Source organism: Dicentrarchus labrax, unplaced genomic scaffold, assembly GCF_905237075.1.
Source record: "Dicentrarchus labrax unplaced genomic scaffold, dlabrax2021, whole genome shotgun sequence".
Taxonomy (NCBI): Eukaryota; Metazoa; Chordata; class Actinopteri; family Moronidae; genus Dicentrarchus; species Dicentrarchus labrax.
The window spans coordinates 22,748,341-22,867,659 of NW_026136722.1; the positions used below are offsets into that span (position 1 = coordinate 22,748,341).

A 119,319-nucleotide genomic window follows, 5' to 3' on the forward strand; every position below is an offset into this window, starting at 1 on the left:
GATCCACAATTACAGAACTGGACTAAATCTACCTGTGGAACATATACTTCATATCATATGTGATATGTGTTAATATAAACCATGTTGATATTATATATCATATTTATACAATATATTATTATTATTATTATATTACAATATATATTATTTATCGCATATATATCTTTCTTGTAAAGTATCTATTATACATATGCCGTATATCATATAATATCTCATATATATGTACATATTATATATATATATATATATATATTATTATCTTATTCATATTATTATTTTATACTGTTATTAACAATAACACTACCATCATATCATCAGTACTATTACCACCATCTTGCAACTACAACTTCTTTGCACCTTACCTACCTATTTATCTTTTTTATCTTTTCTATCTAAGTATTTTATTCTATTGTTGCATTTTATAGTATTTAAATGTACCTGGCTGCTATGACAACCCAATTTCCCTTCGGGTATTAATAAAGTCTATCTATCTATCTATCTATGATGCATTGTTAATTGAGCTATTTTTTTAAACAAAAAAATAAAATTAGGAATTCTCATTGAGATCAAGAACTCTTTTACAAGAAAGACATGAGAAGAAAATGAGTATACAACACCATAAAAAGACAATTCAGTTACACAAAGAAGTCATTACATTCATAAACAATTAATTCATTAAAACATATTATTAAACATATCTAAAATATTACTACAATTTTAAAGTCCCTCAGAGAAATTAATGTTTCTAAATGTCTACCGAAACCCAGAATAGACCTTTTTCGCAGCAGCCATTTTGACATGAAATAGTCAGAATAGTAGGGTAAACACAGATGTTACCAATACTAAATAAGGTTCATGAATGTTGGCTCACTGGAAAGGCTCTGCTACACTAAATGGAACAGAACCATAATTAGTGGTCACACCTGCGTTTACCCTGTTTCGTGTCTAAATGGCTGCTGTGAAAAAGGCCAAATCAATGAAAATGTAACCCTTATTTTTGGTACAGTACGACTAATTACTGCTACCATAAAAAAATACCACTGTCAAAAACTGGTTCTAGTTCAGATTTTAGGAGTTTGACTTAGGTTAGAACATCTTGGTTAAGTCTGGGCTGGGTTATTTTGGTTATAGGCTGATGTTTTTTTTTATTTAAAGGCATACTATGCAGTTTTCCAGTTTTGTCAAACAGCTACCCCTAGAGTCGCTGCGGAGTACTTGTATTTAACGTTAACTGTCGTAAATACCACTCACAAGAGCCCTCTCTATATACAGCTCTGCGTCTCTGCACTCAAAACTAGGTATGAATTCCTGGGTTCCGTAACTCGGTAAGATGTAATTGACTCTTAAAAATCCCAATTTCAAGTAAAGGTACAGTTGAGAGTTCACTGTTAGCCAGCTAAAGTTTGCATAAGCACAGTTCACAATCCATACGAAATCGCAACCGGACAAAAGACTACGTGATAAATACACCTCACAACACCTGAGTTCAGCTGGCAAACTCGCTTGTGTGGCAAGTTAGCCAATATAACGACGCAAAAACACGTAAGGGAGACGAGTGTTTGGTAGTCTGCTAACAGCTCCTCTATTCTAGCTAGCGAGACATAGTAAATTAGTTGACTTGCATTGCTGGTTCTGCCAGCGGCGTCCCTCCCCAGCTTTGCTATCGGGATGATTCGCTATACTACGAGTTCGTTTACCATCGAAATGACTTCGAAGCTGTTATATTAAGGTAAAAATCTTGCATAGTGTGCCTTTAATGTAAAAAAAAAATAGTTGAGTTCAAATGATGAAGATTACTCCTACAATAAGGGTCAAAAAGATGCAGGAAATGAAGATGATCATATACTGTAAAAAGCTATGGATTTCCTGTGAGATTGGGCATCATTATGAATTGACTGAATCCATGCTGTGATACTGATTAAAACATTTATTAGGAAAATATACATTAGAACAACACATTTAATAAAGGCAACTGCTAACACTCCATCCAGATATCATCATCAAGTATTAATCATTTCTCATTAAACATACAAACAGTAGAAAAGCTGAGCATCGAATGGGGTCAAGTGAAGACACTGTGGCTGGCTCTGATCTGATCTGAGGTCTGTGGGGTAGAAAATAGATGAAACATTATTAAAGATCATTATTTGGATTTCACAAAGTCTTCTCTCTGTGTTTTATCAGAGATGTGTGTATTAATGTGAGGATGAGAAGGGAAGTTTCAGGTAAGCCTGCTATTGTTTAAGCTGAGGGCTTGTCTTTTACTGAGCCGTGAACTGCAGTTAATCATTCATCCAGTGATAAGAATTTTTACTGCCTTAGCCACAGATAATCCTTTCAGTTCCGCATTTAAATGACATCAAGCTGGAAGGAAATAAAGCTACTTGTTTTAAAGCACGCCCTCATGGACACACATAAGAACTTTTATTTTTACTTGTATCAATTTTTTTGGAAGTTGGATCAAGGGAATAGCTGTTTTTATTGATTGTAATTAATAGTTTAGTTTGATTGACTATGAAGACTTTATAATCTTGATTAAAAAAAAGAAGATTACTCAGACAAAATCTTCTGAAACTGGGCGTCCGTGATCTAATGTGCATCTATTGTGGGGGCCCTTGACATGAAAACGTTTGGGAACCCCTGCCATAACCAGTCAATCAAACTTTGCTGATGTTTGGATATTCACTTTCCTACAAAACAGCGAAAACAACAATAATAATTTTGGCTTTATTCCTATGATATTGTGTTTTGTGTAGAAATATCAAGATAAACTTTAACCCCGTTAAACTTGTAGTATTTCTGGGTTTTAATGACCCGAGGAGGGTTTTCATTTCTACAAATACACACATGTTCTAAAGCCTGCTTCTCATTTTTTAACGTTTTTTTATCTCAACATTTGACAGTTTTTAGGGTTTTGTATTGTTTCACTAGCATTAGAATTGTATTCCTGGCAGACAGAAGAAGCCTTTGAATCAGGCATTAGATCTGAGGGACATAAGATATAGCCTACAGAAAATGTCATTGCACAGATGTTTTTAAAAATGTAAAAACGAAACATAGAAAAACTGAAATTTTCCTTCTTTTTTGTTGTGGTTGTTTTTTGGGGGTTACATTGGGGGATGGGCCCTATTTTTTTTTATAAAAATGTATTGTTACATGTGAAATTGAATTTAGAAATGTTTAATGTGTCTAGAAATGCTAATTCTTTCCACAATAATAAATGTTTTATTTGATAGGAGAGATAAGGTCAGTGTTCTGTGATGAGGCCTCACCTGTGGGCCCACACTACGTAGGTGAAGTCTCTGTTGTTGTGTGCGGCATCTCGACGTCACAGCCCGCCACTGAGGACACAGCAGTGTGCGGGGTATCCTCCTGCGGAGCTATCGTTGCCATGGCAACGACCACCTGCTCCGCCCGCGGGGCCACCGGCGGCCCACCGGCCTGTGACCTGCGCCCGCGACCCGCGCTGGCACCGGACGGTCCTCCGTTCCTACGCAACGAGCTCCTGATTCCGCTGGACACGCGGCTGGAGAGGCGCCTCACCGCCCCGCCGATGCCGCTCAAACCGCCCTTGCCCTTCTTCAGTAACCCGACATCATCCTCCAGCTCCGCCGGGGGCACCTCGATGTTCCCGGAGTACCAGAACACCCACCAGATGAGGCTGAGGAAGATGACGATGGCGCCCGCGTAGATGAGCAGGTCGTAGAAGAACACGTTCACAAACACCCCGATGAGGAGCACCAGCAGTCCCACAATGTCAAAGGCTACTGCGAGCCAGAAACAGCACACACAGCGGCCCAGACCCCGGTACACCGGTTCCATGTCAACATACAGTGTGTGGCTCCGAAGAGACGCTCAGGTCTCTGACAGTAAGCGCTTATTTCCCGGAGCCTTTGTGCCGTGGCATTGAGTTTCAGAGCGGCTGTAAGGTGAGCCAGGTGAGGCGCTCAGCCCCGCTCAGGTCGCCCGCCTCGCAGTCACAGAGGTGGGGCGTGGTGCCCGCTGGAGGAGGGGCTACCTGGCCGGTGTGGTTGGGTTGTTTCCCTTCGGTTCATTTCACCGTTTATTTAGTAAACTTTATACTTTTATGGATTTCATTTGAGAAAATCAAAGCAAGAGTTAGAAATATGACCTCAAGAACAGCAGTATCCTTTTTAAAGTGAATTAGTGATTCACATACACAAATCATCGTCCTACATCAATAGTAAGTTTAATGATTGCATAATCCCCAAATAGCAAAAATAGCACATTGCGCTCCCTCCAGCTCCAGTGTACCCTTCCCGATCCCTTCCTCAGTGGAACAAGTTGTAATTTTTTAACTCTCTCCTGCAATTTAATTGCAAAAAAAGTCTAAAAACATCTCAAAATGCATCACATCCCGGGGGATTCTGGGATTGTTGCAGCCTAAAATGTCTTTGGGGGGGCTGATATTCAGTCAGTATTTTAGAGACCCCTCAAAATTTCATAAATCATGTTTTCAGGGGAGCTCCTATCTTATTATAAGGAGCCAAGCTCCCCCTGTAGGTCGCACCCTGAAACTGGCATATTTCAGGAGTCAGGATATTGAAGAGCCTGGTGGTGGTCAAGCAATGCTTGTTTTGTCATTGTTAAGATGAAGAATATGTGTCCCTTTATGGCACAGTTAGCCAGCTTATTCTTTCGTCTACAAGTCGGAATGTAATAATGTGCATTAATGTAACAATAACATAATGATAACATAACCATAGTATGCAAACCAAGGCTGAACTGGACAAAGGGCAACTGCCCCACCACCTAGCCCCCCTGCCAGGTTGTCCATGTGGCAATTACTGAAATGGTAGGGGCCCTAAGGTGGCCCCTGCATTTTTACCTAGTATTTGGGTTAAGAGGTCCAAATCATTAGTGAAAAATGTAATAATTACACTGTAAAAAAAAAAAAAAAAAGCTGAGAAAACTCATAGTTTCAAGGCAACTGTCTTCATTAAATGTTTGATTTCCAGTTCCAAATGACAAGGAACCACATCATTCTTTTTGAACCACCTTAAAACACAAAAACACACACCACCAGGATGACATTACATTGGTAGGGTATGCTCTAATCAGTCCCAATGTTGTCAGTTAGGTAGAACAAAGTTCAGTCCAAGACTGGTTGCCACATCTTAATAAATCCCTCAACAGCATCATGGAGGGTGTGGATCAACTTTTTCAGAGGGAGTATTCTGCCCTTATTGAATTATCTGTGGAGGGAACATGTAAAGTTACCTTCAATGTCACTTTAGACTCATATGTATGAATTAAGCCATTAATTAAAGCGTTGAATGTATGGACTAAGCAATGGATCTGTTAGACCGCAGCAAATAACACTGTAAAAGTTAGTACAACTCAAACTATTTTAGGAAACTGATTACATTAAACGATTTGTGTGTTTTAACTCAAACAATTTAAGCAAGAAAAAATATTTGATTTAAGTAGAAGTAACGCAAATACTTATTGTTAAGGTAACTTGGGTAAATTAAGTTAATTATACCAATTCCATTCAGTTAGTTCAACTTAAAACTAGTACATATACTTATATAGACTCATATGCAGCATTTCTCCAAACTTATTTAAAATGTGTTAACAGAATGTGTCAGAGGACTGACTTAACTGCATCTTCTTTATACAAATGTTTTTTACAATTAATTGATTATCAAAGTGGAAGCCAGTAAATCCTCTGTGGATCTAATCTAATGTGATTGTTTCTGCTGTAATGAAGTTGTTAACAATAGCGTACTTGTTTTTTATGTAACATCACATTTTACCCTTCGGGGGATCATAAAAAATTGGGCATATTATCATGAAATAAAAGCAGAAATCCTAAGCATTATAGTACAGTGGGGCTTTTTGTAATGATATAAACTCAACTTAAGGAAATGAGTCAATGAAACAAACTGGAATTAAATCACCAATACTTAAAATACTGCACAAATTTAAGTTCACTAAAACTGAAATTACTACTTCAACAGTCCATTTCTGAGTTGGGTTTAATTCATGTGAATGAGTGAAGTTATGTTAACTCACTTCCATTATTAAGACGTGCTGTAAGGTTTTGCAATGAGGCGAACGCACAAGGATTAATTAAAAGAAGGACATGTTATTTTGACACTGGAAAGAAACATACCACTAGGAAAAAAACCTGTACAGATACTTAACTCCAATTCCAACATAACTCCAGGTGGTGCCTGCATGGGAGAGGGAGTCTCCAGACTACCATCCTGGTCTCATATAACTCCAGCTTCACCTGACCACAAATCTGTAACACTGAGACAACTAATGCATGCTTTTACCTTTGTGAGGCTCATAATGTCAAATGTAGGTTAACTCAGTTAATAAACTTTCACTTATCCTGCAAATGACAAAGGAAACAAGCACATACAAACGGCTGCACATGCACATACTTGGTGTGCTTTAATAACAGTCTGTTGGCAACATGAAAGAGGAAGTAGTTTAAATATTATTCGACTTTATTTTGTCAACTCATTCTGAAAGACTATATATCCTGCACAAAAATACTTGTGGATTACAATATTATGCTGATAAGTTTCAATATATACTTAAAATTCTTAAAATGGCACTAAATATGGATTTGCTTTACATTTTGCTCAAAATATTTTTTTATTACATCACAGATAGACACCTCATCTCATTCTTTGGACTGGAATCGCTACTATTTCCACACTCTACATTTACAGACTCATATACATGTTTGCATCAGTGTCTCAAATACAGTCGTTATCTCAGCATATTTCCTGTGTTATTTGCATGGTGCACACAGACAGATGGACATGCTGCAGGTCAGATTAGGTCAGATCTGTTAATTCGCTGCTCTTTGGCCTGGAGCCACAGCACAAAGCTGAAGTGTATATGTGTGTTTGTGTGTGTTTGGAGGGGTGGAGTTTGGGAGCAATCAGTGGCTATGTTGATCTCAGAACAATCAGAGACAGATATGTCCAGTAGCATTTCTCTGCCTCAGTAATCCTATTCTAAAGGATTTACATGGCCCACCAGCAGCCACAATGAGCAGAAAGGCTTATGGAGAAATGACAAATAAATAAATAACAGAGAGAGAGCAACAAGCGACAGGGACACAATGACACAGATGGGTAGCACAACAAATTACAATTACAACATTTGACATATTCATCAAATAAAATACAGGACACACATAGATGTAGAAGAGTTTAGGGCCTTGTTCATGCCTTGTACCACAGGGAAACACTGCCCTACAGTTTTTCAGCTTTTAAAGCTGCCGCTGTCATATTTGCTAAAACTTTCAATTTATCCTGACAGTAGTACATAAAACAGATAATCTGTGAAAAAATCAGGTTCCTCTGGCTCTTCCTAGTGCTCCTAATGGGATTTCCAAGAATCCACCAGGTCTGAACAAAAATAACCAATCAGAGCTATGAAAGACACGGTCAAATACTGATGCTTTAGGACCTGTGAATGAGATTCCGCAAACAATTAACTTCAAACCACCAACCTGAAGCACTGGTATTTGATGACCTGGAAATGAGACTCAACAATCATCATTTGTCTTGGCTCTGATTTGTTGTATTCTTCTTGGTGGATCCTTGTAAAGGAGCAAGGAGGAGCCAGAGGAACCAGATTTGTTTCACCCTCCTGTGGGTCTGGGAGAAATTTGGTAAGGGATCAAGACCACAAATGGCATGCTTCCTTTTTCTGTTTCCCAAGCTTTTTTTGTTGCTCCAAATCAAATGTTTTACTGTCACGATTCATTTCAAGTTGGTTGGCTTGGTTTCAGGTTTAACACGCTTCATAAAAGGATTTTCTGGAATGTTAGTGGATGGAATGAATGGGAAATTGACTTCTGGAACTGGAGCTGTTTAAAAAACGGGGGGGGGTCACTGTTGCGCTCTGTAAGGGTCTGGTGGTGACCCTGAGATGGATTAGTCAAATAAACACAACAAAACAACATTAAAAATAAAAATAATGAATACACATATACATACGTATGGATGAAATGGTAAGTCCAAATTCATACCAATAATCATAAAAGGAAACAATAATATAACAATAAAAAACATCCACCCAAAAGTTTAACCTTTGGGTTAAACTCCAAAAGCTCTGGCTTCTACGAACCTATGTGCTCATTTATATAAAAAAATCTGTCCTAAAGCATCTGTCACACACCTGTACTTCTACTTTGTGGTTTAAAAGCATTTGGTCCTGGGTCCCAGTGGTTCCAGTCTACCCCATCAGTCACCTACTTGGAGCCCCTTCCCATGGTGGACCTTGGTAAGTGCCTTGTGCTCCAGGCTCTGTTTGAGCACCGGGATCCAGACCAGGCCGGTGACCAGGAACATAAGACCCACAGAGAGGAACAACGGCCCCAGCAGGTAGGGGACATTGCCCACCCGGGAAAAGTAGAGCAGGGACAGGGTGGTGCCTGATCCAAACAGCAGCATTCCGACACTGATGACCAGGATGGGTTTAAAGAAGAGGAGCCAACAGGATGGAGCCTGACCGCTCTCACAGCGAGGTAATTCCTCATCCTGGAGAGGGTTGAGAGGGGTGGAGGCTTTGGTGTCCTCCCCATCCTGGGAGGAAGGGTCCATGGTTGATATGTTGGAGAGCATGGCCACACTGGAGGATACCCCCCCACAGAGAACACTACAGGTCAGCATACAACAGTTGTCACATTATTCTACATTTCTCTTATTGTCCAAATCCAATGAAAAGACCAATACCAACAAATGTGTTTCTCAGTGCTTTCTGATGTCCCTGCTGTCTGTGGCTCTCAGCTCCAGCTGGTTCCAACTGGAGACGTCAATCTTAAACACTTAATAAAAGTTTAATTTTAGTTCAAATTCTGAAATATTATAATAACAACCACTGGATAAAGAGCCATTACATTTTGTACACACATTTACGACCCCCTCAGGCTGAATTGTAAGCACACCATGATCTTCTGACTTGTCATCTAGCGCCACCATCAGGCCAATTATTATTTGTATTATTTATCCAGTACTTAGTTTTGCTTTATGACCAAATACCTACAAAACTAATTAACATCGAATTAAAATCAGCTGTACTTTGTGTTTAGTGCTACATTTAGCTAATATTAGCAAAACACTAAACTAACTACACTCATTAAGCTAAACAGCTAGCTAGCTACATCAGTCACTGCTTGTGGATAAGACACATTAATCGTTAGTTAGCTAGCTAGTTAGCTCGTGTTTTGCTGCAGAACAGAACACTTGTGATACAGAGCTACAGAGAGATAATGTAAATGAGACACAATGGATACCTAATCTACATTAATCGTTAGTCAGTTAGCTAGCTATATCTGATAGTGTTTTCTAGTGTTGTAGTAACATTAGAGATGTGACAGGCTGTAGTTACATGCCACTATTATCTGTTAAAGGTTCAGTGTGTAACATTGAGGAGGATCTGTTGTAAGAAATGGAATATAATATTCATAGCTATGTTTCCATTAGTGTGTAATCACCTGAACTGTCTCATTGTCGAAATGTGATGTGATGTCATCTATAATTTGTTAGTTCAATTCAATTCAATTTTATTTGTATAGCACCAATTCATAACAGAAGTTATCTCAGGACACTTTTCAAATAGAGCAGGTCTAGACCGAACTCTTTATAACATTATTTACAGAGACCCAACAGTACCACCATGAGCAAGACCTTGGAGACAGGGGCAAGGAAAAACTGCCTGTTAAAAGGCAGAAACCTAGGACAGATCCTCCGGCTCTAGGTGGGTGGTCGTCTGTCTCGACCAGTTGGGGTGAAAGAGAGAGAGAGAGACAGACAGACAGACAGAGGTGCACAGCAATAACAGTAGCAACAACTAATAGTAGTGACTGATGATAATGAACATGAAAAATTGTGTGTGTTTCTTCTGCTGTATTTCTCTACAACACACTGAGAAAACATATATACTCTAGAAAGCTTTGGTGACCTAATGATATTCTGTTGTTTAGGTAATTGACCCAAATCTTTTAGTTTTAGAAACAAAACAAAAAAGTCTGCATTTTAAAAATTGTTCCCAGTAAGCTGTGAACCTGTAGTTGGGACAATGTGAACCATCTGAATCAGTCATTCATTTATAAGCTACATAAAGTAAACACAATAAATAAACAAGTATTAAATGATAAAAAATGTTAAATGGTACTCTCCAACTTACCTTCTGCCTTTCTGTGTGTCTCTGTTGGACGGACGGCGACCACGGCCGGACTGCTGCTGGACAACTGCTCTCACCAAAGCCACACCCACTGCACTGAGCTCACCCACCATCCAGAGTCCCAGCATCCCACTAATCCACCTGCACGAGGATTAGTCATATTCTAATATAATAAAAGGTAGATAGAGAATAAAATTGTACTATTTGAGAAAAAGACATAATGAACAGAGATCCATTATAGCAAAAATATTCTACTACAATTTAAAATGCTGTGTTCACAATCCTACTTTAAGTATCAAAAGTAGAAGTACTCAACCTGCTCCTGTGACTGATATATTATTATATATGGCTGTTAATACTGATTCATCACTGTGTAAGTTGCATTATACTGTCAAGGTGGAGCTTTACTTTATGTACAGTTTAGTCCTATGGTTCCCAACCTGAGGGGTTGAGAGAAGTTCTGCATCGACAGAATTAAATATGGATGACATGAGAGCATCTCTGCTGGTGGCTGGCTATAAAGCCTGCTGCTGCCATGTTAGCAGATGGGACATGGTCCAAACTAAAAAATCACACATACACGTCACATATTATTTCCCCAAAGATGGTTTCTGTCATTTTATGTAGTTCTTATCATGCTGATGTATGTTCAAGTGTTCAATTTTCTAATCTGTTTGGTTTTAGTTATTTGAAGCTATAAAAAGGTAAGTTCACAACATCCATTTTAACTTAATTTGCCAACCATGGAGGCTGCTGCTAAACCCCAACCAGACAGATTTTTTTAAAGGGTCTCAAGCCTAAAAGGTTGTGTATTTTATATGCGTAATTCATGTTTGTGTTTCTTAAGGTAAAATCTCAGTACTGTATCTAACTGGTAACTACAGCTGTGGAGTAAAAAGTAAAATGTTTCCAAGTATAAAGTAGTATGGACATACTTCTGTTTGAGGTAAAGTATAAATAGTGTAAAGGTACAGTGTTTGAGTATATGTACTTTGGGGACACAACAATCAACTATGTTTAAGGCACCAACCCAAAGCGTCTGTGTTTGACAACCTGGGACCCAACAATCAACAACCTTTCTCAGCTCGGATTGGTTTTCATTCAGGCTCGGTGGATTCTTGCAAATACCATCAGCAGCACTAGGAGGAGCCAGAGGAACCTGATTGTTTCACAGATTATCTGTCTCATGTACTACTGTCAGGATATAGTGAAAGTTTCAACAATAATGACATTTTGATTGAAGTTACCTACTGCAGCTTTAAATTCAAATGTACTTCAACTGCATTCACTTTCATTTAAATTTTTCTTACTGTAGCAGTTAGCAGAGCAGACGCCACCTGCTGGTGTATTTGTTCTGTATCAGTGGAATGAACCCGGCCTACATGAGTGATGCATGACTATAAGTAAAACAAGTGGGGATGACACAGCAGGAAAAAAGTAACAACATTTGCACATTTATTGATTCTAGATTAGGAGTAGATACCTTAAGAGTTTGGAAATACTTTTTTGGCACAACAAACATATCTTCTCCAGACATGCATTAAAGGCAAAGAATATGATTATTGGACTGTATATGTATAAAGACATACATTTGTCAAGGGTTTTAAAGTGAGCAGGAGATTTTTGTGTAAAAATAAACTTGTCAGTGCTCTCTGGTGAACAATCTGATATGGTGACACTGTTTCTAAATCATCCCAAACATATCTTAGTACTTCTGAAGTGGCATTTGTTACCCATGACACTATTGTACTGACTGATAATCTGTGATAATATAGACCCAGCTAATTTAATGTAAAGGTCCAGTGTGTAACATTTAGGAGGATCTATTGTCAGAAACATAATATACATAGGTATGTTTTCATTTGTGAATAATCACTTGAGAGGTTGACTTAGAATGAGCTGTTTTTAATGGACAGAGGGAGTGGGTCCTCTTCTATGGAGGCTGCTATAGATAGGGAAGGTCACGTTTTGAGACCACTGTAGTTTCTCCTTGCGCTTGGAAGGGGAGGGTGAAGTGAGGGAGTTGTGACTCACTGCTAGAGGTCACTAAATCCAACACACTGGACCTTGAACAGTAAATTAATAAATGCTAATTTTATTTTTTACATTTTCTATATATTTAGTGAAATTGTTCAACATGTCCCCAGACAATGTTTAAATTGAAAACTGCATTTTGAGGAGTTTCATGTGACCAACCGGTGCTTCGTGAACTCCACCACCACAAAGTCAACTTCAGCATGAACTGTGAAATATGAAACCAGACACAATGTGGTCTGAAAATGAACACTCTTTGTTTTCCCAATTTATTATTTTATTGTCATAGTTGTTTGCTTTAATAACATTTGAACACGCTCAAGCACACTGCCAGAACGTCACATGAGAAACCAAAAAGTGGGTAAAAGCAAAGGGAGACATGTACACCCAAGATAAACATTTTGGTTTCAACTGGTTTAAGTTCTTTCAAACAATTTCTTTTGCAATTTTACTTACTGAAAATCGTTTTCTATATTCCAAGCAAAACCCTGGTCCACATCTGTTTAGAGATATAACTTCTGCCATTTTTCATTGTCATTTATGAGCAAGAAAAAAAAATATCTGGAAGAAAAAAAAAAATCATGTACTGATGAGTAGACCAGAGGAGGGAGGTGGGAGAGGTGGTGGTAGGGCTAACCCAGAAATGGCATAGCTGAGCTCTCAATATGAGAAAGCTGACTCGTGTGGACTTCATCTTGGTTTGTCATTTGCTTTAAAAACAGGTTTTTTCTTTTTCACGAGTATTTTTTCTGAAGCTGATCTTCGGCACGCGGAAGGGGGGCGTGACAGGGAGGTGCCGTCGCCGCTGACAACAGTGTGGGCGGGTTATGACCGAGCTCCGCCCGTTCCTTCTCACCGGGACTCGCAGGCAGCTCCATAGTCTTCAGTCCCGCTCGGCAACCAGCTTCAGCACCTTACCGATGGCGATGGTCTTACCTGAAACACACGCAGACAAAGAGCATCACAGTTCTGGCTCAGCTTCACTAACAGGAATCAATATCAAATTGATTTATTTAAATCCAATACTGCCTAAAATGTGCTATCGGCGAGTAATTGTGTCTGCACTGATCCCATACCATGTCATTTATTAGCCTAAAATGGGACCCTGCTACTTTCCAGCATTTGCCATTTTTGTTCGGACTCTGAAGGGTTGACCTGAGCCAGAACTTACAATGACAGCAATCATACAGGCTTAGTAGTATACACCTGCTAAAAACTATAAAAAATATCGACGGAAAAATCATTAAATCAATTAATGTATTATGCTACTGATAAGATTTCACTGTGCAGCTCCATTTTGATCAGATTATTTTAATGCTAATTTCAACAGTTAAGGATCAACTGAGGACTTATCAAGCTATGAATGACGAGTGAACGTGCCAGGAAACAACAAATATGATGACGATATCGTTCCAATTAAAATATTTTTGGTTTACACGAGTGATAATGTTGGAAACTGATTAGCTGATAGTTTTTTTTAGAGAAGAGTCACCACTCTGTTGGTCAACAGAAAAGTGCTGGCGGTCGTACAGTAGTGTCACAGAGTGATGCATCTCGGTAATGACAAACAATCTTTGTCTGAATGCAGACACCAGCTGCAGAGAGCAGAAAAACTTTTCACTGTAGCGTTACTGAGTTAACACTCATCTACAGCTGCCATGTTAACAAGAGACAGCTAAAAGGGTTTCTAACCTCTTAAAGCTACTACCTCAATCATTTGCACATGGCTCTTTGCTAATAAAAGTGTTTTTCTACTTTTATTCTATTTTATTTGCGTATACATGCATTGTGAATTTCACCATGTATGTATATATAAAACATTCCTTAATGAGGACTATTGAGCACTTTGGGCACAGCCATTTCCTCTGGAATTAATGAAGTTCTAAGTTGGCCCTAAAATTTAGCCGGTACTATGCTGTTTGATGAAAGATTATTATTATTAGATGATTTTGGCATTTTGAAGACTACAGAGACTTTGTGTAGGTTCAGTTATTGAGACTGGTATAACTCACATTAAGATTATGGTCTAATATGACAGCAAGAGTAGGATGATGGTGTTTATTATTAGTTAGCTGTAGAGCTGAAATTATTAATGACTTGATTGAACAATCAAATTGGTTGAACAAAGCAAGATGTTTGAAGACATCACATCAAACTAAGTTATTTTATCACCATTTTCTCTGACATGTAGTAAAATAATTTGTTAATCAAGAAAAGAATACAGAAAAACAAGTGTCCTTCGAAGCTCTACCTTCGTCCCGTAAGGTAAACCGTCCCATCTGAGGAAAGTCTTTAAAGGTCTCGAGGCAAATGGTTCCTGCCGTGCGCAGACGGGCGATGCAGACCTGGTCCTGTTTGACAAATCGTGGTCGTGTCTTACTCTTCTCTCCCGACTTCTTGTCTACCAGACAGATTAAGGCCTGTGGACGGAGCACAGGGAGACAGATCATCAGCACAGACACAACTATAATACAGTCAATAGTCCGGAACATCCACCAGTTACATGTGCTAAACCAAAGAGCTGTGATAAAGAACATTACACCATTAACACTCAACAAGTCATTATTCCTCAACAGCTTTAATAAGGGGCTGTGCAGGCCTCATGTGTTGGAGTTCAAGTCTTACTGTAATTTGCACTTCTTCAATGCAGGTGTGAATGTGAAGGACTGCGTTGTAACCTGGACAGATGATGGATTTGTGTTCAATGATGACAATCTGTGAGGAAAAGAGGGATTACAGTGATTATGAGTGAAGATCCAAAAACAACACACATTCTGTCACTAATGAAGGCTCCCAATGCAGCACCTAATTTCTACTCCGCTGGCATCTGAGCAGCACCACAGCGCAGTTTGCTCAAAGGTAACCAGGTAACACAGGGTGTGTACAGCTTTTTAAGAGTAAAATCCAAGCACCAGGGTGCAACTTTAATGTTTGTTTTCTACTTGCCCAGGTGGAAAAATCTACCCGCCTGCAGTCAATTTATACCAACTGTTTTATTTATTGGGGGTGTTCAAATAATGAAACATAAGCTCTTAGCACGATAAACCACCCGTTTACCGCTTTGCTCTTGAACTTGTGCAAAAAAAATAGGGATTTTTTATAAATGAAGGGGGAACATGCCAGGAGACAACAAATATGATGACCAGACTGTTTCATTTCAAATATTAAAAGATTTTTGATTTACATAAGTAATGATGACCGAGCTAAAAAAAAAAATAAAAAAAAAAATTTTCATTATAACTTGTTGTATAATAAAAGCCTTAAGGCTATTACAGTCCAATTAAAACACAACAGTTAAAATGAACCATTTCCCCCAACTTTTAGGAACAGATTGACTTCCTAGTCCTACAACCACTATGTGGTCCATCGATGGCAGGATCAAAATATACATTTTTGTCCACCAGCCAAATGGATAGTGAATGGAAGGAGAAAAAGTGGTTTACCATCCTAAACACTGTCACTGTTGCTGGAAAGTGAACCCTGGTCTTTGCATTGTTGGGTGACCACTATACTATACTATACACTGAACGAAAATGTTTTCATGGAACCCCTAAAGTGCACTTTCATCTGATCACCATTTATCACAATATGTGCTGCTCACATACAAATGAACTTGAATGAGCTGCTGCGGTGATACTGACCTGGGCGTCGAAGGTGCGCCCTGAGTGGCAGAGGTTCTCAGCGTTACACAGGATAAAGCCAGGCAGGATCTCCTCCTCCTCAATGCCCTTCAGCCGCAGCTTGAGGTTTTCACCTGGTCCAGCATCGTCTGTCTCTACATCATCTGACAGGAGACTCAACACCTCCACCACATGCTGCGTGAGGAGAGAGGGCACAGACAGAAAGGTGGAATGAGACCAGGAGAGGGGCGGAGGGAAGGAAGATGTGTGCAGTTGACGGTGTAAATTAGACAACATAACCACAAAAGACAGAGCAGTAGTTGCATTTGAGAACAGTCAGGCAGAATGCATCAGTTACTGGCGTTGTAGAGCAGATATCAGTGACAACAGGGCCACACTGAGCATGCATTTCTCATTAAGAAAAGGACAATTTGTTTGAAGTTAAATGTGATGTGTAGGACTTATCTGAAGGTATCTAGTTGACTATAGTTGTTAGTAATTATATTTACATTGTTTGATTTATTTTTTCATGACTCCTGGCAAGTAGCCCATTATACCTGTACTTCATTACTCCAGCCATGAACAACATGACGTATTTCAGCAGTGTTGACACAAATGATGCATGATAAAACTAACATATTATAAATAGTTAGTATGTTTAAAACATTTTTAACAATTTTATGGACATTCTGCATTCACACTATTCAACCAATAACAAGTTATGCGGTTAAGTTTCAGGGAAGTTTTCGCTCTCATTCTTGTCTTTCTCGGTTCCAGCTAATAGGAGAAAAACCCTGTGGCATATCTTACCCTGTTTGGCATCATGACCAGCTGCTGTGCTTTACTGATGGAGCCTGACTCGAGTTTGCCCAAAATCACAGTGCCCATGTCCTGATGAGAGAGTGACAAAGAGAGTTACAGAGGAGGTGAGAGAAGAACAATGCATTCATGTCAACCAAAGACATCACCCATCATCATGGAAACTCAACTCCTGTTTAGAGTGTATACACAGTGATTTAGCTTAATGTCTGAGACAATGACAGTCATTGACACATACCACAAACCAAACTGTTCATAATGTCAGTGCAATGTAAGTGCACCTTACCCTAACCCGAACCCAATTCTCTACACATAATGAGAGAAGAATGCAGTTTTCCTGTCTGCACATTGAACACATTCCCTCAACCCAGTGAGCACCAACCAGGATTGAAACATTGATTTCTAGTTGAAAGCTGGATGATATTCGGTCTGAATGTCTGAGACCTTGTTTCACCCACCATCAACATGTTGCATAACAAATGTATAATTATTTTGATCATTTGTTCAGTTATAAGTTGACAGAGTAACAATATTGATTAGTGTGAAGGCATTTCTCCAAAGTACCTGGAAGGGTAACTGTGGTCTACACAAAGAAGTAATTTCAACTCATTTGATATTCTATATAAAATATCAAATGTTGAACTATATTGGCTGTGTGCTGCAGGACATGGTAATGGAAGGAGTTCTATACATTAATGTAAAATAAGAAATTGAGCTTACTCAAGTACTTGGGCGTACTGATTCTAGCTTCGACTAGTGATAGACCGATTAATCAGGCCAGTTATTTGGCATTTTGGGATGTTTGGCACTGACTGATGTTTGTGCTCATCAGGCCAATAAAAAAGATCTGCAGGTAGTATGATGTTAGTGCTGTTGTGAGTATTAGGAAGATGCTTTAAAAGTAATGACTTACAATTGTAGGTGAAAGAAATTATGAACCAATTTCATACACTTTTAATTGGTGACTATAGTCATTTATTGAATGTCTTCAACTGACAAATGTTCACTGGGTCCTCTGAACACAGTTCACAGTGTAGTATCAAAACAGTGAGTGGGCAGAATCTGTGTACTGGTAACAGTAATATATGTTTCTTGGCAGATTCCAACAATGACTGACACCATTAATCAGGCGCCTCAATCTTTCTAACCACTAGAGAGACAACAATTATCCATGTCTCCATATCTAATGCAGACTAACATTTAGGCAATACTGGACCTAAAGAAAGTTGAGATGTGTTTGGAAACATCTCTTTATGAGTGTCAGTGTAAACATATGAATCAAGCAGGGGGTAAAAACACAGATTCTTACCTTGTATTTGTCTACAATGGGCAATCTGACAGGGCCATCACTTGATCTGTTGAAATGTGGCAAACTGTCCAAGTGTGGAATGAAAGGTAACCCTCTGAAATAACAAAATATGGGCAGCATTTAGTATGGAACAATTAGTTTCTGTCTATACAGTAACTGTTAGTGACAGTGAAGAGATTATGAGGAGAAACTGGAAGACTTACGTATACCAGGAGCACATGTCAGTGGGCTCCTTCAGGTTGGCCCCTGTCAGTCCGGAGCACGGCATGAAGTGAATGTCTTTCTTCGGGTTGAATCCCACCTTCTTCAAAAATGGCACTAGTTTCTCCTTACACTCTTCATACCTGAGGGTTCAACAACAGGAGGGACGTCAACACTGATATGACAGAAGACATTTCATAAGTACAGTAAGTAACAATCTACACCTCTGGGTACATAAAGGGGGACAGGATATTAGAATAACTCTCTACATACTGCAGTCCAATAAAAACACCTCCATCCAGAGAATGAATGCCTGTTGTGTCTGGAGGTGTTGAGGTCAGGTGGGAGTATGAATAGTACACCAGTATAGTGTCTATACTGTATAAATACAGTCCTACCTTAGTTTAAAAGTGAGAGCAAAACAACCACCAACATGTTTACCTATATAGGAAACCATGTTACTGGGAGAATTCAGGTCACGCAGTAAATTAGTTTTAAGCTAACCTTTCTATAGCTCTGCATACATGCAACAGGTCAGTAATCAGATCTCTTATTCTTGCATTTTAGTGATATACGCTACAATTTGCCGTTTCCTGAATTATTTTTGAGGGTAGAATGGTCGAGGCAGACGGTCACCCACCTAGAGTCGCAGTCTGTCCGAGGTTTCTGCCTCTTAAAAGGAAGTTTTTCCTTGCCGCCGTCGCCAAGTGTTTGCTTATGGTGGGAACTGTTGGGTCTCTAAATAATTTTAAAGAGTTTGGTCTAGACCTGCTCTATTTGAAAAGTGTCCTGAGATAACCTTTGTTATGAAGTGGTGCTACACAAATAAAATTGAATTGAATTGACAGTCCATTGGCATTGGAAAGATGTGATTAGATGCAACTGGCAGGGTGTGACATGAATTGATGCAAAGATGTGTCTCCTAAACTGTGAGGTGAGTTTTAAATCTCCTTTTGAACCTCTTTATGTCTCCTTTTTATTAATGTATAACATCTAACAAAAATATATGCAAGAGGAAGCACAGAGAACAACAGATGACTCTCGATGCACACTGTCGTGTGCACATCCTAGAACACAGAAGCTGGGTTTCTTGTACGAGCTGCTGTTTAGGTTTGAGATGAGCCATACACTCCTGTTTGATCAGTATTGTCCATTTACCCACCTCTCAAGGCTCCAGTTGACTGTTGGATCATCCATCTTATTCACCAGAACTATCAGGTGCTTGACACCAGCCGTTTTGGCCAACATGGCGTGCTCCCGCGTCTGTCCGCCCTTCTCAAAACCAGTTTCGAACTCGCCTTTCCTGGCAGAGATCACCTGAGGGTCAACACATTCATTCAGTGATTGGTTTTATCTACAAGGGCTATGAAAACACAAGGGTATAGGGTAGCTCAGTAAAAGATCAGCCTACTTCAAGTTTGGGCTGTAGTTCATGCCCTAAAAAAAGTCACAAGTCCCAGTGGGCTCTGCAGTATGAGGCAGGAGTTTTCCATACTGAACGTGGCTGAACATGCCTTCTTTTAAACTGTTAGCAGTATAAATATCAGGACTTAAGCATGGAGATTCTTTCTGTTTATGTTTTAATAACAGTGATGTAGCCGATCTCCTGACAAGTACACATAAACTATGTTGGTGTTTCAATGATGGCGAATAACTCATTTTAGTACTCATTTTAATTAGTCTTTATGGTTCTTGAGATGTTGTAGACTACAGGGTAGACAAAGGCCTATAAGCTAATCTTTGACCTGATGTTCCACTTTAACTTAACAGTTTATCAATTAGAGCTGCACCTATTAGTTAGTTAGTTGAATGATTAGAAGAAAAACTGATGTCTTTAATCCTCTATGACAGTAAACTGAATATCTTTGGGTTGTGGACAAAACAAGACATTTGAGGACATCACCTTGGGCTTTGGGGAATAGATACAAACATTTATCAAATTTTCTGATGTTTTATTGACCAAACAAATATTAAATTATTGAGAAAATGATCAACAGATTAATTGATAATGAAAATAATGTAAATAGCTGTAGCCCTTTTAACAACATTGGTCATCTTCTTGACTCACCAGAACAGCCAGGTCTGCTTGTGATGCACCTCCGATCATGTTGGGGACAAAGCTTTTGTGGCCTGGAGCGTCTAGGATGGTAAAGTGCTTTTTGTCCGTCTCAAAGTATGCTCGGCCCACCTCAACCGTCTTGCCTTTGTCCCGCTCCTCTTGGTTGGTGTCTAAAGCCCAAGACAGATACCTGGGAGAAAGAAGTCATATTCTATTGTTCATTTGGTCACTAGCACGAAATCAGACATTTTTCAAGGGTTGACAGACAGACAGACAGACAGACAGACTCCACTCACCAGGTTTCCCGGTTCTTTTCCTTGGCTTCTCTCTCATACTTCTCTAAGGTTCTTTTGTCTACCATGCCTGTTAGATACCTGGTGGAGAGGAAGGGAACAAATGAAATGTACATGTCAAAGGCCTGATGTGGTGAATGTACTTTCACTCATTTTAAGAAAAGGCAGTGAACCAAAAAAGGGGGACTACTCACATGATTTGTCCGCCAATGGTGGACTTGCCAGCATCTGGAGAGCAAGCACACAGAGCGAGTTCAGATTAGACAAAACGGTGACATCACATCATCAACTGCACATTGAAGCTTTACCACAGCCCCTGGCTAATATTCTGTTACCCCCTTTACTTCTCTAATTCAGTGTGAGAAATGAGCTTGCTGTCCAAACAGTATGTGGAACCTAGACTAAAAGTAACACAGTCTACTATGCATGTTTTTCCAAGTCCTCTCATCATCGCTCTTTGTTTGTCCATGTTTGAACAGTCACATCCCAGTGGTTGTACACAGAACACAGTGACTGGCTGTGCTGTTATGCATTCCTGACACAGCAGACCAACTACAGCCTCAACCTGCTCCAGACAGGTTGACTAATATGGCACTTTGTTATGAAGCAGGCTGCTACTCACTAAATGAGAGTCATTATGTTGTGTAAGAGTGGGTACCTTTCTAACACCTTAACACTCCATGTTGAGTGATAACAGACCATAGTGTTAATGAGTGCATTATAAACGTGTTAGGGGACACATCACTGATGACAGAGTGAAGGTATAATCTGTTGGCTCAGCTGGTAACATACATATCAGTGTCTGCACTCAGGGTTTCTGCAAGTTGCAACAGGTTCAATTTAAGACTTTTTAAAGACAGATAAGAATGCAATGCAAGACCTTATTTCACATCCACACTGGCAAAGACTGAAGGATATTAAGGAAAATCTGTATTAGTTCCATCTCACTTTCATTTTGTAGTTGTTACAGCATGGTGATACAAATTGTTCCCAAAACACATTTAAGAAATGATCATGTAAGTTACGGGTAGGTCTGCTACGGATACATTTAACCCCAGTTCTTTTCTTCCTTTTTAATGACACAGGGTCCTCTAAGTGGCTCAGGTTCATTACAGCAGGTATGTGACACTCCATGTTAGCTTGCTTTTGTGTTGCACTTGGCTGTTTTCATCACAGCTGATTTTTCAAATGTAGTCTCAGTGGTACAGTCTCAGGCAAACTGACAACAGTATACTACAGTTTTCCTCTAACCATGACATTCATTTGGCCACAGTCTATCAGTAACACTTCAAATCAAGTGAAACCTGACTTTATTTTGTTTTGACCTACAAACAAGGTGTATGCACTGACCTACGTGTCCGATGAACACAACGTTGATGTGTTCCTTCCTGGGGGCGTCTGGCTGTGTAGGTGGAACCTTGGGTACTGGAGCTTCCTCCTCCTCCTCTATCATCATCTCTGGAGCCGTCTCCTCCGTTGTCGCCGGCACTACTGGCCCCCGGTCCCCGCCTCCTGGCTCCTCCTCATTTGGCTCAGCCTCTTTCTGGTCCCATGGCTCCTCTGTGCTCATCTCTGTGTCGCCATTCTCCACTGGAGCTGTACAGCCACAAACACATCATTCAGGGCCTCTTCATTCATTTCGATAAACTGATTAAAATCTCAGCCGGGTGAAATATAGATAGAGCTAATCATTTGACATGCCAAAAGAGCATAACACAGGTGAATATCAAGTTTTTTTAATTCATTTTCTGTTACTGGAAACATTTTCTGAGCTGCCTTTGTCACAAAAGACGTTCACTGTAAACTGCTGTGATCAGTGTCTTGGGAAAAAAAGGAATGACTAGAAACAAAGGCACTCTTAATAAAAATCAGGGTGTTTTTTCAGTGGCAGTCAGTAAAAACTAGGGGTGGGTAAAAATATCAATTCATCAATGCATTGCAATATATTTTTTCCCAATTCAATATGGATTCATTAAATCCTCTGAATTGATTCAAGTCCCTGGCCAGTGGGGTCGTGGTGAGCAACACCTTTGTGTGATCTGCGTTGTACAGACGGAGGCCGCACTCGACCACACAACAACAACATGGCAACCAAAGCAGGTAGTAGCAGTGTAAAACTAGCGCCTTCAACTTCCCGCGCACAGAAGATAACGGAGTCTGTGGCCGTCTTCATATGTAAGGACCTACGACCGTACAGTGTCGTGGAAAACGGGGGTTTTAAGAAGATGGTATACACACTGGAACCACGATACGCCATACCAACACGCAAACACATGACGGAAGTCGCCGTCCCGAAGCTGTAACTGACTTATTACTGAATCAATATCGAAGCATTTAAATCAATATCGAATTGTGAGGTTCTTAACAATACCCAGCCCTAGTAAAAACTAAAAACAATTAGCCCAAAATATCCTAATTGATGTTAGAAAGCAAACGGTTCCAGTCCAGTTTACCATGTAACTACTGCAAAAAGCAATGACTACATGTTTTACCTGTGACTTAGAAATAGGATATTACCTAAAGAAATACCCAACACATTCTTTAACAGTTTTTTCGCTGCTTCCCTGTCCTGTGATTGAAGTAATCAGCAGGATTGGTACTGTGTTCAGGCTGGTCTGTCGGTTTGTAAGGAAAGTGTCCTTTACTGATGATGGTCAAACTAAAGCAGCCAGCCAAAGGTGGTGTTTGACTAGATTTCACAGTTTACATAAACATTCACTGGCACTCAATGTCTGCTAAACAACTCGCTCTGGATTGTAGTTTTAACCTCTGCCAGTGTTATATATATCATATTAATATATTTCTGCTTTATGCTATCTTTATCCAATCAGGAACTGATTTATGAATTATGTTTAGCTCCATGCTTCAGTTTGACAACCGCCTGGTATAGAGTAAACCTTCACACAGGCCTTACAGTGATAGCCACCATGGCATGCCATGGTTTCAAAAGACAAACAAAGAGGGAATGAGAAGAAAGGCCACCACGATGCAGCAAACTGTTTCTCAAATTTTCTCTATGAAATGCAGTACTACAACAGCAATGAAAACTTAACACCAAAGGAGGCGACAAAATAGGAAACAATGACAGTGCTCTGACATAAAGCCTCCTACTCAGTTCAGCAGTACTGCAGACAAACAGATCCTGGTTCAGTGAGTTACCAGCTCTGGTTCCTCACAAATCTATTTAATCGGACTTATAAAAACTAAGTTAAGTAGTTACATTACTTTGCAACAGCTGCTAAGCATCAAATGCAGGTAAACTTTTGGTTTGGTGGATAAAATAAATTAAATAACAGCGAGGCTTACATTACTGAGTTTTTGTGTACGAGCTGAGACTAATGTGACCTCACTGTACACCGTACCCATCATGACAACATCAAATGAAAGCAGCTTATTACAATTTGGTGCTTTCTACACAATGTCTTGTCAGAAACATCTACTTTTCAGGTTTTTAGACATGTGGCAACACATTCCCGGTGTGAAGACACAAAAAAATAAATGTGAAGACAAAGAAAAGACAGATGTTGGCGTTATTTGCGAGAGGTGGTGTCTGAACGACACCGGAGCCCTGAAATCCTGCTTAAAATACACACCACTTGGGAAATTAGTACACAGTGCTCTTGATTTAAAAACAATACAAGGGAGTGGTGCATCTTCTCAGAGGAGCATCTTTGACTCAGTTGTGTGTGTGAATGTGTGCACACTACTCACAAACATTGCATTTACACTAAATGATGAATGTTTATGCTTCGATCAGATCATAAGAGCAACCTCTGAATGAGGTTCTTTTGTACAGTTATTATCCAAGTCTACAGAAAAGGGACAAAGCTGCAGTTCAGTTAGCATGAATGCACTGCTTCACATTAGGAACTGACACTGGCCTGTTTAGGATTGGGTCCCAACACAAGGTGCAGCATGTAGAATGTTCCCAGTCTCCTCTAATGACGCAACATCTACCATGTTGTCCAAGTGTCCTTTCAGGAGAACAATCTCTAGCCTCTTACTGCTGAAAACACACCTGCTTCTCCCAGATCTTCAGTCACATACCTGCCTTTGCCGGACCTTTCTACCATCATTTATACTTCTGTGTCAGGTAACGGTTAGATTTGGAAAGACTGCTATATTAATCTTAACTGAATATAAATTAAACAAATGATGTTGTGTTTTCAGGTTGTTTCACTTAATGTTGAGACATTTATATTTTAGAGGCCAGAAGAGATTAAACAGTTAGTTCAAAGAAAATTAAATTAAAAAAAAGGGGGGAAAATCTTATATTCCTTATTTCCTATTCTGCTAATCCCCACAGCTACACTAGATTTAGCTTGTGTCCACTTTGTGGGTCCTAACGCATTAAAATGATATTGTATATTTTATATAATTTTAACAAAATGTTTTTCCGTCACGTCACTTTTGTGTAGCTCCTATCTTACTTTACAAAATCTTACAAGCATCGTTAATCCTTAGTTAAACAACCAGGAGTTTCCTTACTCTATCAAAAAACCTCCCACATTCAATATGCCTTAAGTACATTTGTGACCTTGTACAATGTCAACCAGTGGTTTAGAAAAAGTTTTACTACCTAAATATTTGGTTTTTCACCATGGAAGAGATGTTCTCGCTCTTCTACCAACTGGCTTGGGTAAGAGTTTGACTATGTTATATGGTTGCTGATCTGATTGGTTGAAGTTTAACTGTGATAGACAGATGGTTCAGCCAATCATGTGTCACATATTTTCTGAAAGTACCTGCTCTTTTCTGTTTCAGTTTCCAGTTTTTAAACAATTTCCAACGACAACTTCCCAGGTGGTTCTCTATAACAATCCATCTGACAGTCGGGTTAAAATTCTGATGTAAATATTTTTAAAATCATATTTGCTTTATCATCACAGTAGAACATGACAGATAATCATCAGGTTTCTGCAAGAATCCACCAGGCCCGAAGAAAGGCAACTAGAGCCAAGAAAGATAGTTGATTGTTGACAGCTACAACCAAAAGAATATATTTATATTTGGCTTGGCTCTGATTGGTTGTTTTCATTCAAGGTGGATCCTTGCAAATGCCATTAGGAGAACTAGGAGGAGCCAGAGGAACCTGATTGTTTCACAGATTATCTGTCTCATGTACTACTGTCAGGATATAGTGAAAGTTTCAGCAAATATGACAAAAAAAAACTTTATAAAAAGGTTAGCTATTGCAGCTATTAACACAAAAAAAGGGAAAAAATACCCAATGTGGCTGCACACTACTACGCGGTAGATATCTCACATCAAGAGAAACAAATAATTTATAATCACATTTTACAAGCTTAGAAGTCAACTCGATTTTGAAAACCGCAAGCCTCTCTAAAGTACTCCTGTACGTTTTGTGCTGTTATCTGCCACTAAAACAAGGCCACTGTTTAAAGTGATAATGAAACAGAGCCCCAGTCAATGTGACAGAGATAATGAAACAGCCTGAGACAAAACAAAAGATAAACAGGTGTCTAAAACGCACTGTTCAGTTAGTTTGTGGTCAAAAGATGCAGATACATATAGACAACACTGCTGAAAGAATACAGAAAGGGGGAATGGAGGCAAAGAGACCTGCTGTAATTGGGTCTCAGTAACTCATGATGTAAGTCAATATAGGCTTTGTTAATCCTGTCTGTTCAGTGTGGGCCTGCACATGTCGGACAATGAGGTAAGCAGTAACAGCATGTATGTGACACACAGCACAGAGGGAAATCCCGCTTATACATGGACCCCATACGTACCAGCATTTTCTGACCCCTCCATGGTGGATATCTTTTCAACAGCAACTGAAAAATAAACAATGCTCAAGTTATTTCTAATTTGACATGAACCCAACTGACCTCCCCTAGCTACAGACCAAACTCAAATACTGAAACAGTGTGGGAATTTCAATACTGAGTGTAAATCTTTAAACTGTGAGAGTTCAAATGAAAACAAGGGTATTATTTCATGTTGCATAAACAGATTTCACTCTGCCTCCAGAGGCCACCTTAAAGGTGCATTAAGTCATTTTTATAAAAATTATATTTGCTGAAACTTTCACTATATCCGGTCAGTAGAACATGAGACAGATAATCAGTGAAACAATCAGGTTCCTCTGACTCCTAGTGCTCCTAATGGTATTTGAAAGAATTCAACAGGCCTCAACAAAAACAATGAATCAGAACAAAAAAGATGTTAAGATGCTTTGGGCTGGTGGACACAACAATTTATTTTATTTTTTTACATTTTATCCTGCACTAGTACCATCATGTAGTTAATGTTTAACCAAATAGGACTTTTTTTAAAAATAAAAGTTGCCTACTGTCACTTTAACAGATTTCACTATGTCCACATGCCAACTTAAGTCAAAGCTGGGGAAAGACAACAGCTTTACATTTCAAGTTTGTGTTGGAGAAAAGTTCCTTTGGGCGACATTGCCCATGGATTGCATAAATGGGGACACTAGTGGAAGGTTTTGGAACCCGTGGCATGCGGGATATGACCAACACAGTGTCTGTCAAACTATTTATTGGGAGCTCTGCAGATATGGGATATGCTAACATAAAATGAAAGCGTTTTCCAATGAAGGCGGCCGTGTTGCTGTAGCATTCAGCCCCGGCCAGGTCTGCCTTCACGCGGTTTCCAATGACACATTTTGCCCCACTCTTGACCAGCAGTGCGTCAGAACATCCACGTCACACCAAACACTCACGTTCCCACTCATTTCTTTCCAATGACGAGCCCAGCGTTTACTATCAGGTGAAGTCGGACTGTTACAAAATGACAGAGGTGACCGCCAGCACCTCGATTCTTGGTTCCATGTGCTGGTTAGAACAAGCAGTTGCTCTGCCACACGCATGAACTAAACACAGATACAGGCGTTCAATTGTGAAACCACACGGGCTAACCAGACCGCTAGCTAGCTTCCGCCGGTTCGTTGTAACAAGCTAATGCCGGCTGTGTTGCTGCCTTTAAAGACAGTTAGGACAGTGTTCGACAAGCTACAGCACCACTGCTTCAGTAACGTTAACATTGCAGGTTACAGTTAAAGTTAAACAGCGTCCGGCATACCAAGTAAATTACAGTTACACCAAACAGCCCGGCAACTAGCTACCCTAACGTGTGTCGCGCTTCAAGGAACGCGTGTCTGTACAGTGGCTAGCAAGCTAGCAACTACCCAGCCCAGACTGCCGTTAGCAACTAACGTTAGCTAAATGCTAGCTAGCGTAGCTCCCCAACGTGACTGTGAACTTACCAGCAGAGTCGAGATTCTCCGAATGTGCCTTAATGGCAAAAGACGGAACAAATTCGGCGGCGTTTACATTGGGCACAAACGGTTTAGCGTTCACATTTAGGGTTTGAAATGCCGACTCAAGTTGTCCGTCGATTGTGGCCTCCACATCGTCCTCTTGTTCCCAGGAATCAGGGGCAGTGTCTCTCGGGTCCATCGTGGGTCTTGGATTTTCACTACTGTGAGATTTGAGCTACGCAGTTCTCGGTCTACGTAAGTGTCCGCCCAAAACCCGGTGTTAAGGTCACCCCTTGGAATGATTAGGAGCGTCCCAACTTGAAGTGCAATGTTTTGTCTCCGATTCCGGTGAAATAAAACAGCCGGTTTCTGTCGGTGAGACGCCAGAGAGGATATTCGACTCAGCACTCCCAGAGACAGTCCGCGTGAGCTAATGCGTCCCGTCAGTCGACGTGCTACCCGCAGTGACCTCTGGGATATGAAGTCTTATTCTAAAGCGGAAAACATTTGTCTTGAGAGAGTCCCGACGGCAAAAAAAACTACATTCCCCAAAGACTAGAGTTAACGTCAGCAGTTTGTGACCTTTTCAGGAACCGCAGATTCGATTAAGGTTTTCTTGTAGCAAACATGGATGTATGGTAGCAAATGGAGAATGACTTATGCTTAGTTAATACAACTCGACTCACTCACTAATATTGTGTATTGATTTTTTGGGGGGGTTTGGAAAGCTCATTATACTCAGGGACAACATTTTAAGTTGCCCACTGAATCTTTAACATATTCTTGGATTGCAAAATTCCTCATGGTGAATTGTTGAGAAAGTTTTGGAACACCAATAATAAGGTTATTAAAACGTTTGCCCTGTCACTCAAACTAATAAGGGAAATAATGACAACTTGCTGGGTCCATAATTTAATAAAAATATATAATATGTTTGGTTTTTTAACACACAAATCTCAATCAATGTTAATTATGAAGTAAGTTAATACATTTTTCATTGCAACCGTGAACGCATTTTAACCAGATTTGGGTACAAGAGGTGTGCCACACCTTGGTTATAAGTCATACAAACTATAATAAGGAAGTCTAAATGAATCACCATTACGACAGTGTAATGCAACATAAATATACATACAACTTTCCTGTAGAGCTCCTCCGGGAATAATCCTGTCTGATCAAGTGAACTGAAGTATATATATATATATATATACACACACACACACACACACACACACTTGTATACATGACATGAATCATCTTAGAACATTTTGTGGTTTTAAATATGACCTCAGGAATGAAATCGGTCCAACAATTAAATTACCAGTTCAACCAGAGGAAGTGGCCCTTTTATAAAAAGTACTGCCTGCGGGCATAACTTCAAATTCAAAACTAGCCAACACTCCTTTAGACTAGCAATACATAAAGAGTGATATACTTATTAATTGTTGCTATTATTATTTGATCATAGTTAGTCTCTTATAGACAAAAGCAACTCAATAAAAGCAACACATCTACAATATAATGCAATTCAGGACTTAGTTACTTCATGGGCTTAAAAGACAAAATAAAGCAGGATTTGTTGCTGAATTTCTGTAACCAACAATTCAGATACATTTTAGTCAGTGGTGTATGTCAAAATGTAATTATCACTGCCAGTACAGAACTGATATTTGCAAAGGTGGGTCCTTATAAAGTCTCAAGTTTTGGCAATGAAGTCTCAAGTCAAGTCCAATAAGTTCCAAGTCCATTCCTAAACCTTGTGCTTCACATCCCAAACAAATTATGTTCTATATTTTCCAACAAACTGAATAACAGTTAGCAGTTAGAATGGTACATTTACAGAAACAACTGATGCTTTTTGGAAATTGTTAGTACTTTCAAATAAACACTGAAATGATTTAAGGCAAATTGATTATGCGGTGACAAACACACTCCAGCTTGTCCAATGTGATTGGCTACTGTCAAACTGATTTAAAGTTTATCTGTTGCAACAAAAATGAGCAATTAGTGTCAATAATACAGACATGGGGCAAAAAGTCAAAAGGCAGGGTCCAAGTGAAGTCAAAGTCACATTGCAAACTGTTTGTTTTGATTTTGTTGAGTCTAAAGTCATTAGATTAAATTCTAAATTGACCCTTCCTAAACCCCGCCCCTTTTGTGACTTCTGTCAACTTTCTCCTTTCCTGAATGCTATGATATGCTATGTGCTAGGCTTTCATTCTGAAGATGATTGAAAAATAAAAGTGACATAACAGCCACATCTCAGTTCGTAAGCTAATCGTTGTGCACCAAGCAGTCAAGACACAAGTAACAGGTTTTAAATTCAAAAGTTGGGTTTATTTTCCCCCAAAAAGATTCAACAAAACAGATTATTGAAGGCAACTGAATTAACTGAGTTATAGGGCCCTTAAAGAGGTCAAACAACAAAAAACACAACTCTACGAATAATTAAGGCTACCAAGACTTTAACTCACCTAACAGACCTACCAGAATGAGACATGAGGACAAAATATATACTGGCTGATCAAACCAATGAATACACATAGGTGAGGACCACATAGACAATTACTGAAACTCAACACAAAGAATCACTGATCCCCCCTGGTGGCAGAGCTCTTGGTATGGTCCTTGGCTCGGCCCTCAGCCCCAACGTTTGCCAAACCAGGAAGTAGAACTAAGCGATCAGGTAACTCAAAGACAAACAGAAATGAATTAACAACATATTAAACCAAGTAGCAATATGACACAATCACACAATGTAAACTCAATGTGTGCTAATCTAGAACCCAATGTATTGTTAAGGTGCTAATAAACAAATTCTAAACCAAACTAACGGTTTGTGTTTTATGTCATTCTAAGTGACTCAAATGAAAGTATCTGATCATGTGATTATGTGGATGTTAACTAATGTGAACAAAATGCTAGCTCACTAGCAAGCTAATTTACATTAATTGTTAACTAGCTAATTGGCTAGCATGTTTCTAACATGAGCTTAGAATTGTAAGTGGCTAGCCAACAATTGATGTAAATGATCTAGCGAATAAGCAAGGGATTTGTTAACATTAGTTTCCTTAAGATGTGACTATGTATGTCCCTTTTATCTTTTAACTTGTCTTTTCAACATAGACTAGCACAGCACATAGCATATCTAAGTACAGGAAAGGAAAGCGTTGCCTGAGGTTTGCTCAACTGTTTCTGGAGCACAGAGCAAAAAGGGGTGAAGCTTAGGAAGGGTCAATTTTGCCTCGAGTCCAAGTCACGTGACTTAAGTCCACACTTATCAGTAATCAGTAGTATTTTTCATACATTTTTATTTGCTTTGGTACCGCTGTTTTGTCTTATTTTGTGTTTGTTGTCATGCCTCAGATTGCACAAAAGTCTGAAAGCAGGTTGCTGACATACAGATTTAGTTTCAGTCCAGCATTTCAGTTTCATTCACTGCTACAATTTTTTTAGTTTAAGGACAGATGAAATTTCTACAGATTATACCACCAACTTATTTGGGTCTGTTTGTAGCTACATTAGATATACTGTAGTAATACCCCTTTACTTGTGAAATTCTGTCTTATAACACATTCATACATACTACATGTACTTTTCCACATTGTGATTTTCATTTTGTCTGTAAATGTGCTTTTATTTATCAATGCCTGACCATGTTTTCCCCATTGGCTTTCATTTATTGCTCTGTCAGACATCTAGGGCTCAAATACAATTACAAATGTACTTAAAGCCACAGTACATAAAAATAACTTTTTGTCATATGTGCTGAAACTTTCACTATATCCTGACAGTAGAACATGAGACAGATAATCTGTGAAACAATCAGGTTCCTCTGGCTCCTGAGATAGTTGATTGTTGAGTCTCATTCCCAGGTCATAAAACACAGACACTTTGGGACCCTGGGAATGAGACTCAACAATAAACTTTCTTCAAACCACCAACCCAAAGTGTTGGTATATGACAACCTGGGAATGAGACTAAATAATCGACTATCTTTTGTTGGCTCTGATTGGTTGTTTTCATCCAGTGGATTATTGCAAATGCCATTAGGAGCACCAGGAGGAGCCAGAGGAACCTGATTGTTTCACAGATTACCTGTTTTATATACTACTGTCAAGATATACTGAAAGTTTCAGCAAATATAACAAAGGTTATTTTTCATAAAAATTACCTACTGCAGCTTTAAGAACATATACTGAAAAACAGAACCACAAACTCCCAACAGTATAGAGGAAGACTAAATATCAGATGGAGAGGTACTTTTGGAATTAGAACTGAACATTAAGACTATAAAAATGTTGAATTTAATCTGTTGAGAGACACAAAATGACACAAAATATGTCAGTGTTTCTGTACTGTAAACTAATGGTAGAAAACATTCAAGAGAAAAGATTCTGCTGATTAAATACAATCATCATTCAGACAGTGACAGAGGCAGGACAGTCCAGGACATTTCCTTATATCAAATCAAAAGCTCTTCATCAAAACATGTTCTTGTAAGGTTATAAAGTTATTGATTTCGCTTGACATTATAATAACAGAACAGAACATAATAATCATCAAGAAGATTCCCCTTCATTTACACAATATAATAATTAAATAAAGAACAGTAGTAAAGACATTATCTACAGAACAAGTGCAATAAAGCTCAAATAGATTCCTTTGTAATCTTCATTCCTTATCATAACCACCACATTTAATCCACATTTTACAACTCTTTACAGTAAATGTTCAACCAGTACCTGGCTCAAGTACTAAAGGACGGCAATGGCCAAATTTGTTTTTACATTGAGGCACGTCCATGGGAGCAAAACCTACCGAGGCTCATTCAATCCCATTCACTTCCAAAAGTCATATAAAACAATGAGAATTCCCGTTAATCAAGTTGTGTAAAGTTGCATCAAAATGCTGAATATCAGGCGAAAGATGTTTGCATTTTTAGAGAGGTTCCCATCACAGTTTCATATTAAGTGTGCATTCATGACAAACTTCCATTGTGATTAAAGACAAATCTAATTTGGGAGGACAGTGGGATCTGCATTTGTATTTATCATTTAACATCCAACATCATAGCCCTCAGTTTTCATTACAACACTGTTTTCTAGCAGTCGGGGGTTTAAACACAAAAATCAAATCAATACAATATCACAAAACAAAATTTTGCGCTATTTTTAAATATTTTCTTACTCCTTCACTGTACCATATCAGTTTTAAAGGGCATGTCTATGGGCAGTTCAGTGTCATGTCAGACAGTGTTTTCTGTGTCATTTCATGTTATATTCTGATTGGTTGGTTTGTAACTGTGGTTGGTGGTGGCAGCAGTCACACTGTGAGAATTTGTTCCAAAATTTCTGACCTGACCTTGTGTGTCTCAGTGAAATCTAGACCATAGTTTGGATTGACAACCACAGATTTCACCACATTTCCCTCATCATTGACTAACTTCCATCTGGGATGACTCCAACCAAACAGAGTAAAGACCTTTAGGATCTACCCTAAACATGTCTGTGGTATTGTTCCAGTGTGGTACACTGTTTGAACTTTGTGACCTTCTATCCCCAGAAATCCTTTAAAAGTGATATATATGAGATTTAGAACATTAATATAGCAGCAAACAACTATTTGCTATTTAAAGATATAGTGGAGTAATTGTGTTAATACAGCAGATCCTTTGAACTGCATGTGTGTCCCTCCGTGTGAACCTGCTGGCTTTTAGGAGAGTTGGTGAATTAAGACAAACAAAACCAGAATTGGTGATTGTTGGAACAGTGGAAAGACTAACAAAAGACAGTTTTGGTGAGTTTAACTTTGTTTCTGTCCAGTTTGAAGTGTATTACGATTATCTGCTAGGTACTGCTTTTGTCAATGGAGTCTGGTCAGCCATAGTGCTGTTTTTGTTTGGGTCACAGACGCTGGTGCTCTAGAGTGACATCTAGTGGCAAGTGAATTTCATATATATAACCTTTAAAGAAAAGTTAATAAACACATCAAAATAATCCTTAGCTTATGCTATTGCTGATTATTTATAGCAAAATACATCAAGGGGATAAGGACAAGTGTTGGGTTGAATATCCAAGCCTGGCAGAATCAACTCAGAACAAACAGACCAAAGGACAAATAAGCAAACAAAAAACAAACAAACAAACAAACAAACACAAACATCTATTTGGCCTTGTAATATGGCACTAGGATAAGGGTAACCAGGACAGGAAGTACTTTGAATCCAGGTCTGGCAGGATGTTTTTTTCAAAGAAAGGAAATATTCCTCATACATCCTCTGTGACAGAAGGCCACGTTTTGCTCAGCTTGCATTCCTGACAAAAATAAAAACAAATTCATATAGAAATTCAAAACTCTGGCCCCCACTGCATGTGCAATCATAAAGTAAATATGAGTTAGAGTCACAAAGCTGTGGCTGGAGTTTATTTTATACAATGGAGTATTAGGGCCCCTGGTTTGAAATAACTTCTGACATTTGAGAATAAAGCCATAATATTTGGAAAAATAAAAGTCACAACATAAGGTCAGAATTTGTACGAGAAAGGTCAAGTTGTAATCTTACAAGAAAAAGTTGAATTTGTAATGTTATGAGATAATATCACGACTTGTTCTTGTAACAGTACCTCTTTATCTTGTTATTTTTCTTGTAACATAACTTGTCTTGTAAAATTACAACTTTATCTTGAACTTTATTCCTATAGTCACTTCCTTTTGTACAGTTAAAGTTTTATCTTGTAATAGCGTGATTTTTCTTCATGACTAGAATTCCAGCTTTATCTCAAATAATTATTAACTTCTTAATGTAAAATTATGCTTTTATTTTTGTAATAACAACTGCTTTACTCTTGTAATATTGTGACTTTTTACTCAAAACAACCCAAAATCTTTCAGATGTCCTGATGTATTTTTCCCCCAGCAGTGATTGTGGGGAAGTGCACATTAATTAAGGGAGTGTTTTAAGCTTGTATGTTCAGTAGGCATTTTTTTCATTAAATAGATTATGGTACTCTACTTCTTCTATACAGATTTATTTCATTATAAATAATTCTAGTTAGTAATTGGGTGGGTTAGATATATATCATCTGTGTAGACTATTTACAGTGAGGAATCTAAACCTTTTAACTGCAGTTAATAGTGAGCTGATTTATTTGAAGTGAATGGAGACTCCTGAACCAATCATAAATGTATTTCTCTTTAAAGCTAAAGGAATTCTGTGTGCAATATGGCCACTTCTCTGCTCTATAATCCAACAGGACACCCCAAAGTCATCAAGTGACAGACTTTAGTATAAAAAGGATGGATGTCAACTATTCCATCCAACCTTCCGAGGAAAAAATCCACCCTAAAACACCTCTTCTGCTGTTTAGTGTATTTTTGTTATGTCCTGTGTGACAGCACAGCCAATCAGCGATGACACAAGAGATTTCGAGTGCAGCTATGAAGCAGTCTGACAGCAGAACAGTGTTCCTACAGGGGGACATTCAGGGCAAAAGAGGCAGGAACTGTATATCCAGTTCTCGTCTTTTTTAAGTGGTTAAAAGGCATTCTGAACATTTCTCACAACACATTTAAGCCTGCTATTAAAATGCCACTTGTTATTCGAATAATACATGATCCAATCTTTCCTTGGTGCCTCACACCTGCTGTTTTTAAAGCGTTATCCTCACTGAGATCAGATCTCTGCCCCAAACACCCTTCATTTTTTTTGTGAGTTGTTGAGTTCCGGGAAACTTTGTCCAACTGACTACATTAAATTCCCATATTTCACCCGCCTTTTTGCTCTGTGCTCCAGTAACAGTTGAGCAAACCTCAATCATTATTTTATTATCATTACGTTAGCTGTATGTTACCAAATGAATACCAATAAATGTGCTTTATGCTGACTAATATCTATATGAGTTACATTGTGGAAGGGCACCAGCACGTTGTATGGATTGCATTAATGCAAGATCAGCCCACAATGTGAGCCAGACTACCTCCAGATGTGGTCAGGCAGATCTGATCACGACACATTTACACCTTGCAGTAAGTAATGTGTTTTTTTAACGTGTCTGGATGCAGACTGCATTTTAATAACAGGCATAAATGGTTCTCAGAATGCTGCATCAACATTAAAGAAATATCATATTAGAACACCTAAAGCTGCAGTAGGTAACTTTTATAAAAAATATTTATTGTCAGATTTGCTGAAACTTTCACTATATCCTGGCAGTAGAACCTGAGACAGATAATCTGTGAAAAAAACAGGTTCCTCTGGCTCCTCCTAGTGCTCCTAATGGCATTTGGAAGAATCCACCGGGCCTGGACGAAAACAACCAATCATAAAGAAGAAAGATGGTTGATTGTTAAGTCTCATTCCCTGGATGCCAAATACAGACGCTTTGGGACTCTGGGAATGAGACTCAACAATCAACTATCTTCAAGCCTCCAACCCAAAGCGTGTTTATCCTTTTCCCGGCTTTGATTGGTTGTTTTCATTCAGGCCTGGTGAATTCTTGCAAATACCATTAGGAGCACTAGGAGGAGCCAGAGGAACCTGATTTTTTTAACAGATTATCTGTCTCATGTTCTACTGTCAGGATATAGTGAAAGTTTCAGCAAATATGACAAAACGTTTTTTTTTTTTTAAAAGGTTACCTACTGCAGCTTTAATCAGTAAATAACTAGAATGCAGAGAACTGAGCATGACAGTATAAGAGTAGCCAGGGTGGATTTTCTTGCTGTCCTGAAACAATGGGACGGAAACAGCCCAATCTCCATCAGCTTTCCCTTCAAAACTGGAAGAGTAAGATTCACAATGTAATAACACCTTTGTTTTTAAACATCTGTTAGTTAGGCTGGTACCATTTAAAGGACGGTTGGAGGACACCTGCAGAAAGAGTCATCCTATCTCTCGCTCTGCTCCACCTCTTGGCCTTCAGGCTGCCTCTCCTCTTCAGTCTCCACTTCAGCCTCCACCTGCGCATTCACCTGCACAGAGGACTCTGGGACTTTCTCTTGTATGACGTCACTCGCGGGCTGTGAGTTCTCCTCGGGTGCGGGTGGAGGGGTGGGTGGGCGGAAGCTGCTGCTCAAAGTGGTGCTCCCCTCCCCGGCGCTCTCCTCGGCTTGTCCGATGGAACTGGTTTCACTGAAGGAGTCAAAGCCTGCCCCCCCTGAGCGCTGGAATAACCTCTGACCTATGAGGAAAATGCAGGACAGGAAATGCATAAGGTATGGGATGTTGTTTCCCACAAATACCCAGAATTCTGTGAGTGTCACTAGCAGTGTTTTCATCCAAATGTATCACAAATCTGAACAGAATTCATAGCAATATGACATTACTGCTCTGTACTGTATGTAGCAACACATATCAAACTAAATGACAATGAACATTTATCTATGTTCAGTATGTTTTAAAAGGTGGTATCTTTTACATCATGTTCATATTTTAAAAATGTATCTGAACAACTGCTGATGTTTTGTGACATTTACAAAAGAAGACAAAGGCAGAGCAGTGAAGTTGGGTGAAGTTTGGAAAACTACAGTGGTATTCATGTGACATTGGACCTTGCATTCTGGACTACCCCAAAGCTCCCCTTTGCTTCTGTTGCACTTCCAAGTTCATTACTGGGTTGAAAGGTTACATTAGACTATTGACTTCAGAGTGGCATGGTCCCACTACACTAGATCAGAGGTCATCAACTACATGTGTCCAAGGGCCAGAATTTTCTGAGGAATTGTTAAAATGTGATGTTTCTAAAAGGGAGTTTGGCACATGGAGCTTTTAGCTGAATTCAAACTGCTAATATGTATAATTTTTGTCACCACTACAGACACTAGGTAACTGGCTTAAAGATAGTTGATTGTTGAGTCTTGTTTCCAGCGTTAATATCTGGTTATTTTTATAAAAGTTACCTACTGCAGCTTTAAAGTTGTCTGACATTGACTGCTGTTAGTTATTAGTTTGATTAATGGTTTAGTAATGTATGTATTGATTACTGATGCTGGCTCATTATTACCTTATTATTTGGTCATTTTAATCAATTTCTAGGTGTTTCCATGGCTGGGAAACAAGTCACTAAATTTCCTGGTTCAAATGCTAGATATCCTAAATAATAATCATAGTAGTAATAACTTATATATTGTAATTTCAAAGAAGAAACAGAAAAAACAGCATGTGCAGCAATAATGGCACCCCTCTTTAATGTTTGGTTGCACACCCGTTGGCAGTGACGACAGCCTCCAAACGTTTCTTGTAGCCATCTATAAGCTTCTTGCACCTCTCAGCTGGTGTTTTCTCCCACTCTTTTCAGGTTTCTTTTACCCAATGGCAGATTTCAGCTCATACCAAAGATTTTCAATCGGATTGAGATCAGGACTCATCGCTTGACAGTTTCATGCTTGGCAAACTTCTTAATAACATTACGCACTGTTGAAACAGGGATACCAAGGTCTTTGGAGATGGCCTTATACCCTTTGGAGGTCTTGTGTTTGCTAATTATCGCACTTCTGATGTCCTCAAACAGCTCCTTTGTCTTCACCATTGTGACAAAGGAACAGGGGATAACAGATGGCTTTTTAAAACACGGAAGTCATCATTCATTGGCTAATTCATGTCACATGGGCACAGACAATTTATCACAGGTGATTCTCATTTGTGATTTACCACAGGTGAGTCACAATGTGTTTCCATACTGATTTACAGCAAAGGGTGCCAATACCAGTGACACAGCAAGCTTTAAGTTTTTTCTATTTTTTCCTCCCATTGTTTATTGTTTTAAATTGTTGTTTATCATTTGCTCTTTTGTATCAAACACGAGTTCTCTATAGAACAGAAATGTTTCACTTGATTCATTTTTTTCAGAAGATATTCCACATTATGTACTTAAACTTCATGGGTGCCAATAATGGTGAGCAGGACTGTATTTAATAAGCACATAACTGCTGTTCTAGCTATAACACATTTGGCTGGATAATAAAAAACTTTGAAGCAATTTTCTCAGTTTCATTGTTGGCGTAGTTACTGCGGTTAGCCTTTGTAGGGCAGTATTAGAGTACAGGTAATTTCACAGTGTGCTTTTATTTGAGTGTTGACTGTAGTCTCACCTGGCAGTCTCTTTGATGAGGAGGTGGGAGTGTCTTGCAGGGACGGCCTGCCTGTTTGGGCCTTGGTGGAGTAAGTCACCTCTGTGGAGTCCAGGGAACCTGTGGACACACACCATTAACATTTATATGTATGTTACACACAAATACTGACAGACATTTACATACTTTCATGTGGACTTTACATGAGAGCCAATCAGCTCCCCAGCACAGTGCTAGGGTTACTGCTCTGTACTGTATGTAGCAACACATATCAAACTAAATGACAATGAACATTTATCTATGTTCAGTATGTTTTAAAAGGTGGTATCTTTTACATCATGTTCATATTTTAAAAATGTATCTGAACAACTGCTGATGTTTTGTGACATTTACAAAAGAAGACAAAGACAGAGCAGTGAAGTTGGGTGAAGTTTGGAAAACTACAGTGGTATTCATGTGACATTGGACCTTGCATTCTGGACTACCCCAAAGCTCCCCTTTGCTTCTGTTGCACTTCCAAGTTCATTACTGGGTTGAAAGGTTACATTAGACTATTGACTTCCGAGTGGCATGGTCCCACTACACTAGATCAGAGGTCATAAACTACATGTGTCCAAGGGCCAGAATTTTCTGAGGAATTGTTAAAATGTGATGTTTCTAAAAGGGAGTTTGGCACATGGAGCTTTTAGTTGAATTCAAACTGCTAATATGTATAATTTTTGTCACCACTACAGACACTAGGTAACTGGCTTAAAGATAGTTGATTGTTGAGTCTTGTTTCCAGCGTTAATATCTGGTTATTTTTATAAAAGTTACCTACTGCAGCTTTAAAGTTGTCTGACATTGACTGCTGTTAGTTATTAGTTTGATTAATGGTTTAGTAATGTATGTATTGATTACTGATGCTGGCTCATTATTACCTTATTATTTGGTCATTTTAATCAATTTCTAGGTGTTTCCATGGCTGGGAAACAAGTCTCTAAATTTCCTGGTTCAAATGCTAGATATCCTAAATAATAATCATAGTAGTAGAATAATAATAATAATAATAATAAATGCTTTATTTTTGGATAGGGACAGTGCACATTAATGAACATCGATATTTAAACATCTCCGTAAACATGCTGGATTATAGCAAAGCTGCTAATTTGCATTCGTAGTCCCTAATAAATAAATAGAAAAAAAAGAAATAGAAGAGACAGCAAATAAATAGATAAAATAGAAATAGAAGAGACAACACACACAGCACAATACATTACACAATCAGAGGGACACCAGACCCAGACAGGATATAATGCAGTTAGTGGTCGCACTTTTGGTTTGATTTGAGCCATTGTCTTAGTTGTCCTTTAAAAGAAGAGTATGTGGGGCATTCCCTTATTGTGGAGGGAAGACTATTCCAAATGTCCCCCCCACAACAGACAACACGTTCCTCCCATACGTGGTGCGCCTGTGGGGAATCTCACAGTCTCCTCTATCACAAGCCCTGGTGCTCATACCTCTCAGAGTCCTTTTCCTTATGAATTCATTCTTTTCCTCCTCACATTTTCAGAATTCTTTAATATTAACAGTGACACATAGCACTGTACCTGCAGCCAGGTTGAAGGTCCTGCCCTTTATGGAGCTTTGAACTGGAGAGAACCAGTTTAACACAGAGCCAACCAGAGGAAGCTGTCTCATCACTCCCTAAAACAGACAGAGACAAAAAACGTGAATGGAATAGATTTCTATACTAACATGTAAACCTTATAAAACACAATCAATAAAGCCAGAGAGCAGGTTAACATTTACTTCATCTCTTCTCTAACTTCATACTTACCCTAAACTTAATCTTATCCGTTATCTAATTCTAAACCAGAACCCTGATCCTAAATGCAAGTTGACCTTCATCATGTCATCATCATCACACTATAAATTCAAAATGAATTCTAACAAAACACACACACACACACACACACACACACACACACACACACACACACACACACACACACACACACACACACACACACCTCTTCCATGAGTTTCTCCTCATTGGCCTTTTGCAGCTGCAGCTCTGCCTCCAGGATGCCTTTCCTCACCACCTCTGTCATGTTCTCCAAAAGCTGCACAGGAAAGAAAATGTAATTAATGATTTATATTTATACTCAACAAAAATCCCTGTGTAACAATCATAGACTGTATATAAAAATGGACCAAATGTCTCCTCTTCCTCAGCTGCTGCCATCTTGCACTGGTAACATCATTTGGAGCCAGGGTCTGCATAGTAGTCATCAGGGTTGGCTCTGCGGTATCGAGGAACCAGTCATACACCTGGCTGACTCAATCGCAAGCCAGGCTCAGCTTTCAATTATGATGAGCTTATCAATTATTCAATTATGATGGGAAAAACCCTTTTTATAGCTTCAAATAACTAATTAAAAGCTCAAGTTAGAGCCTATCCCATTGGTTTGTGGAGTACCATTGTGAAGTTTAGCATTACTGAGCTGTCTTCAATTTTGGGAGCAGTCATGTTATCCATCTTTATATACAGTCAATGGTAACAATCAGAGCTGAATTGTAATTCCATTTTAACAACCAGGGACATAATTTAAAGGAGATATTTTGATACATGAACAATCTACAATGTATGATGGTTAATTCATTCTCTGTGATTGATTTCTTCCTGTAATGGTGTTATCATTATCATCATTCTTCATTGATACAGTTAACAATAAAAGCTGACATTTATCAATTAGAATAATGGTTCCTATGGCTAAAGCTGCAAGGAGGGTCACAAGGCCTTCTTGATTTTAAGGTGTGTAAGGAAACTAAGGAGCCTATGAAGTATGTCTGATTGTTAATGTAAAAAAAAGGAAATACAATACATAAAATTGTATAAAAAGTTCCTAAAAATATCAGGTGAACTCGTCTCATAATTTCTCATTTTCCACAAACTTCCTGCTGTTATTGTGTTCACTATTTCATTTCATCTTTCTTAACACTTTTTGTGACTGTCTAACCACCTTCAAGTATCCTATGAAATGAATATAGCACTTACCCTTCCACTCTCCTCTATGTCCCTCCCGAGGGTAGCTATTGTATTCACCAGCTCTGAAACATCAACGTCCTCAGTCACCATGCCAACAAAGATACAGTTCTCTTGTGTTCCAAACTCAGGGCCTGGGGAGAGAGGAGAGACAAAAAAAACTGTGTTAAGATAAATAGTGTGAGTTTCATTTGTCACAGGCCTCTCAGAGGTGAAGAGGTACTAACCAGTGGAGAAGATGATGTCAGTGTCAAGCTCTTGTAGTTTCTTCAGCAGCTCAGTGTTGATTTTCTCCAGCTCCTGCTTCCTCCTGCTCTCATCGATTCCTTCAGCCTGAGGTTCGTACCTGAAAACATCCAACATAGTCCTGTGTTAGAATCCTACTGAGATACTTTCTGCTTAGTTCCTGTTCCCAAAAAAGGAAGACCCAGCGCTCTCAAAGACTTCAGGCCTGTAGCTTTAACGTCACATGTTATGAAGACCTTTGAGAGACTGGTTCTGCAGCACCTCAGACCCCTGGTAAGCGACTGCCTGGACCCTCTGCAGTTTGCGTACCAGGCCGACATCGGCGTGGATGATGCCATCATCTACCTGCTTCACAGAGCTTACACCCACCTGGAGAAGTCACAGAGCACCGTGAGGATCATGTTCTTCGACTTTTCCAGTACCTTCGACACCATCCAGCCTCTCCGGCTGGCAGAGAAGCTCTCTGTGATGTAGGTAGATCAGGACCTCGTGGCCTGGATCACTGACTACCTCACTGACAGACCACAGTATGTCAGACTGCACAGCCGTTGTCAGACGTGGTGACGAGCAGCACTGGTACACCCCAAGGAACTGTACTATCACCGTTCCTGTTCACCCTCTACACCTCTGACTTCTGCTTCAACTCTGGAGCGTGCCACCTACAGAAGTTCTCTGAAGACTCCTCCATTGTCGGCTGTATCTCAGATGATAGGGAGGAGGAGTACAGAGATCTGATTGAGAACTTCATTGGACGGTGTGACAGGAACCACCTACAGCTCAACACAGGGAAAACCAAAGAGCTTGTGGTGGACTTCCGGCGGAGCAAGAGGACCCCCTCCCCAGTTGCGATTAGGGGGGAGAAGGTAGAGATGGTGGACACCTACAAGTTCCTGGGGGTGACACTCAACAATAAACTGGACTGGACGGATCACACTGAGGCCCTCTACAGGAAAGGACAGAGCAGGCTGTTCTTTCTGAGGAGGCTCGGCTACTACAGATGTTCTACCAGTCCGTAGTGGCCAGTGTCCTCTTCTTTGCGGTGGTCTGTTGGGGGGGAGGCATCGGCACTGGGGGTCCCAACAAGCTTAGCAAGCTGGTGAGGAAGGCCAGCTCGGTGGTGGTGGATGGAGCTGGACAGTGTGGAGGCTGTGACTGAAAAGAGGATGAAAGGGAAACTGAAAGCCATCATAGACAACCCCTCTCATCCTCTCTACACTGAGCTGAGGCAGCTCAGGAGCACTTTCAGCCACAGACTGACCCAGCCCCGAGCCTCAAAGCGGTTTGGAGGCACATTTGTACCATCAGCCATCAGACTCCACAACGTCACAGCACCCAGTACCTCCAACCCCGGCAGACAAAGACTGGTTTAAAACTCCTACCTACAACGCACAAACCTTTTGCACTATTTATATTTAATTTCCACTTGTACAGTTTAGTTTTAGTCTTAGTTTAATTTTCTGCTCATATTTTGCACTCGCAATGCATAGTGTATATACTTTCATTTATAGTTTTATATCTTCTATTATATTTTGTATTTTGTAATATTTTTATTTGTGATATTCTTTGTTCTCTGTTTTGCACTACGTTGCCCTATTGCTGCTGTGTCAACCTGAATTTCTCCTAAGGGGGATCAATAAAGGAATATCTTATCTTATCTTATCTTACTGAGCTAACCCTTTCATGACAAATCCCAACACTGTTAAAAGGACAGCAAGTATACTTACAATTCATGCCGCCTCTGGTTTTTATATGTTATTAAATAGAATAGTACAATGTTTCTCAAATAGGGGTACTTTTACACATATGGGTACTTTGGAGTACTGTAGGTCGTACCCAAAAAAAGTTAAAGCTGCAGACGGTAACTTTTATAAAAATAACTTTTTGTCATATTTGCTGAAACTTTCACTATATCCTGACAGTAGTACACGAGACAGATACTCTGTGAAAAAATCAGGTTCTTCTGGCTCCTCCTAGTGCTTCTAATGGCATTTGCAAGAATCCACCGGTGGACATATGGTGGCCTAAACCAGTGGTTCCCCAGGTTTTTCCTTAAGGGACCCCTTTTCTATTACTGAGTAACCTGAAGATCCCTGACTAAGTGACTTATTTTATGGATATTTTACAGAACAACTGATGAACCAACATTATTTTCATTTTATTATTATATTGTTTTTATTATAATAAATACATTTTCTGTGAATGTTGATTGAAGATGAGTTTTCCTACAATACAATAGAATTCTGTATTTTTTTTTTTTTTTTTTTAACAATCACTACTTAATCTAATACTTGTTGTCAGTGTTTGAAATGTTGAGATAAAGGCCTACTGTTTATATTTTTTAAAGTATTCTTACACGCCTCATGAACCCCTGTGAAGCTTTGGTGACTCCTAGTGGCACCTAGTAGTCCCGAAACAAAAATGGGAACCACTGGCCTAAACCCTTGCCTACTTTGTCTGAGTTGCACTTTTACATTTTCATGATCGATCAGTTTATTGGTTTACCTTGATTAGGCGAGAGAAGTAAATTGACTCTGTTTATATCAGTAGATTCCAGTGTTAATACCACCACCAGAGAAAAAATAACGTCCACAACCACAATTCCAAATGAAACTGGTCCAACCCTGTATATAAAAATGAAGGTGAAAATACACACTGCTATGTTCTATTGAAAGCATCAATTTAACATGGATGTTCTCACTCTCAGAAAGGTTGGAAACCCCTGTTAAAGCCTGGCCATTCTTACCGGACAGCACCCAAGCCAGGCCAGCTGAGCTCTTCTACGTATATGAGCGACGGTGAGTGTCGGTGGGTTTCCTCTCTGAAGTCCTGTCTGAGGCACATTGTGGAGCTCATCACAGGCACCAGCTCTGACAGCTTCTCCACCAGGTCCTCAACATCCCCCTGCTGGGTCCCCAGAACTGGATGGGAGGGAGAAAGTCATGGTTGTTGCTGTTTCCTGGTCATGTTTTAACCCTTGCTGGTAGAATTTAACAAATGAAAAATATATCTAGCAGAATGTTGTGTTTGTGTGTTCAGATTACCTGCAGCAGTCAGGAGGGGACTGAAGCGAACACATGTACCCTCGTCTTCAAGCTCCACCACATCCATTCCACTAGCGGGAACCAGCTGGAGCAGCTGTTCACCCAACTACACCCAGGAAACATTTTAAAGGAATGCATCAAACTGTGTGGTCGGACAAGTTGAGAGTTTAGGGTTTTATTTTGTGGAAAAAGGTTCAGTTTTTGATACTTGCAAGTTGCAAGTATCAAAAACCTGATAAAAAAAAGCCTAGTTTAAACCTGAATTTCCATCCAAACCCAATGCAGAAATAAGTGCGGTAATATTGTAAATAGTATCAGCACATGTATGTACACTATGCATGAAGTTTCATGATATTACATTTAAGCACATGAACTGTGTCTGGCATCATAGAAAGAGCTGACAGATCTTTCCAGCCAGACAGCCTTGATTCAGACTATCAATCACAATTCATTTTCATATATATTAATACATAATCGAGAAGGAGGTTGCTAAAATATGTTTTGTTGCTGCCCCTGTCCACAGCAGCCCATTGCTTATCTTTAATGCTGGTACTCCTGTCTGCTTCTCCAAACTGGGACCGTGCCAACTGCCATCTACTGACTACGGATAAGTATCTCATACAACCCCACTTCATAAAATCCAAACTAACCATTTAACTACCACAAAACACAACGTACTGTACATGTTGAAGGAGGGAAAACACTCACCCATCTGTTGAAGGTGTCAAGCACCTCTTTCTCCCCAGCACAGTAACCTTCCACTGAACCCCCACTGGATGCTAACAACATAGGAAAAATGTAAATGGTAACTTCAGTAAGAATACAATATACTGAGATGTTTGTGTATACACTGTGACATTTTCATCCTGGTATCATCTCAATGTTTCCTCAACTTCATTCAAATCCTTTTTTAACATGGATTGAATGAATTTCATTGACGTTTGGGAACAGTATGTGTAACCAACTCACAGTGGTTATCGCCTCCCATATACACTGCCCGTCCAAAACAAAGTCGTACACTCTAATATTTCATTGGACCGCCTTTAGCTTTGAGTACGGCACGCATTCGCTGGGGCATCATTTCAATAAGCTTCTGCAATGTCACAACATTTATTTCCGTCCAGAGTTGCATTAATCTTCCACCAAGATCTTGTATTGATGATGGGAGAGTCGTCCCGCTGTGCCAAGTCTTCTCAAGCATATCCCAAAGACTTTCAATGGGGCTGAGGTCTGGACTCTGTGGTGGCCAACCCATGTGTGAAAAGGATGTCTCATCCTCCCTGAACCACTCATTCACAATGTGAGCCCGATGAATCCTGTCATTGTCATCTTGGAATATGCCCGTGCCATTAGGGAAGAAAAACTCCATTGATGGAAAGACTTGGTCATTTAGTATATTCAGGTAGTCAGCTGACCTCACCCTTGACCTGACCAACTGCAGCAACCCCAGATCATAACACTGCCCCCACAGGCTTGTACGGTAGGCACTAGGCATGATGGGTGCATCACTTCATCCGCCTCTCTTCTTACCCCTTACGCCCATCACTCTGGAACAGGGTAAATCTGGATTCATCAGACCACATGACCTTCTTCCATTGCTCCAAAGTCCAGTCTTTATGCTCCCTAGCAAACTGAAGCCTTTTTTCCCGATAAGCCTCACTGATTAGTGGTTTTCTTATGGCTACACAGCTGTTTAGTCCCAATCCCTTAAGTTCCCTTCGCATTGTGTTTGGAAATGCTCTTACTTCCACTATTAAACATAGCCGTGAGTTCTACTGTTGATTTCTTACGATATGATTTCACCAAACGTTTAAGTGATCTCCGATCATGATTGCTTCCTCAAAGATGATGGTTCACCATTATCCCTCCAGGTTTTAATAATGCGTTGGACAGTTTAACCCGATTTTAGTAGTTTCAGCAATCTCCTTAGTTGTTTTCTTTGCTTGATGCAGGCCAATAATTTGACCCTTCTGAAACTGATTAACATCCTTTCCACGACCACAGGATATGTCTTCCGACATGGTTGTTTAAGAAATGAGAAGCTACTCACCGCATCAGCTAGGGTTAAATAACTTATTGCCAGCTGAAACATATGCAGTAATTATCTAATGGAAGGCTCTTACCGATTTGTTTAGTTAAATCCAGGTGGTGACTTTTTTTGGACGGGCAGTGTCTAACCACCTGCTATCCCATGACTGAAGTTCCACACTTAGCTCATGTGGTGCCAACTAAGCAAGTTCCAATTGCTGATGAAGACCATGAGCTTTGGTTGACAGCTCCTAGTAAGTGGAGCTTCATTGACAAAGACTCTTTATTACAATTTGATCAGTCATATTTGTAGGGCGTGCATCCCTTACCAGCACTCATTTCCTGGGAAAACTTGAATAGCACTACAGGGGAACTGAGTTCATCCTCCACCTGTTGGACACACAAAGACACAGATCAGGCATCTGAGACGCAGCATCATTATTATCATACTTAATAAGTAATCTGCTGTATGCCATGCGAAACAATTATCATCAGTTGAAAGGGTGCAATGTAAACATGGATTAAATATTTTGCTTTGTCTCCATGCCTACTGAAGCTATTACATGTTACTTCTGTGGTAACTGTATGCCACATACAGTTCCTGTTTGATTTGTCAAACTGGTCTATATGGAAGTGGTGCCCCGAATCCTTGCCTCTTAGTGGTATGGAGCAGCCAAACCAAAGACACTTAGAATAAATACATTATTTAAATGTAGTGTTTAGCAGACAATATGTGGCATTGGGCATTTTGACTACTCCATTATCACTGTAAAATATTTTAAAAGCAAGTCTATGAACCATGCAACCAGGTCATTGAAGCAGGCAGTACCTGGACATATCTGTGTTTTTGAGTATATCACAGAGGGTTGGTGTCTCCTGTTTAGCATTACCTCATTATTTATGTCAAATTGTGCTTTGCCGTTTAACCAAAATCAAATTCAGCAAACACTGATCTCAGTTAAGTTACATATGGTACATTTCTTCATTTTCTAAACCACTTAGACAGGAAATAAAACCCAAAGTGAAGCCCATCATTGATGACATCCAGGTGAAAGGTTAGGGCAAGCATCATGCCTGGGTGGGGTTGAGATGAGGGCTAGTGTTTCTGGGGTGTTGATGTGAGGGTCATGAATAATTCACAAGCATGTGTGGTGTTGTCAAGATAGAAAACCAGAAAAATAACTGATATGTTTTACCCACAATATAAGACAGGTCTGAAGGTTGGTATGCTTCACGCTACGCCTCTGGCATGCAGAGGTGGTGGCGTGTTTACACAGAAAATATTGTTTTATTTTTCTTATTTACTAGTTTTCTCACTACCACCTCTCCTCTGACAGGATGCATTTCTACAAAAGTTGATTCTGTTTCAACTTTTTGTTGCAGGGCTGCTTTGTTATTTTTTTTAGCATCCCACCACCGCAGCCTAAACACATTACCCAAATTCAAATGAATCGGAGGACTCGCCACAACATCTGATTTGGTGTAAGTATTAAGGTCAACACATTGTTATAACCTTTTAAACAATTTACCACACTCTGCCCTTCTCTACGCTGCATGCTTTTTGGCCCACCTTTGAGTGTGGCCATTCAGAACAGGTTTAAACACTGGACATGGACAGCCTACACATTGTGCGACCTAGTTTGTTTAAAGCATACTGATGGTACGCGTCCACAGGAAAAGTAATTTTCCATTTTGGTGAACTATTTTCGTAATACAAGAGAAAGTTCCCAAACAGGAGCACAAAGCGTTTGTCCAATCAGGTGCCACCAGAAGTGTAGCAGGGTGTAGCCTTTTGTTGGGGTCAATATGACAACAAACGTCCAAATTATGGTAAGCGGCATGGCCCCTCGGCTCAGACAGGACCCAGGAGTCCACACCAGCAACCCATACATGCAGATCATAATGTTCCCAGCCAAGCAGGAAGATAAGACAAAGATGTGTTAAGCAAGAGCAAACAAAGATCACCTGATGAAAAGTCTCTACCTGTGCTATAAGAGTCATAGCAAACACTGTGACAACAAGCATTTGTTGTTGAAAGTAAGGGAAAGTACCACTTTTTAAAAACTATTAACCACACCACATTCAAGACAGTCCCAGCACAATCAAGGTTAGTCTGAGACAAGATACTGGCGAACATTAAATAGTTATTATCGTACAACTAGTACACAGAAAATTGCTATGGATGACACAGACCTGGTCCACTGGATTCCAAACAAATACACACATTATTCACTACATCGACAACAGAAAATGAGTGAGAGTCATTATAGCTGGACTAAAATACCAACAACTTGGAGTGGGAGGCAGAGCCAGAAAGTGCTAGAGGGACTACATAGTGTATTCCAATAGAGCCACAGAAAAATATATTCAGACTGCTTTGCTTGCCCTGCTGCCACCACACCACAGATATGGATCAAAAATGGATAAATGGTCAAAGAGGGTAACTGTATAGGAACTGTACAATGCATCTTAACAAGACCAAGGATCTGTAACCACACTATCAGCTACATGCTAATGTCTGCATGCTAACATGCTTACAATGACAATATTAAAATGTTGGTGTAATGCAGGTATAATGTTTACCATGTTGTTTAGTGTACTAATATTTGGTAACAAACCAACAGTGCTGGTAAGAATAAAAATTTGTCCCTATGAATGCGCTAGATGAAAAGCCAGGGGATGACCAAAGTTATTACAATTCATCCTGTTAGGAATATGTCTGTACCAAATTGCAATCCATCGATCCATGCAATATTTGTTGAGACAATTCTGGCCAAAAGTGGTGGCCTGACTAGGGGTAAGAAACTGAGAACTGGTTCCAAATTGTCTTGATGACTTCTGCTTTATTTGTTAAAGGATCATAAAAATCTATAGTCTACATAACTCTTATGGAGTGTCCTTTCATTATTTTGTTTGCAATAATCCAGGCTCACTGTTTGTCTTGAAAACTTTTTCATGATAATGGTAAAAGCTTAACTTACAACCTTTAAAGCTACACTGATGTCATTTATAATTTTTTGCCCATTTTTCTGTCACTATTTTTCATAGATCCCATTCATCCTGCAAACAAAGCTCTAATTGGCTCTGTTCATTTTCCAATCTGGGCGCAGCCATCAATGAGCAGGACAGATCTATTTGAATCACTGAAAAAAATCAGACATACAGGCCGTGGTTCAGAAGATTGGTCAGGATTCAAAGAAACATCATAAAACCTGAAATTTTATCTTAGCATTATGGATGGACTGCTTATAAACTTTAATTCAGCTTTCAGTATTATAATCCCCACCAGACTGATGGACCTGGCACCAAACACCTCCCTCTGAGCATGGATCCTGGACTTGCCAGAACTCAGGAGGTCAGGGTGATCAGTCACACTTCCAATCCTCTTATCCTCAACACAGGTGTCCCCCAAGGTTGTGCACTCAGCCCCCTGCTGTACTCTGAGTACACATGACTATGTGGTCAAAACAGCTCCAACTCCATTGTCGTGTCTGCTGATGACACAGTAGTGAGATGAGAAGGCCACCTGGAAGAAGTGGGATAGCTATCACTCTGGTGCCAGGCCTACAACCTCTTACTGAATGCCAGCAAAACCAAGGAGCTGGTTGTGGATTCTGGGAGGAAGCAGCAGAGGAACTACATACCCCAGAGACTTGATGGGACTCTTGTAGAGAGGGTGAGCACCTTCAGGTACTTGGGAGTCCACATCACAGATAATCTGACACACAAAGACATCTTAGCAAAAAAGGCAAAGCAATGCCTTTACCTCCTCAGACAGCAAGAAATTCAAAGTCTCTCTTTCAGCACCTGAATGATCTACTCTGCTGCTGTGGAAAGCATCCTAACAGGGGGCATCACCAACTAGTGTTTTGATTTTAAACTAAAAGAAGTAATAAGATATACAGATACAGCACATGACACATTTATTAATTATTCATGACCCTTGTGTTTCTTCCAAAGGCAACAAAACATAATGAGTGTGGAGAGGCATTCCCTGAAGTACCTCAAATAACATGCCTGAGTGGTCCACATCCTAAACAATTAGGAAGAAGTGAACAGTCCATCAGCCAATGGAGACCCAAATACTGCTGAGCTGATGTGAGTGAAGGAAAATGGTCAGGAGTGACAGGAAGAAAGAAAAGGAAGACAGGGGAGGAAAGAGGGGAAGGGGAAGGGGGGAGTGAGGGAGACAGGCAGAGGCTTGGTCCCACCTACAATAGAGAGCATGAGAGAGCCCAGAACGTCCCGCAGTGAAGCCCCGGAGATGGGCGGAATCGGCGACACCACGCCCTGGAACCAAGGCAACCCACACTGACTATAACTATAGCCATACAGAAAAGACTCATACATGGACCTGCAAGCTCATACACATTCATATCTGATTCACAGAGTGGTACTCAAACTACAGCCTCTTCACAGTGAATGCAGCTGGCTGTCACAAAACTGAAATGCATTGTTCTTTTACCATGCTACTGTTAGCTTGAGTACCACTGTGTTATGATTCTGATCCCCATCCGATCCCTTGATTGTTCACTGCATCTGGATTACAGTAGTGTTAATGTATAACGCCACCAATCCCATATCCCAGCCACATTTCTGGGATAATTTCACATCACATTACATCTCAGTGACTATATTAATGCCAGTGAACAAGCCTTTAGGTCACCCTTGAGACCATTTCAGTATGAACACAACTCTGGTTTTACCATGACCAAAGCCTCGGCGAGAGAGATCTCAGTCTCAAGGACATCCTACAAACACAAATGGGTTTTGTCTTTGAACAGCTGGAGGTCATATATTCATGTGTTACACGCTCTACGTGTTATTTCTGAATACATGGAGAGGCTTTGATCATTGTACAAAATTTCTGATTAAACATAAAACAGGACCTAAGCTGCCAAATAAGTAATGCCCCTTTTTGCTCTGCACTCTAATAACAATTGCACAAGCCTCAGTCAGAACCTCAACTTTCTCCTTTCCTGTACTTAGATATGCTACATGCTAGGCTTGTCTATGTTGAAAAGACAACCACATTTTGAACATGGGTAAAGGGTAAAAGTAACTATATAGCCACATCTTAAGTTAGTTCGCTATTGTTAGCAAAATGCTAGATAACAAGGCATGATGACATATTTTTGCATATCATGTGGTGAGTTATAAAATGGAAACTGCACATACAATAACAATGCTTGTTATGTCTTAATAAGCTCACACACTCTGACCTGGCTGCCAGCCTGTTCACCTTTTATTGTGGTAGACATTATTTTATCATTTACGGCAGAACATTAAGAGAACACTTACTGATGTTTTGATGGAGGCCAGAGTCTTTAGCTTCTGCAGGAGTTGCTGGCTCTAGAGAGGAGAGAGATAAAGGAATTAAAGAATAAGAAATTATTTATATATTATTTTACATATTTAACCATTGATAGTATATAATTAGTGGATAGAGCTTCCAGGTCTGTGAAATGAAGCTGAAGGGTCTTAAACCTGCATTCTTTTGAATGGCTAGCAGGGGGCACATCCACTGGCTGCAAAAAAGAAGTCTGATCGTGCTGAGTCTTATGGAGAAATTAGCCTGCTTCTGACATGATTTATTAGCTCAGTCAACAGTTTCCTAGTCATTCTCAGTAAGTCAATGTAACACACAAGCTGCCATTGTTTCCTTCTACAGACCAGTTGAAACTGTGCAGCCAATAAAGCACAACAATAATAGTGTATCCATCCACCCAGCATTCTGGTTTGGTTTTCGGTTTCAAACCTAGCAACCTCGGTGTGGGACTCCAGGAAGATAAGCACAGTTGCTGCATGCGAACTACCAAGAAATAGTTTCAGCACATAACCACACTCTCCTTTGTTTAATCTGTATGCAAACAGTAAAGTAAAAATGACAGTTTGTGGTTAAGGCGGGAGTTAAGTGATGCTCACCAGAACGGTGGCGTGTTTGATCTTCTGAACAATTCCATTGTGACCGAGGTACTGCAGGGAGAGCCAGAGAGGCAACGCTCGCAGCTTTGCCACCGGCTGGCTGGAGGTCAAACCTGCTGCCAAAGACTGAGACAAACAGAGCAGTGAGTCATTTGGACATGGAGAGCTGAACTGAATTCTATTAATCTTAATGAGATTAAGAACCAATCTTAATGTGGGTAGATCAACTAGCAGCTATTGAAGCAGAGTTTAAATCACCTTCAGTCAATCTGTTTGACTGCAAGCAGAAAATGCTATTTCCTCAGCTAGTATTGGGTGACCAAGAGGACAACCTAAAAATGGCACAAAAACATGTATTGCTCTGTGTTGAATCAATTTGTATGAAATGTTATGAGCCTACCAGTGCTGGGTCTTCGTGTCTGTAGAGGGTGACGGCGCTTACAGCAGGCAGTCCCAGCCACTGACCTGGTGTCAGTGTCATACTGTCACTTCTGTTGGCAGCCTGGAAGGGGAAAGAATAATGTACATGGATACACACGTCACAAGAGAAAGTCAAACATGAGCTGGCATTTCCTAGGTGTCTGGCTCATATGATCAAAGTGAGACAATAACACAGTGAGGGAGAGTGGAAACTCACCATGCTTGCCTGTATTTGTCTTTTTCATATCTCAGTTCTAGGTTTTTACACATTTGTGATTATACCTTTATCTGTAATCACACAGTTATTCTAGACTTTCAAAATGTTATTGGACTAAATATATAAAATTCAGATAGTGAAACGAGTCATTTCGTGGGGGTTATGACGCTCAAAAAAATGTAGCCACCAATTTACAGCTCCTTCTTTCACAATGTATAAATGTGTATGTATTATGGGAAAAAGTCTTTTTGGGCCAGTGTGCATCACATGACAGACATCATTGCTATAATTACACAGTTTGGCCACTAAGTGAGATTGGCTTCAAAGCCCGGCGCTCTTTCTGGGGGCTTGCTATAGATAAAAATGGCTCATTCTCAGATAGCGAAAACACATCTATTATTATTTTCAGGCGATTATACACTAATGAAAACATACCTATGAATATTATATTCCATTTCTGACAATAGATCTTCCTCAATGTTACACACTGGACCTTTAATCTCACTCTGCGTATTGTATATTGACCTTTGTGCTGCAGTAGCCCTAAGTGGATGAGAATATGTCAACATGAGATTACCATGATCGCAGAGGTGGCCTGACCCAGTGCCAGGGTTGCCAGGTTGACCCTAAAGATGAAAACACAACAACATATAAATGTTAATACTACAACAGTCAGAACTGGGGCTTCAATACTATACTAGTCATCATTTTTATTTAAAGAAATACATTCTAGTGGTGATACTGCATGTTTATCAAAACAAAACCTTGAGGTGCATACATTAAGACCATATACTGTACAGAGTAATAGAATCAACCCACCCCTCCAGATGGAGCCACATGCTGTACTGATCACAAAGGTCCTTCAGACGACCCAACTTATCGGTATGTCCTGCCCCAGGGGTACCTGGGAAAAAAACCCATTCAAATTACCTAATTTCAATAGCAGAAAAAAATTAATACTATTTGTAATTCCCATAATGTAACAGATAGTGAAGAGTTGTTGTTCGGATTATTATTTTCCTTCACCTGCGTTGGCGATAAGCAGCAAAGGAAGCTTCCCAGCTTCTTTGTCCTCTTTGATCAGTTTGTCCAACAGTGCGACGTCCTGACAATGACAAACAGGATACGTGTTAAAAGAAATAAGATAGATAAGTCAAAAGAAATTCTTTTTAACAATCTGGAAGTGTGTTTTCAAAGTGTTTTTCACTTGGACTCTCCTACCATTTGGTGTTGGGATCCAAAGACGGTGTTGCATGGGACTGTGCACAGACTAGAGAGCGGCAAGCCGAGCTAATGAGACAGAGACTGACATTAAAATCACTTTCAAATGTGTATGCAACTGGATAAAATACAATTAAATCTGTGTGACTCTGTAATGCTGAATAGTAATATCAGTCAGACACTTTATGTGTCCATATACATATTACAATTCTGCCTAGTAGTGCTACCAAAAGAATATTTTTAAATACATAAAGGGCAATTCCGATATTTTTTAAGTATTTTGGGGTCTAAATGACTAATTGGTATAAAAAAGGTTTTGGAATTGTTCCAACAGACTGCCTCAGTTGGCAGCCACAAAATGCAACATAATGCAACGTAATCCTTTCATGGACAAATGACCCCATCAAAAGGATTTTGTCAGGATTTTGTCATTTCATTTTTTTTCCCATTTTATTCAGGTAACTGGTGGTCAATGGCGTCATATCCCCTTTGTTCCTGTGTCAGCGTTGTGGTTGTCTGCCAGAAGCTGTCATACATTGACTGTTTATCCAGTCTGAAGCCACATTGTTACCATCTACTGTTTAGATCTTGGTGCTTTTTAAGGATTTTAGTCATTGGACGTCTGGATCTTAAGTTATCAGAGAAACAAGCTGAGCTAACGTTAGCAGCAGCTCGGCTCGCAGCCCCTCCGGGACGTCCTTTGTCTTTTGTCTTTGTCCTTTGTCTTTTTAAAAGGGACATTGTGTAGGAATTTCTCCCATCTAGAGGTGAAATTGTATTTTGCATCCAAACGCATAGTGCTCTCTAGTGCCTCGCGTTTTCAAATGTGTATTGCAACTACGGTAGCCGTTATGTACCAAGAAGCCTACCTGTCGAGGAGGAAGCAGGCAATTTCAGCGTCCCTCTGAAAGTCTTTCTCCTTCATTAGCTCTTTCCACCTGGGAAAAGCTACCCCGATGTTTACCCTCGTTTTTTGAATTTGCCGGTCACGTTGCCTTTTTAATTCCCTTTTTGGCTTTTTTGGCGACGAGGATTCCTTCTCCTGTGGCTCGGCATAAGTATGATCCTCCATTATTAGCTCGACAGGTAGGCGAGTGCTTTATGTCCCTATCGGCGATTATAGTTTTTCAAAATGGCGGAACAACATGGAAGCCTCCATGGACTTGCCCGTCCAATGTATATACAGATAAGAAATTCTTCGCTTACGAGGATAAGTCAGATCATTGGCAGAGGTAATTTTACACCAATGAGGACACATTTATGAATGAAGACATTGATTCTAGCTAATAAAATACTTAAAACACTACACAATGTCCCTTTAAGTAGTTTTAATCAACGGCTCTGATGATGTCAGCTACAGGCTGACGGGATCTACTCGATCATTTCTGAAACTTTTTGTACTCAATAGTGATTTAGACACTACACTAGAGAAAGTATGTAAAAATAGGGCCCATGTTCAAAAATACCAGAATTACCTTTTATCTTTGTTGAAATTCATTACCTGCCTCCAGGCAAATAAAGGTTTTTCAAGCCCCTTTGTGGAGGATTTGAATGTTTCTAATATCCCAGTGGAAGTATAGGACTGGCTCTCACTTGAGGAATATTCACATGACATTTTCACACATAGGGAGTTTCATCTTTATCATTAGTATGTGATAGATAGATCATTAGTAGGTGTGTGAGTGTCTTCCTTCCTACCTGGCTGCACAGGTGCTGTCCCAGCCCAGGCCTGCCGGAAGCACTCTGGTAGATGACTGGCTGTTTGGAGCTGAGGACTGCGTAGCCCTCTGAGGCATATTCTTCATAACGGGCATTAATTACCAGCCGACACACTTTGACTAGGCCATCCCTGTCATCCTCGTGGAAGTAGGCTGAGCCATTCTCGTACCTGAGGGACAGATAAGATTGGTGTCTAAAGACAGAGCACTGCATGCAGAGAGCAACATTAACCATGCTTCACCAGAGTTAGTGTAAGTTATTACAAAGACAAAAGATGGTAAAAGGTCAGAGAAAATACAATTTTCACTCAACGCGGATTACTTTTATCCAGTTTTCAATCATATCTTAAAAGTCCAGCGTGTAACATTTAGGAGGACATATTGGCTGAAATGGAATACAATATTCATTAGTGTATAATCACCTTAAAATAAGAACCTGTGTGTCTATGTTACCTTAGAATTAGCATTTTGTATCTAAAGACGCTGCAGGTCACTTTCCATGGAGTCCGCCATATTGAACCACCATGTTTCTACAGTAGCCCAGAACGAAAAAACCAAACACTGGCTCTAGATATATCATTCATGTTTTTTGCCACCCTAGTTTATCCTTTGTGCTTGAAAAGAGGGGCGTACACCACTGGATGTCACTAAATCCTACACACTGGACTTCCTAAATGACTCAATTATCGATTATCAGAATTTGTTGGCGATACATTTAACAGTTGACCCTGAATTGCCTAGACAGTGCAGCTCTACTGTAAAGATGTGAAATTTGTGACAAAACCAGTGGAGTTCAGTAGGATTGCTATTTGAAAATAGCAATCAAAGAAATCTTTTTTTCACAGATAATCTGTGAAAAAATCTTGTTCCTCAGGTTCCTCCTAGAGCTCCTAATGGTATTTGCAAGAATCCACTGGGCCTGAACGAAAACTACCAATCAGAGCAGAGAAAGATATAAAAGACATTTTGGTTGGAGGCTTTAGGACAGTGGATTGTTGAGTCCCATTCCCAGGGTCCAAAAGCATCTGTATTTGACGCCCTGGACACCTAGCAAATGCACAAGAACGTGTCAGGGGAACCAGATTTTTGTTCACAGATTATCTGTCTCATGTTCTACTCTCAGGATATAGTGAAAGTTTCAGCAAATATGACAAATAGTTTTAATAAAATGACCTACTGCAGCTTTAACCGCTTATCGTGTACACAAAGCATTATGAGATATTGAAGAAATCATTTAATGTTACACATTTTTAAATCATTCCAAAGATTCACCACTTTTCCTGAAATGTATTTTTTCATTTGTCCTGACCCTGACTTTTTTAGACCTACTTATTCTTGTTCTCTCTTTGCAAACATGTTTGAATATTTGATGTTCTATATACATTACATTTGTGCAATACTGTAATCAGTGACTACATCACTACATTTGAATTCTAATTTGTTTGAATCCGACAGGGTTGTGTCCACGGGCCTACCTGAACAGTCTGCAGAGCCACAGCGTGGTGTCAGACAGGATCCGAGTGGTCAGCTTCCGCAGTCGCTCTCTGTCCAGGACCGAGATGTAGGCTGCCAGGCTGTGACCCAGCAAGGCCATGTGACCCTGTTCACCCACATTCTGCATCCTACTAGAGACATCAAACAACAGCTTTATCACACACTTTATACTGAGGGCTGTCTATTGCATTCCTTACTTATTCAGGATTCAGACTCTTTTTAAGAAATTATTTTCCAGGACCATTCCAGGACAGGACAGCACTTGCTTACAAATGCTCATACAAATTTACCAGTAGGTCTAGTACTGACACATTTAACTCCAGTTTTATTCCTGATGAAGTGTCTCAGGTTCATTTCAGGTAGGTGGTCAGTTTTAGGGATGCTCCACATTAGCTTGCTTCGTGTCGCTCTTGGCTGTTCTGACCACAGCTGATTTTACTGCTGCAGTCTCACTCTCAGCTGAATTGACTACAGCTTACTACAGTTTTCCTCTGACAGTAAAATCGATGTCGTTTTGAAGTATCATAGCGAGCAGCTCATCCTACTAACAGTCAAGTTTGGAAAAATATACGCACTGTGGTTTACATAGGTGATCTGAGTGCAGGACTAAAATACAAATAAAGTTTTTCAGGACAAGATAGATCATTTCCAGGTGTTTCCATGGCTGGAAAACTAGTCCCTACATCTACATTTATTACAGGTATTCCAGGTTTTCCAGGGCACGTGGGATTCCTGTTAATCGCATAGAGGAGTACTTGCTCTCTGATGTAAATACATTAGCTTTAGTTGTATTGTGACACTGTTAATTTCCTTATAGCAATCAGGCTATTTTGGGTGTTGTTTTATATAAGCAGGTTGTATATTGAACAGTCCAGAAATAGACCAGATATATGCATGTACTGTACAAGAACGTTTTTTTATAATCAGGAACTATGGGTAAATGACACGCATGACATGACTCAGCTTCTTCATTGTCATGACTTGACATCTTAAAGTGCTATAATCACCACAAACATTGCACCATCTTGTTCATAGTTATAAATAGTTCTTTACTTAATATTTTATGGCTATGTATTTAACATGATTGAGAAAAGGACAAACACTAATGCTTTACTTGTAACAGTCAAAGTACAAAATGCAGACAGTACTACAGTATGCTTATCAAAATTAGAATCAGAATCAGAATCAGAAAAATATCATTTTTTCACTGATTAGTTCTACTTACTGTTGGCTGGGCTTGTCTTCCTCCTCCTCCCCTTCATGTATGAGGTTGTGAACTAGGTGCAGTACAGTGGCAACATCCTGACCACTGCACAGGAAACGCAAAGAAACCATTCATTAGCTTCGGGCTCTTTTATCACACAACCTTAAAACACTGCAAACTCCCACAATTTCCATACTTTGTATAAAATGTGATCTTCAAAACACAGATAAACTAATCCTGTCACGAATCCCCGGTCGTGATGACGGTTTGTGTGTGTTTGTGCTTGTCTATGGTTTGCGTGTTGGGTGCTTGTTGTGTTTTCGTGTTGTCTTGTGGTGTTTTGGGGCTGTCACTGGCTTCTCACACACCTGTCTGAGGTCAACAAACCTTTTTTTTTTTTTTTTTATGGCCCCCCCCCCCATTTAATTTTGGTTCTTTTTAAATTTTTGAGTATGCTACTGCTTTGCCTGTGTGCTTCTCCTCGCCTAGCCGCCTTTTTCGCAACCTTGTCTCTGTCTCTCTCTGCCTCAGAAATCATTCCTGGGACTCAGCCCTGGAACCCAGTCCACTCAGTCCGCACCTCCTGTAAGCCAGCCACTGGATCCCCACATTCCAAACCTGCCAGCCAGCCACTATCTGGATCACCCTCACCTCTGGACTCCCACTCTCACCTGCTAGCTCCCCCTTTTCACATATTCACTCTTTGTCTAATAAACTGTTTACACTCTACCTCTTGTCCAGTCTGCTTCTGGGTTCCCCTCAGAATCCTGACAAATCCACTCTCACTAAATGTACCTATCCAAGTTACCAAACTTACACATATTGCTCAATGAGCTTCAAACAATGCCCCTCTGACACCGGTGTACAACAGAAACTTTTTTAACTGCTGTATTTCCAACATTTGAGACATAGTAATGTGTTCAGCAGGGTCTGCTCTCATTAACTGTGAAACACCCCGTGTGTGTGAATTTGTCTTACTCTCCCTGCAGGGGTCCAGGGATGCTGGTTCTGCTGAAACGCCGCCTCTCTGTTCCTGCCTCCAGTTTTCTAAAGAGATGCACAGCACAGATAAACCTTAAAGAACTTGAACACTGAAACTTAAAGCTGTAGTAGGTAACTATATACTAATATAACAGAGCTGAGAAAGGTCATTGATTGTTGAGTCTCAGCAAATATGACAAAAATTTTAGTGAAAGTTACCTACTGCAGCTTTAAGATACTCTATATTGGTATTTTGTTGCATTTGTGCCCCAGCCACCAGACTTAATGCCTGTGTTCGAAATTAACGGTAAGGTACAGTAAGTCTCTAGTCTTACCTCTGTCCGTCTTCCAGTATTCTCATGGCTTGACTCAGATTCTTGCCCACTTGAGCCAGCGTGGAGTCCACCATCGTCTAAGGAGTGTGTGTGTGCTAGGACAGTTAAAGAGAGAATATTAGGACAAACATGTTGCTACATGTTAAAGTTTGTACACAGCAGACAGTAACTAAGAGAAAACTGAGCCATAAAAAGACCAAAGTATAGCTATCTATGGAGAGCACAACCCAAGGGTCTGTTTGGTCTAAAGCCTCTGTTGTTTCCCTTCAGGCCTAAATGAACCCATTAAACTGGACTGCATTTAGTTATGGGGGACTCCATGAGGGCAGGAAAACAGCAGCACACTACTTAATTTAAACTACTGATTTTAACTACTGATTTTTTTCCTCTCCACTAATTAACACAAGGAATACGTGGCAATTATATACTCTATACTTATATATGATGTTTAAATTCAGTATATAGATAGCTATGGACTGCAGTAATAGGAAACTGGATGATGATGAAATTGTACTGCTGTTAAAGGAGGTTCATCAGACAAAATCATTACTTTCTTAAAATTAGGTTAAAAGAAAAAAATCGCAATATATCAGAGGGAAATTTGACAACACCATGTGAAGCCCTCTGATATATTGCTTTTTTTTCTTTTAACCTAATTTTAAGAAAATGGTTATAGTTCCAGAAAATATAGATTTTTTTAAAAATATTTTCTTACACCCTTACTGATGAATGCCAAAAAATAAAAATAAAGGTGGTGTAACATCGCTCATGTCCAAGTAAACAATCTCACAACAGTGTGTATACAGTAGCTTTCCTGGAACTTCTCATAAACAGCTGGAATGTGTAAAGTTAGCATTTTAGCACTTCCAGTTCCCTCGCCTGGAAGTCAATGTGTTTTTGGTAAGATGCTTAAAACAGGGTCTGTGGTTAACACAAGCTTAAGAGATTTTCATGCTTTGAATTTTGAAGCTTTTACATTAGTCTTAAAAAAGGCGGTTGCTAACAGAGGTTGTCGGTAACATTAAAACATGGAGACTTATCTACTCACTAGTCCGACTTTACAGCCTCGTTGTGTTTATACTCACACTTTTGCAAACTTTTAGCTCTGTGCTTCAATAACAGTCGACCAAACCTCTGTCAGTTATTATGCTTAACTATGATGGTGAACATAAAAAGCATTAGAACTGTTAAACATCAGCATATAAGCATCTGGCTCAGGGACACAGCTGTTTGTTAATCTCTCAGTCTTATTTTTAGCCCAATAACAATACCTGCTTCTCATAGCCAATAACGATAAGATAACCACTCATTTCCCATTTTTGTATTTTAAAACAAAGAAGTTGATAACCTGTAGTTTTCGCACAAAAAAACAAATCTGACATCATTACCACAACAAAAACAACAGCAGTTATGATTTTCATTGATTATTATTATTATTACAATTTCATTATCAGAATAATGCATTCTAATATAAATTTCTGATTATCTGCCCAGAAAATTATTGTGCAGCCTTACTTATTTTCCTCTGGTTCACCTGAGTCACAGTTTAAAGAAGAATGAGAAGAAGAAGAAGAAGAAGAAGAAGAAGAAGAAGAAGAAGAAGAAGAAGAAGAAGAAGCAGATAGATTAGCTTAATTCTACTTTTGCTTGGTAATAAGTTCACATTTTTCCACGATTACAAACTTGAACTCCTCTATTCTAGTGCCAAATGAAAACTGACTGACTATATTTAATATGCGGTAATGTCAAGCCTCAAGGACAGAATACAATAGAGCATTCAAGTGGGTGTGGACACTTCATCTGCACACTGTATGTTTACTTTGGACACTTGCTGCACAGACAGCAGCGACACAGTTTCATAAAAACCTGATCTACTATTTAAGACTGCTAAGTGATGAATGAAACAATTTACCCTAAATTATCAGATTTTATTATCTCTGCTGCTATCTTCTAACTCAACTACTCAAGTGTAACCTAGATAGAGAAATGTGGGGATTAAAGGGCACTGCTGTATTATTAAAATCTGTTAGTATATCTGTAATGTAAAACTTTATGATTAAAGTAATGACACTTTATATGGGTACTGTCTGAAAACATTTAAATACATGCAACATTTTGATATTTTGCTTCAAAGTTCAGAGCATTGTGACATTTAGCTGTAAAGAAGTCTCTAAAACAAGAAAATACAACTTTGATCTGCAGTGTATCCTCATATTACTAATATATTATAACTCCTACCCTTTGGTAAGACACATGTGATTATTATGGACATTTTGTTTATTTACTTTTGCAGAAAAAAAACTTGTTATTCCAGACTGACTATTTGTATACACGTCTTAATACTAAATGACTGAAGGAGTTTTTTTAATGCATTTGTTTGATTTTTAAATATGACATAATTATCAATATATTTAATATGAACAATAAATAAAATATGAATCACTTATAAATACATTTATAGTGTGTATATAATAAAACAAGCTTTAAAATATATATTATATATATATATAAAATGTGTATGTATACCTGAGAACTGGTCACACACACACACTTATTTCATCACTGTTTCATTACAGTTTTGTTGATTTATCTTTACCATGTGTCGGCCTATCGGTATGGCTAATCACAAAATGATCAAAATCACAATATGCAAATCCCAGAAGCTGTAAGTTCTTGAAAAAGGTCAAATATGACTAAATAGCTTTATAATGCCATTCTGTAGTGCTGCAGAGATGCACTGGCCTACAAATCTTGTTCTCCAGATTTAAGAGAACATGTTTGTTAGAGACCCCAATACATGTCACATCATCATGATTTGAATAGTTTTTTCAGTGAAAATTAAATTTGTGATTCAAAAATGATCACTACACTAATCCTGAATCATATCACAATCGCAATATGGTGTTTTTACCCCATCGTGCAGCCCTACCTATTGACAGTATGTTTAGTTGGATTATTAAACACTTTGAAAACCTCTATTTAACTATACCATTGAAGATTGATTATTAGTAATATTATTATGATTACTCCAGGCATATTGCTGTGCCTCTACTTGTTATACCAACAATAAAGCTGTCATTTTATTATTTCCATGTTATACAGGCTTCATATCATTGGCATGTACGTGGCATGGCTCTGACAGGTGCACTGCTGCTGTCATGTTATCAGAGGAGGATCCTCTGGGTCCATCAGGCTGCTGCTCGCCTGGCAGGACCGCAGTGTCAGCGGCTGTCTCCCAGCTGTCTGTCTCTCAGCTGTCTCTCTCTCAGCTGTCTCTCTCTCAGCTGTCTCTCAGCGGACCCGTTAGCGGTGATAGGGCGAGAGAGCAGCTGCAATGTTCCACTCAAAACACACGTTTCACGGAGAACTTAGAGGGTTAACGTTAGCTAGCAACAGACACACACACACACACACACACACACACACACACACACACACACACACACACACACAGCTCTCTTACCGTCACTGCACTCCGCTGCCAGCCTGACGGAGCGGCTCTGCTGTGGACGGGGACGCTAGGATATCTGTGGCGAGGAGTCGTCGCTGTGTCCCTTGGGAAGTCTTCGGGAAAGCCAGTTGGAATATGGAATCTGACACGTAACGTTATTTACTGGCCCGACTTCCTTGTGAGATCCGGCCGCAGATAGAACCGGACAGTTTACTTCCTGGATTATCGCGCGACGTGCGTTCCACGCTGGCAGCGGCGACGTCACGCTCTGGCGTGGGACTGGCCAGTCAGGTGGAAGACAGCACTGATGACGACGACGGATTTCCATTTATTATCCATTTATTTTCTACCGGCGAACACAGCCCGACGGACCGGATAACCTGTTTTAGTATGACACCGACAAACATCATTGGTGTAGACACTCATAGAGCTAAACGCTGCAGTAGGGATTTATAAATATACTTTTTACAGCAGTACATGAGACAATCTGTGAAAGAACCTGGCTCCTCTGGCTCCTCCTAGAGCTCCTAATGGGATTTGAAAGAATCCACCGGGACTGAACGAAAACAACCAATCAGAGCCAAGAATGATTGTTGACTCTCATTTCCAGGGTCAAATACAGACGCTTGGCACCCTGGGAATGAGCCTCAACAATCAGCTCTCTTCAAGTCTCCAACCCAAAGTGTTTTTATGATTGGTTGTTTTCACTCAGGCCCAGTGGATTCTTGCAGATGTCATTAGGAGCTCTAGGTGTTAAGGTGTGTGGCCTTTATAGTGGAAGTACATTTATTTAATTTAAAGAACTTAAAACCACATTCGATATTCCTACAAAGAACTTCTTTAAATAACTTTAATGGCAGAAGGTGCTGGGTCTGACCAGTCAGATTATAAGTAAAAATTTACCTCTTAATCTTACATTTTGAATATTTACGCAGACAATTTTGAAACTTCAAACAATGTCAGGTCCCTACTCAATGTCTGTTTCTTGGAGGCTGAAAGGAATGGCTTTTCGTTTTGCTCTTGAAAAGATAAGATAATTAAACAATAACAACGTTTTGGTAAAATCTGAATGTTTTCTACAATTTCCTGGAACATCATAATACATGAAATGATGGATGGCATGATAAACTGATTTAACTGCTAATGGGGCTGGTTTCCTTTAGATCTGTTGTTTTTAGGTTTCTTATTTCTCCCATTTTGTATAAATTATAAACTATATGTTTTATTTTTATTTTTTTCTCTTAGTTTTGTTACTGTTCAGATCGTGTTTGTCTTTTACTGTTATTCCCCTTATTGTCTCTCTTTTCTAAAAGACAATAAAGACATGTTTTTAAAAAAGAAAACACTTAGATAGCTGAAATGTAAATTACAATAAGCATTTAGCATTTCCTGTCCAGGATTAAAATGAATGAACCGTGGCTCCAAACAGGATCTATTAGGAAGAGAAGTGTGGATCTATGGATCTTTAGTGGAAATTAGCTGTGGTACTAGAACCGGTTCTGTTCAGGATTTAACAACAGTGAGCAATAAATAGTCTTATTAAACCTGCCCTCCTGTACGTGCAGCAGTCTCCTGGTACTCCATGTTGAGGAGTTAGTAGCTTGCAAAGAGCACTGTGGACTGGAGGCAGCTGTAACACTTCCCTCAGTGGATGCTGTCATGACTGAATGTCTTGAAAATGAAAAGAAAAAGCAAGAGTGATCCTCCTGAGCTTCCCCACTCTTTCCAGGTTCATATGTTAACAAAGCTTTAATGAGAGACAGCACTTAAGTAGATATACTGATAAGTGCTGTGGAATACTGAGAGCCAGAGATGTCACATCCCCTACAACCAGGTCCCCCATTTCACTTAGTAGTTTACAAGTAAACACAACACCTCAATCAAAAAAATAGGGTCTTATTTTTGAACATGTTGATTGTTCTACAAGATCAGTGTTGGGCAATAACTCATTACTAGTAATAATATTACTTTCCGCAGTAGTGTAACTAATAACTAATACATTTCAGTAATAATATTATAGTTACCCCACACCAAAAAAATAATTAGTTATAAGATTACTTTTGTTGGCACCCACTACTAATTTAAAATCCAATCACATCCTTGGATTCATCTTTGTAATCGTGGAGGAAACTAGCTTGGAAGAACAACAACAACAATCATCCTAATTTTGGGGAGAAGGGACACAGTTACCAAGAAAAGTAACAAAAAAGTAATACAACTAGTAGTGTAACTAATTACTGTTGACAGGGAGTGATAATACAGTGGAATTTAAAAAAGGTGAGTTGATAGCTGCACACGTTTTCTTATAAAGATAAAGCTATATACAGCAATATGGATAAAGCTTCCAATGAGATCATACCTCTCCAAAGCCTAAGTATCGTTTTCTAAAAAGTCCCATGGTTTAGGGGAAAACGTAAGTTAGAGCAGTCTGTTCTCAGTTGCTCTTTGTCATCACTGATTTACAAGTAATGTGCATGCAGAGTTTCTCAGCTCCTCAAAGCTATCACATCCCAGCAGAACTGTTGAGATCGAGTGGGAGGGGTTTGTTGGTGGACTGTGACCTCTGCTTTATAAACTGGGGCTGGAAGGAAAGAAGGAACACAGCAGCATCAGACCAGCAGAGCAAAAGAAGCACATAATAGAAGGTGAGTTTATCCAACAATGATGACTTAAAATATAGAATGTAAATAAATCTGGGAAGCATGAAGATAGTAGAAAGAGTAAAGTAGAAATGCCGACAATAAAGTCAGCTCGTCTCTTTCAAACTGTGTGCCCATTGTGCTCACAATGGATGTGAGGAAGTAGTCTGCGATTACATTTGGGTCGTTGTATGTTCTGTAAGATTCCATCTACATAACATAGCGACTAAAACCGTCAATCCAACAACGGATGCCGTATAGATTCATCTTAATCTACGAATCCATGTGCCACAGCGCGTCGGGACCTTTGCGTCAGACACTGCGCCTGCCTGAGCTCCACTCCTTATTGTGATACAACATATGCTCTCTGTATTGCACACAGGTGTAAGTTACACCTGGCCAAATACAAGGGTATCGATCGATCGATAGCCTTGTATTTGGCCAGCGCCACCCCCACGTACGCGTCCTGTGCTGTGCGTAAAAGGCACCAAATGCGGCACCATCCAAACATCCTAATGCTTATTAATCACAATACTCACACTGTTATATACAGGGCCCGTTATTTATTTCGTTTCCAGTGAGATATTATTGAGTTGAATTTGCTGAACGTTGTCACTGCTCTAGAAGTAATAGTTATATTTAATGTTTAAATAAATTGTAATCCAGTTCAGCACATCTTTTTTGCTACTGTCAGAGTATATATGAAAAACTACAACGTGTGGGTTTTTTTTAAATAAATATTGCAACAACAATAGTCTAAAATTATGTGAAAATGCATAGTATGCAATTAAAAAATATCTTCCATATTCTCATTTTATTAAGACTTATGCCTGGCCCTAATACTGTTTGGTATCAAAATATTTGGCATGTTTGCTCATCATGAATTTGTATTTAAGAGAAATACACAGACACTGTCCCCTGCATGTAACTCTAAAAGCCCCCAAATGTACTGCACATTTAGTCATGTTTGTCACAGCCCTTAAGTCATTCCACCTGCAGTAAAATCATCAGGATGTTACACAAAACGTTTTCTGTGTTTTATGTGCAGTATGTTTATTTATTTCGTTGAATAATTTGCTCAATAAGCTTGAATATTAACATGCATTTGCAGTGATTGTTGTATTTGTCTGAATGACTTTATCTTACAACTCTGTAAAGATGAAGATCAGAAAAGATGGAGGCAGGTGAAGAGTCTGAAACCCAATCTCTGACACCAAATGACGAAGGTCTTTAAAAATTTTGAAAATTATATTTCATAAACTAATTGTGTTTGTTTGTTTTTATGCTGATCCTGTACATATTTTCTTTTTCTTCCCTGGCAGCAGACGAGATGGAGGAGAGTGCAGCCAAAGCAAAGGTATTAGTCGTTATTATCTAACAGCTGCTTTTCTTTTGTTCTTCAGCAGTTTCCCTTTTCTGTTCTGCCATAGTGAATCCTTCCTAAATTTTAAGTGAAGAAAATATTCATAGAAGTGGACACCTGTGTACGTTCATGAACCTCCTGGTTTGACATTGGATGACCAAAGTTGAGAACTATATATATACTTTGACAAGTCTCTTTATTGATTTTATGTCATAAATGCAGAAATACAATAAATGTAATGAACACCAGGATTGTTTCAGGAACTCCTTCCTCAACCTCTTGTTAAAAAAACAACAAACATTAACAGACAGAAGGGAAATCCAGATTTTTTATGTTATTTTAGATTAGACATTTAAATTTACATTTATGTATTTAAAAATACAGAGAAATCTGTAAAATATGGAAACCCCCTGTAAAATTACGTACTTTTTTGTGTCTCAGTTTGATCCAGTGAATGAACCAGGTGTAGTTCAACACTCAGAAAAAGAGGATGAATGCACAGGAACTGACTTCAAGCCTGTATCTACAACCAATGAGAAAGGTAATATTTGAATCAACAATTGATTGTACAGTAACATTGATTTTATAGATTATATTTCAGTTGAGTTTTAAACATAGGAGAATTATTAAAACACATTAAACTAACCATGTGAGAATTGGTTTATCAACTTTTATGATTATTGTCTACCTTTGTTCTTTCAGTGATTACTGTAGTTTAACGTGCTGATGTTACTCTTTACCATTCATTTTGTTTCAGTGATGCCTGAACTCACACTCATGTTAATTGGTGACACAAACTCCATTGAGATTGGATCAAAAAACATCCTACTTGACCATGATGGGCAAGTAAATGTGGAGCAGTTTTCAGCCAAACTGTATGATTTATGTGGTCGACACATCTCTGTCATCAACATGCTTGGTCTACAACACGTTGACAAATTCCCATTAAATCAGGGAATTCATGCCTTTCTCTTGCTGTTGCCAATTGGTCTGCATAACAGCCATTACAGTTCAGGAGTGCAGTGGTTAGAGAAAGCTTTTGGTAAAGGATCACTTGATTATTTAATGACAGTTGAGACTCATGACTCAGATGAAAAATGTGAAAGTGAACTGACAGACCTGAAAGCCAACAGCAGTTTGGTTGAAAAAAGATACCACACATGTACAAGAAGTTTGACGGATGAAAAAGAAGTACTAGCTCTGTTGGAAAAAATAGATGTCATGGTCTGTGAAAATGATCCACACTGCTACAGTGGACTGATGCATGATGAAAATAAAGAGCAGGAGGAACACCTGCACCACAAAGAAGATGAAGAAGAAATGATAGATTCCTCAGTGCTTCAGCAGAATCAAAAAGGTGAGGTTTCATTGTTGTGTACTTAAGTAAAGCTCACTAGCTACAAACATTACATAAGCATAAATAAATGCAGAAATACGGAATCAAATACATGAAAAAGAAATTACATTTTGGTAATGAATGATTTCTGTATTTTTACATGTATTTATTTTATCGATTTCATGTGTTTATTTATTTCTAATTTTTTTATTTGTTTTTGCTCATGTCATTATTTGTCCTTTATAAATATCGCCACCCCATGTGTGTTTTAAAAAATGATTACTGAGAAGTTCCCTCTTTCAAACTAAATTTAAAGTTAAACAATTCAATTTTCAATTCAAATAGAGCAGGTCTAGACCGATCTCTTTATAACATTATTTACAGAGACCCAACAGTACCACCATGAGCAAGACCTTGGCGACAAGGGCAAGGAAACACTGCCTGTTAAAAGGCAGAAACCTAGGACAGATCCTTCGGCTCTAGGTGGTTGTTCTTGGGGTTAGAGAGAGAGGGAGAGAGTGAGAGAGAGAGAGAGAGAGAGAGCGAGAGAGAGGGACAGGCATAGGTAAAGTCAGAAGGACAGAGACAAAGGTGCACAGCAGCAACAGTAGCAACAACTACACTAATAGTAGTGACTGATGATGATGATGATGAACATGAAGAAGATGATGACGACGACGACGATGACGGCAACAACCACATCGATGGGGGACAATGATAATAGTAATAATAGTAACTGTAGTAAAATTAATAGTAATAATAATAATAACAATAATATCAGTGATATTAGCAATGGCAGTCAAGCAGGACCATGACAGGAGGCTCCACCAGGATCCATGAGAACCTGCGAGACGAGAAAGCACAAGAACTCCGGGGAAGAAGGGAAGTTAGTAACATGCATTAATGGAACATGAATGAGTGCAGAAAGAGAGAGAGAGGAAGAGAGGACCTCAGTGCACCATGGGAAATCCCCCGATAGTCTAGGCCTATAGCAGCATAACTAAGGGATGGTTCAGGACTCACCTGATCCAGCCCTAACTATAAGCTTTATCAAAGAGGAATGTCTTAAGCCTACTCTTGAATGTGGTGAGGGTGTCTGCCTCCCGAACCACAACTGGAAGCAGGACAAGTAAATATGATAAAATAAATGACCATTATATTTAGAATAATGTTACTATTTGCAATGTTAATATATTTTATTTGGACCACTGACTCATGCAACTAGCTTGCTTACCCCATCAGCCAACACCATGAAGCAACCAACACCAGACCCACACTGCGCAGCCAACCCCAGCATAGCTTAGCTAATTTACAGTTAGTTGGATGCCCTTACCTTGCATCATTCTTGGCTAGTAAAAAACAATTGCTAGCTTTCTACCGTTACATCATTTATTAAATCAACACATTAATCATAATACATAGTATTATGGATCACATTAGCTGGGGAAGTATTTTTGCAGGGCTAATAAGCCAACTAACATATCCACTCAGATGGTATTTTGTTGGTGGTAATGTTAGTTGCATTAAGTCAAGGTTAACCAGCCGGCTGCAACCCAGCCACGCTGGATAACATTGAGGCAGTGGTGGAGTAAAGGTTAGAAAAGCAAGCTTGTGACCAGACGTTTGTCAGAAAGTGAAGAAGTAGCTCTCGCCCCTCCCTCAGTAACACCACTGCGGTGCCCTTAACTGCTCGTTCACACTGCTTACCTGAGCAGCACCTGTGCATGGCGGAACGTCTTGCATTCTATTTTGCGCCCATAAAAAAACACATTAAAGCAGTCACACTGTCCACCTGAGTTGTGCTTCTCAGCTGCAGCTGCTAACATTCACATGTTAACAGGGCTTTTACTGTATGGTGTTTATCAAAGGCACACTCAGTATAGGCAGGTAGGGCTTGGCAGTGTGAAACAAATGTTAGAGAAGCAAGTTTGTGACCAGAAGGTCGTCGGTTTCCTGGACTGGCAGGATAAGTCTGGGTGGGGAAAGTGAAGAAGTAGCTCTTCCCCCTCCTTCATTAACACCCCCGCGCTGCCCTTAACACAGCTCCAGTGCAGCTGCTCAGTGGCAGCAGAACAGACTGGACAGCTTCCAGGTGTGAATGTGCAACAGCGTCAATGTGATCAGAGCTTTCCTGCAAAAGAGATGCTTCCTCTCACTGAACCTTCCCTGAATATATAAAGGTTAAAAAATGTTTTTTTGGTTGGTTTTGAAGCCAATATGACATAGTGGCAAAATCATTTAATTACAGCAATTGTGTCTGTCGCGTGATGCACACTGACAAGGGTGATATTAGGGACATAACATCACCCTTGTCAGCCCAGAAAAACCACCTCCAGAAATGAAAGGGATGTAATCTAATCTGTAATCTTTAATTTAACTAATCCAATTGTGCAATCTGCTTTTTCTTACATTATCCTGCAGTAGGACAGATGGAGGAGAATGCATCTGAAACCAACCAACTGAAGGTAAGATTAGCTTTAAACGTTTATTCGTGATCATCATTATAGAGGAGCATTTGTATTCTATAACTTCCTGTATTTTATGATCAGATTCGAAGTCTCACACCTAAATAAATATCTGTCTCCAAAGCTGACGATTGGAACTGTGCATGCTGAACCTGAGAGTACAGATATTTAAAAAAAATGTAGCAGGTAAAAGTAAAAAATTAAACAAATAAATACTCAGATACCTGAAAAAACTACTTATGTACAGTAACAACATATTTGTACTTTTTTATTTCCCACCCCCAAACTAAATACAAACTTTAATTTCAGTTGTATTTGTATGCTAGCAAATCATAACAGAAGTTGTCCCAGGACACTTTTCAAATAGAGTAGGTCCAGACTGAATATATTATAAAACCATGTACAGAGAGCCAACACAGAACAGGTAGAGAGAAAGAAAGACAGTAACAATAATAATGATGATGACGGTGACGACGATGCTTGTGTTTAGTTTGTGCGTGTTGTTTTTCCTTGCTTTTATTTTGGTGTTGTAAATTGGTGTATCACTGTGTCTTGTTGATCCATCATGTTTTCAGTCTAAATGGTTATGACTTGGTGAACTAAATGTTAAATGAAATAATTCTTTTTCTTAGAGTGATCCAGTGAACGAACCAGGAGATGTTGAACAATCAGAGAATGACCATGAAAACACAAGAGGACGATCTGAAATCCACTCTGTACCATCTGCAACCAAAGAGAAAGGTAACATTTTAACAAAAACAGTTAGGGAGGAACAGCATCCAACATCTCGGGGTGCCCTATGCTCACCTGGTAGAGCTGTACATATCACTTTATGGAAGTGTTATTTATTGGCTATAAAGTGTCACACTTACCCTTTACAAAAAAACCATAACATCTAAAATCTTACCTTCGACAGGAGAGGCTGATGAGGTTAAAGAGGTCAACAATGAAAGCAGCAGTAACATGACTGAGCGGTCCATGGAGGAAAGTGATGCAGTGCAGGACACAAGTCCAACACCTCAGACTGTTTCAACAGTGACCAATGAATGTGAGAATTACTTAATTTCATTTTATTGTTTTATTGCATTTCTTTAAACTGGTTATTTAAAATAAAATAAATCACATTATCTCTATTTGGCGTAGAAGAGATGCATCTTGTTGAACAATAAACCTTCTGAATATACTGTACACATCATTTCTTTATATAATAGTTAACTGAGGTTAATAACGATGTTTATGTTTGATTCTGCAACCTGCTTGTTGTTACATCACCCTGCAGTGGATGAGCTGAAGCAAAATGCAGCTAAAGCAGAGGTAAAGGTGAGATTTTTGCAGAACTGTTTCCTTTCTCCTTGCTGAAATGCAAACTGGCTTGAATTCAGTATGTTGCGTTTCCTTGATTTTACTTGTAATCTGAATTGGTGTACCACATGTGTGATCTTCATGTTCTTAATTTCAGTGGTTATAACCTGGTGAACTAAATGTTAAATAAATAACTTGTTTTCTTAGTGTGATCCGGTGAATGAACCTGGTGATGTTGATCAATCAGAAAAGAACGATGACAACACAACAGCTGGAGGAGAACCTGAACTCAAGTCGGACACACCTACAACCAAGAAAAAAAGTAACATTTAATTGTACAATAACATGAAACCGCTTATAACAATCAAAATATTATAAGAAAAAAAGAAGAACATACATTAATTTGATAGCACATTCCCCTGACCCTCATAATTATTTTGCAGGTACCTTAGAAATTGGTATGAGTGGAAACAAGGATAAGGTAAGACACTCCTAACTTCACACAAGATATTTAGTACTATTTACTTTATATCCCATTGTATGATGTTGTCATTTTGTACATACATGTTTCCTTACAGCAGCCAGTGAAGATTTCTGAAGAGATCAACAGGGAGGAACAATATCAAAGAGGAACTGAAGAACTGCTTGGAAGACTTTACCTTCAAGACAAACATCAACAGACACCAGCAGATTTCCTTAAAATAGGTCCACCTGTGAAACAGGACCATGACACATGTGAGAAAGACCTTGCTCATACTTTTCTTCAGAGGTTGATGATGTTAGACTACAGAGCCAGATATATTCCTGTAAGACAAGATGGTCCTAAGGTGAGCCAGTCAAAGCCTGCTCAAAAGTTTGACGCTGTTGAGACAGAAAAAAGTGACTTAGATGCTCTTTTGAGCACCACTGTAGATGCTGATCACTCAAAACAGACTCGTGTGCATCCAATGGATGTTCAAATGGCAGTATTTCACTGCTCAGACAGCTTTTTAAGGCAGGACATGATTACAAAGCTATCACAATGTCAGTATGCCTTACCTTTGCTTGTTCCTGACCCAGTCACAATGGATATTGTCTGTCCTCTGTGGACATTCAGACAGATAAGAAAAACATGGAAGATAACTCAAATCAGAAATGGTCCAAACACTGTCACCATGAAGAGTATGCCCATCTGCAAAGCAGAGACGCCAATGGTGTCATTTTTTCGTCTTGGTTCACTATCTCTGTCTAAATCTCAGTTGATGAACACTTTGATCAACAACCGTCACAGCACCTTCTTCCACAGAAACTGCCCAGGTAGCACCAAGTCTTGTCATCTGATGGAAGGAGTGGCAGAGATTGCCTGGTACTGCCCTTCTGGAAAACCCAATGATGCCTTCAATGCCTGCATTGCCTTCTGTAATCTTCATGGTGATGCTCTCTTCACTGAAAAACAGCGTGACATTCTGACTGAAAAATCTTCAGTCAGTGTAGTCCTGGTACCAACTCTGGAAAAAAGCCAGAATAGTACAAACGTTATCTTAGCCCTTCTTCAGTCTCCAAAGCCTCTCATTATTCTCATTGCTGATAATGATTGTGGTGCTGTTGAGATGAAGATGGGAAAATACAAAGTGGGTCTAAAGGACAGAAGCCAGTCAGATGTCTCTGAAGAGCTAAAAGGAATCATTGGAGGAATTTTGTCCCGACCACAAGCATCCTTCCAGCTCGAAACCATGACTGAAGTCTCTGGAATCAGAGTGGATGAAGATGACCCAGTCTGCCAAAAAGGGAAATCTGCTGCTATGAAAATAGTACATTTGATTCAGGGGATGGATGTTTCAAAGGTCAAAGAAACATTTCTCCCTTGTCAAGGCCAACTGTGGCATAAGTGGTGCAGAATAAACAAAGAACTGTATCACCTTAAAGGACACATTGAGAAGGAGAAATGTAAAAAGCAACAGGAACTGAAGCAAATACGACAACATCAATGCACAGCTTCCTGTAGTAAGCTGATAAAGTTCTTTACAGAAAGCCTCTCATCTTTGCCATCAACAGACAAAGAACATTTCCTGAAATGGACTCAGATCTTAATAGATGCCCACTCAACAGACGACCTCTCTTTAATTCTCCAAAGCTATAACGAAAAGTGGTCTGAGGTAGTGGCGCTGAAGAATAAGCATGACAAATCTGGTCAGCTAAAAAACAAGCAAACTGAGCTCGAACAAATATCAGCAAAACTTCAGTCAGCAACGTTTGGCTTGGAGCACATCTTTAGAGAAATGGGACAGATCTATGAAGCCCATGCATTTCTGAAACAAAAAAATAGTGGACAGACTGACTGGTCTAAATACCCTGATCTGGCTGCAGAGCTGATGATATCAGGATACCCAATGGAGCTGATGAATGGCGATGCAGGTCATGTGCCATTAACATGGATCTCCAGTCTTTTAGATGAAGTCATCAAGAAACTGGGCAACAAGAGAGTTTTCGTTCTCTCAGTTTTGGGTGTACAAAGCAGTGGCAAATCAACAATGCTGAATGCCATGTTTGGTTTACAGTTTGCAGTGAGTGCTGGTAGGTGCACCAAGGGTGCCTTCATGCAGCTGGTCAAAATGTCAGAGGAGATCAAGAAAGACTTTAAGTTTGACTACATTCTAGTGGTGGACACTGAAGGACTGCGTGCTCTTGAGTTGGCAAATGACGACATTCTTCACCACGACAATGAACTAGCAACATTTGTTGTTGGTCTGGGAAACATGACATTGATCAATATCTTTGGGGAGAATCCTGCTGAGATGCAAGATGTTCTGCAGATTGTTGTTCAGGCGTTCATGAGGATGAAGAAAGTTAAACTTTCTCCAAGTTGTGTATTTGTACATCAGAATGTTACAGATATTTCAGCCCCTGAGAAAAACATGGATGGTAAGAGACGGCTGCAAGAAAAACTGGACCAGATGGCCAAACTAGCGGCAAAAGAGGAGGTCTGTGATGCTGCGTGCTTCAGTGACATCATTGCATTTGATGTACAAAAAGATGTGAAATACTTCGCACAACTATGGGAGGGAAGTCCACCTATGGCTCCCCCAAATCCAGGTTATAGTGAGAGCATCCAAGAGCTGAAGAACTTCATCCTCTCTAAAGCTTCACAGTCTGCTGGAATCACTTTCTCACAGTTCAAAAGCAAAATTTTGGACCTGTGGAATGCCCTGTTGAACGAAAACTTTGTTTTCAGTTTCAAAAACACACAAGAAATTGCAGTGTACAGAAAACTTGAGGTCCAGTATGGGAACTGGACCTGGGCCCTGAGAAGCAACATGTTGACCATTGAAAATCAGCTTTATGTCAGGATAGAAAATGGAAAACTTGACAAGGTTGAGCCCAGGTATGTTCACCTGGAAATGAGCAAAACATATGAAAAGATCAAAGAAGATATGACAGCTTACTTTGATGACGACAGAAATAAAGAAATTCTGGTTCAGTGGCGAGGCCGATTTGAAAGCAAAATCAAGGAGTTTTATGATGAACAAGTGAGAGGGGCTAAAAGAAAACTGGACGAAGTTATCCAGCAGAAGAATGCTCGTAAAAAGCTTGATGAGAAAAAGACAGAGTTTGAGAACAAGCTGCTAGAAAAGAGTAAAGAGCTCGCTCATCAGTTAAAAGACAAGGCAAACGATGAAGAGGAACTTGAAAAGCAGTTCAACTCTGTTTGGAGAGGCTGGGTTGATGAATTGACTGCAGACACGAATTCTATTAAAGACATCAGCTATGAAGAAGATCAGTCAGATATCCTTCAAGACCTTGGTTTTGAATGGTCTCTCATAGCTGAATCCAAAAGCAGTGGCAGATATATCAAAATATCAGAAGTCGGAGATTACTCTGATTATGTAACTCTCCCAAAATACCAACATCCCTGTGACACAGGCCAACAATCCCAGGATGATAAGAACGAAAACAAGAAGCCAAAAGTGGAAGGAGGATCTTCATTATGGGTGTCTTTTAAAAATTTTTGGGGATTTCGGTCAACACAACAAAACAAAAAACGTACATCAAGTAGTTCTTTACCATATGAGGAGCAGCAACTGATCAGATCTGTCATTGATGATGTTGAAAAACAGTCCCTTGGTGCAATTAAGAGCAAACCTGTAGCTGCAAGAGGCTACAGTCAAACTTACTTGCAAGAAGTGGGTAACAATGTAAAAGCAAAAGTGACAGAATTTGAATCAAAGTGGAATTATGCTCTGAAGAAAGAGTTTATGGTTGATCTCTTACTGTATGTATTTGACAGAGCAGAAAGTTGGCTTTCAGAGTCCCACAAGAAATTCAAAATGAAGAACGATGCACTCACTTATCTGGAAAGCAAGAAAATGCAATATTACAACATTTTCAGAAGCTTCTGCAAAGGAAACTCATCTGCTGTTGTGCTTGGAGAACTGATCTGTGAAAAACTCAAGAGTTCCACTGTTGAGGCTGTCTGTAATAAGACTGCCATTGATCTCGCTGGAGAGATGAAGTGCAATTTCCCAGCATTCAGTGGGAACAGACTAAACTTGGAGAAACACGTGTTGAAGTCACTGGCAGAGACAGAGGACTTTGATGGTTTTCTCACCTACATCCAACACCCGAAGACTCAAGTAAAGACTTTCATAAAAGAGGAAGTAACAAAATACATCTTCACAAAGAACAAAGCTAAAGCAAATGAAATACTCAAGAAAAATGTTGAAGACATCAATAAGCTGGTGATTCAAGCTTTATTTACAGCAACAGAGAAAGCCAATACCTGGGGAGGAAACACAGACATGTGGGTGGAGGAATTTTCCAGTTTGCTAAAAGATGAGCTAACATTTGGCACCATTTGTTGTCAAAACTTACATGACATAAACAATTTTGACTTTCTTAAAGAAGAGATAAATAAAGGCCTTGAATCCATCATGGAAGAGATGAGCAACCTGTCACTGGACAAAATGAAGGAATTCAGGCTGAAGCCAGATCAAATCCTCATTGATCAGCTGTGCAAGTGCTGCTGGGTAACGTGTCCATTTTGTGCAGCTGTTTGTACCAACACCCTGGAAGATCACAGTCCTGACAAACACAATGTACCTTTTCATCGCCCCTGTGGGATTCAGGGATGGCATGGTAGAAAAACAGATGAACTGGTCATTGATTTCTGCACAACATTAGTTGCAAGCGATAGATGTTTCTACCCCCATCATTATTCAAATAAGACTACTCCTTATAAACAGTATCAAACAGCTGGAGAGAAGTACGCTACATGGGAGATTACTCCTGATGCGTCTAAGCTGACATACTGGAAATGGTTTGTATGTCGATTTCAAAAGCAGCTTGAAGACCACTATAACTTAAAATTCCACCGCAGCGGAGAAATCCCCAGGGAATGGAGAATCCACAGTAATCAAGACGCTATTGAAAGTTTGGATGAAATGTATAATCAGCAATGAGTTAGGAACATCCAGATTCCACTCAAAACAACAGAAGCCCAAATTGTATTCAGTTTTTAATTTGTGGGAAGGAGTGCAACAAAAGCAGTATTGAGGGTTAATAGTAAATAGTAAATAGGGATCATTGTGTTTTTGTTACCTTAGAGTGAGCTGTTTTTATCTACAGACAGCGCGGGCCGTCTACCATGGAGTGCACCATGTTTCTACAGTAGCCCAGAACAATCAAACCAAACACTGGCTTTACATAGGGGGTTTGCATTATATATTTGTTTTGTGAATTTGCATTTTATATTTTACAAGAACATGAAGTTTTTCTGTCATTACTTAAAGGAAAAATGATTTAAAGGATGTAAGCTACGATGTGACTTTTGTTTTTTTTTGTTTTTTTGTTTTTTTCTTATATATGAAAATACGGTCCAGACAGGGGGCCTGAGATAGCGCTGGCCACCCCTGAAATCTGATTGGCCGCCCCATTATTCTTTTCTCTTCCACTCCACACTGTCTTTGAGAGGTTGTAGCGGGTTCAGTTTGACATTTTTAAGTGAAGATAATGGTAACACATGAAACTACATGACCTAACACATCCAACCATGTCTGGAAGAGGGCTAAGTCACACTCCAAAGTTATACTGTAATTAAAAAAAGATTTTAAAGGGATCCCTTGACCTCAATCCTATAAAGTTTTTTGTATGTGGTAAATGTTTTATTTTCACTTAACGTATTTGAGTGTTTCTGCACACTGAGGACCATGAACAGTGTTGGAATTGCATAAATTGGGAATGACTATATAGCTGAGACACATACTTCATGCCAGCCCTGCATAAGTTAGTGCCCCACTTGAGTCTGGAAAGGTCCCTGAATAGACATGACATGAAACGAAAATGAAAATACAAAAATACAGATAATGAACGTTTAATAAACATCTATTATCTGTATTTTTTTGTAAACCTTTGAGGGGTTTTGAAAGAATTTCTGTAACATAACTGACGGTTGACATAGAAAATGAGTTAACCTCTGAGCTGTCTCTGTTGTCCAACTAATCTGAAAGTCATTTTTTCACATTTTCATCTTCATATGTTGTTTTGATTTTGTGTGTTTCCTCAAAGGTCTTTTAAATAATTTGATGAGTTATGCTTTATCTTATGCTTTAGTATTTGGAGTATTCAGTATTATTATACACATAATATAATCTTTATCTAATTTTAAATAATCACAAAGAATTGGTTTTGTTGTCATTGCTACAGTAAACTGAACACTGAACTCTGAATAAATAGACCCTTCACATGGCCTTTGGAGTTTGAGCCTCTTATGTTATAAGAGTATTATGAGAAGACCAGATTTTTCTCTTGACATATTCTCAAAATATGTCGAAGACCTACCACATAATTCAAGTAATCTTTATTTAAATAACCTAAAATCTTTGTTGTCTTAATTATAAAAGTTTGTTTTGGTCATATTTAGTCAAGCTTATCATTTGGTCCATTTTTAGTTAAAAAGTCTAGTGTTTTGGTCTCGTCTTAGTCAAAGAAAGGATAAATGGAGGACATTGTCTTTGCTATAGACAGCTATTATAAAGAGAGTTATCATCTCATTAAATTAACAAACCAATGGAAGAAAAACAAATTGTCATTGTTTTCAACAAACATACACAGCCATACACAAAAAGAAAGTATAAATTAGTCACACTTTTTCTCAAGAATTCATTGTTTTTTTCATTAATACAAATAAATAATACTCCTTAATAACCATAAACTATTGTCTGACATAGATCAGTCATAACAATTGGACTATGATTCTTCTAATGATTGCAGATACTGTTTTAACTTTATATTGAACAGATGTTTAGTGTCCTCTTGAACAGTCTGCACTGTCAGTGAATTCCACCTGACTGTGGCTCAGTTCCAAACTGTTTTCTGAACCACATGTTTTAGCTTTAGGTAGCATAAAAACAGTAATCAAGCTGTGACAGAACTAAAGCATTCACAACTTGTTTAGTGACATCTGGTGGCATCACCCTTACCACTGACCACCTCTTCCCATTTTACTCACAATTTATTTAGACCAAGATCATTTATAAGCCAAGACGTTTTGTCTCTAGTACTTGTTCAATAGGTATATTGTTTTTATTTAATGTCAGTGTTGGTTCAACTCCCTATCCCATTATAATAGACCTTGTTTTACCAAAATTAAGTGCCAACTTGTTGCTTGTTACCCATTCTACCACAAACGCTCCTTTTGCAGTGTTATTTAGCTCTCCTACTGTGGGGTCTGGTTTACAGCAAGGCTCTATCAAGAGTCAGAGGGGGGAGACACAGGGTCCTCTTGGTTTATGACCCTGTGACAAGCCGTTTGATGTCTTACTGATAAGACGTTCTTCGTTCCAAGCGGTGAACAGGGAAGCAACCAGTAGTTGGGTGACACAATACACAGAAAAACACAGTGCCCTTAAAATACAGAGTAAATATAACATCATTTTCCATTAGTGTCCATACAATCCAGTATGGACCTGGCCTTGCAGAGAACCTGCTGGTCAGAGATAGCCATCAGGGGTGGCTTCGACCGGCAAAACAAGGACATCATTTTCCTTTTCACTGTAAAAACATTTAAATTCTTATGGAAGTACAAACAAATGACTGACAAATTCAACGTCAGTTCCTTTTATGGAGGTCTGAGATGGTGGTGGGTGATTTCCTTCTGAAACCGATGACCGTATCCTTCATCATTATCATTTATGAAGGATATGGTCATTATCAGTGGTGTAAACACAGGTTGTAGGATGGACTCTGATGATTTTTATTTCTCTCATTATTCCTCACTCATATGTATCAAAAGGGTGGAAGTGACGTTTTTGTGACATTTTTTACTAGTGTATGGAGCAAGTGGTTTTTTTCCCCCTCCCTTTAATGGGGATTTATGAATGGTTTGGGACTGATGGGACATTATGATTTGGGTATGATCCTTTGTCTGATGTGTATGTTCTTTTGTTTCCTGTGTGCAGGTTGGACATATGGATTATATATGGTGATACATGCAGCAAACGGTCTTTTGTTAATGTACAAGTTCTATTAAGATTATAGTTGGTCACTGGGAGAGATGTTTTCGGTTATTACTGTTGTTTTTGGCCATATTGGACAGTTTGTTCACAGCAGGTATCTGTATATTTTGCATATGTGCATTTCCCTTTACATTTGTTAAGGTGAATTGCTACAAAATAACTGAAAATAATGGATTATGTTATACAAGGCAGTGTGAAGGTACACATGGGTAAGAGCCCATAATTGTGTGTAGTGATGCTGGCATATTTGTATTGAGCATGTGAGGCACCCATGTCCACCATGTCCAGGACTGTCTGCCCCTCAGATAACCTGAGTCTGCCACTGGAGCCTGCCGTTCTTAGCTGCCTCTCTGTTTCCCCTTTTCTTTGACTGAGTCCCCATGGATGAGCACTAACAGTTTAAGGCTGGACAGCTGAGGTACAAGGGAGCAGGGGCTCAGGGAGGATAAAGGGGTCATAGAGGTGTGGACATATATGGTGATATGTGTTTGTGTGTGTGTAGTGATGTACACATTTGCTAGTCCATGTCCACAAAGATAGGTATTAGATATATGTGGACTGTGTGTTGTTTTGGCGGATAACATAATTTGGTACAAAAACAAGAAATATTAATATTTCATGTCATCACTGTGCTTGTTTGTGTGTGTGTGTGTGTGTGTGTGTGTGTGTGTGTGTGTGTGTGTGTGTGTGTGTGTGTGTGTGTACAAATCCCATCTAATGAAGTAATGTATTGTAATATCTTATCTAGATGGAAACTGAACTATGCATAGAGACTGGGTACTTTACATTGAGCAAATTCAACAGTCACATGTTACAAAACTGTAGTTCTCCCCAACGCCCTAAAGATGGCAGTCAAATAATACAAATGATTCCCAATACATTACAGTCCTAACCTTTGAACTTTAATCTCCAAAACTTTATAAAAATCTGCAAATAAAATGTTTACCCCACCATGTTTGTTGTGGTGTTGGTGGGACAGCATCTGGCTCCACTAGTATCACAGAGGTACCAACTAAGATAAAATAAGAGAAGATATTCCTTTAATTTGTCCCACAATGGGGAAATTCCAATGTTGCAGCAGCAAAGTGGATAGAGAAAAAAAAACAGTATAAAAACAGTAGGAGTAGGAAAAAATAATAAATAAAAAACACTATGTACAAGAGAAAAAAGAAAAAACCACAAATAACAGATAACACAAATAGTACAACAGTAACAACAGATAACAAGACATAACAAAACTATGATCTTAATACAAATTGTACATTAACTAAAGAAACCCTGTTCACTCACCATATATTAATAATCAAATTAGTTAATGTCTGACCCAGATGGCACACAGGAAACAAAAGCTGGGCAGCTCACTCGCTCTCCAACACAACAAACATTTATAGCAGCCCTTAATGGAGGCCCTTTGTATCACTGAGTGACATATTTTATGGATATTTCATATTATATTGTGTGTATATTTAGTGTATAACAGGAGATAGCAACTGATAAACTGTACAATGAACCCAAACAGTGAACACAATAACTGCAGGAAGTTTGAGTAAAACCAGAGATTTGGATGAATGGGAGGGTTGCAAAATATAGCCAAATGAAAACTGAATGATGTCGCCTTGTTAAGTAGTCTTCAGAGGTCTCCACAACTTCAGGTCACCATGTAGACATAGTCTCAACGTTAAAAATGGTTTCATTTGTATATCCTGACATATTTGTGAATAACTTTCTTGCAGGAATGTCACCAAATGCTTATGGTGACATCAGGGCCAAGCACAACCACTCAATATTCAAATAATCCTGTGTACAACATCTGTTCAGGTTAACATTTTAATGTAAAATAATCAATTACAATACAGTAACTATTATACAATTATAATACAAATCAGACTGTATAAAGTGATTTAAAAAGACCATCTCATAGAAAGTCCAGTGGTCTGCATCCCTGTTGGGCTCGAATACCTTAAATCGTTCAGGTGGTGAGCCCCAGCGAGGCCTCTGCATTGTGGGAGGTGTAACAGGGCAGAAAGATAGCCAGGAAATGGTTCGGTCCTTCACATAACTACTTACTTGGATACTTGGAACAGAAATGTTCGCAGACCATGTTCAGTGAATAAATAAACATTGTTATTGTTATCAACCACACAAGATATGTCTGTTAACAGATTAACCTTCATTGCACAACATTAAACAGCAATCTAGAGTAAAATATTAAAATTACACAGAAATTTAGGCAAACGTGATATTTGTGGTCAAATCTAAGAGTCAATCAGCTATTTGATCAGGCTACAGCCAAGTGTTTCCCACCAGGCTCTGGGTTTTGCAGTCAGTAGAGAGCAACTGCGATGCCTCAACCTCATGACATTATTGTTTCCCACATGTGCATGACGTCAGAGCAAGCCCCAAATCTAACTGTATTTTGCTGCGATTGCCGGTCTATGTGTTCTGGGAGTGGTCTCCCTTCCTGGGTCCTCACTCTGCAGTCTGCACACCTGCCTGCCATCAAACAATCGCCATTGTCTCCAAGAACTCTGCATTCACAGCCAGGACCTGTCAGATCATATTTCCACACTTCCTGCTCAGAGGCCAGTTTATTTTGTATCAGTTTGGTTCATTTCTTAGTTTGCCTGCCTGCTTTGTCTACCAGGCTCACCAACTCAGCCCGTCAAGTAGCCCTCACCCCTGAAATTCCCTCTATCAAGCCTCCATGTAGATTCCTTCCCCCTCACTTCATCCCTGAACAGCCACCATCTCACCTCCTCCCAATAGTCTCAATAAAAGACTCTACCTGCTTGTCTAGTGTCTGCATTTAGGTTCCATCTTAAAAATGTCACAATTTGGGGGTAAAAAAACTTGGATTAGTTACTGTTAGATAGATTAGATAGTTTGATACTGCGACACTTCAGTGTGTACAGAAACCTGAATCATGTCAGAAACCTGGTTAATGTTGATGAAATAGAACAGTTCAATGAAGCCGCAGATTAATTACATTACAGACATTTTGCAACATTACAAATAGCTTAAACAGTAAATGCTGGTTTCTGAGAGGCTCTCTCCATGTGGCCTGCCTCTGCCTGGTTTCCTCACACAGTGTCAAGTATACCTGGTTGCAGCCTGCAGAACGGGGAATGCCAGAACTTCAACGGTTTAACTGTCAAATTGAATCCCACCCACTTTGTAGAGGCGGGCTTGCTCTGTGCATTCCATCGACTACGGATGAACCTGTGGCTACAGATATAAACCCCTCCCACAGCTCCTCCCTTGCCTGTGAGAATGGGACCTGGTACTTTCCCCAAGAAGGTACACTATTAAACTGACAACAGTGCATTAGCATTTCTTGAATCGTGTCAAGAAAATCCTTTCCAATCTAAAAGGCCTCATTTAAAGAATATGTAACAGTATCTTGTCTGTATCTACGGAGATACGCCTCTCAATAAAGTCAAAGACAAATGGGAAGAAGAATTAAAGGGGGGTTGATGTGCTAAACTGGGTATAATCCGGTTTTATAACCAAACTCAAACTCTGTATTATTTGACACCTACCACCAGTAGCATAAATAGCATTCACCACAGGAAAGTCGAATCTTCTCACTTGAATGCACACAAAGCATGATAAAGGTATTTACTGTAAACACATGCAGTGAAAATCTATAGACAGAGGAGCGTGTGGTCAGTTGCCTCTTTGCCAATCCAAGCCCTGGAGTTTCTCTCTGTCCAATAGTGATGTGCATGGACACCACATGGCACAATGATGTCAGCTAACTGTCTGTTGGCCTAACATTGTTCAGACATGCTACCTAACATATACCCCTCCCAGCTCTCATTCTTCTGGAATGCTTTTTATTTTTATTTTAAATAATTAAAAGTGTCTAAAAGTTATTATGAAAGCTAAGAGCTGCTGAGTGAGTCTCCTGCAGCCTCCAGCAGGTTAACTACATGGAAAAGGAATTTGCCACGCCCACTTATTTCCTACTTTAATGTGATTTTCTCACAAATAAAGCTTATGAATATATTTCAATGTATTGTTGGAGTGAAGAGTAAATGCAGATATAAGGAAGCAGTCAGTGCTGTATAGTGCTTAATGAGGAGGTGTGAGGCTCTACTAAAGAGTATAAAAAAGTATAAAAAGAGAATAAAATGAAAACATATATTGTTTTTTATGGTCAGTGTAAATACTATTATATTACATTAAAGTGCAGTAATATGATGTCCATGTCCACTATCAAATCATTGAGTTCTTAGGGTTTTAAATAGCAGGCATGAAGGGAACAAATCTCAAATGTGTCCCCAGCTACATTGAAATAATATTGTTTGCTCTGACTCTGCTCTGAGATTGCTCAGATTCTAACTCTGACTAAGCTGTTTCACCATAAATGCATCACAACCTGCTCCTCAAACAGCCTGAGTCCGCCACTGCATTAACACTGTGTAGTCCTGAGCAGATCTGTTTCCAGCCTTTGTGATATAGCTAATGTATTAAATATAGGCCTATATTACAGATATGAGACGCTGTGACAAGAGTTCTCCTTTTTATTTACTTTTGGGATATTTTTAATCTCTTTTTTACATTCAGTTCCATTAGGTCACCATGTTCGCTCCCCTGATGTGGACTATGGCCATGGGATGGTATAGGTTTCTCCCACTGACACTAAGCCAATTCCATTTCACTGTGTTTTAATAAACAATTCACATTATAAATAGCCCGGAGAAAGATGACACCCGTCTTTGTGTATTCGGCACACACAGTACGTGTATAATCTGTCATTCCATGATTACTGCAACAACGTTTTCATTTGTAGACGACAATTAGGACCAAATCTGGACACTGTGAAAAAATAAAATGTATAAAGCTTACAATTTCAAGTCAAATATATTCATTAAATGTTTTTATAGTAAATTAATACAATCATAATTTACTTTTCTCCTTTAGGAAAACTTGAATCTTTCAATTTTAGAACCAAACATGTGTATATTGCCTATATATTGATGATAAACGCAATTTAATATTTTCAATTGCAACTATTTAATTTTCAAATACAAAAATAATGAAAAGTCGGCTCACTGTTTCTTTTAAAATAGTAAAAGAGTAAGTTTTAAAAAAAGTGTTAGATACAGAATTTTCTTTTAAAGGGACATTGTGTAGTATTTAAAGTATTTTATTAGCTAGAATCAATGTCTTCATTCATAAATGTGTCCTCATTGGTGTAAAATTACCTCTGCCAATGATCTGACTTATCCTCGTAAGCGAAGAATTTCTTATCTGTATATACATTGGACGGGCAAGTCCATGGAGGCTTCCATGTCGTTCCGCCATTTTGAAAAACTATAATCGCAGAGAGGGACATAAAGCATTAGCCTCCCTGTCTAGCTAACAAGTTTGGCAGCGTCCGTGACTGAAGCCAGTAAAAGGAGATCAGTGAGAGGCGCTTGTCACTGTCCCGGCACATTTGAAAGTCTGCACTGCACTTTAGTTAATAATGGAGGATCATACTTATGCCGAGCCACAGGAGAAGGAATCCTCGTCGCCAAAAAAGCGAAAAAGGGAATTAAAAAGGCAACGTGACCGGCAAATTCAAAAAACGAGGGTAAACATCGGGGTAGCTTTTCCCAGGTGGAAAGAGCTAATGAAGGAGAAAGACTTTCAGAGGGACGCTGAAGTTGCCTGCTTCCGCCTCGACAGGTAGGCTTCTTGGTACATAACGGCTACCGTAGTTGCAATACGCTTTTGAAAACGCGAGGCACTAGAGAGCACTATTCGTTTGGATGCAAAATACAATTTCACCGCTAGATGGGAGAAATTCCTACACAATGTCCCTTTAACGTTTTATTAAGGAAACAAATAAATTACATCAAAAGATAAGACGTCATTAAAAACTTTTTTTTCAAAACTTAAAAGTTCAAAACACAACATAAACATTAATCCTTGAAGTTATGAGTTTACTGATTTACTGTATTTCTAAGGTTCGTAGTGTTATTACCAATACAGAGACCTGTCTATTATGTCTATAATTGGCAATGACGACATGAAGACCTGTCACTGTCTATAATTTTTTTTGAAGAGTAATGAGTAATAAATTAAAGTAAGAGTAACTAGCCCAAGATGGACCCTAACTGGTGCTGTTGCCACGTACAAAGATTTCAAACATTAATGGAGACACTGCGGCTGAGCCTTGTGCGTAAAATGCGCACATCATTGCTGATGCGCGTATTGCTGCTGCTGCCTGATGACTATAGACCTAACCCTAAAGCCAGAGGAGAGAAAACTACACATACACAGTTGTGGAACAAACTTCACCAGGGTTCCTGCAAAAACACTGATTCTATTTAGTGACATGTGAACGACTTTGTTGGTAAAACCCGTGAATCTTACAGACTCTTATTCAAATTTGGATTCTGAGAAACATTTTAATCTGTAATAGATGTGAAATTGTAGAAGAAAGGAAGACATACACAATTCAACGTAAAATGTGTTGTTGGGATTGTGGTAAGCCTCTCTCTGTGCTACCAGCTAACTCTATGAGCTGTTTATGGAATAATGTCCATAAAAGCATGAGAGCTGACGACTGAGATACAGACTGAGTGAAAAAACAAAATACTCTATGAACAGCTAAGTGAGCTTGAAATGTAGTTTCTGTGTAAAAATGTTGCTCAAGGCTCTGAGATGCAGTCAGCCCCATAAGGAGCAGTTCATATAAAGACAATATTATTATTATTATATATTATCAACAAGCAAAAAGAAAAATATATTGAATACTGGAAAGAAACGACCAAAACACAAAGTAAATTACAAAGTTATCTGACCCTAAAAAAAGAGAATTGAAACTGGCAAATTACCTGATCACAATAAAATGTCCTAAATTAAGAAAAATGTTGACAACATACAGACTGAGTGAACACAGCCTGGCCATAGAAAAGGGTCGCCACAGACAGAACTGGCTACCAGAAGAGGAGAGACTCTGCTCCCAGTGTGACAGAGGACAAGTAGAGACAGAGCTGCATTTTCTAATCTCATGCCCTAAATTCAAAACTTTGAGAGAAAAACAATTTGCAAACATTTCCCAAATATACCCCGAATTCAAATCCTTAGCAGACACACAGAAACTCCCCTATTAACTGGGAGAAATGCCAAAAAGTCAAATTATTGCAGCAAATCATGTCTCCTCATGCCACGAACTGAGGACGACCAGTGGAAACTCAGATAAATGTATAAAATAATTGATTGTTTTAGTTGTTGTTTTTGTTTTTGTTGTTTTTTAATACACACACACACACACACACACACACACACACACACACACACACACACACACACAATTTACAGTTTTATCTATCTATTTAATTTTAATATATTTTAATATTATATATATTATATTTAGTAATTTATTATTACTGTTATATTGACAACAGACTACTTGTTTTAACTGTAGTCTGTTACTTTATTACTGTTTTAACTGATTGTAATTAATTACTAATTGACTGAGATTGATTGATTGTGACTGTGATTGTGATTGAGTCAATCATAGTTACAGTATTACCAACAGAATAGATTATAATTAATTTGTTGTAAATATTGTTTTCCTTTATTGTTACTATTATTATTTTTAATTCCAAACGCTTGCTTTGGCAATATGTACAGTGTTACGTCATGCCAATAAATCCATTTGAATTGAATTGAATTGAATAAAGAGTGACAGCAGACAATATGAGTGAGGACGCAGTCAGCCCAACATTTCTTCATAGTCACAAATGGACTTAATCTCAGGTATTTTGCACGTTGATTGGATGAAAGTTGAAATCACAGAGGTGAGATGTGATTGTAACACAGATGTGCACAAAATGGACTCAGACAATTCCATGGTTGCTATGTTTGTCTCCAGGTGCATCATTTATATTCGATTTAAAAACAAACAAAGCCTCTAACGGTCAAGAAAAGTTTCACAAGTTTTACTCTACCATTTCTTCAAACTGAACACATCTACTGAGGACTTATTCCTTCCCGACGAGAACTAAAGACTCATTGAGACAGACTAAAGACACAACAAACTTCCATCATGGAAAATGTGAGACCTGAACACTTTGAAAGTCTGTGCTGTTTGCTGTGTATTTGACTGTTGAGAGGCCTCAAAGTTCACTGATGCATTGCTATCAGGCACTGCCATGAACCCCAGGGGTCACATGGTGCAGAGGATACTGAAGTACAATTAATAATAGGGAATTTTTAATAAAGTGTACAGAAGAAAAGCTCTACATCGTCATACAATATATGGTAAAATACTGGTCATTTAATTGGAAATGTATTTGGGAATATACAACATGAAAGCACAACTGACATGATAAGGGCCTCAAGGTGGGTCCCCCTTTATTACCTGACTTTGAGGCTCTGTCTTGAAGAGAGCCCCTGTGTCTCAATCTGGCTTTTGTTCGTTTGTTGTGTAGTATTACTGAATTACTGTGTAACCACAGAGTAAATCTGGGGCAATGTACTGTACATTTTTATTTACTTAAAAATGTTCATTTGTTCAAATGTTCATTTGCTGCCATACAAATGTGAGTTAAAGCTGCAGTAGGTAACTTCTACAAAAAGTTACAAGTCAAAAGGCTTCAAGTTATCTGATAAAAAAATACACATTTTAACTCTAATCAGCGTTAAAATAAATAAAGCTTGCATATTTACAATACATTAATGAAAAAAGATTAGTTAAGATTGAATTCCTGTCAGTATACAGTACACATATATATAGTACATAGTATACAGTATTCTAGCACCGACAAATTACACACTGTACATAGTGTGTGAGGTACAGAGTTAAGGGGCCAGGCAGCTCCTTTTGGCCCCGGGGCCTCTAAAAATTCTCCATGTTTATACAAAGAAATTTTAGAAAACAACAGAGCTCCATGAGCTTATAGGGTAAACAGGCCTCTAGGCTTGTGAATAGAAAGGTTTAGTTTTTGCAGGAAATAGGGAAATGAAATCCACATTATTCACTGACACTTGTTGCTTTTGTTTTGCGCTTGTAGAGCCTCATTCTAACGTATGTGTTGTTGCAGTGTGATGATGCCATCCACCTGAGAGACCATGGCTACTGGAGGAAGAGGAGAATGTCTACATACCGGAGAGACGTTGCCGAGAGGTCTGCAGCCCGCATTAAGTGTCCATGCTGCAGGGAGGAACAGGTTAGACATCAGAGGACACAAAGTAGTCCTCTGTAGTTCATCTGACGCAGATTTTTCTCTTGCCAGATTGTAAAAATATAGTAGGTAACCTATAAACATATATAGATTTAAATGTAACTTAAAATATCTGTTGTCATTTTGCTGAAACTGTTACTATATCCTTGTAGTAGTAGATTAGACAGGTAATCTTTGAAAAAATCTGATTCTTCTGGCTCCTCCTAGTTCTTGCAAATACCAGTAGGAGCACTAGGAGGAGCCAGAGGAACCTGATTTTTTTTCACAGATTATCTATATCATGTACTACTGTCAGGATATAGTGAAAGTTTCAGTGAATATGTCAAAAAGTCATTTTTATAACCGTTAATTACCTCAGTGTTAATAAGTAATATGTTGACCAGAGCCTGACATCCTCTCATGGGCTGGATTTAACCCAGAGGCCCCAGCACTCTGCTGCTCCTGCCAAAACTTCCAAGAAGAGAAAGCAGTGCTCCGTGGTCAGTCCTTCTAAACCATATGCTGAACATGCAGGGAAGATAAGTTTGGTCCCAAAGCTTCAAGCTACCATCCCTCCTGATGAGCTACCCCTGGTGTCAAATGTACCCCCCAGCCCCGGCCCAGTGCTGATATCCAGCTGAGCTCCACTTGTGTAAACCATGATGGTCCGCTGAAAATACACAACTACCCAGTGGAAGAGTATCAGCGGATCTACCGTGAGGTGGTAGATGATATGCTGAGGTACAAATCTTTTCATCAGATCCTTATTGATTTGGATTTGTCATCTAACAACGTTTATCACTTAACCTTTTAATACCGCAGCTTTTTGACCATAAGTATAATTATTTAATGTCTATTCCTTCCACTCCTCATAGATACAAGAACAGCAGGGTGCGCCCTTACACTTTGGAGCTGGGGCAACATATAAAACAGAAGCTGTGGGAGAGACTGGATCAACCCATGATCACTACGTCAGCAAATGAAGACAGACTCATGCATGTGGATGTGTCATACGGGGTTGGAGTCTATCCTCCCCTTTATGATATTGATACATTGGGAGAACCGAGGCCTGCTCAGCCTCCAAATAAAAGACCTAAGAACTCAAAGTGAAATGGAAGGGAGTCCAGCTGTAAATTTCATACTAGTTTTTTCCACTTCAGCAAATGCAGCCTCTGTCGGTAAACTCTTTAATCCAACCTCAACCTCCACCAAAAACACCACCTCCTGGAGACACCACAGTCTCCACCAGTAACGCACAGCTACCTCCTCCATTTGCAGATTCTGGCATGCAGCTGAAGCCCAGAGCTCCACCTACAGTCTTCACCAGTAACCTGTATCATCTGGCTCCACCTGCAGTTTCTGGCAGACTTCTACAATCCAAATCTCCACCTATAGGTTCTGACAGCAACCTGCAGCCACCGTCTCCATCTGCAGATTGTTGCAGACAGCCACAACATTAACCTTCGGCTGTTACATCCACTTGCAGTTTCTGACAGTAAGAAATGGCCTGAATGTCCACATACAGGCAGCTGCAGCTAAGACTTTCTTGTTCAGTCCACCTGTAGATTCTGGCATACAGCCACAACCCAAGCCACAACCTACAGCCTTCTCCACTAACCTGCGGCTTCTTCCACCTGCAGATTGTCGCAGAAAGCAAGTATCAACCTCCTCCTACAGTCTCTACCAACCACCTACAGTCTGTACTTGAAACCTGCATTTTCCTTCACCTGCAGATTATTTTTCTTTCTGCAGCCGAGATCTCCACCTACAGTCTCCAACCTATAGCCACCTCCTCCAGGTTCTGGTATAGGGTTCTGATGCAGCCTGAACCTCCACCTCCACCCTCTGCTAGAAATCTGCAGCATCTTCCACATGCAGGATAGGAACACACTGACACGCATTACACATCACGCTTCCAAAATCATTGGTCTCCCTACCCCCAACCTCTCAGACCTCAATAATACAGCCATTACATGCAGAGCCCTCAGTATAGCGCACAACCCCAGCCACCCCCTCAACTCATCATTCGTACTGCTACCATCTCAACGCAGATACAGGACTCCGGCCTGTAAACGTGCTCGCTATGGCAGGAGTTTGTACCTTCTGCCATTGCATCTCTAAACAAGGCACCCCGGTAACCATCATGGGTGGGTGCTACGCACAGGACAGGGAGGGTTAAATGTGCTAAATGTGCTGCATTAAGTGTTGTTATGTCGTGGTGTCCCTATGTGTCTTGTATCTACGTATGTATGTCTCAAAGCTATGTACAGACTGCAGTAACAATAAAGTATCTATCTATTTATCTATTCTGGAAGGCAGCCGTAGCCCAGTTCATGACCTACTGTCTCTACCACTAACCTCCACCCGTAACCTTCACTTGCAGTTTCTGGCAGTCAGCAAGGGCCTGCCAGAACCAAACCAAAATCTCTATCTACAGCTTCTGCAGCTTCCACCACTTGCAGACTGTTGCAGCCAGCAACAACCTCCACCTACAGTCTCTAGCAACAATCTGCAGCCACCTGCTCCACCTTCAGATTCTAGCAGATCTCCAAAACCCAAACCTCCACCTACAGCCACATACAGCAACCCTAAAACTAAAAAGTAAGATGTAGCATCAGACTCCACCTGAAGCCTTCAACATCCACCTACAGCAACCATCAGTCTCAGCCTACACTACCCACTTCTGAATTACAGCTACATCCCCTTTCAGCCAACCAGTTCCAGCTGCCCACAGAGAAATGCAGCTCCATCCTTCATGTTCATCCTTTGACAGCCACCATTTACCTCTTCCTTAAATCTTTAAACAGATGACAACCAGATGCAGCTGATGATGACCTGACTTTTAATGTTGCTCATGTAAACTGACAACCACAACAAGTCATTAAAGTGCACAAAAGGTTGTGGGGGATCTAAACTGCATGTGAGAAACATAACATCACATTTTCAGAGGTTTATTTTGTTATGTTTTGTATCATCTCAGGCAAACATTAGATGGTGGATAAAAATAGTTCCCAAAGGCATCATCAAAATGTCCCAGGGTCAGATTCCAACCGTGAAGTCCAATCTGTGTGACAAATAAGTCACACATTTGAAAGGTTTTATGCACTAAATAACTTTTTGTGTATTTTAGAAATGATCAAGCCCAATTTGAGAGAAATAAATTTGCATATATGGATGTGAACATTTCCAAGTTTCTTCACCTTGAACAGCATCAGTAAATCCTCATCTGCTTCTTCTTCACTTTATTCCTCCTCATCATCCTCCACATTAACCTTCAACTTCTGCTCCTCTCACCAACTGAGGGCACCTCTTCACCTGGGTCCTTTGGCTCAAAACCCAGTCACCTTTTGCCCCAGATCTTCCATTTGTGAAGAACTGTCTATATGTCTGTTTTATGGAAAGCAAGATCATAATTATAAAGTGTTGTCAGCAAGTGTTTGGATTACATTAGTAAAACTGCTGCAATACAAGTTGAGTAGACTGCACACAGTGTGTTTTTAAATATTCATAAGAATTTAAAGGCTCCATGAAAAGAAACTAAAATGAAATGATAAAAAATGTTTTATTTAAGACATAGCTTCATGATATTGAAATAATGAAACATCAATACAGCCACAGCAAGTACAGTAATGTAAGTCATTATTACAATCAGCTAATGTGATGGGGGATACTTTTAATTGTAATTCAAGTCTAAAAGTATGTTAAAACATTGATCAGTTTGGTTAAATGAGATGTTCTGAAATAAATAAAATGCAAACATTAATTCATTCAATCTATATTTGGGATGGCTAAACTGAGCTTTTCACCCTCTTTTGCTTGGGCATCCTGTGTAGAGGCAGAAGAGAATCTGCTGTTTAATTCATTCTGATAGCTGATCAGATTGAATGGGTCATATGATTTCATTGTAACAAAAACTGTAGACGTCACCAACATACTGATACCTACCTGCATTTAAAGGTGAAGACAATGGATGTACAGTACCTCTGCCAACATTACATCAATGTTTATATGGCAACAGTGCCCCTAAGTGACTGTACTTTGACATTAAATGTGAACAGAGACACATGACTCTACAGTACATACTGACCTCTTCCTTCTTTCTGAATCAGGTGCTAAGTGGCACCAAAGTAATTACTCCTTCCTTTCTAATTAATAACGAATCTAAGTGTTTGTGCCTCCTTGGGTAAAGTTATACTTAATATTTTGTCTCTCAGTCCCCTTGAGTACAGATTCACACAAAATCCAACACACTGGTCATATATTGGTCTGTTATAGCCACATTTTAGACTGCTTAGAGGTCCATCGTGTAACATTGAGGAGGATCTATTGTCAGAAAAGGAATATAATATTCATAGGTATGTTTTCATAAATGTATCATCACCCCTATAAAATATTTTTTTTTTTTTTTTTTAATTTCGTTTTCCTTGGGGTTAGCCTTTTTTGCCCGGGTTTTTTTTTAGTGTCCCCAAAAGGGGCCCCCCAAAAATTAATTTTAATTGGGCCCTTTGAATTTTTAAGTTTTGCAGCCACCGTAGTTTCTCCTACAAACTTCACAGCCTGTTCTCATTGCTAGGATGTCAAACAGTCCTTCCAGAAAAATGCGGAGTTTTTTTGTGATTGTTGCTTGTTGATTATGCGGCACGTTTTCTTAAAAAATGCAATGGAATATGCGGGATATTTATGCAATTTTATGCGATGAAATTGCGGGAACTTGCAAAAACTGCGGTTTGGTGAAAAAGAGAAAAAAAAGTGATTTCCCCAACACCCTGTTCTCACTAGGCTACTAACTTAATGTAAAGAGTCATTTCTTATTACTTCCTATGATAAGCAAGCACACTACATCACAGAAAGTGCTGGGAATATTTAAGTTCTCATCTTGTTTTATTTCAGACCTTAATAAACACGTGGCTCAAACTTACAAAACATTGATGAGTCAAACAAGTTCTGTAGCTTTACAAAAGGAATATGCTACAACTTCTGTAAAAATCAATAAATAAAATATAAACAAATTAAATGTGTGCTTCCTGTTTTACAGACATCTTCTGTTAAATAAGTGCTTCCAATGCACAAAGTGCAATCTCTTACTGTAACGTAAATTTACATACTACTAATATACTTACAACTGTAAGGTTTTTAAAACTAGTATGATTTAACCCACTGGTAACAAAAAAGTGCAATCTTACAACTGTAAAGTTTTATCAACTCCTGAATGAAACTACAACAGTCCACTGTGAAAATGAAAACTATAACTGCGTAACCTCTAACACTGGCCAATCATTCGGCATCCTCATCCTCCATCCCCTCTTCCTCAACGTCCATCCATCGCGGGGTTTGCAGCTTTTCGTTGATGTTCACATCGCGTAATTACGTCACTTCATAAAGTTCCCATGGCAACAGGGGAAAATGGCTGCTTTTGTGTGAAGTAAACGCAACATTTTTCAACTTTCTGCTAAGATATATGTGACTTTTTTGCAACGAAAATGCGGGGATTATGAAATCATGCAAGCCCCGCATATTTTGCACGGAAATCGGCAATTTATGCGACGAAGGTGCGGCGTATTTGAAAAAATGTGGACTTTGGCTGATTATGCATTGAATTATGCGATCGCATAATCACGTTTTTCTGGAGGGACTGGTCAAATACAACTGTGAACTGTGTTCACTTAGTTGTAATCTGCAACTTTACAGCTAGATGTCACTGAATCTTGTATACTGGTCCTTTAAGTCAGTGGTTCCCAACCTGGGGATTTTACGATTATTAAGTTTTACTGGGAGTCAAAAAGCCTTCTGGATTTTAAGGGGTCTAAGAGAACTTTAAAAATATTAAGTTTATATGTATATATAATTGCTAAAATAAAGAAAATACATAATACAGATGAAGAATTGTATAAAGAAGTTCCTAAAAATATCAGGAGTCATAAGTCTACTCAATGATAGAAAAGGAGTCCCTTCATGAAAAAGGTTGGGAACCACTGCTTTAAATTTAATGAAAAAAAGACATGTATTTGGAAAAATAAAACAACATAAAATGTTTTGGAAATAAAACAGTGTATTGATTTCTAATGTCATCTTTATATGTTTCTATTCAGTGATTTATTAATGTGTCACAATAATGTTTGTGAGTTCAAATCTCTTCATTTGGGAGTTTTCCAAGCAGATATTGATATATGTGATTGTTTGTGATTAAACGAGCAGATATTTCTGTTAACCCTTAAAGTCTCCATGGCACCCTCTGGACACCCCATGATCATTTCTCTAGATCCGGCCCTGAATTGTGTCTGGACGAGCACGAGGAGCTGCTCGCACCTGACCCTGTGATTAACACCGTGTAACGTGTGCGTGGCAGTGATGTCACAGAGGAGGAGTCAGGTGCGCCTCCGCCGCGCTCCGTCACACCGCTGGATCCTCAGATGAACGCATGCCATAACCTCGGAGCACTTTATGTGGATTTAACCAACAGGAAGGACTTTGTAGACTGACGCCAACTTCTGCGCTACTGCCTGGTCCCACGGTCCCACGGTCCCAGCGGTGAATGCGTCGTGCCTTTTGCGCGTACTGCCGAGCTCTAACAGGTGTTGGGGCACGACGAACATGTCCAATGGGAAAGGCGCAAATGCTGCACAACAGTGAGTACAGGATTCATTCACACAGTTTGACTTGTTTCTTCGCATTCTTGGTCAGCAGGTGAGATCCTGCTTAGCTCGACGAATGGTAAAACCTGCGTATAAAATAAATAAAAACAACAACAATTCACCCTCACGTGCACCAGGAAACGCTAATAAACAGGTTTAGTCCTGGTTTCCTTGTTTTCCTCCAAACACTGTTTGTCAAGCAGTTGTCAGATAATAGAGCCAGAGGAATTCCAGTCGTGGGGGTGGGGGTGGTGGGGGAGGCTGCACCAGTCCATATAGTTTTGCATGTTTTTCAGACAGTAGGCAACCAAAGACAACAGCAGGATGTTGGTAAATAAAACAGCTTGACACTGACAACACTTCTTTAGGATCCTGTTGAGTACACAGAGGCTGCTGTGTGTTGCGTGATGATGCTCCAGTTGCATCTAGTAGAAAGACTTCCCTTACTAATTTAAACTCATGTTTGCTGGGGACCTGGACTGGATCCTGTTCGCCTGTCACTGTCTAACTGCGCTGCTGTTGACTTTGCTGAAAAACCCAGCTCTCAGTCACAGTTTAGTTTATTTGCATTTGCTGTGTCCATGTTTGTGTGGCAGCTCCTCACAGATGACCCTGAAGGAGTGTCTGGATGAGTGTATGGAGGCCTTGGATCTCTTCCTTAACAACCACTTCAGCGAGAGCCTGGAGAGGCTGCGGCCAAGGTAACAAAACACTCCCAGAGGTTTTAACCAGCTGTTGCTGAGTTTCAGTTTGTCATGTGCTGCACACTGTGTGTTTTAGCACTTTTGTAGCGGTATGAGGTCAGCAGTATTTGGCCTTCTGTGGTGTCAACTGTGAAGTAGTGCACTTCCTGTCAGTCAAGACACAAGGGTGGCCCCCGTAGGCTTCAGTTCTCCAGGATATGAGGTGTTTGCTGAAGCTGACGCCCAAGGTCTGACTGATTCAACAGCCAACAGAAAGGCTGCCCTGCAAAATAAACACTATGCACAAGACAAACTGGGACGGTAGAGGAGATAGGAAAGAGTAAAGAGAACTGTAATGTTCTTTTCTCAACAGGAAAATACTATCCTCCTCTGTCTGCTTACAGTCTCTGTGATGTTTCCTATGTAGAGTGAATGAGAGTATGTACCATGCTCTTATCTATGCCACGGTGCTGGAAATGCAGGCCATGATGACTTTCCAGCACGATGACATCAGCAACGCAGGAAATACCATGAAGAGTGCCCAGGAAGTCTGCCAGAGGTCAGGATGTACATGTGAATATATATGTATATATTTAAAAAAAAAAAAAAAATTCAGCATTTTACTTATTTCATAGACTTGAATTTTAAAACACTCAGTTTTCACATCTTTTAAAACAACGTTTCTCAAATAGGGGTACACATACTCCTAGGGGTACTTTGGATTACTGCAGGGAGTACATGTTCAGCATCTTAGTTTAGTGTGTTAGCTTGCTAATGTTTGCCATTTAGCACTTAACTCAAAGTACAGCTAAGGGTGATGGGAATGCCATTTGTTTTGTAGGTATTTGGTCAATACTGATGATGGAACTGAGGATGGTGCTAAATTAAAAGTCAGGGGATCACCATGTCATTCAGTTCAATAAACCACATTTTATATTCACTGTTCCCATTTATTAATGCAATCGTTAACTGCTGCAAACTGTCAACTGCCATAAAACCTCTGGAGAACAAACAAACAAATGCGCAAAAGTGCAGCTTATCAAAAAGGCGCAGTTCAATGCAACTTCAATGCCATCTTAGTGTTATTGCATGACAACAGAAACTGGTTTGCCATTACTTTAGTGATGGATTCTAAACATTTGAAATGTAGTATTTAAGTGTTCAGTTACAAGGTTGTGCTGTACTGTACCTCTTTATACTGGATGTTATTTATCTACCAAAAATGTCTTGCACTGGTCAGGGGGGACTTAAAATATTTCAAAGGTGGTACATTAATGGAAAAAGTTTGAGAACTACTGTTTTAAAACACCTGACATGAAATTTACATGAGTGCATTTACATGGCCTATTTCTGACCATACTAGTAATTTGACTGTGTTTGCATGAGAGAAGCCGCTGTTAAGATAGCAAAAAAAAGGACACATGTAATTGGTGGATGATTGCTGTGTGAGAAAGATGTGGTTGGCAAGAATAGTAAAACTATGTCTTGGTCTTTTGTTGACACTGGAATATCGTTTGGGGTTACAGGTTTCGACGGAAATCCGCAAGTTTGTCTAACAAGTCAGTAGCGGAATCACTCACTGAAGGTAAAAGGCTTGGATGTCTCACTACATTATAAATCCACCCAAAAGGAGTGTGTCCAAATGTCACATATCCAGCACAAATGGAGTTTGATAGCAAATTTGTTTAACCTACAGTATCTGAAAAGGTCAGTGGTAATTGCACTGGTATTGTCAACAGACTTACATTTTTTCCACTGACATTCAGTATCCATAGAGACAGCCGCTCTGTGTTTAAGGTAGTCTCAGCATGCTAACATGCTCAATGCTAACATTAGGTGGCTATATGCTAACATTAATGCTAACATTAGATGCTGAGACCATGTTAGTTTAGTGTGTTAGCATGCTAACATTACCAATTAGCACTCAACTCAAAGTACAGCTGAGGGTGATGGGAATGTAATTTGTTTTGTATTGTATAAATAGTAATGGTGGTAAAAGCTAGAAAAGGGCAAATGAAGAGGAGTGGTCTTTGCACTAATTCCTGGGGGACACCAGGGATGAGTGTGTATTCGTTCCATATTATTTCGTATGAGCGACTGATGAGGTCGCAGCAAATCAATTTCACCACAGTGATGCCAAATTTAGCAGATGAAAGATGTGCTTTTGCAAATGTGTGTACAAGTTCCATTAAAGGCCCATTATACATTTAAATCTGTTCATCAAATTCAATATAGTCAGGTAGAAGACAAAAAGAGGGGAAGACAAGTGTGTAAGATCAACCACATAGTAACATCTGGGACTGGATTTTATGCTTTACTGCTTGTTGACTAAGTTCACTGTATGTTATTTATTACCGTGTGTGTGTGTGTGTGTGTGTGTGTGTGTGTGTGTGTGTATGTGTGTGTGTGTATGTGTGTGTGTGTGTATGTGTATGTGTTTTTGCAGTGCAGCTTCATGCTGAAGTGTGTTATGCAGAGTGCCAACTCCAAAGAGCTGCTCTTACCTTCCTACAGGTGCAGTAGGCTTATCTGCTTTTTTAAAACAAAGAAACAACGGTATATCCTACATAATAATAATAATAATAATAATAATAATAGTGACAATGTGCAAAGTTTCCACATTATCTAAGTTTTCAAGACTGTTTATGATTTAGAAAGTGCCCAATGAACTTACATGCATGACGGCAAATTCCACTTATGTTACCTTACATTTGGTGGTACTTAAAAACTACTTAAATCTAATGCAAGCTATTCAAATTACTGCATTCAACTTTCATTCTCACTCATTTATTTATTTTGCAGGATGAGAACATGGTGAGTTTTATCAAAGGAGGGATCAAAGTACGAAACAGTTACCTGATTTACAAGTAAGTAATGGAAGAAAAACAGGTTGGACATTTAGGGGATTTCAGTGATGTGTAATGTTAATGAGTAATAAGGGTGTATACATTATCTAACTTTTTAATGTCCAAACTTGCAGCAACTGTTAAAAAAGTATTGTGTGTTTGGTCATTATTAAAGGGCCACTTAAAACTCATCAGGAGGAGACAACAGTTGTATAAAGTTTTGAATAGTGCTGTAGTTTTTCTATTGTCTTGGACTTGGCCATTGGTCTTGCCAAATATTCCTAGCTGGTCTCAGCCGAGTCCAGTAATAACCATCGAAGAAGTGTGCTTGTTCAGAAAACAGGTATTGGTTTAATTCAAAATCCATCTTGAATAGGCATTTGGTAACCACGGTTACCAACCAATATGACTTGCAATCGTATGCCTGGCTGCCAAAACCCATCTTATTGGCAATGGCAAAAGCACTGTTTTTTTTCTGTGCCGGTCTTGATTCTCATTTGGACAAGAACCTCTTTGGACTCGGTCTTGACTCGGTCTCGACTAGTCCTGGTCTTGGAGTTGTCTTGGACTCGACAAAGTTGGTCTTTGCACAGCACTGGTTTTGAAGGGAACTTTCCAAAAAAATAACCCTGATGATGTCATAGGGATGTCTTCAGGGTTATCCCAGTTTGGAGTCTCAAACAAGATGCTATTGAGTTGCATTATGTGATCAAGTGTTTTTGGAGCTGGATGCATACAAGGGACCAAAAGTGGGGATATCTTGGCTTTTACTACACAGATTTTTATCATTCTTCTTTTAAAATCTGTATCTGTTTCCTAACTTTGTGGAAGTGCAACATTACATCGCTGGAGTACCCCTTTGCACAGTCAAATGTCATAATAATAAATGTCAGTATTTGGTTATTATGCTGAGCTTTGATGTTATACAATTGACATAATTGTCTTTTATCATCCAGAGACCTGCATTCCCTCATAAAATCTCACAACTGTCTCAAGGGACCCAGCCACGTTCACTTAGAGGGAGGAGTATCATTTGGAATAGGGGCATTTAATCTGGTACGTCAAAATGTATCTTTAAACACTATTGCTTGACTATATGTTGTGTGTTCTCGTGTCTGTACCAGACGTTTCATCAGGTCCTCTTTATTTACAGACACTGTCTCTATTTCCTCCACGGATACTCAAAGTTTTGGAGTTTGCAGGCTTCTCTGGAGACAAGGTATGATACATACATTTACTCTGTTATGCTCTCACTGACTTTTGCCAACTGACATGGGTGTTTTTCTACATGTGGTCCTGTTTTAGGAATACGGTCTGTCCCTGCTGCGCGATGGTGCAACAGGGATGAATCTGCGCTCCATGCTGTGCGCTCTGCTGCTGCTCTGCTACTATACCTTTCTCACGTTCATACTAGGTAGTGCTGTACATCGTCCATGCATCGTCCATGCACACACTTTCTGTGTATAACTAAATTCCACACATTATTTATTCACTCCTAGGAAAGTTTCTGTATGATCAATCCTATCATATCTGTTGTATCCTCTCAGGGACAGGTGAGGGAGAGGTGGCTGAGGCTGAAAGTCTGCTGAAACCTTTCCTGCTCCGCTACCCACGGGTGAGTGGCAATGAGCATCATCTGTTTAGAAAACAACTAACAAATGTATCTTACCGACAAATTGGTCATCACAACAATATATTTTTAGGTGAAAATGTAAGCAGTGGTGGTTTGAGTGTTTGTTTGTAACAGTACAGCAGCTGGCAAAATCTTGCAACCAACATTTAGAACGGAAACATTTTGCTGCAACCTTGGTGAACTGTACCAGTTTGCGCTGTTGACCAATAGCAAGCCATCTTGACACTGCTGGCCTTTTGAGAGAATGTTATGTAGAGCATAGAATTCAAAATGGTGGAAGCTATTGCCAGAATCGTCAGTACCGTCTGAAGCAACAGTGTGAACTTATTTTCTGTTACTGGTGTGAGTTTTCTTTAGTTGTTGTTCTGCTTGCACATTGGGATGGGGGCTAAATAACGCTCCAATGATGAAAAACTGCTGTGGCCATTTTCAGCAGGGGATCCCTTGAAAATAGGTACCCAGAGTCTCCCTCTTGCAGACATGCCCACTTTATGCTAATCCCATGCAGTTTTTATCTCACTTTTTTAGCAAAAAAGAAGACAAACAGGGCGACTTCCCAGTATAACTTTAAACTACTGCTATGCTCGCACACAGTTGGTTTTGATCACCAGCACTGATCCTTTTCTTGCCCCATCATACTTGGTGTTAGTGCTGTGTTTCCCTCCACTGCAGCAGTTAGTTTGAGTGGTTGAAGTTAGTTTGAAGTCATAATTTATAATATCCAAGTTGTGATGAAGCAGAGTTATCCTTTACTGCCAATTAACTCGAACTGGTTCGTAATGTTTGTAGTGCAGCATGTAGAAAACGAGTAGATTCCGCCTTATCTCTAGCCAGTTCCTCAATCAAACTTGTTCTCTTTTCCTTGACTGCCACTTAAACTTCTTCAAGTCATTGTTCTTCTTATCTTTCTATTTTTACACATCTCGTTGTACATCAGGGCTTTCTCACAAATCCCTCCTTCCACTCACATTTTTTTTCTTTTCTCGCAATCACACACTCATAGTCCTCCCCACCCTGATACTCACCCCACCTTCCACTCACGCAGTCCCCTCCGCAGCCTGAACCCTTACGCTGTCCTTTGTGCTATCATTCCTGCCACTCTACCTGACTCACATTCTTGTAAATTCCCTGTGTCCACTCCACCTTTTACCTACACGCCTGCCCATCCCAGAGAACAAACTCAAAGCTCTGACACAATGTGTACCAACCCAAAATGGAAATCTTGGTTAAACACTGCCAAGAGTAATTACCGTACTTGTTGATAGATGACATCTTACCACAGTGTGTAATATTGACAATACAGGAGGCTGAAATCTATTGTTTTTAATTGTATATTTTCTCTTCTTTGCAGGGAGCAATATTCCTCTTCTTTGCAGGCAGGACTGAAGAGATCAAGGGGAACATTGATGAGGTGTGTGTCATAAAATGTGTCAGTTACATGGCGTGAAAGAATGGCAACCTATGCTTTATTTCTTGCATGTTTAATGCTTTTAATAAAACATTTAGCTTTCACTGTGATTGCATACCTTATTGGGAGTGTGAAGCATCAAACTTTATTACCATGATAATATTAAAGCTGCAGCTTTAATATTATATATATATATATTTGATTTATTTTTTTTTTTTTTAAAGCTGGTTCCTCTGGCTTCACCTAGTGCTCCTAATGGCATCTGCAAGAATCCACTGGGCCTGAACAAAAACAATCAGAGCTGAGAACGCTATAAAGACGCTTTGGGTTGGAGGTTTGAAGATGGATAGAGGATAGATTGTCTCATTTCCAGTATCCCAAAGCATCTGTATTTGATGACCTGGGAATGAGACTCAACAATCTACTGTCTTTCTTGTCTCTGATTGGTTGTTTTTGTTTAGGCCTGGACGATTCTTGCAAATACCATTAGGAGCAGTAGGAGGAGCCAGAGGAGCCTGATTTTTTTTCACAGATTATCATGAACTACTGTCAGAATATAGGAAAGGTTTGAGCAAATATGACAACAAATATTTCTATAAAAATTACCTACTGCAGCTTTAAAATAAAGATGGATGTACAACAATGCACATTACCCACTGCAGCTTTAATACCAGCCCCGGAGCTACAGAGCACCAACGCCCAATGTTAATATTTAATACACACCAAACCTCAAATGCAGCGTCACTGTTCCATGTCCTGATTAATGTGGAATGTCATGTAATGTCACCGTGCTACCAGGCGGTGGCACTCTTTGAAGATGGCTGCAAGGCCCAGCAGGCGTGGAAGCAGTTCCACCATATGTGCTACTGGGAGCTTATGTGGTGCTTCACCTACAAGCGAGCGTGGAAGTTGGCGTACTTCTACGCAGACCTGCTGAGCCAGGAGAGCCGCTGGTCCAAGGTACAGAACACAAGATGGAGAAGATCTGAACATATTTAGTTTGATGATGTCTTGATACAAAAGTGTGCGCTGATCTTGTCAAACATCTTAATGTTTTTCCCTGTTAGGCCATGTATGTTTACATGAAAGCTGCTTACCTCAGCATGCTGCCTAAAGAGGAGGCCAGGCCTTTTGGGGAGGACGAGGTAGAGCTCTTTAGGTAAACACGCGCTCAACTCAACTCTATCTATATTGCACCTTTCATACAAACATGCAGATATGCACATGCACATAAAAACAAAAATAAACAATACATATTATTTTGGATAAAAAAACCTAAATGCATGCGTAGTCAAGAGATATTGATGGTGTGATTCATTGCTGGCCTCCCATGGTGCAAAAAAGTAATAATATTTTGTGGGAAAGAATGATATATTGAAGCAAGTATACCTGAAGATTTAGGCACTGGCTCTGGCTGAATAGATGGATAAATTATGTCCTATGTCCTTTCCTAAACACTTTTCCTTGACCTCTGTGGAAAACACTTACTTAAGAAAATACATTTTTACTAGGTTCTAACTTTTTTATAACACATTGAAGATAAATAGAGTGACAAACTCAATGCTGTTCTATTCAAGTTAGGTTTCCTGTCCAGAACAGAATCACAACTCCTTAGAAAGGATGCTTTATAATAATATAATATATAAACTCTGCCAGTCACAGGTACAAAATGAAATTATTTGACAGGTTTCTAAGCATATCACACGTTTGCTCACAGCCAAAACACATTCACTGACATCCTATAAAACACAGTGGTTATAATATCCAGTCCTTTTTGCCTGAGCTGAACATAACGGTCTTAACACAGTGACATTATAACAACAGTTAACACCAACATGTCACCTAGTCGGTTACAATATTGTTAACTAGAAATTCAGTATGCTTGTTCTTCAAGATGACTCTTAACGGGATAGAACAATGAATCTATATTTATGGAATTGGATTTCCATAGGTTTTGGGTGGTGTCAAAAGCATAAAACAGGTGTTCTGTTGTTTCTAAATTTACATGGGTCTGCCGTGGTGATACTACAATGAAAGTTGCTTTAAATGTTGCTGGTGCAAGGAATTGTGGGACGGCATTATTTCATTTCCGATCATAAAGCATGGTCCACTGTCTCCTCTGCTAAAGGAGATGAGAGAGGAAGGATTGAAGCACCTTTCCTTAGGATTTAGTTCTTATCATGGCTGCCACTGAAATACTGCAAAATCAAACCACTATCTCACAAATTCTCTCCTACTGTGTCTCCATTATTTCCCTGTTTTTAGAAAAGTGCCTACCTTTAAGCAGAAGATCGCAGGGAAGTCTCCCCCGACTGAGAAGTTTGCTATCCGTAAAGCCAGACGCTATAAGGCCACCTGCCCAATCAGGCTACCAGTGCCAGTGCTGGTAAAGCTTCACGCACACACGCACGCACGCACGCACGCACGCACGCACGCACGCACGCACGCACACACACACAATGGGCAATATGTTTGAGCCTTTCAACAGTATTCACTGTGTCACTACAGGAGATGATGTACATGTGGAACGGTTTCAGTATGATCAGCAAACGACCCGAGCTGACTGAAGGCATGATGCAGACTTTGGTGGATGCAGAGCGCACCCTACTGGAGTCTCCTGGTAATACATCTCATCCCAAACCCCTCTCTCCTGGAATATAAAGTAGAAAATGAGATTACACAACACATCTGTGCGTCTGCTGTGCTGATGATGAGGTGTGCTCCCTCCTTTACAGAAAATGAGTATTCAGTGGATGACCGCTGTTTGATCCACCTGCTGAAGGGTCTGTGTTTCAAGAACCAGGGTCTCCTCCAGGCCGCTGAGGAATGCTTCAACAAAGTGCTTTCCAGGTGAGCCCCAGTGGATTAAACACATGTATCTTCTGTAAATAGAGAAACATCAGTGTATGCACTGGATGTACGAACTGGATGTTTTGATGCAATGATAGCTTTGCAAATATAAAAACCTCCCAACTCACCCTTCAAGTAATATAGTGAATATTTACATTGCAGTCACAGTTACATGTCTTCTGGCTGAAATCACACTGACTGCTAATGACTTGCAGGTCTTGTAAGAAACATTTGTATCTTTATTCATTTCAAAAGTTAGTCACTACCCTGCATGGAAAAACAAAACCCTTACTCCCAACGGCGCAGATCCTGCCCATTCTAGACAATGCTAAACAACTCTCGACTCTTCTCCACAGAGAATACGTGGCTGGTATATTTTTGATGGAAGCCCACCCACGTTAAGCTGCACAGAGCAGGAAGTCAGACACCAAAACGGCATAGAGAATCTGGTCAATTTTTAAAATAAAATACCCTGTGCAGACTCCGGATTGAATTTGTGGCACCAGTCAGAGGAGATCTAAAGTGGAGAAACACTGTTTTGTATCATTTTTAAGGACAAAATACACAAGTCAGCACGGTCTGAAGATTCTCCGCTTCTGAAACGCTTTTGGTGGGATTTGAAGATGCGTGGATCACTGTGCCAAACTGATGCAATTTCAGGATTATACTGTCACAATATAGTACAGGGTGCTGACCACATATATGTGTAAAATGTAACTGTATGTGACAGTTAATTAATCTTTATCTTGTGTGCTCAGTGAAAAGAAGATCCGGTTTGACCACTACCTGGTGCCCAACTCTCTGGTGGAGCTCAGTCTGCTCTACGTAGACCAAGGCAGGAGGGACGAGGCAATTAAAATACTGCACAAGGCCAAGTAAGTGACTCCTTCATATCAGACAGAGTTTAATCCTGCCACAAAGACATTTCATTCTTGTGCCCATTGACTATCTGCATTTAATACAGAAATTATTAGAGTTGTAGTACTCTAAACTGGAAGCCTGCATGCTTGCACATGCAGCATTTGGGGGTGCAAATCATTGTAATATAAAACCGTAATGAATACGCCCAAATTATTAAAAATGTCATGTTTCCTGCCATTTTGGTAAAGTGTAAGCCTTAATGAGCAATATTTTCTTCCCACCTTTCTTAAGTAGTTTTATGAAAAAGATTAATACCACTCTCATGTCTCTAAGGTTAAGGTAAGGTAGCAGCTTGGTTAGCTTAGCCCAGCATAAAGACTTGAAGCAGTTAGACTGGTGCTGTCCAAAGCTAACAAAGTCACTTATCACAGCCAAGAAATTGGCACAATGTACAATAACCCCCTGAAAACTTCAAATGGCTTTATGCTGTAGTTTTTTTTGTTGTTTTTTTTTACAAATTAAATACAACATGCTAAACTGTGAGCTTTTGAGGTACACGTAAGCAGATTTTGTTAGCTTTGGACAAAGCCAAGATAGCTGTTTGTCCATATTTCCTATTACTATTGCGATAAAATGCTCTTGTGCCTTTTGCTGAAGTTGTACATTGACACATTTATCTTCAGGGTTGGGTCAGAATACTTGAGAAGGGTCCAACTGCAGTCCTCCCTCCTGAAGCCCCTGTGAACCAATGGGGTTTGAGCATGAGGAGCAGAGTTCTGTATGGAGCTGAGTTCATTTATTTTAGCTTAGCAGTCCACCAAGATCTGTTTCTGAACAAATCTTAGGCAAGAAATAAGCAATCCAGTTGCTAAATCTTCACTCATATTACATCTACAAGGCCTAATTCAAAGTTTCTTCTGACTGTAGTGAGACAAGGGCACAACTGCATGACCAGTGTTATGGTTTAAAGAGTGACCGTGTTAACTGGTGACTTTCAGACGAATGTGTCTTTGGTTACTCTCAGTGAAGGCAGCTTCAAAACATGAAAAGGGCTCTTGAATTAAATGTTCAATGTTCGTGTGGAGGAAGTTGACCCTATAATACAGGTCAATTTGGTTTGTTTCCCACATTATAAGAACTTTATAAATGTACGTAAATGTTTGGTGTAGACAAGTGAGTGGGTATTTAAAATAGATTTTTGGTGCTTTTTAAAATTACTTTTGGATTACTTCAAAATCAAGGTTAGAGAAGCAAGCTTGTGTCAGGGAGGTTGTCGTCTCATTTCCCCCAGACTGTCAGGATCAATCTGAGTGAGGTTATTAAGAAGCAGCACTTGCAACTCCTTCATTCCTACCACTGAGATGCCCTTGAGCAAGACCCTTAACCCCAACAGCTCCAGCTGGCTTTTAATGCCTTATTGCCTTTAATTGATGGAGGCGTTGACACACAGAAAGGGGCCTCAGGTAGGAGTTCAACCCTCAACAATCAACTTATCTTAATTATTCTTTGCTCTGATTGGTTGTTTTTATTGAGGCCCGGTGGATCCTTACAAATACCATTAGGAGCACTAGGAGGAGCCAGAAGAACCTGATCTTTTCACAGATTATCTGTTTCATGTACTCCTGTCAGACTACTTTATAAAAGTTACCTACTGTAGCTTTGGGTCTTTTGAGGTGCTTTTTATGTAGATGGAGAAGAGCAGCAATCCATGACAATATAGCTATAGCTACCAACAGTCTTTATTACAGGCCTATTGGGACAGGATAGTACTACAGTGTGCAAGGGGTTCTTTCTCTTAGGTTGCTCAGTGTTTAGTCACTACAGGAACAGCAGAGGGCGCTCTCTGCCTATCACGTATAGGTCTGAAAGGCTGTCCTTTATTTGTACTGCACATATTAATGCTCAACCCTCTGCTCCCATTGGATGTAAGTGGAGAATTAATTCACAAAAACAAAATCTGAATAGCTTAAAATGTGACAATGCAGGTGGTTTAGAGAGACCACCATATTTGCATGTAATAGTCAATATAATACTGATAATAGTCCCCATTTCAGTCACGCTTTAACATTTCCCTCTGTTTGGACTTGCAGACAAAACTACAAAGACTACTCGATGGAGTCTCGTACACAGTTCAGGGTGCATGCTGCTTTAGCCAAACTCAAGGCAGACCCCGGCGAAGAAGACGACACTCATCTGTAGGACATCTCTTAAGGACTGGAGAGGCTCTTCACACTGGACTGTGCCTCAGTTATGGCTGCTTTAGCCTTTTTAACCTATATCCATTTTCAACACATGAATACTGGATGTTTTATCACTGTGTACAGGTATACCTTCTCAAGCATTGTGTCACAGTATGCACCAACATACCACTGGACGAAGGTATAACCTGTTATATTTACAAAAGCCCGTCCTTGCGAGACTATCTTCCAAAAGCATAAGAGTTTGACATTTGGAGCTGAGGGACATTTTATTTTATTTATGGACAATGTTTTTATTGTTTACATTTTAAAATTAAACACTTGATTTTAATGAAATGTATTGAAAGCCACTTTAAATATCCAATGTAGGAAATATTATGTCTTAATGAAATGTATAATGACTATTAATTCATTGAAAGGGCTCTGCATGATTATTATACTAAGTAACTTCAGCATAATGATGTGGAATGACAAAGTTGATCAGATCCTATGGAATTTCACAGACAACAGCAAAAAACACTTGATATAAAAGCTTATTCAGACAATGGTTAACTGGCCTGAAGAAATGTACGACCCACAGATAGCAGCCAGTACTCTGTACACATATGTCATACACTGACCCATTCTCTATGGGCTGCAAATAAGCACGGCAAAGCTAAAGCATGAGGTAAAACAACAGTTTACTGCTGTTCCAAACCCACTTTCACCATCTTGGTGTGTTTGAATCAAAATTCTGTAAAAATATTTTTGCATAAATAAATTCTACGTGCATTTGACACCAAATGTTGCTTCATTGTGTAGTTTGTCATCTAGTATTTTTCTTTAAAAACATTTTAGACAGAATGCAGTCTGTACAGATAGAAATTTATTTTTGTGACAGGTCAAATTAACATGATTAACAAATATGACACAACTATGGATACATTTTTTTTACAGAAGAAAAAACATGAATGAATGTTTATTTAATCCATTCCAGGTCATTTCAGATGCAGTAACACAAAACAAGGACTTTCTATGCTCTATAAGAACCATTCCACTGAGCTGTGTTATGCAGCATACCTTCCATCTCATTAAATACAGACAGACCAAGGCCCAACAGTTATTTAAGTCTCAAATGACTCAGTCTAAGACGACGAGGAGGCAGCAGGAGGTGTGACGGGGGCTGCCACCTGGTTCTCTTTCAGTCTGCGTTTCATTAGTTTCTTCTTCTTCTTCTCTTCCTTTTCTATTTCGGCAACCATTTCCACGAACTTTTTGTTGCGGGGGTCCACCGTGTAGCCAAAGCGCTCTCTGGCTTCGGACAGTAATTTTGCACGGCGGGCTTTCTCCTCCTTTAGCTTCTGCTTGGTTTCAGACTTTTCTCTGCGCCAGTCAGCTACCATCTTGGGCATTTTGGCCATGTTGGCTGCTATGAGTTTCTCTCTGCAATAGAAATGGAAAAGATTAGTACAGCAGATGTTAACATGTGGCTTGATGCATAGTTGTGTAGATCTGTAGACACCACTTTGGACTCCGATTGACATTTTCCACCATTTTCTGGCATACATATACATATATACCAAGTGTGAACCTATTGTGACGTCACCCATTGGTTTGTGGAGTATTATTTTGAAGTCTCCAGTTTGGCATTTTGGCCGCTGCCATGACAGTAGAACAGAGCCAGCGCGAGCCAGCAGACGTGACGTACTGCGAGTTGATCTACGCTCATTGGCTGTGCAGTTTTGACTCGTCCTTAGCAGGAAACAATGGCGGCTCGCCTGGTCACACACAATCTTGTATTACAGCTAAACAGTACACTAAAATATGTTTCTGAAACGATTTTAAGTGAGAAATAGTCAACGCAGTACCAGAACCTAGCTTCGTATTTGATCAGCACTGCCTAGTTCGACAGTTTGATCTGAGTTTAGTGCACTGTGCTGGACGGAATCGCTGAGAGTGACCTGTCAATCAAAAGGTAGCCCCGCCCAAAAGCATCCCCTGCTTTATGGTCTATTTTACTCTAAATGGGACCATCAGTTACTAAAGTGAATGGGATCGCTGTGTTATTGCAGCCAATGGAGCTCCCCCTGCTGGCCTTTAAATAGAATGCAGGTTTTAAGACACTTCTGCGTTGGCTTCACTTTTCAGACCTGGAAGCTCTGTCCATTATATATACACTGTTAATGATATAACCCTATACTAATGCACCCATTTGAATTATACTGAAGATATTATCCACTTGCATTATGGCAAATGTAGGATACAGTGTTTTTGGAGCCTGATCCATGCTGCTCCAATTCTTCTTTCTACCGCCTTTTTAACCAATTCCAAATTTCTGGGGTGCTCCTTTAATTGTTTGGTTTTCTGTGTCTTTAAATAGGCTGTCCTCAACAGGCCATGACTAAATGATATTTCTAATGAAAGTTTTGAATAATTGCATTTGTTTTAGCTGTGGGTGGCTAACACATTCTGATGTTCTGTGACTTGCTCAGCTGAAGCAACATGCTTCCATATGTAATAAGAGTATTTCCCACTGTGCTATTCCTAGCTTTCAAGCGCGAAGTAGACACTACGGTGGCCATGAAACTCGCGAAAAACGGGAAAAAGTTCTTGCTATTTAGGACCAGTGTTTGGTTTGTCTCTTCTCGGCTACTGTATAAAGATGGCGGTTCAATATGGCGGCCTCCACGGCCTCTGCAGATAATACTCTTATTTTCAGGTGATTCTACACTAATAACTTATAGAATAACAGATAATAACTTATAGAATAAATAACTTATAATAACTTATACTACAGACTGCTGAACAGGACCTTGAATCCACCTGTCTGCTGCTGTTAATGTTCTCCTGTATGCTGACAGTGTACCGGTGGTCGGTCAGGTACCGGTGGGCGGTCCGGTACCGGTGGTCGGCGGTCGGTCTGAGTACCGGTGGTCGGTCCGGTACCGGGTGATAAATGCCGGACTTCTGTTCGCTGTTACTTACTTTGCCAGCCGTTGTTCGGCTTCCTGCTTCTCCCTGTCCTTGATGTTCTTCAGCATTACTTTTAACGGAGGGTGCCACTCATTTTCTTCTGCAATCATCTTGTCCAGCTGCTCGTGGCTGGGCCACAGCGACGCAGGGTCGATGCCCGACGCTGAGCCGTACCGACCGAACAGCTTCCTGTCATACCGGGCCGTCTTCTGCCACTCCGGCGTCTTCTCGCTGTCCTTGTCTGGGACGTACGGCTCATGGAGGTTGAGCTTCAGAGGTTTCGGGTTGTAGGACGCGGTCTGCAGCAGAAGCCAGCTGGAAGGAAGAACCGTTTTAGAGGACGACATTCCCGTTAACGTACGACACAACGCCGCCGTCCTCCTGCACAGCACGGACGCCGCCATCTTTCTTCCTCAAGAGAAGGACCCGGAGCAGAGACGGAGGAGACTACCGGAGTGCCTGTACAAAAACAGCAGACGGGTCCTCCATGAGCTCTGTTACAATTGTATTGTTTGAAATGGTTGGCTGGAATTAAGCCATATTGTTGACCGGGGAATATGTTCTTGGGAAACGCGAGGAAATGTATTTTAATATAAAATGTCATTACAAAAGGCAAATCAAAAGGGCTTTAAATGGGGTATTATGGGAAAAAAAACAACTAAAAAGAGTGAGAGTAGTGCTAAAACAGTTAATTAATTAGTTGACTATTATTTATAGTCAATTATTATATATATACAATTTTCACTGTTATAGACCAACGATTAATTGTAAAGATAACTGACAGATGATAATACATTCTAGCTGCCACTCAAGATTAAGGAATGTGATGAACACAGAAATAAGGGGGGTGTTTAAGTCAAAGTGTATCTATAGTAAAAGTAACTTCAAAGTTATTATCTTAACATATTTGATAAGAAATCATTTTTCTTGTTTCTTGTGAGCCTGTGGATTGTGATGGCCCAATGTCAAAAGGCCCATAGCTCGTAAATGAATCACTTTCTTCAGAGGCACTCTCATTGAAGCATTCTTCTAGATCCATCTGAAAAACGAATATTACTGTAATGATCAGACACATTTTGGACTGAGTGATAGGCACTAAGTTCAATGAAAAAATACAAGTCTGAAAATTTGGAAATAAAACAGCTTATGCCACCATTTAGATCTTTCTATTCAGTGCTTTACTAACTTGAAATATCGTAATTCGGGGGTATTCTGGGCTACTGTAGAAACATGGCGATTCATATTATATTCCAATGGATCCTCCAAAATGTTACACAGTGGACCTTTAAGTTCAGTGTGGCTGTTTTCCACTAAACATCCCCGTTGACTTGGAAGCAGTAGTGAGCAGGTGGGCCGTAGCCAGAGCACCAGAACAAGAAGCGGAGCTGAGACTCTTTTAACACCTTCTTTGAACATTTAAGGACCACTGGGCAGTGAAACAAACCTCCTTTTGAAAGAGAGGATCTTTTGTTTTAACCTCCTTAGCTCCACCTCCTCCTTCCTCCACCCTCCCTCAACTTTTCTGTTTGATTTCTTTTCAAGAAGCGGAGATAGAACAAATGTGGTTGCTCTGGAGTGCGGCACTTACAGACACAGATGTCATCGCTTTTGTGTCGTGGGAGCGCGCAGAGCTCTCCATCGTCATTAAAGATTTAGGGTTCCCATGGCAGGGGTAGCACTAGGCTGGAGGTGGGGGTGGGCATGACAGAGGCTTAATTTGGCTTAGCAGCGATCTGGTGCCAAGCCCGAGGCTTTAGGGATCACATCAACGTCAGTCACAGGCAAATAGGCTTGTTAGCAGTTATACGATAAGGGGATGGTGGCAAGATGACAGGTCTATTTCTGAGTGAGTGTGTGAGTAGGAGGGATGGGTGGTGTATTAATACATGTTTAGGGAAGTTTTATAGAACATGCTCACCTGAATTATGACTCTGTTAGCTCCTGAAATGGCATCTGCTTTTACAGATGCATTTAATTTGTATAGAGCAGCACATTTGTACTGAATGTAATGAGCCCTTGCAGTGGTAGAGAGTATCTACTGAGAGGTTTTAGTATTCTTTGGCCTCCACCGATGGTCAGATGTGCAAGACCACATCTGGTTGGTGAAAGATCTCTCAGAGGAGGTTAGCCAGGGTTGTGTTGGGATAAAACCCAAGAGCACATGTTGGCAACAGCAATTCCAACAGTGCTTACCCTTAGAGGATAGAGTCTTACAGTGCAGCTCAGTGTGGTGGATCATTTGTGTCACAACAGAGCCCCGAGTATCTCAAAGACCACCTTCAGGGGTGGCTGACTTGGGCTTGCTGAGGTTTAATGCCAAGGTTGGTGCATGTTCTTTTAGGGTCTTGGTGACAGGAACTGGAACAAGTTACCTTTACACATTGAAAAGATAACCACAATTTTAAAATGAAGGCATTTAAAATAAAATGCTTATAATGATTGTTATAGTGTATTATTGTTGTTATGTCATATATTGTTTTTTTTGTGACCAACTTTTTTGTGTTTGCCTTTTTTATCATTTCATCATGAAGGAGACATTACATATCAAAGACAACAGAGTACTACAGTTCTACAGCTAGTCACTACTGAAATCCCCTTATTCTACAATAATAAATAATATAAGGAATATAATATATGTATTGTAATGATTGTTATAGTGGATATTATCATATTATGTACTGTATGTAAGATCATATATTTATTATCACTACAATATTAACATCTTAAAGGACAGGGGTGTAGGATTTAGTGGCATCTAGTATTTGTTGCAGATTGCAACTTACTGAACACCGCTCGCGTCTGTATTATTCGACCTGGGAATGAGAACAGGCTGTAAAGTGTGTAGGAGAAACTACAGTTGCTGCGATACTTGCGAAGAACGTGACCCTGTCTAGAGCCAGTGGTTGGTTTGTTCATTCTGGGCTAGAAACATGGCAGTTCAGCATGGCAGACTATCTATCTATCTATCTATCTATCTATCTATCTATCTATCTATCTATCTATCTATCTATCTATCTATCTATCTATCTATCTATCTATCTATCTCAGCTTTAAAATAATGATGTACATGTACATTACACAACAGCACTCTGGTCTCCAGTGAAACCATAGCTAATTTATTATCAAAAATGCTTTCACAGTTTATATTTTCTTTTCTAAATTACATTGCTCAGCTGTCTTTTAGAAGACATAAAAGTCATCTTATTGAAATGTCTTTTCCCTTGTCTTAATTTACATATTTGGTATTGAGGTAATCAAAATGTAATGGAAAGTAATGAAGTTACATGACTTTAATATTGTGATACTTGGATTAAGTTACTGACTACATTTTTTAACATGTAATTAGTAAATGTTTCCTAACCCTGCTCCTATGTCTTTTTTGTCACACTTTTTCACCAAAAAAACAAAGAAAACTAAAAAACATTTTTTAAAATAGTAGTATGTCACCTAGTCAGTCTTTGAACTATGTTACACTTTATTGTGTCATCTACAGCTTGAAGAGATTATTAGTTGATTTGTTATTTTATTATTTATTTGTTTTTTAAACATTTCTTGCAGCTTTTTGTTGCCCTTTTACTCACAGGACAGGTGTAGAATGACCAGAAAGAAGCAGAGAGAGAGTGGATGACACACAGCAAAGGGCCACAGATCGGATCTCGACCACAAGACCACTGCAGGGCTAGGTCCCGGCACTTGGGGCACCAGCTCTACCAGGTGAGTTACAGTCCCATCAATTAGCTTTTCAACAGGAAATTAATGTCGATAATTTTGATAATTTATTGTTTGCTTTATTCTTTGAGCAACAATGCCAAACATTTGCTTGTTCTAACTTTGTAAATATGAGGATTTGCGGCTTCTCTGTTTTATATTACTGTAAATTCTGAAGTTTAGACTTTTAGCAGAACAAAAAACAGTATTTAAAATCACCTAGGGCTCTGGAAACAATTTTCTAACATAATTTCAGACCAATTGAATCGATCATCAACAGAGGAAATGATGGCAGATAATGAAAATAGTTAGTTGTGCGTGCTTTAATGCACACCTTCTCATAATATAAACTAAAGACACCTTGAAGAAAAGCACCATCAGGGGCCATCAATGTGGGACATCTAATTAAACTTTAACGGCTCCACATTCTTATAAACACATGCAAAATTCATCCTTAAGTGAGTGGAACTGTATAGTCCCATGTCAGTGACCTTTTCCGCGCTGCACACATTTATTCCTGTTATTACAGTTGATGATTTTACAAGTGATGCCCCCGCGCAGCTGCGCTTAAGGCAAGTAGGATGCAATGCAGATGCAGAAATCACCATTTTAGCTTCTGTGAACTCTCTAATGAACTGCACCAAACAGTCTTGGGCATATTTTTAATTAAAAGTTATGTGATTAATAGTTATTTGTCATATGTTACAATCAATAACCATGACGGGATTTCCTTTGTAAAAATGGATTATTTAAAATCTGAATACTCTCACTCCTTCTGTCTTTCCCTCAGACACACACGCAGAGAGCTAGGGTTTGGTGTTTTCTTTCCTACGAAGCCATTTGCCAAGCCAGTGTTGCTATTTGTTGACACAAAGAAAAAAATGATAATAAATTGAGTCTAAATGAACCACTCTTTTGTTGGCTTTCAACAATGACAGGGTTTTACTCAGAATTTTGGCACCAAGAATCAGATTTGTCAGCATTTCCCCAGAACAAGGGATGAGGACAAAATCCATATAAAAGAGAGCTGAGCCCCAAAATATCTCCATTTCCTGGTAATGACATCAGACTGTGGCTTTACTGCACAAAATGAGAGAAAAAAGGAAAAAAAAGGCCTCCTTGGTAAGACAAGTCCCCGCAGCGCTGGTGATGAATTACAGCTTTCCACAGAAATCACACTTAAGTGAATAATCCAAAGGTAACTAATGTTGTCCTTGGAAACATGGATATGCATTTCCCATAGATAACTTAAGCTTCCCCCTCAAACGTGCACATGTATGGCCTTACTGTTTCTTCAGTCTGTGCTTCCAAAAAGGCCGTCATGATCGCAACAAAGCAAAAAGAAGTGTAGTGACGTGCAGATTTTTTTATTTATTTTTTAACTGGAGTCACGGCTGTGATCGCGCTTGCAACTCTCTGCAGGCTGCTTTTTAAACACCCCAACTCCCCCCCCCCCCACTAATGTTAAACTTGGACCTAGCCCAATTCATAACTGCCAGCGTAAGCGGTCTTATGAAGGGGGCTTGGGGTGGTGGAGTTTTTGATGGTGTGTGTGTGAGAGAGAGAGAGGGGAAGCGGAGGGCAGAGGAGGATGGTGAGCTTTCAGTGGGGAGCAGCAGAGGATTTTACAGTAATGGATGTACCACATGGAGATCCAGTTAGTGATGCGTTTGGAGCGCAGTAGTGGGGGGTTCGAGTGGGGAGCGAGTGCCTCAGTGCCCTGCTGCACTCTCTGGTGAGTTCTTGGAAAAACGTGCTGGTAGCTTTCTGAGAGATTCGTCTACCTGGGCGGAGGGGTGATGGAAAGACGAGGAGAGCGGCCTAACCACCAGAGAGCTTTTATTTCTGCTCACTTTGCAGCGAAGAGTGCAGTAAAAAACGGTGAGCTGGGACTCCCTGGCCTGCATCTCCTGCCACATAATGGCTGTAACATTTTAACGAAATTATCTTGCATGGCAAATCTTTATATCTCACGTTCATGTAAACACCTGAAGAGAAACACACTCCCGTTAACATACAGACACACGGGGTTTACATAAAGATTTGGCATTTGTTCCCACTCTGTAATGGCTCTGGATTCCCGCGGTAGTAAACAACTGTGCCACTGTCTGCCCCTGATACATTAAGATTTTTTCCTACAAATGATCAAATGCCCTTGGGAATTGAACAGATTGTGGTCTATGAAAAAATGCCCGATTTGACAGATTTGTAAACAGCGACAACATCTCCAAAATGTTTAGCTATGATGGAGCTCGTAGTTTCCCCCTTCTCATTGGGAGTCCTCGGGCCCGTGCAGCCCAGCCCAGGGTCCTAATGAGATGATGAATGAGAGCATACGGACTGATGGAGGCTCTCGATCCACCAGTGACTGCTAATTTTAAGGGGAGATTCATCAAACGCAGGCCTGCACTCACATGCACCTTCATAAAGCGGTGCCGGGGTCCAGTGAAGATGAATGGAGGTAATTATCAGCTCTACCTGTTCACAGCCATCTTCCCCTTCTTCACGGCTTCCTGGGGTTCCAGGGCTCGTAATCTGTCTGCACGATCAGCCGGTGCTTAAATCAAAGTCCTCTTTTTACTGATAGATCTCAATTGAGTCTGAAGTGAGAGATTATTCCAAATTATACTAACACGCCAGTATTGTTGCTCTCA

The 119,319-nt window shown here is 39.6% G+C and overlaps 7 protein-coding genes across 19 annotated transcripts; 2 read left to right on the top strand and 5 right to left on the bottom strand.

Moving 5' to 3' along the window:
- Window positions 1-1,912: 1,912 nt before the first annotated feature.
- si:dkeyp-72e1.6 (transmembrane protein 238-like) lies at window positions 1,913-4,439 on the bottom strand. Its single transcript, XM_051387056.1, has 2 exons — window positions 3,273-4,439; window positions 1,913-2,104 (listed from the first exon to the last, which is right to left on the bottom strand). The coding sequence occupies exon 1, from the start codon at window positions 3,820-3,822 to the stop codon at window positions 3,286-3,288; it is 537 nt and encodes a 178-aa protein (XP_051243016.1). The 5' UTR covers window positions 3,823-4,439; the 3' UTR covers window positions 1,913-2,104; window positions 3,273-3,285.
- A 3,440-nt stretch (window positions 4,440-7,879) lies between these two features.
- Window positions 7,880-12,311, bottom strand: LOC127355823 (phosphoinositide-interacting protein-like). 2 transcript variants are annotated; one of them, XM_051387059.1, is made up of 2 exons: window positions 10,183-12,311; window positions 7,880-8,625 (listed from the first exon to the last, which is right to left on the bottom strand). In XM_051387059.1, exons 1-2 carry the CDS (start codon window positions 10,305-10,307, stop codon window positions 8,238-8,240), a joined length of 513 nt encoding a protein of 170 aa, XP_051243019.1. In that variant the 5' UTR covers window positions 10,308-12,311; the 3' UTR covers window positions 7,880-8,237. The 2 variants fall into 2 exon arrangements, with proteins under 2 accessions (XP_051243019.1, XP_051243020.1); XM_051387060.1 differs by lacking the exon at window positions 10,183-12,311 and adding an exon at window positions 8,734-10,167.
- A 157-nt stretch (window positions 12,312-12,468) lies between these two features.
- Window positions 12,469-28,194, bottom strand: gspt1l (G1 to S phase transition 1, like). 2 transcript variants are annotated; one of them, XM_051386905.1, is made up of 14 exons: window positions 27,764-28,193; window positions 26,268-26,312; window positions 21,865-22,110; window positions 20,709-20,742; window positions 20,518-20,595; window positions 20,231-20,411; window positions 19,325-19,479; window positions 18,165-18,305; window positions 17,962-18,055; window positions 16,644-16,724; window positions 15,855-16,028; window positions 14,839-14,928; window positions 14,465-14,633; window positions 12,469-13,149 (listed from the first exon to the last, which is right to left on the bottom strand). In XM_051386905.1, the coding sequence occupies exons 1-14, from the start codon at window positions 27,954-27,956 to the stop codon at window positions 13,097-13,099; spliced, it is 1,734 nt and encodes a 577-aa protein (XP_051242865.1). In that variant the 5' UTR covers window positions 27,957-28,193; the 3' UTR covers window positions 12,469-13,096. The 2 variants fall into 2 exon arrangements, with proteins under 2 accessions (XP_051242865.1, XP_051242866.1); XM_051386906.1 differs by lacking the exon at window positions 26,268-26,312 and having other exon boundaries at window positions 27,764-28,194.
- A 1,878-nt stretch (window positions 28,195-30,072) lies between these two features.
- On the bottom strand, window positions 30,073-64,566 carry pdxdc1 (pyridoxal-dependent decarboxylase domain containing 1). Of its 4 annotated transcripts, none has more exons than XM_051386853.1 (24): window positions 64,149-64,566; window positions 60,686-60,780; window positions 60,348-60,416; window positions 59,391-59,474; window positions 58,147-58,293; window positions 56,652-56,841; window positions 54,954-55,022; window positions 54,759-54,837; window positions 54,552-54,636; window positions 54,310-54,358; window positions 53,496-53,597; window positions 53,096-53,221; window positions 52,472-52,522; window positions 51,877-51,921; window positions 47,500-47,560; window positions 45,851-45,921; window positions 45,143-45,248; window positions 44,845-45,019; window positions 42,083-42,201; window positions 41,868-41,989; window positions 40,840-40,932; window positions 40,417-40,513; window positions 38,849-38,947; window positions 30,073-36,939 (listed from the first exon to the last, which is right to left on the bottom strand). In XM_051386853.1, the coding sequence occupies exons 2-24, from the start codon at window positions 60,757-60,759 to the stop codon at window positions 36,647-36,649; spliced, it is 2,406 nt and encodes an 801-aa protein (XP_051242813.1). In that variant the 5' UTR covers window positions 60,760-60,780; window positions 64,149-64,566; the 3' UTR covers window positions 30,073-36,646. The 4 variants fall into 4 exon arrangements, with proteins under 4 accessions (XP_051242813.1, XP_051242812.1, XP_051242815.1 ...); XM_051386852.1 differs by having other exon boundaries at window positions 58,147-58,296; window positions 64,149-64,565; XM_051386855.1 differs by lacking the exon at window positions 51,877-51,921 and having other exon boundaries at window positions 64,149-64,565.
- A 2,030-nt stretch (window positions 64,567-66,596) lies between these two features.
- On the top strand, window positions 66,597-110,788 carry zgc:158403 (tetratricopeptide repeat protein 39A). 4 transcript variants are annotated; one of them, XM_051386907.1, is made up of 18 exons: window positions 97,246-97,520; window positions 98,123-98,227; window positions 98,637-98,768; window positions 99,736-99,794; window positions 100,656-100,723; window positions 101,012-101,076; window positions 102,012-102,111; window positions 102,209-102,274; window positions 102,361-102,472; window positions 102,603-102,670; window positions 104,040-104,099; window positions 104,895-105,056; window positions 105,164-105,255; window positions 106,362-106,482; window positions 106,605-106,716; window positions 106,832-106,946; window positions 107,705-107,821; window positions 109,898-110,788. In XM_051386907.1, the coding sequence occupies exons 1-18, from the start codon at window positions 97,486-97,488 to the stop codon at window positions 110,004-110,006; spliced, it is 1,698 nt and encodes a 565-aa protein (XP_051242867.1). In that variant the 5' UTR covers window positions 97,246-97,485; the 3' UTR covers window positions 110,007-110,788. The 4 variants fall into 4 exon arrangements, with proteins under 4 accessions (XP_051242871.1, XP_051242867.1, XP_051242868.1 ...); XM_051386908.1 differs by having other exon boundaries at window positions 102,361-102,469; XM_051386910.1 differs by lacking the exons at window positions 97,246-97,520; window positions 98,123-98,227 and having other exon boundaries at window positions 98,748-98,768; window positions 100,661-100,723.
- Window positions 66,653-79,963, top strand: LOC127355728 (interferon-induced very large GTPase 1-like). 5 transcript variants are annotated; one of them, XM_051386810.1, is made up of 12 exons: window positions 66,653-66,781; window positions 67,934-68,001; window positions 68,098-68,132; window positions 68,580-68,679; window positions 68,896-69,495; window positions 71,896-71,939; window positions 72,572-72,680; window positions 72,856-72,987; window positions 73,219-73,259; window positions 73,449-73,563; window positions 73,685-73,722; window positions 73,820-79,963. In XM_051386810.1, the coding sequence occupies exons 2-12, from the start codon at window positions 67,950-67,952 to the stop codon at window positions 78,674-78,676; spliced, it is 6,123 nt and encodes a 2,040-aa protein (XP_051242770.1). In that variant the 5' UTR covers window positions 66,653-66,781; window positions 67,934-67,949; the 3' UTR covers window positions 78,677-79,963. The 5 variants fall into 5 exon arrangements, with proteins under 5 accessions (XP_051242770.1, XP_051242774.1, XP_051242775.1 ...); XM_051386814.1 differs by having other exon boundaries at window positions 73,823-79,963; XM_051386815.1 differs by having other exon boundaries at window positions 73,219-73,253.
- A 69-nt stretch (window positions 110,789-110,857) lies between the features above and the next one.
- gadd45gip1 (growth arrest and DNA-damage-inducible, gamma interacting protein 1) lies at window positions 110,858-113,391 on the bottom strand. The gene is made up of 2 exons (XM_051387044.1): window positions 112,970-113,391; window positions 110,858-111,427 (listed from the first exon to the last, which is right to left on the bottom strand). The coding sequence occupies exons 1-2, from the start codon at window positions 113,359-113,361 to the stop codon at window positions 111,130-111,132; spliced, it is 690 nt and encodes a 229-aa protein (XP_051243004.1). The 5' UTR covers window positions 113,362-113,391; the 3' UTR covers window positions 110,858-111,129.
- Window positions 113,392-119,319: the final 5,928 nt, after the last annotated feature.

Excerpts from the sequence above, each read along its gene's own strand:
- si:dkeyp-72e1.6 (XM_051387056.1), bottom strand. The coding sequence starts at position 3,822 with ATGGAACCGGTGTACCGGGGTCTGGGCCGCTGTGTGTGCTGTTTCTGG.
- pdxdc1 (XM_051386852.1), bottom strand. The coding sequence starts at position 60,759 with ATGGTGGACTCCACGCTGGCTCAAGTGGGCAAGAATCTGAGTCAAGCC. Across the intron at positions 60,417-60,685 it reads ATACTGGAAGACGGACAGAG|AAAACTGGAGGCAGGAACAG; the intron begins GTAAGACTAGAG and ends GCATCTCTTTAG. Across the intron at positions 52,523-53,095 it reads TCAAACACGCCACCGTTCTG|AGCCAGCAACTCCTGCAGAA; the intron begins GTGAGCATCACT and ends TCTCCTCTCTAG.
- gadd45gip1 (XM_051387044.1), bottom strand. The coding sequence starts at position 113,361 with ATGGCGGCGTCCGTGCTGTGCAGGAGGACGGCGGCGTTGTGTCGTACG. Across the intron at positions 111,428-112,969 it reads GCCGAACAACGGCTGGCAAA|AGAGAAACTCATAGCAGCCA; the intron begins GTAAGTAACAGC and ends TTTCTATTGCAG.
- zgc:158403 (XM_051386907.1), top strand. The coding sequence starts at position 97,486 with ATGTCCAATGGGAAAGGCGCAAATGCTGCACAACA. Across the intron at positions 101,077-102,011 it reads AACAGTTACCTGATTTACAA|AGACCTGCATTCCCTCATAA; the intron begins GTAAGTAATGGA and ends TTTATCATCCAG. Across the intron at positions 104,100-104,894 it reads TCAAGGGGAACATTGATGAG|GCGGTGGCACTCTTTGAAGA; the intron begins GTGTGTGTCATA and ends CCGTGCTACCAG.
- LOC127355823 (XM_051387059.1), bottom strand. The coding sequence starts at position 10,307 with ATGCTGGGACTCTGGATGGTGGGTGAGCTCAGTGCAGTGGGTGTGGCT. Across the intron at positions 8,626-10,182 it reads GACACACAGAAAGGCAGAAG|TGTGGCCATGCTCTCCAACA; the intron begins GTAAGTTGGAGA and ends GGTATCCTCCAG.
- LOC127355728 (XM_051386810.1), top strand. The coding sequence starts at position 67,950 with ATGGAGGCAGGTGAAGAGTCTGAAACCCAATCTCTGACACCAAATGAC. Across the intron at positions 68,002-68,097 it reads TCTGACACCAAATGACGAAG|CAGACGAGATGGAGGAGAGT; the intron begins GTCTTTAAAAAT and ends CTTCCCTGGCAG. Across the intron at positions 72,681-72,855 it reads ATCTGCAACCAAAGAGAAAG|GAGAGGCTGATGAGGTTAAA; the intron begins GTAACATTTTAA and ends TACCTTCGACAG.
- gspt1l (XM_051386905.1), bottom strand. The coding sequence starts at position 27,956 with ATGGACCCGAGAGACACTGCCCCTGATTCCTGGGAACAAGAGGACGAT. Across the intron at positions 20,412-20,517 it reads GAAAAGAACCGGGAAACCTG|GTATCTGTCTTGGGCTTTAG; the intron begins GTGAGTGGAGTC and ends TCTTTCTCCCAG. Across the intron at positions 14,634-14,838 it reads TTGAAGAAGTGCAAATTACA|GCCTTAATCTGTCTGGTAGA; the intron begins GTAAGACTTGAA and ends CTCCGTCCACAG.